A 144179-nucleotide genomic window follows, 5' to 3' on the forward strand; every position below is an offset into this window, starting at 1 on the left:
GCTTCTTCAGAATTGTTTGTTACTGCGGCTAAAGCTTTACGGAACACATGAGCAGCAACCGCACTGCATCAACGTCCACTTCTCTTTATCTTTTTATTTGTTCCTACTGTTAAAGATTTCACTTTGTTAACCCCTTTGCAAAATGTCTGTTGTGGCTCGGGCTACGTATGAAGAACTAACAATCCACTCACCAAATACCAAGCGTAAAGCGGCGAGTGAAAGGGACACTCCCAAAGTGGTGGGCGGCGTGCAATGCACTCATTTCCCGATGGGTCTGCCGCGAAACCGACTCCGCTGCTGCGAAGCGTTTTAGAAACGCGTCGTTGAGCAAGCGATGGAGCGCGCGTTGGCCGTGCGAGTCGTCGCTTTTGACAATAATGTATTCGAACGAAGCGACGCCCCGAATCGTTCCACGATAGGTAGACAGTTTCGGTGTCGAGGCCCGCTGTTATTCGGGGCACGTCTTTCGAAGGAGTGAACAGATCGCTCAGGGCCAGAGAGTGATGTCCCGTTATTACTGGCTAATAACTTACCCATGCGCTTTAATCCCACCCCACACTATCTACTTCACATTATCTTTTCGTGCATGGAGCGTTTGCACAATTACTGAGTGCGCTTTAAACCAGGCTGGGCGGAAGCGCAGTGACAAATAAATTACCAGGGTGCCGTGTAAACATGTTTCATTTATAGTGACACATAGAAAGAAAAGCTCGTTTGACAACAGTATCTCCTTTCCTTTTTGGTCTTTAGGAGCGCGAGACAAGCCTTGCAGCGTGCATTACAGGAATTATTTGATGAAGCAATGCATGAATGTTGTGAACGTTGCCTTTTAAAAAGGAACTTTGCCGTTTAACACCTTAGTGTCCTATCTCAGATATTCACGCTTAAGTTAGCGGAAACGGGATAATGGTACATGGAACGAAAGGTGAATAAGTACTACTAGCTCTTTCGTACAGGAGAGAAAGAAAAGCTGCATTCAATAACTTCTGGCGAAGATGGGGACCATGCAAACCACAAACAGCCAGCCGCTATTCGGTGCAATCTTGTCGGGAGAGGCGAACCATATAGACGGCTTGCTATACGCAAAATGTATTTTTTTTTATTATGTAAACGGTAATAAAAGAGGTTGAATAGCCTGCCTTCTGTGTGACTGATGACCTTTCATTTTCGTCCTCGTTTTGTTTCGGGCCCTTTCGTTTTCATTCGTGGGCTCTGAGGCCCTGATAACTATTGCGATCGTTTCGTATGCAGTATGAGGGGCCCTGGAAAGCCCAGGGATCATAACTCATCACAAGAACGCAATAAAAGTAATGAAGTCCTGCACACTAAAGAAGGATGCAAAAATGCTGCTCTGATGAAACCTGATTTGTGGTTTACGAGATGAAGTAGTTCATTGCTTTTAGCGCACAATTTGTTGATTAAAAGCGCCTCCATATATGTAACGACCGTTCCAACTTTCAAAGCTAGAAAATAAAAGCTGTATATTATTTAGTCTTGGCCTGGAGTAAGCGGTTTAGCAATGGGCGTTTTAACGAGTTTGTGCCAAGTGTGTTTGGAGGGGCTGTTTCTTTTGAGAGAAAATTTTGCGTTAAGCCACATGCCTGGTAGTGTGGTCCCGGTCTGTACCGCTTACCAGATGTTCATGAGTGTTCAGTTCAGTTCAGTCGTTCAGTCGTGTCCGACTCTTCGTGACCCTATTGACCATGTCACGCCACGCTTTCCAGTCTCTCACTATCTTCCTAACATCACATAACTTCATCTGCAGTGCCTCGAGGAGGCCATCTAACCATCGCGTTCGCTGCCTACCCCTTCTCCGGCGACCCTCAACCTTTCCCAACATCAAATCTTTCTCCAGCGACTCCTCTCTTCTCATCAGATGACAAAAGTAGCTGAGCTTTAACTTTAGAATTTGACCCTCCAATGAGCAGTCAGGGTTTATGGTCGACAATATTGACTGATTTGATCTTCTGGCAGTCCAAGGAACTCTCAAGAGTCTTCGCCAGCACCACAATTCAAACGCGTCAATTCTTCGGCGGTCAGCCTTTTTCACAGTCCAACTCTCATATCCATACATCACAACTGCAAAGACCATAGCACGAGTTATACGGATCTTGGTTGGCAGACTAATGTCTCTGCTCTTTACTAGGCGGTCAAGGCTAACCATTGCTCTCTTTCCCAGAAGCAGGCGTCTCCTAATTTCATGGCTGCAGTCTCCTTCCGAGGTAATCTTGGAGCCCAAGAAAAGAAAATCTGTCACAGCTTCCACTTCTTGTCCCTTGATGCTCCAGGACTTGATAGGGCAAGACGCCATGATCTTTGTGTTTTTAATGTTCAGTTTAAGCCCAAACTTCTCACTCTCTTCTTGTACGCGCATCAGAAGTCTCTTGAGTTCCGCTTCACTTTCTGCCATTAAAGTGGTATCATCCGCATATCTAAGGTTGTTGATACATTTTCCAGCAATCTTCACTCCAGCTGAAGACTCGTCCAGACCGGCTTTCCTCATGATGCACTCTGCATATAGGTTAAATAGGCAGGGCGACAGTATGCAGCCTTGCCTCACTCCTTTCTCAATCGGAAACCGATCAGTAAGACCATGCCCAGTTCTGACTGTTGCCTCTTGCCCTTCATACAGGTTCCTGAGGAGACAGATGAGGGGAATTGGAACGCCCATCTCTTGGAGAGCTTGCCACAATCTGCTGTCATCTATGCAGTCAAACGCTTTCGCATAATCAATAAAGCAGAAGTAGATGGGTTTCCGGAACTCTCTTGCTTTTTCCATGATCCAGCGAAGGTTGGCAACTTGGTCTCTAGTTCCTCTGCCCTTGCGAAACCCAGCTTGCACGTCCGGAAGCTCCCGATCCACATACTGCTGCAGCCTACCTTGGAGGATTTTCAACATCACCTTGCTAGCATGCGAAATAAGCGCGATCGTGCGGTAGTTGGAACAATATTTGGCACTGTCTTTCTTTGGAATGGGGATGTAAACTGACCTCCTCCAATCCTGTGGCCACTGCAGGGTTGTCCAAATCTTCTGACATAATGTATGCAGAATGTTAACAGCGTCATGGTTGAGGTTTTGAAGCAACTCAGCTGGAATGCCATCAATTCCGCTAGCTTTGTTCTTAGCAAGGCTGGCTAAGGCCCCAATCAACTTCACTCTTCAGGATGCCCGGCTCGAGATCAATGATCACAACCGTCTTATGTTGGGTTTGCACATTCGGGTCCTTCTTGTACAGTTCTTCTGTGTATTCCTGCCACGTCTTCTTTATCTCTGCGGCTTCAGTGAGGTCCTTGCCTTGTTTGTCCTTTATCATGCCCAGCTTAGCACAGAAGCTTCCTTTGATATCTTTGATTGTCTTATACAGAGCTCTTGTGTTCCTTAATTGGCTGTCGTCCTCAACTGCTTGGCACTGTATGTTCAGGAAGGCATTCTTATCTCTCCTTGCTATTTTCTGAAAATCCGCATTGAGAACCTTGTATCTTTCTCTTTCCCCCATAACTTTTGTGGGCATTCGATTAATAACATTTCGGTTGGGTCAAGATGGGTCATGATGGGTACTCTCGCTTGTACGAGGAATCAATAAACCAATTCAAATTCCAATTCCAATTTCTTTATTAATTACGGAGGTGAAATATTGTAATGCATCAATACTTTCAATAGCTAATTGTCATTATTTTCAAAATCGCTCACGGCAATCTGTGAAGCTCATTGCTCGTATAACTGCATAGTTCCGTTTCTCGCGCTCAAACCAGTTTAAATGACAACCCAAGGTTTGCAACCTAGTTTCATTCAATGTTTTGTTGAAGCTGTCGGTGGCTGACCATGAGGCAACTGGGAAACACAAAAGCGTCCGCAAATGATGGTGCAGTGCGCCGAATATTAGCGGTAACAGTATGGTCAAAAATACTAGTAACTGTTCGAAAAAGCTTTTGTTCCATGCATTCAAGGTGTCGGCCAAGGGGAAAACGAAGTACTCGGACTGAACAAAAAGCCGAGAACTGCACACTTTGATTTCTGCTTCGTACGTAACGTCCTAGTTTTGTGAGCCCTGCTTTTGTTCCGGAGAGGCCGGCAATGACGACACAATAGAGCCCTGTGGGGCTATTACGACAGCTGACGATTGTTCCTGTTGAGAGCCCCATATCCTATTCCGCTTGCTTCTTGCACCGGGCAAAACCTTAACTATTTAGCAATGCAATCGACGCAAATAAAAAAAAAAATAGAAAGAAGGGAAGGATGAAGAAAAAGAGAATGAAAAAGAAGAAGAAAAAGAATGAAAGAAGTAGAAAAATAGAGTGAGGAAGAAAGAAATAAGAAAAGAAATTAAAAAGAAGAAGAAAAAGAATGAAAGGAGTAGAAAAATAAAGTGAGGAAGAAATAAGAAAAGAAAGCAAGCAAGCAAGCAAGCAAGCAACAAAGAAAGAAAGAAAGAAAGAAAGAAAGAAAGAAAGAAAGAAAGAAAGAAAGAAAGAAAGAAAGAGAAAAAGAGAGGAAGAAAAAAGGAAAGAAAGAGAAAGAAAGGAAGAAAGAAAGAAAGTAAGGAAGAAAGAAAGAAAAAAATGTGTTCTTTTCGTCATCATTATGTCATTATCATTACGTATCGTCGCGCCTTTGGAAAATGCTTTTCGGAATCATTCCACACCACATGGTTCAAATACAACGACTGCTGTTTTTAACGTGCCCTGAGTGGATGATGTCGCGAAAAGCTCGCGGCTTCAGATTTCTCGACCTCGACCAGAGCCGATGCGAGCTGACAGCACAGTTCTCGCGCTCGCCGCACAGTGCTCGACGGCGGCGCATCGGGCGGTCCGAGCCTGACCCGCAGTTCGCGCGCACGCGGTCGGCGCCTTCTCCGCGCGCAGCACACTCGGCCATAGGGTGCGCGCCCGTGGTTCGACCAGTGGCGCGGCGCGCTCGTCGCCGGACTACTACACCCGCGGATTTTCGGAGGCCGGCACCGAGTGTGCGCGTCGCTCCGCTCGCATCGGGCCATGGGCCTCCTGACATGCTTCGCCTGCGCTGTGCGCTTCCCCTGCTGGACGGTGTTGGCGCTCTGCCATGTCATCGGCCTCACCGGTGAGTGAACGGCGTTGCTTTCTTGATGCGATGCGCCGAGAAGTGGACGCCTCTGACTGCGCTCTCTTCACTACAATCTGTCGCCCGGTTCTTTTAAGCGACGAACTTCATGGGTAAGCCAATATGGGGCTTACAGTTGGGCAAGTTGTTCAAGAGCATCTGAAGACGTGACATCTTACTCTTCTTAGTACCCGACACATGTAGAAAAACAGGACAAAACAAATTTGTCTGCTGTTTGTCATGTTTCTGTTAGTTCGCCCTGTTATGAGTGCGCTAAAACAATAGCTTAGTCCATGGGTATGCTGTCTTTTACAGGTACAGCGTGTTGCGAACATGATAGATTATGTAGAATTCCCTACTCTGGCTTAAGATCACTGTTAGGTTGGTACAGTTTCGATTTGTTACTAGTCGCATGAAAGAACAACAGGAGTAAGCCTTGACAGCGTGGTCAATTTTTTCGCACTCATGGAAGCTGCGAAAATTTAAATCCGTCGTTGGCACCATCCACAAGAGTGGCCAACCAAAGACCTTGTTGAGACTTCAGTAAGTAATGGGAGACTGTAATGTCTTCAAGCTGGCTGTGATGGTAGGTACGTGTACTGATATTCTTGATCAATATGCAAATAGTGAACTCGCGTTTAGCTAATAATTTATGCCTGAACGCATGTCGAAGGAAAACTTTTGGAATTTGGAATGCACAGCGAGGATTTTTGTTGGGGAATTAGAAGGACGTGGAGTGCACGCACGTATGTGAGATAGAGAAACAGTGAGCGAGAGCGAGCTTCACAAGCACACATAGTTTATAATAAATCACTAAGGAAGTTTGAAATTGCGTGTCTGCGCACATAAAACATCACATTACGAGTTAGGAATTATTTTTACTACATTGCCTAAGTATTCCGAATGAAAAACAATTACTGCGTCCTCAACGGCGTGCTGTCTGCAAGCGAGAAAAATTTGAACGAAGAAAGAAATTAAAGTCGGCATGTTTTGTGCCCTCGAAGAGCTGCGTAGTTTCTTTCATATTCAGCAGACATGATAACTTTGTGTAAGGGGATCAACGCACAAGTAAATCATGAGATGTAGTTCGGCCGAAGCTAAAGAGCGCATAACATAAAAGACGGCCATACCAGTAGCAAGCAGCGATCTCGTCCTCCATGAAGCGCAGCGCGTATCCGAAACACAGACGGCGACTCAAGGATAATAATAATAATAATAATAATAATAATAATAATAATAATAATAATAATAATAATAATAATAATAATAATAATAATAATAATAATAATAATAATAATAATAATAATAATAATAATAATAATAATAATAATAATAATAATAATAATAATAATTAATAATAATAATAATAATAATAATAATTGGTTCACAGGAAGGGAAGGACGCAGTATCTGTCACACTTGTGTCTGTGGACACCTGCACCACGCCGTAAGGGAAGGGAAGAAGGTGGGAGTTAAAGTGGAAAGAGAGAAAGATGGTTTGGTTTGGTTTGTGGGGTTTAACTTCCCAAAGCGACTCAGGCTATGAGAGACGCCGTAGTGGAGGACTCCGGAAATTTCGACCACCTGGGGTTCTTTAACGCGCACTGACATCGCACAGCACGCGGGCACCTTGCTTTCCGCCTTCATCGAAAAGCGGCCGCCGAGGCCGGGATTCGATCCCGCGTCCTTGGGAACAGTAGTCGAGCGCCGTAACCACTGCGCCACCCCGGCGGGGCAAGAGAGAGAAAGAGGAGCCGTAGTGGAGGTCTACGGTGTAATTTCGACCACCTGGGGATCTTTAACGTGCGCTGACATCGCTAAAGATCCCCAGGTGGTCGAAATTACTCGGTGGCCCTCCACTATGGCTACTCTTTCTTTCTCTTGCCGCGCCGGGGTGGCGCAGTGGTTACAGCGCTCGACTACTGTTCCCAAGGACGCGGGATCGAACCCCGGCCTCGGCGGCCGGTTTCCGATGGAGGCGAAAAGCAAGGTGCCCGTGTACTGTGCGATGTCAGTGCACGTTAAAAAACACGTGCGCTGACATCGCGGGAGGTGATGAAGGGTGGAAGTTCCTGGCCCTACGGTGCTGGTACGGTAGGTCAACGCCACTTGCGGCGGGCGCTAGCCAGCCACCGATTGTTATCTGTTATAGGCCGTCGTTTCACCCGCCACTGCTTCGGTGGTGGACGACGGCTGTTGTTGCGGTGCGCGTATTTCTCTCCCTCTTCTTTTTTCTTCTGTTTTTCCTTCTGTCCGCACTATGCAGCGAAGGTGGCTCAGCTACAGAGCCAGTGGCAGGCCCGTGCATTTTCTTTTCCTTCTTCCTATAGCCACAACAACAACACCGCACTGCACACGGACGCCTCCTCGTTTCGCCTCCATTGAAACATAGCCACCGCGGTCAGGAAGGGAAAGGCGCAGTCTGTCACACCTGTTTCTGTGGGCACCTGAACCGCGCCGTAAGAGAAGGGAGGAAGGTGGGAGTTAAAGTGGAAAGAGAGAAAGAGGAGTGGTTCGGTTTTGGATTAAAGGCAGGCGCCGTGTTATGTCCCACTTCTCGGCGGATACCGACACTTTAAATGGAGGTGTAATATATGTCGTGGGATCGAATCCCTCTATCGCAAACTAGCCTCCAACTTGACTAGCAGAAGGGTGCTAAATGACAATCAGCAAAGTAGTATGACGTCGCACTGAGCACAGAGATTGCGACTGTAGCAAAGTTTTGATAATACATCGCGTGCGTATTTTTTCCAAGACATTCTTCTCAATTCTAGGTCATGGCGATGGCAACGGCACTGCATTTTCCACCGAACGAGCTGTATAAGCTATCACGTAATAGGTGAATGAAGGTTGTAGGAGGAATATAGGGACTATGCAGCTAAGTCGCAGTGGTGGCCATTTTGTGGTGCGCGAAGAACAGCGAAAGGCTGCAGGCATATCTAATCTGCTTGTAGTTATCTGTTTCGGCTTGCACTGCTGAAGCTGCGCTGTGCACCACAAAATGGCTCCTGTGACTTCATTTGAATACCTCCTATGACGCAGATATTTAAGTGCTTTGATTGCAGTGGAATTTTAAATATGAACAGAATGAAGCTAGAATTCAGAAGGAGTTCATTTTGGGGGCCGTTTTGTCTTTATCCCTACAAGAAAGCCGAGAAATAGCGGAAGACAACTTTTGGTTGCTATGGTGAAACTTAGAAGCAAGGGAAAGGACAGCCGATTAGACAAAATCAGACTTGGTCGTTGAAAGTAGGTTTCCAGCATGCACTTCCGAAAAGAAGAGAAAGGTGGTAGGACAAAGTGTGGTTAATCGTTTCTTATTCAGAAGAGAATGGGCACAGTCGGGAGACCCCAGACTAGATTGATGGAGACAGACTTTTAATTGAGGTATGCGGCAGTGCATGTTTAAAAAATACTTTTAGCTTGCGGGGTCGTTATTCTGTATCGTTTTAGGGGAAGAAAAAATGCTTTTAGTATTGAGATGTAGCAAGTGCTAAAGCCGCAAACTCCAGCTAAGGCTTCAAAATCTTCAAAGCTTCAAAAATCTTCAAAATTTAACCATCGTAATCTATGCACAGGTAGGCAGGAGAGAGATTCCCGACACTTAAGGAACCCCTTAACCAAGGTTACAGAATCTTCATTAAGATTGAGTCCACGGTTTCCTGGTATATTCAAACTGGCCACAATAAACACACACATAGGGTTACTAAAAACGTGAGCATGTGAAGTGCCTGTGATTCTGTATGCGCGATTAAGGAAAAGAGCGCAAAAGTAAGGCATGACAAAGGCAGCAAAGCTTGACTATGCGTTTGTGTGCGTACAAATGATGTTTATTTGGCAATATTCCCACCCAGAATCGGCGGACTGCCACATGGACGACATGCGTAAGCGCCGTTAGGCCCCGAACATCTTGTCATCGTATTACCATAAAAATAGCGCGTAAAAAGAGGTGCGTACTGGACACAGCATGTGTCTTCCCTTCACGTGTCCCGTCTTGGATAACGCTGTTGTACTCGTTTCTTCAACATGTACCAACCAACCTGTATACGCCCTCTACTAGACTAATAACGCCTGGAGTGGATCAAGTCTAAGAAAGCTCCGCGTAGTCTTAGGAGTGACTCTCTTACGCCAATAGTAACGCAGTACTTAAAAAAAGTAGCCGCCGGAAAACGTGGTAGCTCAATTTATCCCAAGAGAAAGGAACTAAGGAGCTTATTTGATGACAGCTTCTTGTATTCTGTCTATTTTTGAACTTCTAAACTTGTGGGAAATCTTTATTCTTGCTTTTTTTTTTTCTGCACTAACTTCTTCTGGGCTCTCGCATATATGCTGTCGCAAACATCATCAAAAATGCTCGATAGCTTATGATAGAAGCTCCAATTTTAGTCGCACATAGGACTTGACAATGCACACCTTCAGAATAGTTCAAACGAATGATTTCTCTTTATTTTCCAACATTTTCTGGAAAATTGTTGCGCTGGTGGTAATGGTAACTATGGGACATTTTGGAGAAGGGTATTGGTCGCGTCTTACGTTGGGCATCTTTGGGGCATCACTCTTGGTGACCAGGGGGGAGGGAGTGAAGGGGATTTAGGGGAAGGGAAGGGTGGGTATGTGTGTGTGGGGGGAGGGGGGGGGTTGTTTGTAGCTGCCTTAAGTCGCACGTCCTAAGGTACATTTTACCTGTGTCTTAATTGTTGATGACGGTTCATGCCATTTTCAGGTTTATGCCTTCGGTTATGGACTTATCAATATCGAACGCTACAGCACGAGCTCTTGAGAAGCTTTCCTGTTTCCTTGCTCTCACTATAAAATCAGAAAAATAAAGACAGATCAGTCTTCTACATTATCATTTTTTTTTTGCCATGCAGGCAGACTGACATTGAGTGTCGATGTCTTTCAGCTTAAAGCTGATTTTTATAAGCGAGTTTTGCTTCATGTGTTTTGCTGCTAAAAATTCGGCGTTTAAATTCTTGAGACAAAGCTATTCCGGTCGTTGCGACGGGCCCCGCCTTCATTACAGAACCACAAGTCTATAACTGCTTCTCTTTGGGGAAGAAAGGTCACGTTATCACGGAAATGGCATCCATTTTCCGAGATAGGGTGCGATTTATAACTATCTATTTCACTCGCAATGGGCGATGCTAACGCGTTCATTGGCATGAAAACGATGATTTGGTAAATGATAAGAGAGGCGTCGATTAGAAGCTAGAAATCGCTTAGCATACTGCTTATACCGGGCGTTGTTGTACGCGATGCGCAGAATTGCCAAGTTTCGGCCATTGGCACGAGCTGATAAGCCACGGCGGTTATAAGTGCCATTGCTGAGCTATATACCAAACTGCTATCACTCTGATCTTTTAAATGTTGTTCAAATGTTACTAATATTAAGTTGTGTGCAACATATTTTTAATGCTTGGTGGCATGCACCAAGGTTTTGGCCTCGCTTCTGAAGAGCATCAAGGTAGTATGCACCATTGTGCATGCTACTCTTGGTGACATGCACCCTTACTTCTCCCCGCGCCATTTTGATTTCGTCCACCACTATCGGTGTATAAATAGAATAAAAGAAACGCAAAGAACATCAGTTTCGACCACTGTCATTGTAATGCTAGTACGCTTCGATCTAGAGCACAGAGGGATTATAGTTGAGTCGTTTGGCGACCGCCTTCCGTAAATGCTTATCGATTCATCAATGCGCTCGGCAGCCTCAAGAGCTGTCTTTATTGAAAAAAAAAAAAAAAGCAGTGCGAAATTTAAAAGAGAACATTACAAAAACTTCAAAGTAAATAATAGTAGAAAACGTTGTCGGCTTAGCCAATTCTTCACAGACGGTAAAGGTAATAAAGGTAGAATTACGAGCTAGTTTATCGTTCAGGTTAAGTTTGGTCCACGTTTGGTTACAGCGCAGAAATGATTGCGCGAATACGAGATCAGGACAGGCACAGCGCTGCGCCTTTTATCACACGTTCGTGCTTTTTATTTTCGTGTGTAAGCCTAGTAATTGTTGCGTCATGACCAACCTTATTATCATGGAGTCGCGGGAAAATTACCCAAGGCAAGGTATGCGACGAGTGCAACCAAAATGCGCAAGCAAAATTAGAAACGAGTAGACCACGACCGAAAAATGACAGGGCCAGAAAAAAAAATTAAGGAGCAAAACAAAGATGCTAAATGTTCTTGAAACACTTTTCAAAGTAACAAAAACAAATCAAGCAGCCAGACTTGATGTACTTCTGCTAATCATATATCTTAAACTTTCAAGAGCAGAAGATCAAAGAGAGATGCACGCAACGGGAGCAATTTGATGCAGGCGAAATGCAATGGGCTAGTGTTCCGTGCTATGCCAGTGCAAGTTAAAGAACCCCAGGTGGCCGAATATCTTCTGAGCCTTCCGCTTTGGCTTCTCTTAGAGCTTATGCAGCTTTAGAGACAAAAATCACAAATAAATAAACCGCAACGTGGAATCCCTCTCGCAAAATCTTAAATAACATAGCTAAAAAGGCCTTAACGTTTCGTATTATGCAATGCCGGGGGTAACAGAAGAGCCCTGATGGTTTAAAGCGCCGACACACTTTCTGGCTCGCCTAAGCTAGCCGGATAAAGCAAAGCAAAATACCAAAGCATAACATGCGATACCAATGCAGAAGTTGATGCGCCAAAAAACACAAAATCGAGGGAGGTGTGCGGACGAAACGCAATTCTCAGAGACGTGATTAAAAAAAAATAAAGAAATGCTGTCATAAGCAGACTTTGAGTGACTATTCATTAGGCACCCGGTGTGAACAAAGATATATATGGTAGAAATAAAAAAAAATATATTTTTTTAGTTTTAGAGGCGACGCTTTGGTAGTACTTTAACGACGTCGTTTCCTGTGCTCAGCTAGAAAAGAAAGATCAGCTAAGAGGAAATAATGTAGCCCTTAGTGATATATCCTAACACACACACACACACACACACACACACACACACACACACACACACACACACACACACACACACACACACACACACACACACACACACACACACACACACACACACACACACACACACACACACACACACACACACACACACACACACACACACACACACACACACACACACACACACACACACACACACACACACACACACACACACACACACACACACACACACACACACACACACACACACACACACACACACACACACACACACACACACACACACACACACACACACACACACACACACACACACACACACACACACACACACACACACACACACACACACACACACACACACACACACACACACACACACACACACACACACACACACACACACACACACACACACACACACACACACACACACACACACACACACACACACACACACACACACACACACACACACACACACACACACACACACACACACACACACACACACACACACACACACACACACACACACACACACACACACACACACACACACACACACACACACACACACACACACACACACACACACACACACACACACACACACACACACACACACACACACACACACACACACACACACACACACACACACACACACACACACACACACACACACACACACACACACACACACACACACACACACACACACACACACACACACACACACACACACACACACACACACACACACACACACACACACACACACACACACACACACACACACACACACACACACACACACACACACACACACACACACACACACACACACACACACACACACACACACACACACACACACACACACACACACACACACACACACACACACACACACACACACACACACACACACACACACACACACACACACACACACACACACACACACACACACACACACACACACACACACACACACACACACACACACACACACACACACACACACACACACACACACACACACACACACACACACACACACACACACACACACACACACACACACACACACACACACACACACACACACACACACACACACACACACACACACACACACACACACACACACACACACACACACACACACACACACACACACACACACACACACACACACACACACACACACACACACACACACACACACACACACACACACACACACACACACACACACACACACACACACACACACACACACACACACACACACACACACACACACACACACACACACACACACACACACACACACACACACACACACACACACACACACACACACACACACACACACACACACACACACACACACACACACACACACACACACACACACACACACACACACACACACACACACACACACACACACACACACACACACACACACACACACACACACACACACACACACACACACACACACACACACACACACACACACACACACACACACACACACACACACACACACACACACACACACACACACACACACACACACACACACACACACACACACACACACACACACACACACACACACACACACACACACACACACACAATTACGGGAACAATACTTGGCGATGTTATGTTTTTTATGCGTTGCCTTGCTTTTCGTAGTAATCTGTGCAGTTTTGTATATGCAGCCGAATAGTTCTTTCTGAGCAAGATAGGTTCACGGCGTTTCGTTGACAAGCAAAGATTAAATCTAGGCCTTCATTGAGAAGGACATTTTCTCACGTAGGGAGCACGTTGCGAACTCACTAGACGTTTTTCACGGTAATGTACGTTATCCAGATATTTAAATAAAAGGGCGCAATGATTTTTTTCCTCGCAGTCTGAACGAGGAAAAAAATAAAGGCAGAGCAATGTAGGAGAACAGGTGAGTGCGAGGTGCAGGAAAAATGAAAACGTAATCTAATCAGTTCTGAGGAAAATGTTGCGTTTTTTTTTTCAGCCAACTTTCACGAGCGAAGAACTTGATGAAAATGGAAACGTGCGCATGTTTACCACAGCAGCAACTTGTGCGGGAGAACGAGCTACTCATAAGTGGTGAACGCGGACTGAATTAGGCTGCGCAGTTACTTTGCCCGTTTAGCATGTCGGTACTCCAGATATGGCTTTTGGTTAAATTATAATATTCAGAGCACTTTGTACAGCGGACATTCTGAGCCATAGATAACTTTGACTCTGATGACTGAATTGGCTTAAATGGCCCATGAAAAGCTATTTGCTAAAACTAGAAAATGTACATGAGCAATAAGTATCCCATCAGTCCTATCCGCAAAGCAAAAATTATTTAAGCTAGCTTCATTACCACCGACCATATCGGTGATCGAAAACGATGCTTCTTTTCTCCCCCCACAACTCGGCGCATGCCGGCGGTCAAGAAAAATGAGTAACGGCAACGTTGATCGCGACGACGCCCTACCAAGCTCCGACCGTTCCGCGTCACTTGGGAACATCCAATGAAAGGGTGCACCCCAGAAAATCCCAGTGACGCCATCGGGGGGGTTTGCGCGCGATGTGGTGTCACCTTAATCGGTCGCGAGGGTCGCAAGGAGCCATATTTAAATGTTATTTGTAAATTATACGCTCCACGCAAAGCCTTTGACTCGAATATTCACGAAGTTCACCTTTATAGATCTCAGTACGATCTCAAAGCATTCACGGCAGGTGTCACGTTGTTAACTTAGTGGTGACAACAGTCGGAATCGTCACCAGCTCATTTTCGCCGAATGATGGACGAAGGCATTCTCTGATATATGAGATAGAAATTGTTATGCATTTACCAGATCCTGCAAGAAGCTTTGGTTTTTGTAAGGTTTTATTGCTGTTGTGAGCATTGGCATTGCAGCGAGTACCTTCGTCACCACAACACCCGTCACCACACCCATCGCGGTTGTTACCATCATTGGGCGGGTACAGGGTGTCTTCCGCTGGCTATTAGTTTTACTTGTTTTAAGCTGATCGTGGCCACGCTATCTGAGCAAATACCACGAAAGTTTGTTGTACGGGCTAATGTCGCGAAAGAGCAAAGTATGACTGGACTTAGTTGAAAAAATATAAATGCCTTCTATAGCAATTTCTGTTTTCTAAAACTGTAGTCTTGCTTTTCATACCTTGGGCTTAAAGACGCACAGCGCGCAGTAAATCATCTTCCACAGTACATAAAGCCTTGTGTTTAACGTCTTTTTTTGTGTGTGCGTGAGAGATGATAGGTTTATCCCCTCCTGTTTTCTACTTTGTGCTTCACATATTTTTTATCTCAAACTAGTGAATTTCTCGCATTGGAATATTACGGCAAGTGTCACTTCAGGGGCCATTTAATTTATCCAGCGAATGAAACTTTTAAACACTTGCGATAAAGGATTACATAACACAAGTTCATTATATTCCCTTCCTTTCTTTACTGGACCTGGACAAAGTCTTATATGTCCAACAGAAAAGGCTCTCTTTCTACCCCAGTTCCTCCCCTCTAGAGGAGAGGCGCCGTGAGGCAGGTGAGAATCCACTTCAGATGCTGGCCAAAATCTCCTGGATCTCAGCGGCCTCTTCAGCCAGTCGAACCGCGCTAGTCCCAAAAGGGCATGCAGCTTAATGTTCCTTCAAAATAAGTCTGAGTTGGCAATCAATTACAGGTAACTTTGACACGTTTTACCAGATGTAGAGGGTGTGGGCTCTGGTCTGCCATAAAAGGTCGCCTGAAAACATGAGGGTCGCCATATCTTTTGCTCCCAATCTCCGGACTGCTGCAAACTGGTTCCGCATCAGCTTTCACTGTGCTAGCTCGGAGTGCACAAAGTAGACCAGCCAGCGAACAAAATGGCGACGCTTACTGACCCCTTATTGGAAAGATCACAAACGAAGGAAATACTGCGCCCCCCCTCCCCCTCCCCACTTCTCCTCCTCCAAGGAAAACTACGCATACCACCGGCGCCTAAGTATGCATTGTTAGCCCGGATCCCCCTAATGCCTAATGCACCGGCCGAATAAAACCGAATGTCTGATGGTAATGCTGCTTTCGAGAAGCCCGCTTTCTGCGAATGATTCAGCTGTTTGCAAGTTTGCAGAAATCATTTGATTGGCTCTCAATAAAGCAAAACAAACAAACAAACAAACAAAACAATGTTGCTGTGCCTAGAAAGTTTTAGTTTTCGGGCTATGTTGATAAAAAATTCTGCCCTATTTTAGCCCATGACTGTGTAGCCCAACAAATACAGCTGCCGTCAGTAGTAAATAGAAGGTGAATCAGAAGAAAAAGTTAGAATTCATTTGAATATAAAGAGTAACAGCAGGGATTTGTTGGTGCGCTATAAAATTCGCCAATCCCAGTGAGATTGGATATATCTATTGAAGGCGAGGGCGATGAAATTAATTTGCTTTGACAATGTTGCCCTAAATATAAATTTGCCCTCACTTGCAAATGGTGCTTGATTCACCACGTAATTCCACTATCGCTGCTTCGTTTTCCTCTTGGTGCAAGTCAAGAAGAAGCATACTAACCCGTCGAAGTGCTACATTTTATGGCAGTGGCTCTCCGCGCGCGTGTAGCTATACATGTCAACAGACCTAGTGGAAGCGCAACAGCCCGGACCATAAAGTCAGCTGTATAAGAGGAAAAGCACGAGGACTGAGCGGGGACTAAGTTGAAACAAAGATGGCGGGTATACAAGACTGAGGGGAGTGGGAGGGGGGCGTGGCGGAGGGGAGAAGGAAGATGTAGCAGGGCTTGCGTACGTATCTCCGGAGTCGGTTATGTCCGCTGCCAGCCAGTAAGCGCTCGCGGATGCGGCTTCCGGTCATAAAAATAAAACCTTTATTACGCTCGGCTTGGAGCATGGCTTGGAGGTGATAATGGCCTGAGTGCAAGAAGCCGGTCGAGGAGAGAGCAGCGTGCGCTTGCAATGAACCGGTGCGAGAGAGAGGTGGCATAGGAGTGTGTTTCTTGCGGCGCCACCTATAGCACTCTAGAACTCTCTAGAGCTCGAGAAAGCCGCTCAGAGGTGGCAAACAAACAGCGGGGTTTATGCAGACATTGCTTGGAAGCAACGTTTCGGTGGTGAATTCCTTCGAGTTCTAAGTGAACATCATTATCGGCGGCTCGGCCTTGGTTGAAGTGACAAAAGGGCAAATCACCTCGTCTCCGGGCAGTTTTTAAACGTTTGAAAGAAACTGACTTCCACTTAAAAAAAAAGGACAGATGTCCTTACGATCTGAAATCGTTCACGTGAGGAGTTACGTTGGTTACTTAGTATTTGTAGCATACAGGCACATTACCGACTGCAGCGAGGTGATAACAGTCGGAATCGTCATCAGGTAATCTCCGTCGACTGACGGATGAAGGCGTTCTCTGATGCACGAATTAGAAATTGCTATGCGGCGTTCTCTGATGCAGAAATTAGAAATTGTTATGCGCGTGCCTAACCTTGAAAGAAGCTTAGTGTAATGTTTTATTGCTGTTGTGAGCATCGGCCCTCCAAAGGGTACCTTCACCACCGCTACACTCACTACCACCACCACTATCGTCGTCATTGTCACCACACCCATCGCCATCCTTACCATCATTAGGCGGATTCACTGCTGGTAGAAGGCACCTTCCATTGACTCTATGTTATACTTGTTTTGAGCTGACCGCGACTGAGATATTTGAGCAAATACTACAAAATGTTAATGCACGGGCTAATGACGAGTAACAGCAAAAGGTAATAAATGTCACTCAATTGAAAAAATACATATGCCTGTTTTTTTTTTAATGTAATGTTTGTATTCATTGAATAGCGGTAATTTTTCTAAACTGTGTTCTTGCTTTTAATACCTTGGGCTTAAGGACGCACAGCACGCAGCAAATCATCTTCCACAGTACATAAGACTTATGTACTGTAACGTTTTGTATTTATTTATTTTTTTTTTTTGGTGCGCGTAAGACAGAAGAAAGGTCGAAAATTTCCCCCTCTTCCTTACTTCGTGCTTCACACGTTTTGTTTTCTTTTCTATTAAACTTTGAACTAATTTTGTCTGGAACTAGCGCGTTTTAAGCAAGGTGTGCCTGCCTCAGAAAAACGACATAGATCACAAGCGTACAGCTTCGTGCGGCGACCGTTCAAGAGTGTTCAGTGCAATGCTGGGCACTCCCGTTTAACCTGTTGCCAATATAAGTTGAAAGGCACCTCTGTTTACAACGAATGCTGGCATCTGATAAGGTTTCGCCTATACTTCAAAAATGACGATAGCTAGATTTTATTGCTTATCTGAGCTTCTTGAAAACATATGCAAGCAAACCTCTTAGTAGGCATCTGAATATTTTGCTAAGCGTATCGTGTTGCACCAATCCCACGAGCAGCGTTTTTTTCAGAACAACTTGATGGTGTAAATGCTTTTTTGGTATATCACACTGCTTCTGCAAGTTTAATATGTAATGAAGTGAGTTACCTAATGCATTAAAATACTGAAAATTTACACTGCACTCAGTTCCTCCTGTCTCAGTGCATGCATCGATTGAAACGTCAGTACCATTGCATATATGGCAGTTTACTTTTTTCCGAATGGCACTCCCCACTGAATATAAAAACCTTTATGCCGTCGCGGTAGTGCAGTTGGGCTTTGGACAGCTTACATATAGGATATAGCGCGAGCTAGAACGCAAGCCTTTCGCGATCACTGTTCGCTTTTTCCAGAACTGCGTAACCAGAATAAGCGTGCGGAAGAACGAGCAAAACGCATAATAACAAGCGAAGGAACGGACGAAACAGCTGTCCGCCATGACAGTCACTTTTACGGCATTCGGAAGCAGTAAAAGTTTTGCTGTAAGCAGGCCACATGGAGTACACCCGCAAGATCCCCACGAGCGTCTTCTAATAGACTATGCGTTATGACGGATGCAACGGGCACAACCTTTTACTGTCAAAGCCGGTGTTGTGCCCAGAAAGCATTAATTTGGCAGCACGTGGAACAGAATTCGTTCAGGTTTGACCTCCTTAAAAGTAAGAAAAACTGCAAACCTTGTAGAATAACGAACAACAGCCCTTTCTACAGCTCGTGAGTGTATTAAATAAAGGTTATGGATACAGGCAGCCAGGAAAATGGGGAGAAAGTTCCTGGCAAGCTTCGCTTCCCTTCTAGAATTTCGATCACGCAAATTCAAGTAGCAGGAAGTAGGCAGCGTAGAATATTTCCCCCGTCGTTCTCTTGGTTTGAATCTAGGTGCAATCTCGACTCAGCCATCACCACGACATTGCTAGCATACATTCCGGCGGGCCAGTTTTAGCAGTCTTTTAAGGGCAGCGCGTATAAATGAAACAAGACATTCGTAAGCATTTGGTATATGTTTACCTACAACGTCCCAGAGTTGCATGTGGGATATAAGAGAGACGGGGTATTGAAATGTTTCGGAACATGTCCGATGACATCGAGTTCTTGATTAGCGCGTGCTTAATTTTTAGAACACAGGGGTGGCCACCGCGTCTAGGAACCATCCCACTACCTTGGGATCATCAGCCGAACGTCGAAGTAGCACCAATGCCGATAACAAAAAATAAAATATTAAAATGTATAGGCTCATTTTTTTGTACAAGAACGATGAGACCGCGATGAGGGTGTTATTAGAAATCGAGTTTTGCTTCGAGCTATGCAGAAGCTGTAGATGAGTGGGTAACAATTATGACAATTTGTTTCGTGGCAGCGAGTGCAATGCAACGGGGCTGATCAGTTCACAACCAGGGAGACTGACGGAGGAATTGCAGGTTGAACTGAACGACCTTGGCTTTCATGGCCCCACAGTGTGATGATGAAGAACAGTAATCTTTGCATGCCTATTACTTGGCCAGTGAGTGAGAATGATCTTAATTTCTCCTGTTAACCAGAATTTGCGCTCCTGACGAGCTTCTGGAAAACTTATTTCAGGACAGCAAGCTGAAATTAATTGAAACAGCTTGAATTTTGAGTAAGAAAAATAAAATGTTTGTCGTTAGCAGTTTTCAATGAAAAATACTGCGAGAACTGTATCGCGAGCAACGCACATCTGTTTCACAACCAGGCGAGCGTCATGATGTTAGAAGAAAATTTCCTGGATTATCTAGTGCACCCCTTAATAACGCCTAAGGTTTACAGCGCTAAAGAGGAAATGCCGCACAGAGGACAACGAACAGAATAATCGCCGTCCGGTGCATTGTCTGCTGTTTGTTTATATTTTCTAAGTGCCGGAGAAGTCAATTTTGTGAGGTCAAGGTATTAATATATCATTCGTGATTAAAAATAACCCGAGTCAAAATAAAAACTAGAGGATACATGATATGGAGCATTTCCCTCATTTCGGGCGAGCAAAGCATTAAGTCGTTTTTCTGCCCGCACAGAAGCGCAGCAATGTGCGCGCCAAGCAGCAAACTGCGACTGAGGACGAAAGCAGATGTTAAATACTAGAAGTCAAACATCCCGCGCCTTTAAAAGAGCCTTTTCGTTCCGCGAAGTTTCGGCATTTAGAAACTGGCACACAGTTTGGCAAAGTGTTAAACGTCTTTAATTAAGGATATCAATAAATAATACAGTAGAAATGAAAGGCACAATATCAGTCACACTTTTTGCGTGGCCGCCTGAACCACTCCGTAAGGAAAGGAGCAAGGTGAGAGTAAAAACTGATTTATTTATATGAAGGGAAAGACGCGGTAACTGTCTCACTTGTTTTCTGTGGACACCGCAACCGCGCCGTGCGGGAAGGGAGGAAGGTGGGAGTGAAAGTGGAAAGAGAGAAAGAGGAGCCGTAGTGGAGGGCTACGGAGTAATTTCGACCATCTGGGGTCTTTAACAAGCGCGCAAAATGAAAGTAAGAAAGAGAGAGAGAGAGTGGTGTTATAGTGGTGGGCTGTGGTATAATGTCGACCGCCTGGAGATCTTTGATGTGCACTGACATAGCACAGCAGACGGGCGCCTCTTCGCTTCGCCACCAGCGAAACGCAGCCGCCGGCGGTTGAGATCGAACCAGGATACTCCGGTACACCAGTCGGGAATCTCAACGCCTGCTCCATCGTGGTGGGGCGTAAACATCATTAATATTAATGATAGTAGTAACAGTTATAATTAATAATATTAATAATTGGTTCATAGGAAGGGAAAGGTGCAGTATCGTCACACTTGTTTCTGTGGACACCTGAACCGCGCCGTAAGGGAAGGGAAGAAGTGGGAGTGAAAGTGGAAAGAGGGAAAGAGGAGCCGTAGTGGAGGGCTACGGAGTAATTTCGACCACCTGGGGATCTTTAACGTGCGCTGACATCGCACAGCACACGGACGCCTCGTTTCGCCTTCATCGAAACGCAGCCGCCGAGATCGGGTTCGAACCAGGGTACTCCGGCACAGTAGTCGGACGTCTTACCACTGCACCACCCCGGCGGGGCATAATCGGTTTGGTTTTTGAGGAAAGGAAGGCACACTATCCGTCGTCAGTCTCGGCGGGCACCTACACTTAAATGAACGACATAGATTGGAGGTACGTACGTCGTCCACTTGTAATCCTACCGCAAATCCTGGGCCTACGGGGCTGGGACTGGTAGGCTACTGCTGCTTGCGGCGGGGGCTAGCCTGCCATCATATTTTTATCTGTTGTAGGCCTTCATTGCACACTCTATCGTTTCGGTAGTGGACGACGGCTGTTGCGGCAAATGTCTTTCTTTCCTCATCTTTTTTCTTTTCTATTTTCTCTTCTGTCTGCACGAGACAGCGTAGGTGGCTCTGCTGCTGATGATGATGGTGATGAACTTAGACAAAATGGCATGTACCCACGGTGGAGATTGGCCAAGGTGCATTGTAGATTGGTGGGTCAGTTAGAGAGCCAGTAACATGCCCGTGCATTTTCTTTTCCTTCTTCCTTCAGTCGCAACAAACAAAAACAGCACACGGACGTCTCTTCGTAGCCCTTCACTACGGCTCCCCTTTCTCTCTTTCCACTTTCACTCCCACCTTCCTCCCTTCCCTTACGGCGCGGTTCAGGTGTCCACAGAACAAGTATGACAGATACTGCGCCTTTCCCTTCCTGTGAACCAACCAACCAACCAACCAACGTCTCTTCGTTTCGCCTCCATCGAAACGCAGCCGGCGACGGACGGGATCGAAACCGTGTACTCCGGCACAATAGTCGGGCACCTTAACCACTGCAACATACATATGTTTTGTATTCTGCTAATTGTGAGTGTAAGTCTCCAAAGAAAAGTGAGACATATGTAGTGGCTTCCTATCCCCGAAAACCAAACTAATGATGTTTGTCACTTTGCCAAACTCTGTTTGATTGATTTATAGGAAGGGAAAGGCGCGGTAACTGTCTCAATTGTTCTCTGTGGACACCTAAACCGCGCCGTAAGGGAAGGGGAAGGTGGGAGGAAAGTGGAAAGAGAGAAAGAGGAGCCGTAGTGGAGGGCTACGGAGTAATGTCAACCACCTGGGGATCTTTAACATGCGCTGACATCGCACAGCACATGGACGCCTCTTCGTTTCGCCTCCATCGAAACGCAGCCGCCGAGGTCGGGTTCGAACCCGGGTTGCCAAACTCTGCGCCGCTCTCTTACTGCCAAATTTGTACGTAAAATCATGCTACACTATGCCAAACAAGTTTAGCACATCTTAATCGGTTTGACCCGCGGTTGACCCGCGGTGGCGCAGTGGTTAGGGTTCTCAAGGATGCGGGATCAAATCCGGCTGCAGTGACCCTTTTGAGGCCCCTGCCCTAGAGGCATGGGATACTGCCCTCAACCGCTCCACACTGGACGCTCAAAGCGCTCTAATAAAGCGGACTTACTGTGTCCCAGACTAACGGTACTGACAATGCAGTTGGGGTCTTTGAACTCCGGAACTCCCTTTTGAGTATTCAGAAGTTTTCACCATGACCCCCATAGACTAAGTCGCTTTGAATTTAAACCCCATAAGCCAAACATAAATCAAATGGTTCGAGCAGAGTTGAATCCCGGCTAACTTGGCGTGATAGCGCATACAGCTAGTTCCTCTACCGTTGCCGGGACCTAGCATCGCGCCATCAGTCTCCAAACGTGTCGGAAAAACGGGCACACTATCGCGTCAACTTTTAGGCGGTGCTTAAGACTCTTCCAAGATTCTTTAAAAGGCCGTGGCCCACGGAGATAATAATGAGGAAGGCATTCGCAAAAGCATGATAGCTAGCAAAGGTCCCCTGTTTAGTTGTCACATGTACTGAACTTTTTCCATCCTGATACTCGCTAGATTTTTGCCTGAATAAGTGGTGTGCTGCAGTGAATTAATTTTTGTCAGGGCGACATGCTCGCACCAGTGAAAAATGCAGTTTTTTTTCTTCTGATGTGCCTGGCAGCGCTAGGGCAAGACGACGCAAAAAAAAAAGAAAATAAATTGTAATTAGTGCATTGCACCACTCACCTTTTCTCACTTTGTAAGAACCCACTACATTTTCCAACAAAGTCGCAAGATCAATGAAGTCATAGGTCAGCGGCATAATGTGCCAAGAGCTAGAATTGTTATTCCGGTCACGACATAACACCGCCAATAGCTGCTTTCATTGTTTTTAGAAATATTTTTCTCGCAACGATTTCTCCAATATAATAATTGGAAGGAAACGCAGAGACAAAAAGAAAAAGAAAAAAAAAAAAGAACAGACACCAGAACGTAGACGTGACCAGCTTCTCTAGCTGCCTAACTCCAGGCATACCGCTTATGTGACGCGTGCTGATTTTCCGATTTAGAACTCCGCTGAATGTTTAATTTGTTGCAGTTCTTCTTGTGTTCTCTTCTAAGCGACAGCGGAAACTTGCACTGAGCCTCTGATTCTAACAGAATAAAAGATCAGAAACCAGAGCTGAAAGTATTTTTTTGTATAGTACAGATTTTACACGAAATATCGATAACATCCGCTATTGTCTATAGAGTATACGACGTATGAGAGAGAAATTGACGGGTAAGTTTGTCGTACGGCATTATTGAACAGCTGAGAACTGGGCAAAGGAGAAAGCGGACGGACGCCAGTGAGGGCTGAACGAAAGTAATGATTTATTCAGAAGGCTTCTGTTTACATGTTTCATATGGCGGCGTCCCAGCAACCATACAAAACAAGAGGGGAGGGCATGATTGACTGTTTAGCACAAAGTAGCCACACAGCCTTGTTTAAAATAACTTTTTTTTTTTCCCTGATAGAGAGATTGATCTCACAGAGAAGTTCAAATCTGACGGCTATGGAATGCGTCCGCGCATTCTACGTGGTTCGGTTTTATGGTACTGCAATCTGAAATTAAGATCGTATCTGCAATCCTGCAGTCAATATTCCGCTTCTGTGATGCAAAAGATTTGCACTGTTGGACCACTTGAGAAGGCACGTTTAAGGAGCGGCTCCCTCTCTGAACGGTCATGTGACAATGATATTATGTAGGCAGTGCGGTATTCACAGACTGAAAGGTTCTCTTTTGTTCTTTATTTCAGTAAATAAGTTGTCCTTGTAACCCTTCAGTATATAACACCAATCACTAAGCTTAAATTGGATTGTAAAGCTGGGATTTCACATAACATACAATGCATTTTATATATGTCATCTTTCGGTCTATTACCTAGATCATTGTTAAATTGCTTTGATCTCCTTTATGGAATCTCGGTCTGTGAAGCAAAACCACAAAGGAAGAAACATTTGTTCCCAGGCGAACAGCTTTATATTTGAAGCAGGGCATATATTGTGCGAAACGACTCTGCCACTGCAATTTCGAGACTAAAACGAGCAATGCTAGTTGAGGTAACTTCGAGATCGGATAACTAAACTTTCGCTTACTGACTATTGGTTGAAAAAGTGAACACAATTTCGTAGGCTCTAAAAAAAGCAAAAAAAAAAAAAGCGATACGTGTAATAAACGAAATTTAATGTTTCAGTTTAAGAAGTCTCGTTTTTTTATGAAATGTATTCAACTTACGTTGCCACCTGTCACGTTCATCAAAAGTAAGGTAATAATCGAAATAAGAAAAAGATTATGTTTCGAAATTTTTCAAGGCATTTTTTTTTGTCCAATCCTGACTAGCTAAGTGTTTCTTGCGACTAATGAAAGAGCACCGAACAAGGGTCGCAGGGGAGCCCCAGTTCGCAAGCCGATCCAACGCTTCGACAAGGGGACTTGTCTTCGTTTGAGCGAAAGCACGTCCCCTTGTGGAAACGCTGGCTAGGCGTTCGAACTGAAGCTCCTCTTTAAATCTTGTTCAATGTTCTTTCATACTGTGTAGCCATCTTCTTCTCTTTTTCTACCGTTGATTAGACTTGGACGCTGTAAGATTCTACGCATACACTAAAAAAAAAGCACGTTGCCTTTCCTGAAATTCAGTAAATGTTGATGAAAGATGTGAGAGAGGAGTATCAGAAAATACTGGGCTGGAACCTCGGGCTAAGGTCTTCAACTTTACATTTCTAGTCTATCATTGACATCATGAATGCAAGTCGTAAATTCGGGAGTGCATGAATGCATGAAAATTTAGTGAGAAAAGAAAGTGCATTAAAGAATCGTGCCTATTTTTTTAAAGCAATATTTTCGTCGACCTTAGAGTTAATAAAAAAATAAAAAAATTTGGAGGACGCTTAAGCTTCGCCTTCAAGAGTGGAACGCGATAGCGTTATTACATCCCAGGGGACGCTTTCCCAGCAGAAGCGCTACGGCGCAGCGATCACGTCAGAGGCGTCCGGCATCAGACGCTGCACCTAGCAATCGCGCTGTGAGCGGAAAGAGGAGCCGCGTCGCCTAAACACCACTGGTCGAGGGACGCACGCTGGATGTTGGAAGGGGAGAGAGCAAGAAAACTTATTAAACGCAAGGGTATTGGGGCATCCTCGCACCGGTACCCGCGCGGCCCGAAGGGGAGAAGCGGGTGAGCGAAGATAGGGATCTAAAGAAAGGAAAGACGCTTGATTTTACAACCCGTGAGGGTGCACGGCGAAACGTCAGGGGCGAGTGGCGCGCCACGTGTCGGGGCAGCGCCGCACATGGAAGTTGCTTTTTATTTATGAAGTGCATGCCGGGATTTATCGCTCACGGCCAACGACGCCGACGACACCGGCTTTTCTGCGACACGAGCTCCTTAACGCTACCGCGTTAAAATGTATATATCACAGCACAGAGTAAAGGTAGGATTAAAAAATTGGTTCGGTTTGGTTTATGGAGTTTAACGTCTCAAAATGACTCAGCTAGGATATGAGAGACGCTGTAGAGGAAGGCTTTGGATTTTTCGACCACGGAGGGCTCTTTAACGTGCGCTGACATCGCAAAGCACATTAGTGCCTTGTTTTTCGCCTTCATGGAAAAACGGCCACCGAGACCGGGATTAGGTCCCGCATCCTTGGGCCTAGTAGTCGAGCGCCCTAACCACTGCACCAACCTGGCGGGGTAGGGGTAAGACCTCGTTAATCGATGATCTGCTGTGTAGCCGCATGAATTACTTTTGAGCAACAACACCCAACCTAGCTATGGTCCCAGACTGAGTGCTCCTTGAATATGGAGCGATCAATAAACACACGAAAAACGTTAGGATGGGGACAAACTTGTCAGCATAGACAGCGATACAAAAAGTAGTAATATTGGCTGCCCCGTTGTCGTGGGTCACGTACACATATGTTTTATTTTCTTCCGCAAGACACTATCGATTGTTTCCCGAAAGATGCACATTATGCAGCCCGACTTGTGTGCACTATGCTTCCAAAATCAGTTCTACGTGTGCTTATTGACGAAAGCCTTGCTTCTTGAAGCCAGAAGAAAGAAGATGCCTATTTTATTGCTTAAATGAACAACACCTATTAGTATGCACCAAATCGGCCTTTGCTTATGTACTGGGAAGGGCTTCAGCGCTCCGTCGGCTAAATCTGCTCAGTGTTGTGAATAATTTTGTCGGTACTGTCATTAAAGGGAGAATGAAAGAAGCTATGTAGGCTTATTCCAGTTAAAGAAGAAAATAACATCGACACGAGCCGAACTGTGAGGCTGCGCCAGCCTGTCCTCGTGCTTTGATAAATGAGTTGGAAAAAGGTACATGAGCTGCACAATGACCGCGAATTTGTTCGAAAGCAGCGAGCTATTTCGGAGCTAATCTCGAGAGAGGTCAGCCTCGTGTACCAAACTGATTGAACTTTTACGCGCCAAAACAGACCTGTGGGCTGGAAAGCACGAAGTGGCAGATTGCTCAGGAATAATTTCAACTGCCTGATATTGTGTACGTTTTTTAATCCGCATAGAAATAGCCGACGAGATTTTCACAGTTTGTTGAAACGAAAAGGCGCGGGTATTACAACGCTCCCCATAAAAGGCACGGCGCAGAAACTAATTCGCCATGATATTTGAAGATGTTTTCATATCTGAATGTGTTTCAGCCCTGTGCGATGTCTACAAGAAAAAAGAAATAAATAAGGTTACAATAAGAATTTTAGGACTAAAGGTTGAGAGAGAAAATGCAGGCAAATCTCGCATTACCGCGAGGTGTTCTGTAATAAGGGCCTTGACATTTGTTTACGCATGCTCGTTTTTTTCTTTCTACAAATATTATTTTGAATGGGTAACGCAGAAATGGTAAACACCACTTTATTCTCGCGGCAGGCTAGTTATTAAATAAGACAGTTTTATGATCACAAAGTGCATAGTCACAGATTAGGTATCGCGTTTCGGTTTACAAGCTCGCTTTCAGCGGCCGTGCTTTGTTTCGTATTCTAGGGCGTAGCCGACGCTTTGAGCGATTCACACAAATAAATGACTCCGTAGTTTCGCGGCAGTGTCGAGTGTACTTAGGCACTTGCATTCGATACGGTAAACTGAAAGCGTTAGGAGAACTACCACTACAGCCCGCAGCTATCTCCGAAAGAACATGTGAAATTACCGACTGCTGCGAGCTGCAGGAAGCATTTAGCACCGTCGTTTTTGTCTCAGAAAGAGAGAAAAAGAGGCATGCAGTCTTGTCTTATATTTATTTGTCTATCCTTTCCCAGTGAATTTGGAAAGGGTAATAAGAAGTAAGGTTTTAAAAGAAAAATGAAAGAAGGATTGGATTCTCAACATAGATTGGTTTGCCGCTCTGTGAGAATGCGGAAGGGTGATCCCAAGGAGGTAGCTGATAGGTTCGAATTTACGAGTCGATCAGAGCAGTGATTTAATTTTTTTTTGCCACAGTTGCAAGAACTTCAAAAGTTGCGTAATTTATTGACTGCGTCATCACTACTGGATGTAAATTGCGTAGGAGTGCCATTTGGTGATTTTAAAAGCACCTACTAGAAACAGCAGTCTCTTGTAGAATACAGGCAGCAACAAAGACATTTATTACAGCCAGAAAGCTGCTATTTTTATTGTCTGCTTTCTTCGTACTAACCAGCGTTGGTCGAGATAGTAGTGGTAAGTACTCAAACATGAAGTTGTAAGGACTACAAACTCGTGCACCGCTTGTATTCTGTTGTTTTTGAGAATGATCCTGCATAACATCGAATTAATTCGACAAATTATTGGCATGTCTCTCTATTCTCTCTTTGGTTGGCGACAGAAAGTCAAAACGTTTGCACCTATCAAGCACTGTAAAAAGAAAGCCTCCTGCAAAAAAGCCATCGGACCTAAAACACACCAAGGTTTAAAAAATACAGCAGTGCTTACAAACTGAAATGAAGTGATCTGTGTTCGAGCTTTGCAAAAAGTACCCACTAGTATTTGTTCCTTTCCGCCTTCTTGAATAATTGGTCAAAAGTAAATATAAACTTTTTAAACGCGGCTTTAAACGCAAATGTGCGAATAAGGAAGTTGTTGAAAACCACGAAAATGGCCCAAACCAGGTGCTTCCGACGATACAGCCATAGTGTAGCCCTCTTTTTTTGGCAAAAATAAAAACCCGCGAAGTTTAAAAATACCACGAGATAGTACACTCTATCCGCCGGCCGCCTCTCAAACTCAAACAGGTTATATTTAGCGAATTATATTCCAAATCATCATGAGGTGCGGAAGCAGCACTATGAATGCAGAGAAGGATAAAGTTTTAAACAGCACATCACGTTGATCTTTCCCAAAATTTCTGATAAAAGATTAGGCTTTCAGAAAAAAAGTAAAGGTTTTTCGAGAGTTGGAAACGGCTCAAAAGCAAGTGATGTGAACTTGTCTTAAGGCAATGTGTCGAAAAATTTTGTTCGCGAAAAACGATCACCGAGATATATATACTTCTTAAGATAGTTTGCTTTTTGCTTGTCTTGATGACCGATTTCTCCTTTTTTGTTCAGTGCAAACTGTTTCGTCAGTAGTGCTCCCAATGTTCCTCTGGAAAATTGGGATATGCGATATAGCTTCCTCAACTCGGTTCAACAACAGATTTTTTTTTTTTTTGGTGTACCATATATCTGAAAATATACTATAAAGCCTTACTGAAGTAGCTTCGAAGTTGTATTTTGCCAACACGTATTTATTTTTTGTTGTTTGCATACATGCATCTCGATTCAGTATACTGCATGCTCCTTCCCTACTTCCTCAGCAAGGTGTTTTCTCCGCTCAGTGTCTCATTGCACAGTGAAGCCAGCTTTACAAAACGATAACAAGACTTAGTTGCAGCAATGCAGGAGCGCGGTGACCACTGTTTGCAATTTCTTTGGCTCAATGAAGTGAATAAAATATCTCGCTCCGTTGAAAAAAACTATCAATAGTTACTGAAGGGGGGGGGGGGGAAGCTGTGACTCACTTTATTTGCAATGCTGCTTCTTCTTTAGAGGCCCTATAGAAAGTCAAGCAAGAAAGCATTTGACAAGAACACGAGAAGATGCGGCAAGTAAGCATTGTAAAGAGATATGCACGAACCTTTATATGGCACTGCTGCAGCCTTATGGTATGCTGTATGTTATGCTATAAGTTTACATAAGCGGAGAGCCTAAGCAAGGTGGAGGCCTCTCTCCGGAAGTAAAAATTCAGCGTGCTTGCTCTTTATTAGTTGAGTGCCCATTTAGTCCCCTCGTCAGGGATCTTTTCTTGATTATGCGACATAAATATGAAGATTGTCACGATTACATGCTGCCGTTTTCTGAAAGCATCAAGCATCATAACCGACTGACGTGGAGGAATTTATATCTCAACCACAGTAGTATAATTCTATAGTGCGGGAATGGAATGTCAAAAATAAAGAAACCAAGATTATTAATGAAAAGAAGTTTGAATCAAGGTATGATTAATGTGAATGACGGCTGCATATCTCTGTATAATTGCGCACAATTTGAGCACGCCGTAAATGTAGTGCCCTAGGCTTCACAATAACCAGTCGGCCTTGGTGTGATCTTTTGTACTAAGTGTTTTCTACCTACGTAATAAGCATGACTAACGTTCATGACTTCAGATTAATGCAAGTTGTGCTAGTCATTGCTCAGTTCCAGAGGAGTGCGAACTTCGTCAGGTCACCTCTTTTTGAAACACGTCACGGATATCTGCGGTGACGGAAAGGGCGGCGTTGGTGGCGTCGTGTAGCGCATCGCAGTTTGTGAAGATGGAACGCCGGCATTATGAAATCGATCTGGAAATATGAAGTTGACCTGTTATCATCAAATAACCAAAGAGGTCATGCTTTTACAGCAGCCTCTTTCTCGGCGACTCTTCCGCGTGGAACTCAAAGAGCCGTTTTGTTTTCGGTGCCGAGTGCAGGGCGGGTCAGGTACAGCGACGTGCTAGAAATGTGAGCCTACACATTTCCAAGCCGCCGCGTTCTTTGACAACCTCGTTCTTCGCTGTTCCGCTGACTCGTGACTACATTCCTGCCCTTTCTAGAAAATTGTGTTTTCGTTTTGGCTATGAACTCATGCCGCAATTTGTGCTGTGTGCGAACGTCACGCTTGCTGATAGTGCGCTATGGTTGAGTTTCAAAGTTCCGAATAAATGTGTGCCATTATTGCATTAGCAATGCGTGTATACCGACCTGTAAAACGACTGGTGAATTTCGCGTTGCGCACATTCCCAGTGCTCGTTGCTTTTCGTTTTTTTTTTCAAAATTCTAGGCAGGAGATGCAGCAAAGTTTCCGAAACATTGAGCATGTGCTGGCACTATGTAACCTACCTTATTTCCTATTGAAGAATAGATTACAGGCATGCAGTCTTCCTGAAACTAAAGAAAACCAAACGAAGCGAGTCCTACGTTTCTAATATTTGTTCTCTCGCTTCGCAATTAAAGGAGAAATTTTTGTGCAACTATGTTCATCCCCGCACTTCACAATATGTACACGAAAATATTACATTACCATGCCTTTTTAAAGTCGTTAGAATCACTGCCTAATTTCACTCTGAAGAAGGTAAGGGTTTAGCGTCGATCCGTAATATATGGTGTAGTTGCACGACCAGAAGGTGACCATTCAATTATAAATTCTCTTTCTCTGTACAAAAAAGGTATGCTGCAGGATGTAAATTCGTTTGAAAGGAGCAGTAAACTTTTATTCGGCGGTAGGGGATATATAGGTACACTGAGCGGAATATGAGCAAGTGCCGCATCAATCAGGCACAGAATAGGGAGATATAGATTGTTTGACATACCTCTCAGTATGCCTCAAACCGTTCATCATACTAAGCACCGGCTCACTTGATACATGACTAATAGAACATAGCCTGAAAATTAAAACATAGAGGACACTTAAGCTCCGCCTTGAAGAATATCATGTGATAGTCCTAATGGCTGCCGTTTTCAGGTCATCTCGCTGGTCCTGGTTCGGTACCTGCCCTTTGCTACTCACGTATTCATTAAACCCTTAATTTGGCATATCTTATTTCTCAGGCATTCATTACCATACAGTCATAATCTACTCCATTATGTGAAAGACTATCTGACATACAGACATACGCTTTAACCAAGCTGTGCGGACGTCTCTTCGTGGTCAATGAGTAATGTGTCTCACTCCTTGCCCAAGGATATTTAAAGGTTAGATTCCCATCTCCCCCCTTTTATTTCAATGGAGAAGCCCGAATTGGCAGCGCCTGCCATGTGACGTGACCTCGTGATGTCACACAACTCTTCGGCCAATCAAAACCCGGTCATGTCACCTGCGAACTGCAGCCTGCCAATTTCAGCCGAACAGTTTCATTAACGCTATTATCTTAAAACGCACTTTTCTACTACAGAACCGCGACACCAGGGTCATACGTAAAGTAACACAATAGCATATTGAACGCTGCACATCGATTTAGATCGATTTAAGGGACGTCACTACCTGAAGGATGCCATCTCTTTCGATTACATTATCACGATCGCAATCAAATAGTTTCGCTGATTTTGTTCACAAGTAAATAACTCCCCGCGATGCGGCAGTGGTCTGCGGAGTCCCGGTGTCGTATGTACGCAGACAAGGAAGGCATTGGAGGCCCACGATTGCGAGCGCCACTGTTGCGCGAGGATATCGTGGTAGAGATAAAGGGATTACCGTGCACATACAATCGCGATGTTTAGTGCTCTGTGGGGTCGCATACATATCGAAACTCAAGCATTCAATGGAATTAATGCCCTCAAAGCAACTGTTTAGACGCTTCGCTCGAAGCACAAACAAAAAAGATTTATATATGATTGGGGAACTAGTGGTCTCGCGAGTGATGTCCGCGCGAGAAAAAAAAAAACTCTGGGAACTATAACATACCAGCTCTCAGTATAAAGGTGCAGCAGACGACTAAGCTTCTCCTTATGGGTCGACGCGATTCCGGGTTGTTCGAACCCAACACGGTGACCATGTTTCGGTGGAGGTGAAATTAACGGTGGAGGGGTGAGTGTACGTTAAAGATTGGTAGTGGAAATTATGCCGAAGCCCTCCACTACATCATATATATATATATATATATATATATATATATATATATATATATATATATATATATATATATATATATATATATATATATATTCAGTTCAGTCGTTCAGTCGTGTCCGACTCTTCGTGACCCTATTGACCATGTCAGGCCACGCTTTCCGGTCTCTCACTATCTTCCTAACATCACATAACTTCATCGGCAGTGCCTTGAGGATGCCATCTAACCATCGCGTTCGCTGCCTACCCCTTCTCCGGCGACCCTCAACCTTTCCCAGCATCAAATCTTTCTCCAGCGACTCCTCTCTTCTCATCAGATGACCAAAGTAGCTAAGCCTTAACTTTAGAATTTGACCCTCCAATGAGCAGTCAGGGTTTATGGTCGACAATATTGACTGATTTGATCTTCTGGCAGTCCAAGGAACTCTCAGGAGTCTTCGCCAGCACCACAGTTCAAACGCGTCAATTCTTCGGCGGTCAGCCTTTTTCACAGTCCAACTCTCGCATCCATACATCCCAACTGGAAAGACCATAGCACGAGTTATACGGATCTTGGTTGGCAGACTAATGTCTCTGCTCTTTACTAGGCGGTCAAGGCTAACCATTGCTCTCTTTCCCAGAAGCAGGCGTCTCCTAATTTCATGGCTGCAGCCTCCTTCCGAGGTAATCTTGGAGCCCAAGAAGAGAAAATCTGTCACAGCTTCCACTTCTTGTCCCTTGATGCTCCAGGACTTGATAGGGCAAGACGCCATGATCTTTGTCTTTTTAATGTTCAGTTTAAGCCCAAACTTCTCACTCTCTTCTTGTACGCGCATCAGAAGTCTCTTGAGTTCCGCTTCACTTTCTGCCATTAAAGTGGTATCATCCGCATATCTGAGGTTGTTGATACGTTTTCCAGCAATCTTCACTCCAGCTGAAGACTCGTCCAGACCAGCCTTCCTCATGATGCACTCACTCTGTATATAGGTTAAATAGGCAGGGCGACAGTATGCAGCCTTGCCTCACTCCTTTCTCAATCGGAAACCAATCAGTAAGACCATGCCCAGTTCTGACTGTGGCCTCTTGCCCTTCATACAGGTTCCTGAGGAGACAGATGAGGTGAATTGGAACTCCCATCTCTTGGAGAGCTTGCCACAATCTGCTGTGATCTACGCAGTCAAACGCTTTCGCATAATCAATAAAGCAGAAGTAGATGGGTTTCTGGAACTCTCTTGCTTTTTCCATGATCCAGCGAAGGTTGGCAACTTAATCTCTAGTTCCTCTGCCCTTGCGAAACCCAGCTTGCACGTCCGGAAGCTCCCGATCCACATACTGCTGCAGCCTACCTTGGAGGATTTTCAACATCACCTTGCTAGCATGCGAAATAAGCGCGATCGTGCGGTAGTTGGAACAATCTTTGGCACTGCCTTTCTTTGGAATGGGGATGTAAACTGACCTCCTCCAATCCTGTGGCCACTGCAGGGTTGTCCAAATCTTCTGACAATGTATGCAGAATGTTAACAGCGTCATGGTTGAGGTTTTGAAGCAACTCAGCTGGAATGCTATCAATTCCGCTAGCTTTATTCTTAGCAAGGCTGGCTAAGGCCCATTCAACTTCACTCTTCAGGATGCCCGGCTCGAGATCAGTGATCACAACCGTCTTATGTTGGGTTTGCACATTCGGGTCCTTCTTGTACAGTTCTTCTGTGTATTCCTGCCACCTCTTCTTTATCTCTGCGGCTTCAGTGAGGTCCTTGCCTCGTTTGTCCTTTATCACGCCCATCTTAGCACAGAAGCTTCCTTTGATATCTTTGATTGTCTTATACAGAGCTCTTGTATTCCTTAATTGGCTGTTGTCCTCAACTGCTTGGCACTGTATGTTCAGGAAGGCATTCTTATCTCTCCTTGCTATTTTCTGAAAATCCGCATTGAGAACCTTGTATCTTTCTCTTTCCCCCATAACTTTTGCCATCCTCCTTTCCTCAGCTATTTGCAAAGCCTCTTCAGATAACCAGTTTGCTTTCTTGCATTTCTTTTGCTTTGGAACTACCTTAGTAGCAACTTCTTGTATTATATCACGAACATCAGTCCACATCTCTTCGGGCTCTTTGTCTTCTAGATCTAATTCTTGAAATCGATTCCTCACTTCCACAGCATATTCTAATGTAACTTGATCCAGATTATAGCTGAAAGGCCTTCTAGTTTTCTGCGTTTTCCTTAATCGAAGCTTAATCTTGGCAACAAGAAGCTGATGATCGGTGCCACAATCGGCCCCAGGCCTTGTTTTTACTGCTTGTATAGCGCTTCTCCATCTCTGTCGGCAAATAATATAATCGATCTGATTCCTGTACAGACCGTCCGGCGAAGTCCATGTGTACAGGCGCCTCTTGTACTGTTGAAAATGAGTATTCGCTATGGTCAGGTTGTTTTCTTGACAAAACTCTACTAGCCTCTGCCCAGCTTCATTTGGCTCACCAAGACCGAACTGGCCTGTAATTCCGGATATTTCTTTACTCCCTACCTTAGCATTCCAGTCTCCTATGAGAAAAACGACATCTGATGATGGGGTGCGGTCTAAAAGGCATTGTAGGTCCGCATAAATTCTCTCAACGTCAGCTTCTTCAGCAGTAGTGGTCGGTGCATAGACTTGGATAACTGTTATGTTTAAAGGGTGACCTTGGATCCGAAGTGAAATCATTCGGTCGTTTTTGGGGTTGTACCCTAGCACTGCTTTGCCCATTCTTCTGTTTACTATGAGAGCGACCCCATTCCTTCTCTTGGATTCGTGGCCACAATAAAAGACATAATGGTCGTCGGAGTTAAATTCTCTCATTCCGGTCCACTTGAGCTCGCTGATACCCAAGATATCAATGTTCAATCTGTCCATTTCTCGCTTGACGATATCCAGTTTACCTTGCGTCATAGATCTTACATTCCATGTTGCTATGTGACACATCTCCTTGCAACATCGGACTTTCCGGTCGCTTCCCGACACATCCACAACTGAGCGTCCTTTTGGCTTTAGCCCAGCCGCTTCATTCGTCCTGGAGCTACTAGGAATCGCCCTTTGTTCATCCCCAGTAACATATGGGACGCCTTCCAACCTGGGGGGCTCATCTTCCGGCGCCATATCATTAATGGTATTGTGACTGGCTATAGGGTTTTCTTGGCAAGAAATACTGGAGTGGGTTGCCATTACCTTCTCCAGTGAATCACATTTTGTCAGAACTCTCTGCCGTGACCTGTGTATCTTGGGTGGCCCTACACAGCAGAGCTCACGACTTCATCGAGTTGCGCAAGCCCCTCCGCCACGACAAGGCAGTGATCCATGAAGGGGTATATATATATATATATATATATATATATATATATATATATATATATATATATATATATATATATATATATATATATATATATATATATATATATATATATATATATATATATATATATATATATATATATATATATATGTATATATATATAGAACGTGATCAAGAACAAGGGCGAAAGCTGTGCTAGAACCCTCTTACACTACCTATGGCTTCAAGACTGCCAGAACCGAGACCCCCGTAAGCTAACAAGCAGATAAATGAAGGGGAAATGAGGGTGCTCGTTATAATGCATGAAGGAAAGAAGCCAACAATCGGCGAGGCCAAGGAAAGCATTGGGGATTGTATTTTTGTCCCTTTTTAATATTTACTTGAATAATCACAGAAATTAGTAATGTACTATGTTTAGGGGAAAGATAAAATAACACAAAGTAGAAGAAAAAACAACGTGCCGATTGTGGGGACCGAACCCACAACCTCCGAATATCGCGTCCGGTGCTCTTCCAACTGAGCTACATCGGCCGCTGTTCCCCCTGCTACTTTCTTGGGTATTAATGTTGTCTGTATACGAACCTTGAGAGTGTTCACCAGCGCCACCCTCAACCATAGCGGCGGACGTGGAACGTCCTGTGTTACCGCCAGCGTCACGTAGAACGTGATCAAGAGCAAGGGCGAAAGCTGTGCTAGAACCCTCTTACACTACCTATGGCTTCAAGACTGCCAGAACCGAGACCCCCATAAGCTAACAAGCATATAAATGAAGGGGAAATGAGGGTGCTCGTTATAATACATGAAGGAAAGAAGCCAACAGTCGGCGAGGCCAAGGAAAGCATTGGGGATTGTATTTTTGTCTTTTTTTTTAAATATTTTTTTGAATAATCACAAAAATTAGTAATGTAATATGTTTAGGGGAAAGATAATTAAACACAAAGTAGCAGAAAAAACAACGTGCCGATGGTGGGGACCGAACCCACGACCTCCGAATATTGCGTCTAGGGGGTGTTATGATCAGGGTTCCAGTCGAGATTCGTGCGGCGCTTACAGCGGTTGGCGACAGGAGCGGAGCAGGTGCCGGCCAGTGGTGGTCATCGAAGGCGTTGTTGTGCCTGTGTTCCCAATTCAGCCGGACGCAAAACTTCTCCAGCGAATGCCCCTTGACAAGCCTTGGTGCTGCGCCGCTTGAGTGCGGCGCACTGAAAGAAAGCCTAAGAGTTCGACTAGGTTGAACACGACGTATACTTTGTCTCAAAAGATGTTTGTAGCACTGCGAAAGGCAGGATTTCCCTGGCCTATTCACGATCATGCCCACTGTAATAGATACTGTTGCTCCGACGTGCCCTTTTGTACTTTGTGTGGCGATGGTTTCCTGGCTTATATGAGAAGGAGTGCGGCCGCTTGGAGAGGGAGACCTTCCATAGCGTCCTTTCAGTGCAATGGTGTTGGCCTGGAAGGGATGCAACAGAAGCTTTCCGGCCGTCGCTGTGCGAAGAGAATCGCATGTAACCAGTAGCTTTCGGCCAAGTGCCGATGTTTTTATGTATAATTAATTGTAAATACTACATAAAGATGCCTTTTTGTTCATCTCATCTCTCCGAATCGGAGCCTTGATTCTCAGATCCGAATCACAGCAGTGGCCTGTGCATTCATTGCGTGCTTGCCCTGGCATGCTGATGGCCTCAATTGTAACTCCAATGAGGAAAATTTTATTTAATTGAAATGCTTTTATTTTCTGAAATACCCGCATTAGTAGAACTGTCTTACAAATTTTGGCTAAATTTGTACCCATTTCGAATTTGCATTCTTTTTCGAATATGCTGCGTTTGAAATTCCCACGCAAAGTCATGTAGTTATGATGGCGTGACCATTCCTACCAGTCAGGATTTTTCTGACCGGGGAATTCTGCGGCACGTAGCATGTGATTCATGGATGTTACATACTTAATCGCTCAATACAGTTCACATAATGCAATGAAAGCGCTCGAAAAATACCCAGGGACATCCTAAGAAAATTATCTGCTTAAATGATGCATTGCAACAGAAGGGGGAATTTGTTGCTTTAAGCATGCGGGCCATCACTATGAGAAACGCCGAAAATCCTGGTTACAGTACACCGTCTGTGGAAAATGGGTTAAACAGTACGCACTCGAAAACCTGCAGTTCGCAAACGAACTAGCCGGAAAATTAGTGACGGAGAACAGGGGAAATAATACGACACAAGCCGGTCAAAGCTCTTAGACGTCGTAGGTAGCCTTATATCTGTGAATCCACCTCGCTGGTCACACGGAGCTGGGATTCCAGAGAAACGCGAAATGGAGGAAATATCGAGGAAAAAAGTGATACAGTGAGAAAGGTGGGCGGGAAGAGCTTTGGGGATGAGGCTATATCCCCAAAGCGATACTCCTTCGGCAATTGGCCTAGCAGAGCGGGATGGCGGGGGTTCATGCCCTGCCAACGGCTGCCATGAATCATTTGCTCTCTAGAGGGCCACGCCCGAAGCAACAGCAGCTGTATTCTTATTTTTCGGAAGGCCCTGAGGAGGGCTGATCGCGAATATTCGTTTTTAGCTTTGTTCTCAGTGTAGGTCCAGAGATCAAAATGCAATATTAAAGCACAGAACACCCTGAAACATGCCCTCATGGACAGGCTTTGGCGCTTGAAAAGTTTCTCAACTCTTTTTTTTTGCTCTTGTGATCGCTGCCGGTTATTGAGTGTTTTAAAGTCATACGACAGTCGCACCGAATAGTGATTTATCCAGATGTGAAGGCATAATGGAGAAGACATGTAAGCTTTGAAGGAATAAATAATAATGCTTACAAGTGTAACTAATTTATCAGTGACATGAGAGACGAGAAATGTGTTGGAAAGGAGATTAGAAACAGAGCTAAGTGAACAGATTGGCGCGGAACGGCTGAATGTGACGTACGCAGAAAGATGAGAGAAAGCGAACTAAACACTGAAACGAAAAGGTAGAGAGTTCAGGGCAAACCGCTTTATACACTGGTCTTGCACTGGTCTTACACTGGTTTTGCACTAGTTTTGCAAATTTTTCCACTGTTTTTGTTTGCACGCGGAGTTTGGTTTTCATGTGGCTCAGCTCAAAGGAAGGAGCGACACTAGCAAAACGCATAATATTTCTATTGATGGGTGTATTAGTCACACACTTTTTGCCTGTCGCAAAAAAAAAAAAAAAAAACCCTTGCGTGGCCTCAAATTAAAAAAAAAAGCAAATCTGCTACTTTTAGGCTGAGTTAATGGATTTAAAAGTGATTTAAATATTGTACTGAGGGTTCCATTAGGGCATTCTCTTAATTTCGGCAACATTGCAAATGACAAGTTACCAACCCACTCTTATCCAAAAATGTCTTAATTTGTGAAAATATGTGCAAGCTTCTCTGCCCCATGGCAGAACTTTCTGGGTGTTCTTTGGGTTCCGGGTTCCGTAATATCGACAACACACTTGAGGGGAAAGGCCGCATCAGACTATAGAGTGAAAGAATTTGCCGATGATTTAATTACTTCTAAATGCGAAATTTGAGCGCAGCTCATTCATCGGCTGTTTCAACTTTTGGATAAATTGAGGCAAAGAGTTCGAGCAAAACATGTATGTAAAATTACAGAAACCTTTTCATTTTTCACACATATTCCCCCTTCAAGAAACACTCCCCTAACAGTTCTTGACTGAGGGGCTACACGCAGTGGCGAACTGCGGTGGCTATGCGTTTCAGCTTGGACGTGAGGAAGAAATGGCGTCAGGAGCGCGCGTAGGTAGAGCAGCGTGCTGCCGCGGCTGCGGAACTGGTTACGAGGGACAACGCTGAAGACGAGAAACGCAGGAACGGGCGTCAAAGAGTTGAGCTTTAAAATGTAGAAAGCCGAAATTTTTTTGCTCGCCTGCTCTCTTTTACTGACTTGTGGCAACCAAGGTAATGCCCAACAATCACGAAAGGAAACAGCTGCTTTCGTCAGGTAGCCGACTGCGTTGGAGGAAGTAAGGAAATACATAAACTTCACTCCAAAAGTAGTTCTCAGTGGAGAGGATGCTACGGCTGCGACGTGACACCGTCCATAAGCGCGCTGCTCTCATATACTCAGGGGCCAATCTTTAAGCTTTCTAAACGGTCTTTTCGCAGTGGTACTTTGCACTCTAGTGCAAACTATTAGATTTGACGAAATCGGCGTCACACGGCGCTTGAGCCGTGAACTAGTTTGAGAAAGATCGGCAACGCATGAAACCATTTGGTGGCTGCAATACGAAGAAGTTATCGCTGTATTCAGATGCCACAATTTTCATTATATATACTAGCGATTTAACGCTCTAAGCCACACTACGGTTTTGCGACAATGCCATTGGCGGAGGACTCGCGCCGCAGGGGATCGCAGCGTGCTGCTGTTGGTGCTGGGTCGCAAGCACGTTGTTCTCCTGAAGCCGTGGCGAAAAAAAAAAGAATGTTTGATAGCACTAATATGTGCATTTTTGTGCGTGAACGAGATGGAAAAGCCGACAAATACTACGCCAGCGCTTTCACGCTGCCAGGTGTATAAAGAGAATGCAGCTTTGGTGCAGGAATGGCGGATGGGCAAGCTATTCGCAACGGCGATGGACGTGTGTACATTGCTTTTTTAATGAGACAAACACTACTCCAGCTAAAGATTCGGTGCTATTATAGCCTTGTCTTGTTTTAACTAATCATGGCCGATGGTTTTATTTCCAGCTTCGATGTAACCGTAACACTTGAAAAATTGTACCTCGCAATCTCAGGTGCAATGTGTAGAAATCTATTCGGGTGGAAGCTCTACTCAGTGGGCCGAAACTCACGAGCTCCCTGAGTGTCGGTGAATGACGTTGAGCTCTTTACGAGGCCCCAACTCGTTTTCTTCTCCTTAGTCCTCTCAGTGGGGAGAAATATAAGCCTGCAAGCTCTTAAAACATTCTGGGGTATGCACTTTACATAGGGCAATAGGTCACCACCAGGGGATAGAGGGAAAATAGCGTGCACACACCGCCTGAGCTTTTCGCCCTCGAGTTCGCGCCCCCCCCCCCTCCCTCCTCCCTCCTCCCTTCTTGAAGTCTCGGTCTCCACACAGCCAATATTAACCTATGCAGACATATTACAGCACTTTGGCTTATGAAGGCAAGAGTTCTCATGCCCAGCGAAGAAACTTACATAAAGCAGAACTGTGTAATTTACGTCAATTACAAGCCATGTCATTTTATAAGCCAGACTCCTTCTCAGAGGAACGTAAATATTGCGGGTAGAAATCAGATATGCACCAGTTGGTATGGGGCCTATCAGACTGATAATGCCTTAGCCGCTATAAAACAGCCAACATGCGAAGGATGATGAAGACCCGTTTCAGCTCGGATCCCGAGGACGAGCGAGCCCTTGTGAAAAGAGTGAGGGCGGTGACTATAGCTAACGAAATTTTAGACTAAGGATCCGACCAAACGTCTCATAAATTCCCCTCTGTTTTTCCTTTCAATAAAATGTTTTCATCGTTCATGCACGAGGCTCCACTTCGTCTACCTCTCCCTAAGAATATTTTGTTCACGACGCTTCCCTAATATTCTCCTTAAAGGTCAACTCCGGTGGTTTTTCCATCATTCTGTGTTTTTGGTTGAATTGCATTCCTCGGCACGTCCTGACTCGAACACAAAAAACCGTTTTTCGAAATTCCAATTAGAAGTATTTTTAAAAAGAAAAAACAGCAAATCGAAACCGAAACTGCTGTCACGACCAGAAATGACGTCCCAGGTGACGAAATGGTGGCGTCACACTCAGTATTAGAGAAACACTCGTACGTGCGTTGGATGGTGAAAATAAAGTATGGAAATCATGAAGCATTGCATAAAATGTCTGAGGTAGTTCAATATTAGCCTCACAATTTCATAATCATGCGGGAAGTGGACAGTAACGCCGGTATACTGATTGTGACGTCAGAAACTCAGTGTTGCCGGCTGAAATAGTCTCAACTTAAGCTATGAAAACAGCATATTTTAAAGTCGTGTCGCGCGCGAACAGATTATCGTACGGCGCCCAAATTTTGTAGAATGCGTCAGGACGGAGAGGAGAATCTACAGTAAAATTTTTTATTAGAATATTCGAATGTCAAAAAACCCCCGGAGTTGCCCTTTAACCCTCCGAGGAGGATAACATGACCTTAAAGCTCTCACAAGGTCAAGTAGTCGCTTGGGGGTCATTTAACAATCCGCGTGTTGTGCTTTCACACTAAAAAAATTTACGGAGTGGGGTGGACACCAAACGACCGAGTTTGAATCTGGTTAATTGGGTTCAATAGTCGAGCGTCATAACCACTGAGCCAACGTGGTGGTTGCCATCGCTCCTTTTAAACAAAACCATGTTATACCTTCGGCGGCTGTTTTTGTGTGTCATAACTAAGCCTTCAAAAACTCAAAAAAGCTTATCTCAACTTGCGTGTCTGCTGCGTCTAGCCACAAAAGAAATAAAACAAATGAAGTTTTATCCCGTTAAACCTCGTTATCCGAGTATAAGTTCTGTAAGCATAGTTATACGGTCACACTGGCATTTCTTCTCTACTCGAGATGGTCGCTCTTCGACTGTCTCTGACTCGAGCCGATCACACTTTCTCTTCGCTGTTGCTTCTCGGCGAGCTATATCGGCTAGCTGGGTGATGAGACTTAGTCTGCCCCCAGCACCGAAGTGTGACGTATTCGGGCCGGAACCAACATCACCCATGGCGAGACTGAGCAATCAAGCGCCGGCGATGATTAAACTCCGTCCCAGTCATGTGGTATCACAATAGACAACCTCCATGTCCGCGATTACGACGATCGCTCCGTCGCAGCAGACAGAAGGTACACATATTCCTGTAAACTTGTCGATTACGCAACTCAGAGGCCATCTATGTATCACTCATGAAACTTTATTTTGCGCAGTAACTGAAAACTGCATCTTCGAAGTTTTCTGAGGCCGTTTATATGCATGTGAGCCTGTGCACTTTCCTCTCTTCACATGGGAAAAATGCAGAGGTGGGCACAGAAGAACGAGAAAGACGTTGAAGTGTGTCAGCTTCGCGCTCAATGACGTGCCATGATCTGTGGCCGCGGAATGTCAACTGTATCCGCGTATCGGTAGCTAATTCTGGTCACGAACAGTTTGGAAATACCATATAAGTTCACAGGAGAGACAGAGATAGCAAACCTCAGTGTAATCATGCTGTACAAACATGCCTGGTGGCTTTTTAGCAGAGCGTCCGATTCGAGGTCCAAGGGTCCGTGTAGGCTCTATTGCTGTCTCAAATGTGCGGCCCAAGCTGGCAGATGCTATGAGTTCATCTATGGCATATGGTCGCATGAAGTGATGCAAACCACCAACACAGTCGCAAGCGCCGCTGCTGCACGATCGCGGAGGTCTCAAAGACAAAAAGAATGGCTTATCGTCGGACCGACAGGTGTAGTGCGAACGCACTAATACAAGCATTACTGCACAAGGATGGAGGCTTCAGAAAAACACAAGCAATTGCTTATAATCGCACCCAGAGCCACAGCGCTTGCTGACTATTCAATGTGACCACTATTTCCCCGCGATCACATCAGTTTTAAAGGTCGCTGCAGTACGCTGACAGTACAGTCACTCAGCACAGGTGGTTAACTGCTACGCTTTCGCACCGTGAATTGCATGTTGTCGCCTTCATCAGCTTCCATCCGTGTGTATTGGAACTCGAACACAGCGGTACCGCATCGTCTATTTATGGTTAGTTACGGAATCTCAAAATATTATAATGCGCTACCACTATAGTCCCACATGACCGACTTCACCTAAATTTGCCTGAAGTCTACACTTGAAACCCTAGCCCCGAACTGAAAGAGGAGAGAAAAGCCATGTATGTGCTTGCGCACGTACATCGCATGTGGCGAACTTATACTGAATCGGCTACTTGGCAATTTTTTCCCTTCGCATTTTATATTTTCACGCGGATACTTGGCTATTCTAAGCACTGTTGTTTTTACGCTTTTGAAAATAAAACACAGCAGCAGTAAAAGCGAGCGCGATTGAGAACCGGGAAGGAAACAAAATAATAAAGCTGTGATGTAGGTCGAACTATAAAAGGTGATTTTGGGAAGTCAATTGATTTAGCATTATCACCGATACACGCAAAGTTTGCACGTTAGATTCCAGCGGTAAATATCAGTTAGCCTGTTTCATGCCTTGAAATTGGGTTACCGGCAAGTGGAAGAACAGGAGCGCGCGTTTGCTACTGGCGCCATATCGCGCCTCCGAGGGCGCGCACCGAGTTCAGGTCGCTGCTTACAGAGGCTAGGACGCTCGCCTTTGAGCGCTGGGCGCGTTTCGCAACAGAGCAAACAAAGCGAAATTTTACACCAGGTGCTGGGTTCCACGATCTGGGCTGACGGATAATCGATGCTGCATAGAAACAAAAGCAAGGAAAGAACACACGTCCTTAAACACAGCAGTGCGCGCGCCAGGATTTGATCTGCATCGGACCCGTTCCAGTAACCCGAAAAAGTGTGTGCGTGAACCTGCATACATGGACGTTGCCTTGCTAGATTGAAGTAATTACCACACGTAACAGGAGCGGGATTTGGCCTCTTGAATAAAAATTCAAGCAAGCTACAGTCGAAAGCAAAACTACTGAGAAATATTTTATTTTTTCAGCCTCTCGCAATGATTCTGCAAAGTCTTGATTACATGCAACTATGCAGTGTTAAACTCAAAATGTACTCGCGTTTTTTAGCCTTCCAGGTGCGGTGCTGAGAATGCCCTGTAGGCGGCCGACGATCGTGTGCGATTTCACCTGCACGGCAGACATTTGGAAACGCAGGACGACAATCTCTAGTTTTTCACCTGGGCTTTGTTTTCAATGGACTAGAACAAGGCGTCTTGCTGAAGTTAGGCGCTCGTCTCCAGTGAAACAGCGGGATTCATTCATGCTATAAGGAAAATTTATTATTGCGCCCAGGCTTATTACATAGGCATCTCTTCCTACGGTCGCTACGATGGAGTTACAGTTGGAATGTCCATAACGAGGGTTGACGCAGCGTGTGCGTTTCGATCTTTAGCCGTAGAGGGCATACTTTCAGTGTGGAATTTGGGAGAGTTTTCCAACCGCCGTATCAGGGCATTGGACCATGCACTGCGCCTTCGCCTTCTGTATAAGATAGCGCGTCGAGTACCAACGTTGCTGTGACATTTATTGCTCGACGTCGCTTTCTTAAATAAATATGTTTTCCGGATTGGAACGGGCGACGGCCCTGCCTGTGAAAATTGAGGTTGTGAAAAGACAGTTGAACACCTCCTGCGTGAAAGCCCTGCATTTGATAGTAAAATACATAAGTTTCGTTGTGCGCTGGACCGCCTCGATTCTCGCTCTTTAACCGCGGAAAGATCCTTGGTCCGTGGTCACAGCAGCCGATTGCCTTCAAGAAATATGAGGCACAGCTTTGTTATTTGACAGCCACTAGTCCACATTCATTGTCTCTTCCCCTCTTTAATCTCCTCATCCCTTCAAAATAATAATCATGCTTCGGGAAGTAGATCATCCACCTCGGATTAAGGAGGTGGTACCATGTTCGATCTCTGGTGTCGTCGAGTACACACCGGTTTTCAATAGCTGTATAAGTTTTCCCCCGTCCTGGGGCTCTGCGTTTCTGGCTCGAAATGTTTGTGAAAGGGGTCACGGACCAAGACGTTGCGCCGATGGGTCAGTTATTCGTTCCGTCATCAGACAGCCATAAGTCCGCCTCTTGCGACAGAAGCCCTTATGTGGCCTTTTAGACGCACCGATTGGGTGGCCTTGTGGTAAAAAAAAATTGCCATGGTCATCGAATCACGCTTGAGTCAAGTTGCGATCTTGTACTGACAATGCACCGGACGTTTTGTTCGATTTCGATTTTTTGCGACACCGTGATTCCCAGCGAATCCCATTTTTATTTGGACACATTAGCGACATGCCAACGACACTGGATTTTCCGCTGATCGGGACTCTTAGCCCTTTTTGCGACGACAAGACATATTTATCACAGGGGCATCAAGCGCCAGGAGACTAAAAGTGGTGTTGGAACAAACCCCATCTTTTTATACCGAATTCTACTGAGCATTAAAATAAAGTATTTAGCGTGTTTTTATTTTTATATTATAGGCCTCCTTGGGGTTGTGAGCGTGTTTAACATTGTTGTTTCTGCATTGCACGACTTTGTGTTTTTGTTAAGCAATGCTGAAGCGTCCAAACGTCTTCGATACCGGATAATCCAAACAAAATCTCGACAGAAAAAAAAAGGCGTACATAGTAAAAGGTAAATTTTCGATTCTGCCAACCACATTTGTACAGCTCTAAGCAAAAATACTTCCTCGCACAAAGTTTCTCTTCCAGCCCCTAACTCAGTGATTTACAGCGCATAGTTGCTGAAAAATATTTCGCCTCTCTTGAAAGTTTAATTGTGCACCTGTAGGAAACCTTAAATTTATCATATTACGGATATTGTAGAGATATCTATGATGTTTGATAGACATCGAAAGAGTCTGTTTCGCTTAGATGCATTTCATCGTCTTGATACCGCTTATTTGTCTCTTATACGTCGCAGCGTATCACAGCTCCTTCCATAAACCTTGCGACGAAGCTTCTCGCTGTAATAAAACATTTTTCTCGCTATAATATTGCAAGAAATGGTTCACATACTCATTGCAGGAGTAGAGGCTGACATAGACCATCATTGTACAAAGGACCTGGCTTGATTCAGATATGAAAAAAAATTGGCGCTGCCCCCTGGCGTACTTCATAACAAAAAAAAAAGTATGTATCACAGACAACATCGGCGCTTTTAATACCAAGTCCAGCATAAGTATGACAGCAGAGCTTCGAGGAGCCGCAAGAGAAAGAAACAGGATCTTCGCTCGGGTCTTATTTTGCTTTCACACGATGAAAGTCTTACTGCTCCGCTGCTTCCCAAACAAACACAGCAAAGCCGCTTTCGACCGCTGCTCAATAATTCATACGGAGTAGGCTCGTTCATACGAGATATATTTTCGCCCCAGCGCTTCCTCCCTCCTGCCCCTCTTTATCACCTCACGTCGGCTGTCCACAACGCAATGCTAAAAATAACACTTGTGTCATAGTATGGAGGAAATCTCCCAATGTGACAGCATGTGTCGGCGTGCCGTGTTGTGCGATATCCCGGCACACCATGTCTCGAGCGCTATGCTTTCAGTAGCATGCCGAATACATGTGCTTAAGTTATTGTTCGCTTTTTATTTTCCTTTTCTATGACCGACAATATCTCTTTATTCGCGCATTGGCGTCCTTTGACTCAACTTTTCGCCTGCGCATAGTGCCGTCCTCTCGCTATCAGTTCCGCGTGCTTTGTAGACATGCAAGTACTGTTTGTCGTCATCCATCATGAAGCATCATCATGAATGAAGATGTAAAACCTATTGTTGAGGTTAGAGGTTAGACTGAATGTCGCGCACGCGTTCACCGCGTGCATGCTCTCGTGGTGCCGAAGATGGCTGCTTCACATCTATGTTGCAACAGTCAACGTCGGTATCGTGTTTTAACTGTACAAAGCTTAGTATATCTCTTAAACGCAGTGAGTGCACATTCCAGCGTCCTCAAACATCGCGATCTTCATTTTTTACGGCTAATGCCGTTATTCCAAGCGCATCCTGAGCTGTTTAGTGGATAAAGTCTGCCCAGGTCATTAACTAAAGCAGCTAGGACAAAAAGAAAAGATTGAAGAGAAGCCGCGATAAGAGAAAAAAAAGAGAAGAAGGAGGAGATATCAAAGAGACGGTTTCTCTAATAGAGAGAAAGACAGAAGAGAGAAAAAAGAAAGATCTTGGGCGCACTTGAGCACATAATTAAGGGTATAACGTGACACCGTTAAAGGCTGCCATATGCGGTCCTCCCTGCGAATCTGGAACAGGAATTAAAATCGAAGAGGAAATTGTATTCAAGGACGCAATAATAGAGCAATGAATGTAAAAAAAAAAAGATGTGTTTAACGGCATCACTTCAGAGCTTTGCAAACGGCTGCAGAGCTGCAAATGACAATGCGAGGCTGGTGAGAATGCGCGCACGTGCTCAAGGCACTAGCTATCGGCAGCGTCTCTCTTGGCGTTAGCGAAAGCCTTCAAATAATGTCTGGACGCGCAACGAATGTTGCTGATTCAGATTTGTTGCATCGCATTCTATGACAGCCTGGGCGTTGTGAATGACACATCACGGGAATGACTCTGGCGGGTGGTAATCGGCAGATGACATGGTCTGTAATAGCTGGTCGGTGGGCTGTGTGACCTTATGAGACCACTCGATATGGCATTATTGGCAGTAGCTGCCAACCCTTGCGGCTTCTTTGTGACGGGAGGACGAGATGTGACTCCCTTTCTCAGCGACCATTGGATCCTTAGTAAAATACGCTACTGCAAGTCTACACAAGCAGGTTCGTACGACTTTGATTAAATCTGGACTTTATATCCGTGTCTGGTGACCTTTTGCTTAATGTGGTAGCTTACACCGGTACACGAATTAGTACGTGCGAGCTACTAGAGATAAAGATTAAATGAGTAATGATTAAACGAGTAGTAGCGAGAATGGAAGAGACTAGGGCCCGCAAGAGGAGGCGGCAAACGGAAGCCACAAACTCTACCGCATTATACAGTTAAAGGATTGACACACGTGTAATGTCAATTAAAAAAAATATATATTGGTAATGGCGATAGATGGTTGTCCCAGTTGTACGGGGTGACGAGCCTTACGCAGAAGCGAGCATCGCTATTGTGTGTGGGCCCCTGTGAGAGATCATAGGGGCCGCCATTTGTGTGCTTGCAGCACGGCGAAAGGCTGCAGGGAGATCTAATCACTCCATGACTAACTGTTCCGGTTTGCACTGTTTAAGCAACGTGTTGTGCCAGACCAATGCACCCGTTAAGTTGTGCGAATGCGTATGACGTAGGGTAGTTTTCTATTATTCTCTATTATATAAGTTCATAAGTTTCATCGGAATGCCATTGACGTACGCCTTAGATTTCAGTGACCAAAATGCCCAATTCTGTACTGAATGATGTGATCGAGATAAAAAGAAGTTTTATACCTTCGTTGTTTTTTAGTGAACAAAGCCTCAAGAATAAGGTTCGATTTTGTACTGTAATAAGTTTTTCGGGGACATGAGCTCTCATCACCTCTGTCAAAATTGTATCCGTGCTTTTCATGCGCCGCCAACTTGCCGCAGCTTAAGCACACCTAATACTGTTGTAAATTAAACAAGCAGTAAGATTCAACTGCACAAGTACAGTGTCAGTGGGACAAAATTGCACGATGCACATACGATTAGTTCTCAAAAATTACTTTGCAGCTTTTTCGCGCAAGCAACATTTCTAAGCATAATATATCAGTTATGAATCCAAAATACATTAGTAGAAAAAGGAAATGGTATCGTCCTAACAGCACAATATGATTAGTCGTTTCACGAGAAATTCTACGACGCCCGTGGCAGACGTTCAAACATAGGCACTGCAGATCATGGTCTTGCTGTGCGGCCGCGCGGATACCTATTAACAATTTTTTCCAGTAGGAATCTGGTTATCGAATTAACAGGCTTTGGTTTAGCCCCTTACTCGAAAACATATCGCACGCTCTTTGCTCGTTCCTGACCTGCTCTATATTTCTTTGGTCGTTATTATGAAGATGTCAGCACTCCACGTTAGTCGTCCCCTCGCTTAATTCCATGACAACTCTTTTCATATTGCGGATTCTTCAACAAGAATGAGAACCTTTTTCATCCATGGCAGCCAGTCCCTGGGTTCGTCATATGGCAGTCTTCTTTCGGTATTTCCCTCTTCGTATGCAGAAGTGGAGGTTTTCGTCTCTCTACATTGCCAACTACCAATATTGGCAGGTTGCTGAATTCTTTAAGTGTAATTTGAAGTAAACTGGTTAGATTTCCTAACATTCATCAATTAATTTATTGCGTTATGTAATGCAGCCCATAGTTAGAATAACATAAAGAGACCGCTGCTAAAAAACAAACACAAAACAGAAACTTTGGCGCCATTGGAGAGTTGGAATGATAATAAGCACAGCCTGGTGGCTTTGTGGTAGAGCATCCGCCTCGCATTCGGGAGTACGGGGTTCGATCCCCAGTGCCGCCGGGTACCCACCGGTTTCCAATGGGTACAAAATTTCCCCCGGCCTGGTGCTCGGCTTTTCTGGGGTGAAATGCTTGGGAAAAGGGGCCACGAACCAAAATGTTAGTTCAAGAAGAAGATGAAAAAGGGCCACATATTGGGCTTTTGCAGCGCGAGGCGGACTTATTGTTGTCCGATGGCGGAACGGATCACTGCCACATTGGTGCAACTATTGCTAGGTTTTATAGAGTTTCACATTGAAAGCAATGCAAAATAATTTACGAGTAACTATATTCTCTGAGAATATCCGCGGCATCTGCCAAGCATGGCTGTGGAATTGAGACGCGCATAACGTTATGAAGGGATTTACGCAGCGCCTTTTGCTTTGTTTGAAGTGTTGATGAAAGCTTTCTAACGTATGAAGACAACGTATGCACTGTTCGTAAAGACTGTAGATACCGTGGCCGTTAGCCGCTGACATTCGCGAATGCAGTATGCAGAGATCCCGACCAGGGAAAACTGATCAATCGTGCAGTGCCCCTTACAAGGGATTCTCGTTTAGTTGTGACGTGCGTTATGTTTTAAGCCAATGTTTCAGCATGTGAATTTTCGCCACGATCTACCCGACCCGGCCATAAATAATTCGAGGCTGAACCTGGGTATTTTGTCAAACTCCGCGAGCACATAGGATGACGAGTCCTTCGCTCCGTTTTCGGCTGACGACGTCGAAATGAAAAAAAAAGAGATAAAAAAACTAGGACAGCATTGTCATAACATAGTGGAAATTGTGTGGTTGCAAATTTTCTATCCCGAATAATTCATAACTAGAACATTGTTTAATTTTTTCTCCCTTGTCTTTCGTTCCGCGGCTCTCCTTTCCCCAAACTACGTCTCCTTCTAAAAGTGCAGTGCCGGCAAAAATTTGTGCTTCTTTTTTTTTTAAAGTGCCTATATCTGCTCGAGCGTTCGGTGTTGCTGAAGCTAGTCTGAAAAAAACAAACAAAACAAATAAAACAACCATGCCACTCGCTTTGATGCAGGCAGTCGGGTAAAGGAGAGGTTTGATTTAGCAGCGTATGCGGACGCGTGGCTTCGAGTTCGAGTTGGTCGAGACACAGCGGTAGAAGATAGACGTAGCGCGATGTCGTTTCGATTGCTCGAGACGGCAGTCTTTACTTCTAACAGACAGAAAATGCGCGCATAAAACAGAGCGTTAGAGGAATCCCGGAAATGGCACGCCAGTCCCGAACAAACGAGAACTTGACGTGAACAGCAGCAGAATAGGAGGGAAGTGAATTTTAACCAACCATCACTGTGCTCGTGGTTATTGCTCTGGGTGAAATTTTGTGAGTAGATGAAGGCACTTAAGAAGATGCCGTTGAATATGATCGGAATGAGCTTTATAGTTTCGTATTTCTCCGGCGAAATACAGCTGCAAAACGAGCGCATCACTGGTTCATACGAGGCCAGCTTGTGAAGTTTTTGTTTCTTGCAGTTTTGAATTTGTTTTTGCATGCAGCTATGCTCGTGCGTAGAATGAGGCTTTTTACGAAGCGCTGACGAATGGAAGCACGTGCGCGAGGCATTCAACCGTTTGGCGATGTTGCGATCAGAAGTTAGGCAGGGGTTGGCGTGCGGTGTTTCTTGCTATGTACCGGTGCCTGTTATGCTGAGGGCGCGCGGCTCGAAAGTGCAGGTAGATAAACTACGAAGAGGATGTGTTTAACAGGAGTAAAGTCACCGCAGTATTACCTGCTGGGGAATGAGAAAACTGCATTGTCACTTTATCCTCGTTTCATGCAACAATGGCATAAAAAAAAAAAAAAAAGCAGTGGTCTAGATTCTGATATTTTTGACTCGGGTAAACATCGATAGCTTTGCGGGGTGTTTCAGCCTGGGGAAGGGTTTCTGGATACAAAAATGACTAAAATTAATATCGTCTATAATCTCGTCACCGGTGCAGCACGAAATGCTTTCAAGGGCTAGCATATCATCATTCTGGGATAACAAAATACGGATGCTATAATAAAACAAATGCATCTACTCTAATATAAAAAGAAATAAAATGATAAATATTGGCACTAAAGAAACGATTGCTAATAAACACTTTTCAATTTTTTGTTCTAGTCCTTACAGCGTCCTATCAACGCACATCATTGTAAGAGAAAAGCAGAAAATTCAGCTTGAAAACGCGAACTATGAGTAGAAAAAAATAGAACAATAACAATGTACTTATAACTGCATTCGTACAGTTTAGTTTGCCAGCGTTACCGCAGTTTTGTTGTGCGTTTTCTGAAACTTGTGCTCTTCGATGCGTGATGAAGCCATCAAAAACTATAATTAGATGGTAGTCTGGGCATCGCAAAACAAATGTTTTGTTTAATTGGAAGTGGTTCTCAATTACATCAAAGTCAAGTTAATTTAGATCCAGTTATTAAGTATTTTAGTTTTTTTTTTGCATTGCGGGTGCATAGTGACAAAATACGTGTTTTTCTCAGGCCTTATTTAGAAACACTGTGTTGCTAAATGTACAAATGTTGTTCCAGTCTGATGTTGTCCGAGGGAATTGACCCCTCTGCCGTTTTCAGGGTATACAAAAGCCGCGCGGTTATGTTAGAGTCAGTATAAAACGTAAAAAGTAGCTCTTTATATCATTAGGTGAGTGCACAGCGCAAGCAGAGATCCAATCACACCGCACTTCGTTTAGATGGCTCTGGCAAGGGCCTCACACTTGTGCCATTTGTCGAACGGCGGCTTCTTGTTCACCCAATATCGGCGATTGAAATTCCACGAAGGAAAGTAAGATATGCGGCATTGTTCATCCTGCTTGTACCCCAGAGATCAAGAAATTGTATTTCTAAACTTTCTTTTGCCCTCCTGTGCATGATGCTTTGCTTTAGAGGACGCGAGTAGACGTGTGCTTTCATAATGCCAATGGCTGGACCCAGATGGTAGGGTTGAGAAGTACGCTGTTATGTTGGTCTTTAGCGACGCCGGTCTTTTGCCTTCTGTCTTTGCACGCACGCACGCACGCACGCACATACATACATACATACATACATACATACATACATACATACATACATACATACATACATACATACATACATACATACATACATACATACATACATACATACATACATACATACATACATACATACATACATACATACATACATACATACATACATGCATGCATGCATGCATGCATGCATGCATGCATGCATACATACATACATACATACATACATACATACATACATACATACATACATACATACATACATACATACATACATACATACATACATACATACATACATACATACATACATACATACATACATACATACATACATACATACATACATACATACATACATACATACATACATACATACATACATACATACATACATACATACATAAACACCAGACGTTGGTCAAGCCCACTAGTCCACTACAGGTATCAGAAAATGAAGCAGAAACGGTTTGTAGAAGAAAATGAACGCTCAAAGATGTGAAAGGATACAAAGCGGTAAAAAACATTACAAACGCAGTGTGTACGCCTCGAGAAATGCTCAGACAGAAAAGGCCACGTGATCTGACTGCCCAGACGAGTAAGAGAGCAGCGGAGGCGATGATTCGGCCTGTTGTAGAGTGGATGAGAAGGAAACTACTCAGAAGAAAAAACATGAGAAAGGGAAGAGGAATGAAAATTGGAGGGGCACGAAGATATATGCTCACGTCATTTTTTTTTATAGGAGCCCGGCAAAGTTCTACTGCGCGCATTTTCGGTGCCAGCACGTTTTGCATATCATCGCTAAGAATGCGTTGAGGGAAACGAGAATGTTGGCTGGCAACCGAGCTGTCAAAAGAACGCCACGCGCCTCTCATCCGAGCTGTCGACGCTTTCCTCGCGGGAGAGCTGGCAGCCCAACGGAATCAACGGAACGGCGCCAAAGCCAACGGAACGTTGGCTTTGGCGCGGTTTTACGTCGAGTGATTGTTTCGAAAGCCAAGCTGGCGTGCCTAAGTGGATCGTCCTTTAATTAGGTCGCCCCGAGCAGCGTGGTGGTACTGGAGCCAAATTTGCGGTGCGAAATCACTGTAGAGAAATGCGTTTTAAGAAACTCGATTCTTCGTGCCTAAGTTCCCGAGCTTCGGTGCGCGCATCTGCCGTTAATGCCTACCACGGCCAAGGCCTCATTCTGCAAGCTGGGAGGGCCTGTCACGGAGCGAGTTCGGAGTAGTGGTGATCGACGAACTATATAATAGAGGTGTCCACCTAAAAAAAATGCAATGATTTTAGCGCCTGTTTCAAGGACATTCTTAGACTGCAGCGTTTACACGGGAATTTATGTAGTGCAGACGCATTTTGTTTTACAAGCGCTTGATTTAGGTTATTGTTAATGCGCAGCCGTACACATCTCCTTAAAAAAGTACCTCTTGTTAGTTTTCTTTACATGTTTGAAGCTCCTATGATGGTCTGAAGTCCAGAAGGTGCTCTTTTATAAAACCAATGACTCGTTTGTTTCTCAATGCTGACTATTTGTCATTAAATTCTTTAGCTATGGTTAAATGAAAATTTTAAGATGACAGCAAGTGTGGAACACGCTCTATCTGATAATTAAATTCTTACCTATGTAAGTTACTGCGGTTTCCACAATAACCTCAAACCTGAATAACGGGACAGTTCAACTAGTTCAGACGAAGGAGCTCTATGCCCTGTTTTCCAATTAAAGCAGGCAGTTGATGCAGCGTAGTTGCTTTGCGCCGTGGGAGTTTGCTTACTACTTCACGAAGTGTTTAGCATCGTAAAACTGGCGCGGAATTATAGCCTCTCAGCGCGCAGCCAACTTCGGTCAGAGTGAGTATAAAGTCCGACATGTTACTATGCTCTCTGCAGTGACTTCGCAGGTTTATGCTCGCTGGCCAGCTATAACAATTTCAACAAAGCAGCACTGCATTATTTCCGGCCTTCCTTGTCGTTGTTCCTGCGAGACTCTTATTCATCGCGAAATTATTGGCTTCCACATGAATCAGCTAGGAGCGCAGTAGGACGATGATTTGTAGGCTTGTAGTGGGGCAAAAGTAGACAATGTTGTCATCGTGTTAAGTTGCGCTATTTGGCATGGCAGGAAACAACGCTTATAATATATATAGAGACAAAACATTTGTGTTTAGCTTCTTTTCACGTGTCTACGCGCTAGTTTTGCTAAGTTTATTGTTCTCAAGCTTGGCAATTTTTCTGCATCGTTGGCAAAGGAAAGGTTACAAGCGATCACATGCGAGAATATTGATCTACGGCTTTTCTTAGGACGAAACCCTTCCTAGGCTCACGGTAACGTTCGTGTCCGTTCGCTGGGAGTGTCGGCTGCATGGAATAAGAAAAAAATCTGCCTCCACCGGGAGTCGAACCAATATCCTTCCGATTCCCAGCCGAGCGCGCTAACCACTACGCCACGCCTTATTTTTTTTTTTTGTCTTTATTGCCGACTTTGACATTTGAAAGTGAAGTCAGAAATACAGTGCATAAAACGCGTAAGCCAGGCTTCGGCAAACACGGATTAAAATTCTCTCAGCGACACCAAAACATCAAGCAAGGTAAACCATTCTGGTGGATCAGGGAGTGCTCGGTAACACTCTCTTAGTGAAACGACACTTTCAATAAAATGCTCGCGAACAGGACGCACGACAAGATCAGCATGTTCAAATTGCATCGTCGTTTTCCATATTGAGTGCAGGCCCAGAAGCATAATCAAATCATATGGTATATCCTGTGATGTTTCTATCGGCAAGAACATTATTCCATATGGATCGAGTGGTAACTGCTTCTTAAGCGTGCGCTGTAAAACATCCCAGTGAAATATTGGGTCCCAGCAGTCAAGAAAAACATGCTCTATTGTTTCAGGTTTTTTGCATAAAAAACAATTGGTAGTCCAGGGTACGAAGATGCCTTTGCTATGAAGCCATGTCTTAACGGGTAGCGTGTTAGTGTGCAATTTAAAGAAAAAAAGTTTTGACTGAAGATATTACCGGCATTCTTTTAACTCTTTTAAGGACGTCTTGTCCGGGGCCTCCACGGTATGGCAAACGGTACAATGGCTGGGGAAGCATGATGTCAGTGAGGTCTCTATAGAGTTTCATCTTGGTGACATTGCACAGATATTCATGAGAGAAACGCACATTTAACAACCTATAAGCAAGCATAACTTTACGCAGACGTCCAATCACAAATCCAATCCGGCACCGCACATATTTTGACATGACGACACCACGAACCCTTGAAGGAGTCTGCTGAGCCTGACTTTAATCACTGTCCGGAGAAATAGATTGTTTTGATCGCGTAGATAAATAAAGCGCGATACAACCTGGCGCATAAATAAATGCACAAGCCCTAGTCCTCCCTTCTTGGCAGGCAGGAAAAAATTCAGGCAATAAAGAAAAAAAAAGGCGTGGCGTAGTGGTACAAGTCGAACCACTACGCCACGCCTTTTTTTTCTTTATTGCCTGAATTTTGCAAGACAGCACAAACAAGACAATGATATAATAATCCTGCCATGGGCTGGCTTCGTCGTTCTAAAATTCCTTTAGCTCCATTGGTTTATCGAGATTGTGAAGTTTGTCAATGGCAATCCTGAGTGGTTGCCAAAGGTAGAACCTTTGATGGAACCACTACGCCACAACGTGTTGTTTTAAGTTTGTTGCCTTTAATGCTGTAAGGTACAATATAACCAAACACTACAATACAACACTATACAATGCAATATACAATACAAAATAAAACAGTAAAGTACAATGAAATATAATACAATACATTAGAATACATTAGAATGCATTAAATAAATGCCTGCCATGTAGAACTGCTAACTGACCATGTGCAATGCGACATTTTTATTTCCTTCGGGTTTTCAAACAGGACCGCAGTTTCTTCGCTGCAGTCTCTGACGTTAAGGATTTCATGGATTTTCTGAATGATCTCCACAAAATATTCATGTACCGACCGGGTCACAAGGTCGCAGTGCCGGAAAGTCATTACACTGTGTGCAAACCTAGCAGGAAAATTGTGTCGTATGGTATTTCTGCGTCCTACACAGGTGAATACCTAATACCGTGAGGTGTGAGCGGGAGATATTTCTTCCGTGTCGTTGCAGCACATCCCAGGAGAACACGGTATTACTGCAGTGAATAAAGACGTGTTCTACGTTCTCCTCTTTTTCGAAGAGGAAACACTGCGTGTCCCAAGGTACATAAACGCTTTTTTCGTTCAGCCAGGTTTTTACTGGCAGGGTACCTGTGTGGAGGTGCAAGAAAAAAGGTTTTCGTTTGCAGGTGTGACCCACATCTTTTTCACTCGCTCTAACACGTTTCTCCCTGACGCTCGTGAGAAAACGATTGTAATTATCCTTGCCTAGCGTGAGGATGATAGGTAGCGATAAAAATGACGATGCAGTCAGTGATAATGATAACGATGGTAGTAGCGATGGCGATAGCGGTGAATTTAGTTGAAAATAATGATAGGAGGTTTAGCCATGATGACGATGAATGCAGTTAGTGAGAACAGTTCTGTAAAGTGGCTTTTGCCATTTCCGTTATTCAGCAGACTTGAGCGAAGTCTTGTAAATTTTCATAAAGGTTCAGACGGCTGCAAAGCACGAAACGCGTTGAAGTATTTCAGTGGTTGACAAACTATGAGCTATACAAGTGCAATTTTCTGATGTTGATTTAAGTAGTATATATATTTTTTTCAGTTTGTGACAAAATCCCTGGTCACCCTTCCGAGAGCGTAGGTGCAGCTAATGACCGAAAGCCCCTTAAGAAAGTGCATGTGCGAATTCAGGTACAATAGCAGTGTTTTGGCAACTGTTTGCTGCGTACATATACCACTGTATACGAGACGAATAATTGTCACTAGGTGGCAGCATTTGCACTGGCTGATTTGAATAACGTTTGTGTATTTATGAAAGTCTGCTTTTTTTTTTTTTCGGCGATAATGGTAGGTTAAAATCAGCCCAGAACTTGTATCACATCTTGAATATGCTCTGCTTGCACCTTGAGGTCTGACGTGAATTGTGGCCATTTCTCACCGGAACTTTTTAGAGCGCTTGCACAACAGCCTGCATTCACCAATTTTGTCGTTCTCGGTGCGCCCCTTGTAGGTGATAGCCGGTAGGGGATAACTGAAAGGAAGTTAGAGTCTGTATTCTCAGATTCGCATCTGTTTGTCCGATTCTTGACATCTGGCAGGTTCAGTTGTGTATATCTTCCAGACCGTATCTGAGGCTGAAATAAACTAAAGAATACTTAAAGTTCACTGAAGGAACTGCATTCGGAGAATACGAACGCATTAGCGGTCACGAAGTTTTCATTTTTATTTTTTTTGCTTTTTATTGTGTTTATTTCTTTATTTTCCTTTTTATTTCTGCATTATTACTTGTTTAATGTTATTTTATTTGTTTTGTGCGTTATTTCTTGTTTCAGTTTTTTATTATTTTACTTTTTCATATCTTCACCGCTATTATTACCGCCATCAAGGCGAGAAATGGCATCACAAATGTGGTCAAGATAGTCAGAATGGCCGAGGAGATCTATACTGACCTATACAGTAGCCGAATTAACCAGGGCAATAAGGAGATTGGCCGTAGTGAAGAGCAGTAAGATGTTCCACCAGTAACGAAGGACGAGCTTAAGAAAGCTTTGGAAGGTATGAAAAGGGGAAAGCATTTCGGGAAGATCAGGTAATCCCATATCTGTTGAAGTTCGGGGGGCGTGGACCATTGTGCTAGAAAACCTGGCCATCTTGCACACGCACTACTTGGTGCCATCGACGGTACCGGAATCGTGTAAAAACACTAACATATCGCAATTCATAAGAAAGGAGACCCTAGGACTTCAAAAATTACACACCATTCAGCTTACTATCAGTTACATATAAGGTATGTACTAAGACAAAAGCTAATAGAATCAGGACAACCTTAGACTTGAATCTACTAAATGATGAATCAGGTTTTCAGAAAGGAATACTCTACTTTCGATCATGTCCATACTATCAACCAGGTGATAGAAAAGCGCTCGGAATATAAGAGCCCTTATACATAGCATTCATTGATTACGAAAAAGCGTTTGACTCAGTCGAAACATCGGCAGTCATGCAGGCGTTGCGAAATAGGGGTGTAGGTATGCCGTGTGTGAAAGTACTGGAAGATATCTATAGTGGCTACACAGCAACCATAGTTCCGTATAAAGAAAGTAATAAAATTCCAGTGAATAAATATGTTAGCCAGGGAGACGCGGTCTCTCCAGTATTATTCACAGCTTGCTTAGATGAGAGAGAGAGAGAGAGAGAGAGAGAGAGAGAGAGAGAGAGAGAGAGAGAGAGAGAGAGAGAGAGAGAGAGAGAGAGAGAGAGGGAGAGAGAGAGAGAGAGAGAGAGAGAGAGAGAGAGAGAGAGAGAGAGAGAGAGAGAGAGAGAGAGAGAGAGAGAGAGAGAGAGAGAGAGAGAATTGAATAAAAAGGCAGAGAGGTTAACCAGGCGATGCCCAGTAGGCTAGCCTGCACGTGGGGAGGGGAATAAAAGGAGAAAAAGACAGGAAAGAGCACCAAGGAAAAGAGACTTTCACATGTCCAGAGATCTATAAGAGCGTACACAAAGTCTTGAACTCTACCTCGAGTTCTATAAAAATTTAAGGAGCGCCTTCACTGACTTCCTTTGGGATGAAAGAGTCATCCAAGGGCCAAGAATCTTAGTTTCGGTAAGAGCGCGCGAGTCCAAGCGGTGGAGTATAGCAGCCAGGAAGGCACGCGCACGTTCAAACTGAGGGCAGTCACAAAGTATGTGCGCAATAGTTTCTACACACCCGCACTGCTCACGCATTGGAGAATCTACCATTCCAATTAGATGGGAATAGGCGTCTGTAAACGCCCCTCCTAGCCACTGGCGACACAACATTGTATCATCACAGCGGGGGAGATCGAGTGGTACCTGCAGTTGAAGTAACTATAGTCGAAGTGGTGCGAGCGGGACGTGCATCCTTAAGGCGTAGACCATGATGAGGTATTCAGAGACTCAGAATGGGAGCAGTTCGGGATAAGGGTTGATGGAGAATACTTCAGTAATCTGTGATTCGGTGATGACGTTGCCTTGCTAGGTGACTCGGAGGATGAACTGCAAGCAATTATCGATGATCTAGACTGGAAACGCTGAAAGGTAGGCCTAAAAATCAATATACTGAAGACTAAAGTAATGTCCAGCCTTGGGAAGGAACAGCGGTTTGCAATAGGTAGCAAAGGACTGGAAGTGGTAGTCAAACATGTCTTCTTAGGACAGGTAGTAACCACAGATCCGCACCATTAAAATGAAATAACCTGGATAATTAGATTAGGATGGAGCGCATTTGGCAAGCACTCGCAGATCATGACTAGCCGCTTACCGGTATCGCTCAAGAGGAAAGTATACAACAGTTGCATCTCACCTGTGCTTACCCATGGGGCTGGACGTGGAGGCTAACAAAAGAGAGCTATGGAACGAAAAATGGTAGATGTAACGTTAAGAAATATGAAGCGTGAAGAGTGGCTGAGAGAAATAACTCGAATTAATGACAGTCTAGTGGAAATTAATAAGAAGAAATGAACATGGACAGGGCGTGTAGGTGGCCGGAAAGGGTAACGAATTTGATACTAAGGGAAGGAAAGCGTGGCAGGGGGCGGCAGAAAGTGAGGTGGGCGGCTGAGGCAAAGAAGTTCGCAGGGGTAAAGTGGACGTCGATAGCACGGGGCCGGGTTAATTGGGGGAATATGGGAGAGGCCTTAGCCCTGCAGTGGGTACAGTCTGGCTGATAATGATGATGGTCATGCTGACCCAGGAGTGAGCAGAATTCGCACTTCCCAGGACCATCATAGCAGCTCGTGTAACATGCACGATCCCATTCTTTACCGACTGCATATAAAGCCATTATGCTGATGGCTGTCAACAAGGCGTTGAAAAGAAACGGGGCTTTCCTTCTGTAAAATTTTGCAGAACCATTTTGCTCGTTGACTTCAGGCTTCTTTGGCGGCTCGTGAGTGTCACCGGCAGGAGGCGAAACGGGCCGCCATCTTGCCCGTTGACTCCGCAACCTCCGCCGTATTAGTGATCGATTACTCGCCTACGCGTTGCAAGCATTTAGGGGCGGCAACGCGACAGGGTGTCGACATGAAAGGAGGAGATCGAGTGGAGTGCACTAGAGTCGGGTAAACCAGTGTTTACACCGGTAGAGAGGGACAAGAAGCTTTGAACGAAGTGATCGAGGGTGTATTTTTTTTTGAGAAATTATAGGAACTCATTTATCTCATCGAAATATTTTTTTTGTGTGAATGCTTTTATCGCCTTTCGACGCTTGCTACGCTTAGGCTGGCTTTCTAAGTGACATCTTATTCGGGAAGGATGATCAACAGCCTTTCTCTGCCATTTATTATGGGGTAATGGTTTTTATTGCATGTGTGGCGGTCTTAGTTTTCCTCTGGCCGTTCGTTTAAGCAGTAGTTTCCGCACCATAGGCAAGCACGCAGTAAATGATACAGTTACTGACATCGAAGCTATGGCTAGCTAGCGTATCAAAGCTAGTGCACATGGAACGATTGCGAAGCAGTGTAAGTTGAAGCTTGTGTCTGGTTAAAATAAAAAAAAAACTAAATTTGATTTGACGGAAGCTAGAATGTATTTCGCAAAGAAGTACCGCGCAGCTTTCTCGAAACGAACTCAAGGAACAGGCCATGTCGCCCACAAGTGCCCGCAAGGCGGCTTGTATTCAGATAAGCCAGCTTACATGGCCAAATATTGTTGCGGTTTGGTGCTATATCCACGTGCTGCAACTCATTCAGCCATTTCATTCGACTTAGCCATGAGGTGAAAATCAAATCCAACGATGTGTTCAGCCTGGAGCCGTCGTGTGACTTGCCTTAAGGCGACTTTCACGCCGGTTGAACGTCTGAGGACATTGTTTCCGTAGTAGATGGCATGGGCGCTCGACTACTCAGCCGGGGGAGGGGGGTTCGGTAACCACCGCGGCGGCACGTTGAGATGGAGGCGACACGCAAAGCGCCCGTGTGTTGTGCATGGGATCTTAGTGCATATAAAGGAATCTCATGCAACTGATATTATTCGGAGCCCTCCACTAAGACGCCCTTCATGCCCGATGTAGGTTTGGGACGGTAAATCTCATAGATATCGAAGAACAGGAGACGACAATTGATCTTTACTCTTTTGTCAAGAGATGCGTAGGTATTTTCAAAGCAAAACATAAACGCAAACTGAATGCAAGCACTGCACTCATAAAGCCTTGAAACTAATTAAGATAATTTTCAAAGTATTTTTGCACTTTTTTCTCCACTGAAAGAAAAAGAATATAAAAATTTTGTTTTGTCCTCAGCATTAACACCTCTAGTCGCACTTGATCCACATACAAAGGTGCGCCAGTATAAGGAAACCGAACAGAGAATAAAATCTCAGACGTGACATGTATTTATGTATTCCTAAAAACAAAAGTTATCGCTGGTGTTATTTATAGCACTAGCAGAAGCAATATCATCGTCGAACATCACAGGCGCAGACACAGGCGTAAACTTGATATAGGGTTCACGTTAGAAGATCTGGAACATTACAGACGATGGTGTAAGAGCTAGCAGACCGTATTTTTTTGTGTGGCTACAAGAGCTCGGCGATTAGTTTCAGTGCCTGCAGACCCTTAGGTCACACGGAATTTCGCTATTACTGCAAAATATCACGTTAGTCAAAACTTGTTCCATTCCTTTCAACCAAAACTTAAATGAAAGTCAGAGTACCGCATGCGTGGGGCTGCATGCGCATTTTCTGATGTATGCTACTTATCAGTTCTGTACTGATTGTATATCAAAGCAAGGCTTAGCAGCCGCCTGTCGGTACACACGCAACTGCCTTATTTCGTTACTGACACTACACCCTGCGTTTCATGCATCCCTATAACTGCTTAACAGACGCAAAGAAAAAACAACTAAACGTAGCCCAAACGTAGCCACCCATCAGGTACTTCAACAAAATGAACGCCAGATCAAGTCTCTGTCTTCTAACGCCTGGTTTCTTTTCCCGAGTACCCGTACGTCTCTGCTGTATCCCGCGCCCCTTGTCCTACGTCTTCCGATTCTCCTCGGTTTGACTGCCACGTTGCCTTTCGTGGCCCCCTCTCGTGCCGACCATACATTTTTCTAGGCCATGCGAGTCGGATGTCGAATCTCGATGCGTTTCTATGCACGCCTCTGGGAGAGAGATGGATTTCCTGCCGGCCAGCCGACGTACGCGCGTGCACTGAATACATCATGTGGGGATGAATAATCGCTGAACCGCGGCGACTGGCCGAACGCCACGCGTGGGGCTCCGCGAACGCTCTCGAGTGCGGGAGCGTGCTCTGGAGGGAGGCGCCAGCGAGCCGCTGACCGAAAGATTCGCGCGCAGAAGGAGGCGGTAGAGGCCTAAGGAAGAGGAGGCGAGCGGTGTTCTCGAATGGGAATGCCATGTAATATTGACGAATGCAGGAGTCGCTCCCCGAGACACAATGGACGGAAGTAGAACCGATATGCTGGTGCCTGCGCGAGGGCCTTTGGTGGGGCTGTGTGTTACCGCTGGTTCTAAGGCAGAGGGCTATGACCGCGTCTTGTCTGAGCGGAGCTGCATTCGAATGGTCAAAGAGTGCCGCAAGATCGCCCCGGTAGGTGAGGCCACAGCGGAACACGTAAGCTACGAGTGATGCTGTGTTCGAGAGGGCTAAGCTGTGGCACATTAATGCGAGCGATATCTTTCGCATTCTCTGTGGGGTCAATGCACGATACAATAGGCTGATGTATGACACCGGCTCTCTCCCTCTTCAAGCAATAGATGAAGAATAAGAGGACGAGGATAAAGAATAATAAAAGCTCTCATGTTTTCCTCCTTGCATCGTGCGCTGGCAACCTGGCAGCATAGAAGATGCTGTGCCTTTGCATCGATTGATCAAATTACGGAGCGCTAATTCTCACTATACGATAAGCATTAGACCTTCTACTGGCTTGAAGAACTAATTTGCGGCGTAATGAGAAAAATCTAACTGACATTGGCTGACGTTTCCCCCGCTTTCCAGGGTGCCGCTCCGTTGGATTGTTCGCAGGGCAACTACCTTCTGGATGTACATTCCTCCGCCACCGGGAGAGCTATTTCCATCCAAGGTTGCCGCCATCAAAATTCATTCCTTGGCAGCCACGTCCGAGCCCCCGATCATTTTTCCCACAAGTGGAGCGAAATTTCCTCTCTCCCTTTTCCCACCAGCCCAAAGCAGGTGGCAGGTGGTGTTATACAATTATTATTTTATTAATGTTGTGTTCGTACATGCGCCACATATCTTTTCTAACGGTGCTTCTAGTGTCATCGTACAAAATTTTGTGCGAGCTCAAACTCGCATGGCACGTTTGGAAATGAGATTGGGAGTGTTCTTACTGATTTTTTCACTGCCATAGCTCTGCACGCAACATTTTGAGCAGCTATTGTACTCGCCACTGCATTTGCTGAGGACTCGGGAGGTTTGCATCCAAGCTTCTAAGCATCTTATCTCGGCTGTCCCTAACGGTAACGAACATGCGGAATAGAGAGTGGGCACTGCCCTGTTACAGCGATCGTCTCTGTAATCAATTAACATCAAACTCCGTCCACTGCCGGACAATAGCCCTTCCCGTCGACTTCAGTTTAAGTCCCGTGTGTACTGGGATAAGATTATCACCGAAAATTCATTCGTCATTCTCACTCTTGGTCACGCTGTCATTGCCTTGAAACTCCCTCTGAAGCCCTCAGGGGCCATCGCGTTACATGCCCTGTACATGGTCATTTTTTTTATATTTCAACTATAGACACCACTAACTCGCATGTTTTCATTGACCAACACTTTTTCCTTCTTCTCACAAATGCTATAACCTTCACCTTCCTTTGTCACTACTCTGCAAGGCAATTTTTCACCTTACAAGCTCCGTATGCAGCGACTGCGCTGCGAATGGAGCGCAGGAAATATCATTTCGCCGCGAAAAGAAAAAGAACTGCGTTTCTTTTTTGTTCGCAAGTGTTCGGAAGTAGTGCTATGGCGACAGGAGGGACAGGCGTCATTAGAAGAATATGATTGGGCAGTGGTTAAACAGAAAAAATGTTTAAAGAGTAATGAATGTCTGGCAGCAAGGAAGCTAAAGCAAAATATTAACAACATTGACTAATTGCTCTAAGACGAATTTTTTCTGCTCGTTCTGTTAGCTGACGCCACCAACGAAACTCCGATTTTATGGCCAGCGCTAGAACTTCCTCAGATCTTTTTCTCTCTGTTTCTTTCTCTCCCTTTCTTTTCCTCTCTCTTTATCTCTCTCTCTCTCTCTCTTTCTCTCCTGCTGTCTCATTCTGAGCGCACACGCACACACTGTACAGTAAAATTGTATTCTGGTTTTTACATCGGTTGCTGACGTGTCGTTTCCTTTGTGTTTGAATTTTTTTGACCGCATCTTTCAGAGCTTCATCATTGGCATCTGTTTTCCTAGTGATATATATGAGCCATATTCTGAAGTAAACAAATCCTTTTACTAGTAGCTGACAATATTCGTTTATACTCGATCCGTAGCACTATTGCAAACTCATCACCATAATTCGGCATTTATGTTGAGGTAAGCTTATTGATATTGAAACTATAGTCAGTGCTTTCTGCACTGAGGTTATAAAGGCATATTCTCGAAGCATAGCCTCTAAGGCATAATAGATCCAATCTCTTGAGTGTATTAAAGCTCTCGTGGCTTGCATTTGCAAGTTTTATTTTGGGTACTCATGCTTCCTCTAATTCACTCTGAAACTGAAGCCTTTGGTGACGCCAGTAAGCATTCCATTTTTGTTTCAGCTGAACCATTTTTCAATTTCTAACAGAATATTTTTCTTGGCAATATGATCCTTTAAAACAACGCTATGCTAGTCTCCTACATGTTGTGGCACCGGCCTGCTGCATGAAACTCGCAATTCCGTAAACTACTTTAGTAATAAGAGTCAGTAATAAGAGCCGGAAACCTGTGAATGCACTGCATTCACACGTTTCCGGCTTGCTGAAACTCGTAGGAGCGTGACATTCTTAAACCAAAATATCCCAGCCCCTGCAAAGTTATTGATTTATGGTTATTAGTGTTTCGCCTTAGAGAAAGCAAGAAAGTTTGAGTAAATAGAAATAAAGATCGCGAACAACGCGTATGCTCTCTGCCTACAGGGCTCAGTGAGGGTCTGCGACTGGTGCGGCTGGACATGCCGAGTGCTGTGATACGAGGCGACCCTGTCTGGCTCAACTGCTCATTCGACCTCGAGTCGGATGACCTGTACTCGGTCAAGTGGTACAAGAACCATCGGGAGTTTTTCCGGTACCTGCCTAACGAGAACCCGCCGGGACAAGCCTACAAGTTATCGGGTGTCTACGTAGACGTGAGTCTGTCGTCTTGCTTTTATGCGAGGTCCTCTTTTCCGTAACGGGCCCACCCGGTCTAAGGTTTTCAGAAATATATTATATATATATATATATATAGCATAAGTAAATAGACGTACTTGGTTGTTAGAGGTTACATAAAAGTGAAAAATTGCTTCATACTGTTTCCAAGTTTATTTGTAGTCGACGTTTCGGCAGGAGCCCTGCCTTTCTCAAGTCTTGAGAAGGCAGGGCTCCTGCTGAAACGTCGACTACAAATAAACTTGGAAACAGTATGAAGCAATTTTTCACTTTTATATATATATATATATATATATATATATATATATATATATATATATATATATATATATATATATATATATACCAAAACTATAATTTCTACAATTTTGTTGTTAAGGTTTGTATTTAAATTGTGCGTGTTACAAAGATTGGACATAAATCACTTGCAAAGGGAAGATATAATCTGCAAATACAAATTTCTTATATATGTGTCTTAGAAATGAACAATTACTGAAAATAATCCTGGTATGCGCCGGGTCGGGCTGCAAAAAAAAAAAAAGAATAAAGAAACCTATGGAGCTAATCTGAAGGAATAGTTGAGGTCACTGACTGTAATTCAATCTAAAATCTCCGTGCAAAAGCCGGTGTACGTCGACTAAGTCGCAAATTCTCTCCTGGTTTTCTTCTACCGGCGCCTATCCAGCACATGTAGTGATTATAGTATTTAACTCAAGTATGTGTGTTTGCAGAACATGTAGCCCGGAAATTGTTAAATAAAAAGCAGGTTTATTATCATATGTCTGTAGTTGTATATTAAAAAGTACTTGAATTTCAAATCGCCATCTTCTCTCATTTCTTTTTTCCTATTTTGTTCTGCGCTTGTAACGTCATAGGATAAAAAACAAACAAGCAGGCTATACGGGTGTATGACCAATTTTAATCCTAATTTGCTGTAAAATAAAATTAAAAGCTTGCTGAGAAGAGTCTTCACTAAAGCAAGACATGAGTATGATTCATTAGTAATGTGTGGGTATATATGCATGAAATAACTTGCGTCCTTTACTCAGCTTCTTAGTGAAGGAGAGATAGAAATTAGAAAAAGTATGCATAAATTCTCCCAGCAGGAAGGAATGTATAAAAGATATTTATGAGCACCAAAACTGTTCAAAGGATGCAGTACGAGAGATTGTGATCGTGAGGTTGTACATCAGGCTTGTATTTATTCCACACCTGTATTTGGGGCGTATCTTCTTGAGTGATACTACCTTCAATATATACCATTAATTCTACATCCAATGCCGTCCTGGTGGAAAATGTCAACGACACCCTGACCTAAAATAGGGAGCGTCGTTGGAGCCTCAACATTATCCACGAGACGTACAATAACGCTACTCAATCCCACAACACACTATAAGCTATTTTTCTACACTTGTTCGGGAGCGTTCCTTTTCAAAACATAGCTAACTTCAAAAGTAATAATTATTTTTGTATCCAATGCTGGTTGATTTGTTTGTGAAGTTTAACGTCCCAAAGCGACTGAGGCTTTAAGACACGTCGTTGTGGAGGACTCTGGAAATTTCGACCACCTGGGGTTTTTTAACGTGCACTGACATCGCACAGTACACGGGCGCCTTGCTTTTTGCGTGTTTATGCGGAAAGTGTAGTTCTGACTTGACGACAGGCTGCTTCTGCACTGCAACACTGCACACGAAACGCAATGTAATGACTCCCACAACACAGAATATTACTCAGGCGTAATTTCATTTGTGCATTCTGTACTATGTTTGCGGCAAAAGAACTGGTATGACTACATATATATTTTTATTTGTCGCTTCTTTTTTTTTACAGTTTCAGAGAACTTTATATTGCTATGTTTTTGAATACTCGGCCGAATGCTACGAAAGTCTTGCTCTGCTTTATTAAAGGGAAGGAACGCTACTGCGTGCTCGGGACACAAACTTGCTAAATCGTTCTTGGGGCGCTGGGCACGCAGCGTGCAAATTGCGCGTGGAAATTGAGGTGGCCTAAGTTGAGGCGCTACACATTGAGCCACGCTCTTGCATCAAGAGCGACCCTCGTTTTTTATTATATTTCCCCCACATCTTTTGCCAGACGGCCGCCCCAGTTTTTTTACATAGGGCAACAAAATAAAGACAAAATGAATACGAAAAGGTTGTGCCACCATTATTGCTTTCCAGCCACGCGTTCAAAACTGTGTTCGTGTAAGCATGAAAGAAGCGCTCAGTTGCACGTCTTGCTTGGGAAGGTATTGGCCAATAAAAGGCTTCTTTCAATTATGATAATTAAATCAGTACCTAGAAAAAGCGGGCGCTGTGAGGCATTGAGCGACTAAAAATAAACTATTATGTTTTAATGTCAACTTTTGAATAGACGTAATACTGACAACCGATGTAAAGAGTTTTAACTGCTCCTTCCCCCTTCCCCATCGCTTAAACGTGTTCTACTGCCCTCGAGCCGTGATTCCGAAATCGAATGTTCGCAGTCATATGTCATAAGGAAGGCGCAGCTAGTGGCGATGCTGTCTACGAGTGGAGTATTGTGTGGGTTACAGCCCGCACAAATCCACCGAAACAGAAGTTTTCAAACAAATCTGCCAATTTTGCCTCCTAACCATGATGTCACTGTCTCGTGAATAAAAGATGAATAGGTCCTGGAGCACGCTATAGGCAAGTTGTTTCAGTGTAAATATATTTTCAAAACGTCAGAATAAGCACGTGCCGCAGTTACCAGCGGGTGTAAGTGCCGTTATCACCGTGGCCCATAAAAAGAGAGACGTAAAGAAAAGTTTCCAAAGTAATTTCCTAGTTTTAGAATGCATCTGTCAACTTGGCGGTTCGTTAACACCTCAACAGCCCCTTTAAAAAGCAGTAAGATATGCAATAACATTTGAAGTTCCACAGTGCTCGGCAGCTTGAAATTTGAGTGGCCAATTGTGCGCCTTTTAAGGCGAAAGTTGTACTAGTTACGCTGAGGCAAGGTCATCAGCGCCAGCAATCGGGCCTCAGGTGTGGTCCGCAGAGCCGGCTGTGGCCGCTTCTTCGTTTACTTCACACACTTTCTGCCTCTTCCGGCAAACTACATTCGTACCGGTACATATTTCTACAGATATGCAACATTACCTCACGCAGTGCCACACAGCCTTCGAGTCCCCTCCATACCCTTTCCCTCCACTGCCAACGCTGCTCCTCTCGCTCGCCTCCTGGGATCTCCCTTTTCAAAATGCTCTCGACACCTTCGTTTTGTCTAGACCAGTGTGTGGTACCTTTAAGTTCACAGACAGCCGTGGATGAGCTAAACCACATCAAACCGTGTCTGACCATACTTAACCTAGCTTCCACTCTATGCTTCCACCCAGCTTCCATACTTCCTATAAATAAGGTTCAAATCTATGTGACTCTAACCTAGCTTACCAATACGGAATAACCGAGCATAACAAATCTTTTGCTGGTATACCTGGGCTTAACCGATCTAAGCCGTAGTAATTTTGTTCCTTGATGAACTTTCTCCTGGTCCCATTTCTCTCTTGTTTCTTTGTACACCCCGCTTCCTCTTACTTTTCATGCACTACAGTGCTGCCAACCACAAACATTTTAGATTAACCTCCCTGCCTTTCCTCTACATCTATTTTTCATACTGAAGTTGCTACCTTCCCGAAATGTCATAATAAATATTTGCGGCCATGTCTTCTAGCGCTCAGTGTGCTTCGCGTTACTCCACTTTAGACAAGTTCTTCCTGAAGAGCAATATAATCACGCATGTGCTACATTTTCTCGCTAATAGACTTGTTCACAAAATCAAACGGGAGGAGGAGCGAACACCCAGCCTTAGCAGACGGCGACACCATCGATTCTTCCTCCTCCATCGACATTATTAGATTGACTAGCCTTTTCTCATTTATTTCACGGTATCATTTTTTCTTTCTTGATTCCCTTTATACACTGAGGCATTAAACAACGTCAACAAAAAATACCTGCCAATGCCTCCCGCCATCCTCCATCTTCGCCGGTGACATCTTACGGCGTACACGCACGTCATTATTTTGCCTTATAATGTGGGACCGAAACATTTGCACCCTTGTTTATTTTAAGAGAGAATACGGGCCATTGTTTAGAATGTTCAGTATAGATAATGGATGCTAGGAATTAAACTATCTTACCAAATGCGAGATGCAGATACGCAGAAATGCAGACACGGTTTCCCTTACCTGTACTTGTTGTAAATTCCTAGAACACATCATTTTAAAATATATTACTAAGTTTGTAGAAGAGCATAACCTACTCAGTTCAAACCAGCACGGTTTCCGATCCGGTCTCTCTACAGTAACGCAGCTCATAGAGACTGTTCATGACCTAGCGCTCGGCATAAACAACCAATCCCAAATTGATATAATATTTTTAGATTTTTCAAAAGCCTTTGATCGCGTGTCGCATACTAAGTTGTTATATAAACTAAAGAATGTATTTGGAGATGGACCGATTATTTGTTGGATTAAAGATTACCTTACGGATCGTTACCAGTTTGTACAACTCGATAATTACACTTCAGACAGTTCCCGTTCTCTCCGGTGTCCCCCAAGGCTCAGTGCTTGCTCCGCTTTTATTTTTGCTGTTTATCAATGACATCACAGAGGATATAAATTGCAATGTTCGCCTATTCGCGGATGATTGCGTGATTTACACCGAAGTAAAAAGCTATGAGGACCAAGTAAATCTGAGCGATGCCCTAAACCACATCGCGCTGTGGTGCCTGAAATGGCAAATGGTTATTAATACAGAGAAAACAGGGAGCATGACAATTGCCAAGAAGAAGACACCTTTAAGTTTTGAATATTGCCTTAACGGCGTCGCACTACGCAAAGTTCAGGACTATCGGTACCTAGGCGTATCAGTCACGTCGGATCTTAGCTGGTCATCGCATGTTCACAATGTCGCTAAAAAAGCTACAAACAAATTATTCTTTTTCAAAACGCGTGCTGCGTCATTCTACACCGTCTATAAAGCAACTCGCATATGTCTCTCTTATCTGTCCTGTACTTGAATACGCCAACATAGTTTGGTTCCCGTACGTGAAAAACGATGCAGCTGTCTTAGAAAGCGTCCAGCGCAAGGCTGTTCGATTTATATTTAACAGTTATCGCCGCACTGACTCACATGTTGAATTACTACGTCGCGCCTGCCTCCCCACACTGTCTAATAGAGCAAAGGTGCACCGTCTGAAGTTTTTATTCCAACTACTCCAAAATACTTTTAAGATGTATCCCTCAGCCTTCATTCAAGTCAATCATTCAAGAAACACCCGTCATAAACACGCTCTCACGCTTCAGGAATTCTCATGCTGCAACAACACGTTCTTTTATTCCTTTTTTCCACTCGCAGTGCGCAAGTGGAACGCGCTTGACCCAGAAATAACAGAATAGAAATCACCTGAAAAGTTTACCGAGCTTTTGGAAAAGTCGTTACTCCCGTCGAACACACCATGAATCTATCTTCTGCTAAATGCATTTCCTTGTGCTGTCTTTTTGGTTTTCATTGTTGCTGTAACGCGTATGTACCTTTATTTGTATACATTTATTTTGAAACTCTGAGTGCTGTATAGCTTTTTTTCTTTGTACCTCGTCTTTTTTTCGAATTTTAGTGATGTGAGTTATCGATTCTGCCGCCTTATGTCCTCTGGTATATTTGTTTACTTTTTGCCCTGTTATACCACAGTGTACCATTTTCTTTTGTGTGTGTGCCCACCCCTGTTATAATCCCTCTAGGGATTGACAGTATTTTGAAATAAATAAAATAAATAAATAAATAATAGCAGTAGCCTTCGATTGCTTTCCGAGTATCGGGGTCAGCTTATCGCTATTGCTGGTTTCCTTGAGTCGAGAAGGACCGTTAGGCTACAAAGAAAATGTGAATAACTTCCCCCGAGCTATTCAACAGCAGAATACTTGCTACTGGGTCGGTTGGTTTATACACAGAAAAGTATAAACAAAAAAAATATGACTGCTAGGTATACCTCTCATTCATTTCACTCACTCTGCCTGCCTTAATTTGGGTGCTTAAATTTCTGTCATGGACTGCGAACGCCATTTGAAAATACTGATATAAAACATTAAATTTAGAACTTCATTATGGTAAGTACAAACTTGTGTGCTTCCTTTTCAGCGCCTCAAAAACCTCTAATTGTTGAGGTTGTTCCTAGAATATCGGATAATCAGGAGTATAGGTCGTACGGCTTACCATGACAGTCTGTGATTCCTGGCTTCCATCTTTTTTTTAAGCTTCAATTCATCCACTGGGACGTATTGCTTGTGTGGCTATATAACATACAATGCAGAATCGCTGCCCTGATAATTTGTCCGACCGGCACTCGGCATTGTCTGTGTAGAAGCACGGCTGATTGGGCAAGTTGGTGAACCATGATGGACAGTAATGTACGTGCGCAAAAAGACGAGACAAAAAGAGGAGAAGTGAACAAAAGAGGAGAAGTGGACAAAAGAGGAGAAGTGGACAACGACCACTTCTCTTTTGTCCACTTCTCCTCTTTTTGTCTCATCTTTCTGCGCACGTATATTACTGTCCATCATCGTCTGTGTGTATGAACGCCGAGTGCGCCCATTCATCCCCATTTCTTCGAAATCGGGGCAAAAAGGTTGAGTAGATTCAGCTTAAGTCGACTAACAATGGAAGCCCTATGAGCACTGGGAACTATAATGCCGGCCTAGAGAGCCTTTCGTCGTTGTCCCTTTCGTATGTGGAGCAGTTAAAAAAATCGTTTTCAGCGCCCATTTATCACGCCGCCGCATGCTCAGCTTGCTGCCCTCTGAGCCGCTATTATTACGCGAGGTGTGAATAACGCGGTATTTCGAGCGTGCAGCAATGGGGCAGGTGCCGTCTGACACGGAATCACTCCCATTCCCAACCCGATCCGCCTGCGCTGTTGCTAGGGGGTAACGAGAACGAAGATTAGGGGAGACTGGCCACACGCAGTCTCGTGGCTAAGCTTGCAGGAAAGAGGAAGATACACGAAGAGAAAAAGCCCTTGAGTTGGATTCATGTTGTCTAGTTTTTTCTACATTATACACTCGAACTCTGGAACCTCGTCGCTACTTGAAAGAGCCAAAGTGCATTGATATGGCGCAGTACGAGTGAGCGAGTAAATGTTGGATAAAAATAAGATTTTGCTTTTTTTGTTTGTTTTAATAGTGCACGTGGGCGAACCGGCCTCTCAGAGCGGATGAATTCAGCCGCTATTTCGAGAAGATTGGCTCAAGAATAGTTGAAAATTTGGCTGTCTTCTTCAAAATACGACCTCCGTGGCTGAAAAAAGCCGTGGTCAGCCGCAAAATGGCAGATCCTTTGGTTCTGTGCGGCACGTGAAATACATAAAACCAGTGCACGACGGGTTAAAGGTTCGAACTAAACCAGCGATTTAAACAGAAAGTGAAAATTTGCCACAACAAAACAACATTATCGTGTCAGCAAGAGCAACAAGAGAACAGGTGGCAAATAGGGAAACTTGCTGACATGAGGCGCAGATTTCAATCTGAGCATTAAGATTCGGATACAAACGGAAGACTCGCTCTTGAAATAATTTCACTTTTGTTTAAATACTCCTGTACGTCATTTTCCGAATATTCACCTCAGTAAACTCTAAAAAGGAACTACGCCATGACAGCTCTACTCTGCAGTTTTGGCAGATAACAAAGAGTGAAAAACAAAAATCGCGCTAGCGGCAGACGAGAGGCACATGAGTGCCCAAAATAATAATTTACAAAGAGCAGGCAGTGGTAATGACAGGCGCAAAACTACCCAGACTCCGGAGTTCTGCGTTCTATAATTAATTGGACCGGCAGCGGTAGCCCATTGCCGGCACTCCCGACTCATAGAGTCACCACGCGTTCCGCATGAACACCCAAGAGGGGTATTTTTGTGCACTCATTCCCTATCGTTTATTGCCTTCTTCCTTCCCCTCCCCCTCCCCCCTCCACCATTCCCCTCACTTTCACACACCTCTCACAACAATATAGACGAAGCCAGGAGTCTACGCGCTCCAATAAATGCTCAATTATATGTATTTGCTGTTGAGCTGTGTAAGTGGAATGCACAGAGACCGAAAAGGCTGGAAATATTGCCCACTCTTGAGTGAGCAGGAAGAAGAGAAAACTGTTTTGCACGAGTGGCGTGGCATTTCATGGATAGCTCGTTGTTCCGACACGGAGAATTCAGCGCCAGCGCCGAGCGGCGCTTCGCCTTTCATCTCCCCGTTTACAATCTCTTCTTTTTTTCCCATTAGCGCTCGTTTTCGGTTCCTCATTACGGGACGCTCATTAAGCTCTTTGAAGTGTTGGCATTCAAAAACGGCGGTTTCTTACTTCGCAGTACCGCGTAAATTAAATAAACTACGCAGGATCAGGCTGTATTAATTTGCGTTAAAAACTACTCTGAAGGAGGCTACGTGTCAATAGGCCGAAGGTCAAGCTGGGTTATTTGAATTAGAGTCCTTTCCGTCGATGGTCGTTAACGATGAACTATTTTCATCGGTACCACCTCAGTGCGATCAGGATGAAACAATGCCGAGAACAAGAACCCTCCTCTAAGTTACTCATACTGAATCCAACGGAGAAAACGTGCGTAACGACGGTCTCTTACTTTGTAGTACCGCGTAAATTAAATAAACTACGCAGGATCAGGCTGTAATAAATTGCTTTAAAAACTACTCTGAAGGACACTAAGTGTCAATAGGCCAAAGGTCAAGCTGGGTTATTTGAATTAGAGTCCTTTCCGTCGATGGTCGTTAACGATGAACTATTTTCATCGGTACCACCTCAGTGCGATCAGGATGAAACAATGCCGAGAACAAGAACCCTCCTCTAAGTTACTCGTACTGAATCCAACGGAGAAAACGTGCGTATGTGATCGTATTTTGCCGGTTTCATAGGTTCCAGTCCTCCGGTTGTGTCGTCGGGATATTAATCGGCAGGGTCAAGGTTGTGGAAAAGAAAGTAATTAGTATTCACTAACTAAATGTAAAACCTCTAAGCATGCTTACTAGCGCACAACTGTAGATGCGCGTCGCTTCCACCGAGAATCTAGAAGCTGGAACGAGGTAAAATATTGTATTACATTGAAGAACTAATGTGCAGCGTAATAAAAACAACAACAACAACAACAACAACAACAACAACAACAACAACAACAACAACAACAACAACAACAACAACAACAACAACAACAACAACAACAACAACAACAACAACAACAACAACAACAACAACAACAACAAACAAAAGAAAAACAATTCTGGTAATCAAAGGCATTCATCAGAGAAGTTTGTTCCAAGTTCTCTTCGTTTGATGGATTTTCACATCAGATGATTCGACTGCGCGTTCACTAAACTTTAGGTCTTATTGTCCTTCTCATTATATACAAGGGTATTAAAGGAAATGTTATTAGCTGGTAACAATTACCGCTGCTCCGTTTAGAAGATTTCAGGAGCCCACTTCTACTGACAATGCATAGTTTGAAAAACACAAGATATTCACAACATCACATGCAATGCGCAACATAGCGACATAGTACACTTGCCAGGAGAAACAATATCAGTGAATAAGCATATACGCATCAATTTTTTTTTTTTTCAGCGTGAGCTGCATCTTTTTAGGCTAAAGGTGGCCTCCCGGGACAGCCAGTGTTGCAAGACGCGACCCACGGGGTCCTGAAGCCCCTTCAAACCGAGCGTGGAAGCGCACCAGCACTCCAAGCGCATGTATATGCGCCTCCTTCCGACGTCTGGCACGGGGGAACCGTTTAAAACAAACCCTTCGCCAAAGAACAAAACCCTCAGCAACATTAGAGGCCTGCTGCCCTACAGGACAAATATGTCGTATTCCACTCTGCCAGTGATCTACCTTTTCAGGTGCTAACGCCAGCGTCCCCCTTTCCCGTACGGCGCGTCCCCTAGCGACTTGTCGACCTCATGTAAGGAGCTGCGGGGTCCATCTGCTATGTGGGTCAGAGAAGGGTGGCAGTAAATGGCATCGAGGGTTTTGAAAATGTAACACTGATCAACCTGGAAAGTCTTGTTTGATCAGGCCTGTGAACACTGACTGCAGATATTCTGCTTAACACTGTCCGGCACGGCAGCAGAAAAGAGTTGGTTCCTCTCTATCCGCTCAAGCTGATGAGTGTGCTGAGTCACTCAGTTTAGCTCTAGCAATTTGTTTTTGTTATTGAGTGAACTGAAATGTAGGGGGGAATTTTATTGGCGACAAAAAACACAGATTAATCCTGCCCCAACATCACCTCCTGCCTCCTTCCTAAAGGCTACCAAAGGGACATATATCTCTATTCATTCTGTGTGTCGTCTCGTTTCTAGCACGAAAAGCATATTCTGCGAGGAGAACTAAATCCGAAGACACGGCCGTCTTGATTATGCTCACTGTATCTAAAAATGCAGTCGGTACGCCGACTACGTATTGGGAGTATGGTAAACTATATTTAGGTTACCTGCCAGGAAGGTAAAGCTGACACCGAAAACAAGTTCGGAGAAGTGTGCTGCCATCCTCAAACTCATCAGCTCTGTCGGAATAGTTTTTTTCGCTAAGTAAAAATGAGTAAAGTTTCGATTAGAGTTTTAAAAACTGCGGTATATAACATACATAACATTACAAAATGTCTACACATGTTTTTGCTTTCAAGTTTCAAAGTACTTTTCGGACACTATTTGGGGCGTAAGCAGTTGATGTAGGACGATTGTGAACCATGCTCGCCAGCAAGCGCTCTTAGAGTTTCGGTTGGAAATTTCAGTTTTAGAATGTCGCTTCAGCTAGCGGTTGCAAAATCAAAGCATTTAAAATAAAAATGCGTTCGTAACAAAGAACTGCTTCAGCTCCCATGCATCGTGACGGAACCTTCGTGCGTTGTATGGGAGGAAGAAGCTCCAAAAAAGATCTGGCATATCACGTCACGCACGTGTGAGCACGCGGTCCGCATTGCACTTACATTTGCAAACTTCGTGACAGTTTCTGTTTTCTACAACGATACCTATGTGCCAACCTCTCAGTTGGACCAGAGCACTCTGCTGCGTTCGCAGCATTTTCAACCGTCAGTTATGAAAGAACACAGAGCAAATGAAGTCAACAGTAAACGCACACGCGAGCACATCCTTTGACATTTGCTGTATGCAGCGCTGGTCTTACAGAATAAGCCAGGTAGAGCTACTGCTGTTGAATTCGTCAGCATGTTCGTTTCTGCGTGTGCGCTCGACGGACGAAATACACGCGAAGCGGATAACAATTGCAGGGTTATCTGGCTTTAAGATAACAACACAGAAGAAGTTTGAATCCTAAATTAGGTCACAGTAGATATGCGAGGCAACATGTCATCAGAAATGCTCAGGAAGCGACAATTTTTGCCGTTGTTTAAAGCAGCTACTCCACAGCAGCTACTCCACAGCAGCTACTCCACAGCAGCTACTCCACAGCAGCTACTCCACAGCAGCTACCAGTTAACTGCGCACCATCATATTACAATGATCCCAGTTGCCAGGTTGCTGCTGTTAGATTAGGTGACAAACTGTGACTGCGCCTAACGTCCCCTTTTTCGCCCCGTTTTTATTTTCCTTCCTCTTCCCCTCTTTAAACCCCTTATCCCTTTTCTCCAGCGTAGGGCAGCAAACTGGATGCCTTTCTCGTTAACATCCCTGCCTTCTCTCCTCCTTCTTGTCTATCTATAAGTTGCCAGAATCAAACATTGTTCATCGGCCAAATTTGGCAAATTAAAATGATATGGCAACCATCAAACAGTTTATGGTGGCAGCAATCATGCGTTTACAACTCGAATGCATTGGCGTAATGGGGAGCTTTACCTCCAGAGTCTGTATATTAACTCTATATTACCTGCATATTACTAGTGTAATAGGGCGTTTAGCATATTAGCAGAACGCTCGGATTTAGATATCTGGAAAAAAAAAGTTTTGCTGTAGAAGTGTCAGTGATTACGAAGACATATAGTCAAAGACTGGAAAAAGCGACATTTACTGCTATACTTTCTGCTTATTCTCGTCCTTTAATGTTCTCCGTAGAGATATACGCGCCATCGAAACATGCGGAGTTGACCATTTGCAAGCGGGTGCTTCCATTTGAGGCGTTATATATAACCGTCCCGACGCAAGCTTAGGGTCGGCGATCTATCATACTGCCGGCATGCTCCTGGACAAGCGCAAAAAGATGAGGGATGGTACGCAAATGACGCTGGCGGTGTGCTCGCCGTCATCGACACGTCATCCCCTTTGAGAGTAGGCGGAGAATGATGAAAACGAGCGCGCTTGAGGCGAGAGAAGAATAAAAAAAAATATAAATTTCGCCTTCCTTATAGTAAAGCCCATGAGATATAGGTGTTGAAATAACTGGCAAAGAAGCACGGAAAATAAATTTAAAGGAAATAGAAATGCGCTCAAGTTGAGGACAGAGTTCAAGACGGAGAGCTAGAATGCTTTTTTTTTTTAAATATTTTCTGTCATGCATATAGACGTCTTTTCAGCTTAATTGTCTGCTTATGCTAAAACTGGTCGCCTTGTTTTCCTATCACCTCTTTTCCGAAGAGAAGTCATCAATCAATGGAACCATTTTACTCTCATCATCGCATTTTTCCCATGCCTTAATTTCTCTTTCGGGGAGGAAGGCATTTTTTGATTCGTGAACGCGTTTAGTGTTTTCCCGGAATCTGAGCCATTACTTTACCGCAGAAGCGAATACATTCCTCGCTGCATGTTGATGCGAGGGAGTTCGCGTTGAACGCAGCCGTTTCATATTTGCCATAACGAGGCTGCGAAAGTTTAGGCATGGAGCCCGACGTTTTAAGGGAAACCACCGCCTCTGGTGACGAGCAACGGTGCTTTTGAATAAGTAGGAAAACTGATGGCAACCCTAACAAAGTACTATCATGAGCAATATGATCAAGAACATACGAGCGCGTGGCAGATAGCCTCGAAACCCACTTGGGGCGATACGGTGCGGCTGCTGTGGGAAACAAAGTGGAAAGGGAGCCGTGGTTCCGTTAACTGTGCCCTTTCCCTTTTGTTTCCCACAGCGGCCGCACCGTATCGCCCCAAGTGGGTTTCGAGGCTATCTGCCTCGCGCTCGTGTGTTCTTGCTCATATTGCTCACGACAGTACGTGTTACGAAAGGTAGATGAGGACGAGAACAATCTTTTCTATTTCATCTGAAAATTTCTATATCAACCTTGAATGGGCTGCTTGATTTCTCGCAATATATTTTATTAAATGGCGGGGGCCCTCTAAATTACGGTTTTGCTGTGGCAGCTTATAAGGCCATTGCTGTCGGAGTTAAAATGAAGGAAACATCGAAGCGGCTTCTTTTAATGCTGAAACCAGCTTGAGTGAAGGCGCGGCCCAGTAGCTGTAAAGCGAATTGCTAAGTTATTTGGGCCTGACGTGGCCTTTATAAATTTCTTTTCGAGGCAGGAGAGTATTGTTCTAAATATTGATGTATTGATGTCTATTGCGGTGTTGGCAGCGCACCTACGCGCGCTCTCACAACACACACGCACAGAAAAGGCATCAAAGCTGTGCTCTTCATCGAGTTCTCGCGAGTCCTCCTGAATAATATTGGTAACCTTTAGATTTATATTTTGAGATTTTGTTAGTAATTTTGCTGATGTGTTAGTTACATGGCAAATGTGAAATCGCTCTCAAATATGAAATACATAGCTAGTTATACGTGGAAGCTTTTGGATTGCAGGAACATTTTCGGGTGAATATATGACACAAAATAATAATGCTGATCTACGTCAAACACCAGAATGTATTCATACAGGGACAAAGTCTGTAGACGTCTATAAGCTTTGCTAAATAGCCTCAAGTCAGGCCACCCGAAGCCTTCAGGTCATTTGTTATTGAAGCTTGTTGGATATGGCACGAACTCGGCATCTCCAACGTGACGTTTTAAATAAAACGCTATCTGCACGAAATAAGCGAATTTATTTGCTCGCTAACGCTTCTAAATAGCACCATCAGCTTGTGCGCTGTGACGATGCTAATTACCGGCTTCATTGTGGACAGAGAACAGCAGAGATTAGAGGTTCGTTTTTAATGTTATCTTGGCTTTCTGTCTCACTGGGTAAAAGAGCCCGGTACCAGTCGGTCAGTCTCAAAGAAAAAGGTGACACCCATCGTGGGTGCAATACGCCGGAAGAAGTACAAATGCTGCAAATTACGGACACCACATTACACGAAAAACAAAGCTTATAAGCATCTCAAAACTGAGTATGCTGTCTCCACTTTAGCGTCCTGTCTTAGAGTGGTAAAACCTGCTGCTCGATCAGTATACACCGGGAAGTTTATTCTGGAAGCTTTAGTATGCACCTGGGATGGCGGTAATGGGTTGAATATGTTACCCGGAGTAACTATTGTGTGCATGCGCGCAGTACTGAACAATCTTGTGGGCCAGCCAGAAAAACAAAGACCTAATTTCTGAACAAACCCGCGTCACCTCATGAGTGAGCCTTTGAAAGAAAGCGGTCTGTTGCCCTCAGCTCAAACAGCAATAGTTTACGGGACAGAACCTGCGAACCCATTCGCTCCCTGCGATGAGACTGCTGTTCCTCAGGCGCAGTCTTAGCTGGGAAGAAGATCGATGAGGCAATATCGCCTCCGACCTAGGAAACAAATCGAGGAATCCGAACGACGTAATTGGCAGTTCCTAATAAGTTACGGACGCTCACGAATAAATGCTCCTTGGCGCTACACTGGGATCGTAAAATGCACCGAGCCTGTGGTACGTATTAACTAGAAAGCCAACCTGGCACGTTTGCCTATTGCCTTCCTGGCAGGAATTGTGTTATGCGATAGTTTTCTCGTGTCCTGTCTGATTTGGGGGCAATGGATTTCGCCCAGAAAATATAATACGGCTCAGTTCTAGGCATTTCTTGAGGAAGAAAAAGACCATTTAGAAAGCATAGCATGGCTAGCGATATTACCGCAGGGCCATTCCGAAATATTGGAACCCCCCCCCCCCCCCCCCCCTCCTTTTTCATTTTGTTTTGCACTACGTAGACAGCACTCTTCACGCGACGTAACAGTCAACTGCGGCCGAATAAACAATGCAGCTCCACCCAATAACCACTACTGCCTCTAAAAGCATTCCAGCTGTATTTATGCGTGCGCATTTAAGCATCTTTGCTTAAACTGTCTTCTGGGAAGGGTTTGCGCACAATCCACGTCATTCTGACGTCCGTACCTCGTGTCGCCTATACGATAATTGCCTGTGTCAGTAAATAACTTTTGTCTAATTTAGAGTCGTACAATTGAAAATTGCTTTTATTTGCACGTGTGTACTTGGGACCACCGGCTGGATCTAAGTAGCAAGGGTGGCCCGAACGCGAGCGAGAAAACCTTATTAATGCTTTAGAACACGGAAATAGAATTGAACAAAACAAACTTTTCTAGACATTGAAGCAAGGAAGCACACGTACGTGAATCTTGAGGCACAGCAACGCTCCGACGCTATATCAATCAGTATTTCCTCCCTTCTCCCCCTTGCTCATCGTACACACGGCTTTTTATTATCAGCCTGGGCCACGAACACCCGTGTTACCCATGTGCAGAGCATGGCTTGCTGTACATGTTGGCAGGAACCTACAGGTCGCGGTTGTGTCAGGGTTCCACCGGGCATTCACCGTGAATTGTTCTGCACATGACTCCCACGAATAACGTTTTTTTAACAGCAGTGTTTATTTCAACACAAACAGAAATTAAGCGATGTGCCCTCCTGCTATTATATTGTACGTTCACGCATACCCATTTTGTCAAATATTTTACGAAGGAATGCATAAACTGCAAATGATAGTTTGCGAAGTGCACTGCTGCAGATATGGATTACTTAATGGGGCGACCTCTGAGAAGATAGCATATCCAAGACTTTTATTGAGTTCAAGCATATTTCAATTACCTCACTTTTTACGTTACCATGTGCAAGCCTTTAAGATAGAATGCTTTGAGGAAACCTGATTTAACAACCAAAGTATGAAAAAAAAAAAAGAACGAAGAGGCATGATGCATGCCTTAAAATCTGCGGGAATTTTGTGGGAGTTGACTCTACAGATGCAGAGCGTTGTAGTGCCGTATAAGTGAAAAAGAAAACTCGTAGCAAAGAGCTAAAAAGAGAGAGAGAAAAAAAAAGAAATGTCAATAAAAAGTAAAAAGAAACAGCTCCTAACAGACCAACGAGGGCAAATCAAAATGGCCAATAAAAGCCACAAGCCCCAACTCGTAGCAGGCACTCCACATATGTGACCCGAAACGTAGCACATCGCCCACTAGCGGGAACGTAATCTCATCGACCTGAATTTTGAAACGGTAAGAATAAAACCAAATATCCGTCTCTTCAAGTCTATAACTTCCGGTTTTTCCACTTGACGCCTTTCTCTTTTTTTTTTTTTTTTGCCTTCCTTTTCCTGATCTACGGTTCCGAGTATTCCAGCTATAAAGAGCTTCCTCTCTGCTCTCGCCTTCTACTGCCCTGTCCGTTCGTGCTCGCCAAGCCACCTTGCTATTCCCTCCCCCTCCTTCACCACAGCCGCCGCACCGTGCCTCCAGCGTCCACACCCATTGTTTCAAGGTGCGACCGGAATGAAAGGCACCGACGCACTGACCGTGTTTTTCTGGAGTAACTTCTGCAGCGAGATAGCTAGGCAGCCAGCCCCGGCGCATGTGCTTGTTGTCGGCAGTTTTCACTTCAAAAATCTCACCAAGCGGTGTTCTTCGTTCGCGCATTTATTTGTACCTTGCTTGAGCCATTCTCTCGAAATGCTCGCGATGTTGAAGGCTAGAACAGTACCGTGGGCGGGAGGCCGAGCGTAAACATTGCCGCGACGAGGCATCGGCGAAGTAGGTCCCAATGTGAGCCAAGCACGTAGCCGGGGGAAGAGCCGAAGCCATTCACAGAAAGCAAGGAAACGCCTGCTGGAGTTTAACGGCAGAAATATATAATAAAAGAGCGAGAGAGAGAGAATGACGATGAATAGAAGGGAATGCGCACTCTCCGTTCGAGAAACGTGGGGACCCTTGCTCGTCATAAATCACGAGGGCATTGTTTGTCTGCATGTTTCTCGGCAATTCAGGCGTGCGGACGTTAAAGAAAAATGCAAGCGAATTGAACGAAGCGAAAAATAATAAAAATGGACGCAGGACAATCACCGTCACGTTCCTTCACGTATACGCATGCCTATGGGCTTGCGGTGGTGAATACGGAAAAGCGCCAAAACTGTAGAGGAGAGGAGGGTGGTGGGCGGAGTCTTGTGAAGATGGCAATCTCTTACCCTGCCCCGTGGAATACATATAAACTTGCTCTCCGTTTTTTTTTTTTTTTCGAGCAATTGCCGTGAAAAGTGCGACAGCTCAGCTGCTTTTCACTGCTACGTCTTTTTTTTTTTTATCTATAGCGTGCTTCCTAGCCGCGTTATGCCTATCTTTGATACTTGCTCTGTTTGTACGGACGCCATATATTTTAATTCGCGCGCGAGAAAACTAGCGGGAAAAGTAGTTTGTAATAAATCTGTCGGCTAGAAACTTTCGGTGAGTCTTTGCTAATATATGTCCATTTATGTATATGCATTATTCCATCAATACTAGTTCCCTTTGAAAGTGAACAGAATGAAACAAGAGCGTTTCCAAGTAGCGGTGAAAAATTAATTTTTGAAAAAACTTGTAAATTGAATAAGTGGCAAAGATTTTCAGGAATAATTGTAAGGCGCACGGCAGAGAACCATTTTGCTGCCGCATTTTCTGTAGTGCTTTCCGAGTTACGTTTTAGTCATTTTACCTGAGGCGTAGCTCAATGCGCGACGTTATTCGATACGATATTTTACTGCAAAGTGTTTCAATTTCACATACCGGCATCGACAATGAGGACGCCGCAGGGAAGAGCTCCGAGGATTTCGACATCCTGCACTGACATTGCAGAATACACGTGTGACTAAGGTTTCGCCTGAGTTGAAATGCGATCGAAGCCTGAAATCGATCCTGTGCTCTTACCATAAGCCGTCAAGCGCTCTAACTAATGCGCCACAGCAGCGGGGCTGACCTTCATCTGCATAATCGTGTCCCTTGTTATATTTAGGGCAGCATGTTTTGGTAACGAATACGTTTACCTTTATTACCGTTTTTAATAATTCAGAAAAATAAATAAGGTTAGAACCATGATTTTATCTGCCATCGCCGGGCATTAATGATCGTCGACGCGATGCTTTATTGCAGTCTATTAAAACATCGCACTTGTTTTAGAATGGTTTTAGCATTGCTGCCTTTCATGCAGCAATACAGTGGCAAGAATAACATGGTTACCCAAGTGCGTAGTGGTTAGAAAGGGGAAAGGAGGAGAACACAACTGCATGCTGTTATTGTTTTCTGTAAAAATGGGTTCTCTGGTTCTTTCTGGCTGCATAGACGTTTCGTCAGCAACTAAATACGCATATATTGCCTACAACAATTGAATTTAAAGACCTGCCTGCCGCTCTGGCCAAACTTATGACGTCATCTCTAAAACGTACCGCCACTGTATTCACGGGAACGATCGTATAGCTCAACCACCTTGATCTGCATCTCAAATAGAAGCCGATGTATTCGTTCAGTTGCGTTTGGATCTTGGGCCTTGAGTTTTGGATCTTCTATAGGTGTCAAGCGCTGCGCATTCGATGGGAGCGTTTTTTTTGTAATTACAATGCGGTATCCTATTGATGAAGGCTAATTTACATTTAAAGAAAACGCACCTTTGGCGCACTAGTGCGATATAAGGTAGAACGTTGTAAAGACGCATGAATATTCAGGGTCATATCGGTGCTCGTTATTGCCAGAAACGTTTCAGTACACAAACATTTCCGCCTATGAATCCCTAGGAAATGAGGTGTCTGCAGCTGGCAATGATGTCGACGTGTTGTGTTCGCCAATTTAACACTAATTCCCCCGAAGATTTGTATAGAGAGGCTGCGTACAAGAAGCTAACTCATTGAATAATGTACAGTGGCCAATCACGGATATAAATGAGAGATGAGCAGAGGAGTACATCTTTAAATAAACATCCTTCCTTTCCCTTGATGGGGACACAATTTAATCACCTGCAGAAATCCCACAAGATCTCCGTAGTTTTATGTTTTTATTCGTGTGGTTGCTTTTGAGTGGTTGTTGACTCCACAATAAAAACCTAAATGTCGGGCCTATAACCACAACTGACGGAAAGAGAATGTCTTGTAGACTCCTTGCCTCGCGAACTGTTTATAATTGCGCATCGTGGCTCACGGCTCACAGATTTCTTAATAACCTAGCCTGCTCGATTATTGACAACGTGATTGCTTCACGTTAGACTGAGACAGATAAGCGGAACGTCTGGCCAGTTTTACTTACAGTCCATAACGCAGCACATGCGGTTAGGTTGTAGTGATCCCGAAAACACAGGGCCCTTAGCGCTGCAAACAGCCTTCCTGGCAGCTACGGAAGTGGGCTGGCTATGTTCCAGCCGGCAGGGAAAAGGTTGCGCCAACGACAGCCCCTCGACCGGGCGACCGGACACCACTGATTAATGGTGGGACACTTATCGCGTAACTGTTCCGGGTCGGAGCTTCGAAGACGACGACTGGCACTCGGAGATACAGACTGATAGCCACAAGAACCGCTATTACGAAAGAGCTGCACACAGTGATCATTGCGTATACTCAACTCAGCCGGAAACGCACCCTTTTTCTTAAGGGTTGGAAAAAATCGGTGGTTCAGGAATGCCTACCGCTGAAAATCTCCCTTTAGTCTTGTGCGAATAAGCGAACACTTCACCACTTGGCAGCGAACTAATCATTTATTAATGTCTTCTTGCCGAAGTCGACGTTTCAGAAGCACACAGTAACCACAAAAATTCACGAGACACTTTGGCGACCTAAGTGGTGAAAGGCGAAAGCCTGAGGTTCAAAGCAATGTGCATGAAACGGCTATGGACATCTCGAAATGTCTAACCATTACTATTGGTTAGGGATAGTTACCAAAGACTTGCCATTTCTGAGTACTAGTTAATGTTTGGTTAGTGTTAGTTAAACACCGCTTAATTTGTAATTGTTAGTGATAGTTACGATGACCTGCAAATACATGTGTTCCTTCTATGGGCATCTGCTTAACTATTTTATTATTAGTCGTAAATTACAATGAAATTATGTTGCAAATGCCTTAAATTATGTTGCGATATCATACGATTGCTATTGATTAAGCATCGATTCAATGGTGGTTGGCATATGCCCATATAAGGTATGCACCCGAAACGCGGACACTTTTTCTAACGACCGTATGAGGCAAAAAAGGCTTTCGCCTTAAAATCTTATAGAGCAGCTTTTATGCTGTTGTTGCGACTGAAGGAAGAAGGAAAAGAAAATGCACGAGCCTACCACTGGCTCTGTATCTGAGCCCCCTCCGCTGCCTCGTGCGGACAGAAGAGAAAATAAAGAAGAAAGAAAAAGAAGAAGGGGCATCACAACAGCCCCTTGTCCACCACCGAAACAGCAGCGAGTGCAATGACGGCCTACGACAGATAAAAATATAGTGGCAAGCCAGCCACCACCGCAAGTGGCAGTGGCCTACCTTTCCTAGCCCCGCAGGGCCAGGGGCAGCCACCCTCCCAAGATATGCTCTTATGCGCCCATTCGGTGGTTTGTCGCCTCGCCGTCGGGGCTGTTGACGGTGTAACTGAGAGAAAGAGATTCATGAGCTACGAGAGAGTCACAAACCAAAAAGAATTCCTCACAACAAGAGAAAGAAGAGCCACGAGCGAGCTGTGCAGAGCTCGTGACTCTTCTCTTATGAGAGATTCTCTTTGGCTCGGGAGGAAAATAAAGAGTGCTTTCTAACTCACGCGCATACATGCAAGCATTTGTAAAATTAGTTTACTCAATATATCGAAAGAACGCTTAAATAGCTGCGTTCAAATGTGGCGTCACAGGGAGTATCAGTCTTATTTGAAATTTTTTCCCCTTGGTGGTTCGAAACGTGTACCATGATCCTCACACAAGATTTGTCACCTACCTGTTATAACACCATGTGACATTTGCTGCCAAGTTCAAACCTGCGACCCCGTGCTCACTAATACAGTACAACATCAAAAGAACGATGGCGGGTTTTGGAGGGCATCGTTAAGGGTTTTAACATCTCAAAATGAAACCGGCTATTAGCGACGCAGCATTGAAGGGCTGGAGACTAATTTCTGTCAACTGGTGTTCATTACCGTGCACGACATAGCAGATTATACGGGCGCCTTGCACTCGCGGCCGCAGTGACCGAGTTCCAATCCTAGGAGTATAGTGTCAGCAGTAGAGCTCCTTAACCGCAAGCCGCCACATCAGGGGCGTATGAGGGCGTATATATATGATTGTGCACCAAAAGGCATGCACCAAATCGTGACTGCGGCACCCTAGCCTTGTAGAGAAAACTTCAGGTGACACTGTGGCGGTGTATTAATTTATTTCCATCAGTAGACGCTATTGAATATGTTCGAAGCGGACTGCTTACGATTTTCGTGTCCTGATTAGAGTTGCGTGTACCCACATAAAGCAGGAATTGGCAAGGCGCCTGGTTTCAATACTTGCACTTTAATATTCGTGTGAAAAGGGTCCCAATCACATTTACTTAATTTTATTTCTCCTCGTCCAGGCAGGTCAGTGAGTAAGACGCTTGTTCCATGAACCAAAGTTTGTAGAATTAAATCTCTGACGTCACAGCCGCATTTTAATGTAGAAGAAAAGCAAGGTTCCCGTGTCGTGTGCGATGTCAGTGAAAGTTAAAAAAAACGCCTGCAGTCGAAATATCCGGAGCCCTCCACTACGGAGTTTCTGATAGCCTGGGTCATTTTAGAACATTAAACCCTATAAACGAAGCGAAACACATTTAATGTTTGCGGGCGTGCGCAGGTCAGTCGCAGCTCAGTCGGAAGCCTGTACCTGAGGGAGACAGACCTCAAGACGGAGGGACTCTACGCCTGCGAGGTATCGGCCGACGCACCTTCTTTCCAGACGGTCCGCTCGGAGAAGGAGCTCAAGGTATATGGTAAGTGTGGGATTAGGTAGCGACACAGAGACGTGTTTCCTACCAACTGTATGGGGCGCGAAGGCGGGCGTGAGGAAAAGGGCGAGACAACAGCATTTTGTTTTTCTCGTAAGGACAGCAAATAACAAAATAATATTTTTGTCTATGAAGATTTTTGGGCACACAAAGCTACGCCCAATTGCTCTATACGCACATTTATGCCTGCAGCATAGAACGTCAGAATGGTTTTGAGAAGAATATGGCGATAGAAATTGGATGTATTCATTGCTCGATTAGAAAATCACTAGGAGTTTTCTGTCAGAACTTTACGCGAATTAGTACGTTATAGCTTTAGTGTGCGGCCAAATTCTAACGGTCACTTTTAACTATCTAGGCCGGGAAAACAAAACTGCTATTTTCTTTTCTACGCCTAAGTAATCAGAAAAAGGGACCTGACTTTAAACGTGTTTATTGTTTTTAGAATCTCGAAAGGCTTTGGCCAATGGCCGACGAAAAATTCGCGACACTCTAGCGTGCGAATTACGCTTCTTCGTGGTCTGCGTAAACGATAAACGTGAGATGCACTTAGAGTGTATCCGGGGTACACTCGAAAATACTTCTTCACTTTGTAGCTTTCACAGAAGCTATCGCATCAGGGCAGGGCATTTCTTTATTAGCGCCAATAACTTTCTGTGCCGAGTATTTTGTATTTTCTTCCGTGCACTGAATTACATGGAATTCACTTTCACCATTCTATTAGAATAAGCTATTTAGTTTCGCCAATTTCCCTTCGCACAGCAATTTCGTTAATTTCCCATAGAACAAAGAGCTATATGCACTTTTTACGGAGGTGGCTTCGTGGGTAAACACAGCGTTTGTACATCCTATTCATACAAGAACACATTTTGCCGCTGGCAGCTACCTTTTACTGCATTGCTACCATTTCTGTAGGGAAAAGAATGTAAGGCAAATAACAAAAGCATCTGCGTCGTTCATGCTTCGGACTTCGCCGAGAGAAAACGAAAGACCTCAGGAGACACAGCGGCGCAGTTTTGCGCCGTCGGGAAACGCGCGCACCAAAGCTTAAACTCAATTTTGGGGCAAATTTCTTTTGCACCGACATTGTCTCTTTTCCCCGTGGCTGTACTGTCCCAATAGCCAGATTTGACAAAGCGCCTCCCTCTAGGCACGCCTTCAGTGGGAAGCGAATGCTTTTCATCCCAGCGGAGCAAGAAACAAAAGAATGATAGAAAGAAGATGCAAAATGCGGGACATTGCGCTCCAAGCACGCGTGCGAGCGTTCATCGTGAGAGCATTCAATGTGATTAGATTTGGGAAGGCATATGCTATAGGGCGCTGCGTTCTCGCATGGCCGACCATTCAAAAATGCACCGATGTCGCAGGAATTTCTTGTTGAAAACGCTCTTCAAACGGGGCCTTGCGTATCTTGGCCGCTGCGAAGTAATTTATCACGCGTAGGGACCCTTCCTTTAGGCACTATTTTTAAACATAGCGCTTTCAAATTTTTAACTTCCTATGACGAATCGGGTTGTGTTATGACTATAAATAATTTTATGCCGCCTCTGGATTATGATTTTACCACCGCAAGACGTACAGTTTGTCCAAAGCTCCTCTATATTTTTTTTTTAAATTATAACATACATTGCCATTGCGAATCCTGCACATTGGACTGTGATTTGTTAGACACATGTTATCATTAACCCGCTGCACGGAATTTTGCACATTACATTTATGAGAAGTAATGCTCTATTGTAGCAAAACAGTGTTTCGAAATGGCGAAGGACGTTGCCTGACCAGCTGGGCCATGTTCAATGATCAGAGTTGAATTAGTTGTGATGAGGTGGCTCCGAATTGCACACAGCTGCGTTAAATTGAGGCCACTGGCGGAGGTCCTCCAAGCGGCACGCAAGCAGATGATGACGGTACTGTTTGATGACTTTTCAGTTACGCTGTTTTCATGCACATGTTTTGGTGTCTGTTTTCGGCAGGGCTCTTAGACCACATGTAGTGTCGGCGACCGTCAGGCACTAACCTGTCCTTGCAAACCAAGCTGGTATTCATCTGAAGTTTTTTGGAGTGGCAAAGAAAAAGCCAAACTTATGGTTGGGCAACTGCACTCATGTGTAATCGTCATGCCACCAGAAAAGCCATTTGTAAGCGAGCTGCTCAGCCGTTGGCATAACCATAGAGGATGACTTTTTATTTCTTTTAGGGGGGCGGCAACCTCTGTTAATACAGGTTTCATATTTGTAAAATACGATTTGCTGAAGCGTTAAGAGGCGGTAGTTAATCGCTTTATGCTCGATTTCGGTGCGTTTGCTCTAACGTAGCGCTGTATAGAACAATTGTCTAACATTTACTAGAGCAGGCATTATTTCAGACCACACTTTTTATAGCAGCATACAATTTTTTACCTGTCCTTCATTGCGCTTTGTCATCAGTTGCCTGAGTGGCACAGAAGGAGCCACCAATGATGGTTGTCATTTATGTTTAGTGCCACAAGTATGCCCCACATCTTTACCTCTGTCAGCTCCATGCAAGAACTTTTATGAAAGTGCAAGAATACGTAAATTGCTTGCAGAAAGACAAGCAGTTAAATCTGAAATATGCACGTGAGGGTTTACCCAGGTTCGAAATATTTTCAACATAAGCGGACCATTTATATTATACAGCAAACTTCAGCTCCCAGGACTGCGAGCTCACGGCAAGTTGAGCGCATAATTAAAGCTTAGATAAGCCTTGCTTTGGTGGGCTGCTGGCTGCAGAAGTAAGCTCTTCATAAGGTGCGCTATCGAGTGCGTCGGGTGCTTATAAGAAGCGCAGTGGCTTCGAGGGGAAACAGGTTGGAACGAATGACGTGGGGAGCTGAAGGTTCCCAAGAGCCAACGTAAGGTTCAGATTGCGCGCGTGTTTTTATGCACATCGACGACCCTGCGCCCGACGTTAAACATCCAACCGGTGCCTCTCTAGGGAAGAACCTATAATTCCCTCTCGGTGTCCGCCTCATATGTGGCTCTTTGCCTGCGCTCATCTTCGATTTGTTCTTTCCACTTTTCGGTAATGTCGTTTGCGCGGAGGCAACCCCAGGCGATGCGTTAACCACACGTGGTTAATAGCTTGTGAAAGTTAGGTGGAGGACCATGCACCCTTTTGAGTGCTAAGTGCTGGCGAGAATCGTTAAATCGCTCCTTATCTTCGCCCACACGCCGTACTGTGGCACAGGGGACGCATATTCTGAATTGGCTTTGACGGTGTGTTTGGTGCTTGCTTGTTATTGGGCTAACGGGACCCTAGGGAGAGGTGCTCCCCGAGTGAAGGCAGCTCCATCATCGCTTAATATCTTAATTTCAGCTAAACGACTTGAAAACTCTTGGCTTTCTTCTACAAAGCTTGCGAATTATCGTAGTTACGGTTAGGATGCAATGACGTGGATAGTCACTAATGTATGTTCTGAGATTAGAAAAAAAAAAGTGTTTGCAAAGCAAACCTAAGCTTTTCTTATTACTGGTCCCTCGAAAATGACACAACCAACATTGAAATTGTGGAAAATATTTCGCTTGAGTGCCCGACGTGTGCTGACGAGCGTGCATACTATGAACGTTGCATGGAGAGGCTCTCTCCAAAGCCTCTAATAATGGATAGTATATTAGGTCTCTTAGCCTTCCCTAGGCAACAGATACACGAAATGAACTTCTTACTTGCGTATTAAAATTACACTGGACATCTTTACAAGCTCTGATTTCACATTGCATGATAGCCTCAGGTATTTTTAATGCTGTTATAACTTTGTCAGCCCATTTGCAGGACTACATATTTCATCATTTAATGCCATAGCTTTATTCCACGATGCACTTTAGAGTGGGTTTAATTGCCACATTTTTTCTCCCTCTGCTATATATGGATTTTTCGTTTCTACACAGCTCTATTTTTGTATTTCACTCCCCAATTACATTTCCTACGCAGAGCAACATGCCAGCGAATTTTAAACGCCGGATAAATTGTCTGTTTTCTATTAAAGGCCCACTGTCCACCCTCCGGTCGAAAATATTTTCTTCCCCGGTGACTGTGAGACTTCGCCCCTAGAACGCAAGGCCGCAAAATGTTTTTGAAAAGAGTAACTAATAACGCAGTTACAGCCACCGCAATCACCCGATTCTGTCATGCCTCTCTCCTTCCGTTCCCTCGCAAAGGTTTTTCACTTTCCTGCCCGAGGTCGTCTAGCCTCCGCAATACAAATTCCTCTTCCTCCTCCGCGTTTGGCGGGAGGTGGGGCGTGGCTCTCCGCGAGCGCGAAAAAAAAAAAAAGAAAACGGTCGAGCGAGCGCGCGCCGCTGGATTCAGTCTGGCCGTGGCGAGGGAAAAGCGCGCTGCGAGCGGTAGACATCCATCCTTCTCCCGTCAGTCAGCGAGACGGACCAATGGACATCGTTCGCGGTACGTACGTCATTGCTGTGGCCCGTCGGGCCAGCGCAGGAAACGGGGAAGCTGGCTTCCCGGAGGAGAGCATGAGAGAGCTTTGAATTGTATTTTCGATGCTTTGCGGCGCGCGTGTCACTGTAGCATTTTGCACAGACTATCTCCGGTACCTGATCGAAACACTGGGCTCCTTTGCTTAAAAGGGCCTTCCCTGAACAGGGGCCCTTTAAAGAGCCTTTCTCCCTCGGCATCCATCACCAACCTATCAGTGGCATTCCTGTAGTCGAGTACAAATAGACATATAAATTACAATGCCCGCATTGAAGGATATGAGAATAGTACCGCGGTACAAGAAGACCTATTGTCGAAGTGATAAGTTTCGAGTCCAACTGCAAGAAGCTAATTGGAAGGGGCCCGCTTACGTAATGCTGTTCTTGGACTTTAATGCGAAGGCTGCAAGGCTCTAGTTCAGCTGAAAAACTGGCATTGCCATAAAAATACTGATGTACCGTGAGGAAAACACAGATTGCTGGACTGGATCATGACGTCAGAGCCACATGACCTAAAGCGGGAATTTCAAAACAGCATACAACATTCTCTCGTGAAACGTAACGTCATGCGTGAAAGGAAAGCAACTAAAACATGACATGTAATCCAAAAGAAATGTCCCCACATGTTTCAAGTGATATAAATTTATGAAGTATTTATTTTATAAAAATAAGAGTTTCAGTTTTAAAGCGGAATTCAAACCCCCGACATTTTGTATGCAAGCCAGACACGATAGCGAATAGACCCCGCAAAGAACGCTCGTACACTTTTGAAACAGGCGACGCTCATTTGCATGTCATGTGGTCTTTAATGTAGTGGTATTCAACGACTGTGTGCTAATGGGCCTGTGCATAGTTCGAGAGGACTGCAGACCACTATTGCGTCATACGATTAAGGGGAACCTTAAATGTCTCCCTAATACTTTGCGGCGCTCTTCTATGCTCACGAGCGTCATTTTACACCAATTCGATTAGTTAACGATTAGTTGAATATCGCCAGCAGTTTGCAGAGAAAAAAGATCGAGGGATTATTTCATGGTAACTTATTAAACTTTACACTTTGCATTTGCGAAATGAAACATTCTTATCAATGATTACCAAATTACTTATTACCCTTGTCTGAATGAGAAAAGGCTCGTTCGTGGAAGTCATTTTTAATGCACGAGCAATACGAGCATCATGTAATTGCTAGCCTGAAGCAGTATCCATAAAATTACTTGTATGAAATTTTTTTTTTTAAAACTGTCATTCTCTCCTGTCAGCATTGTACAGGCCGGCCGCATTGCTCAAACGGCTAAGCATCATTACTTAACGTAGCAGATTACCAATGAACATAAACACGTACTGAGAATGCGTAAGTTACATGTCGTCTTGGGTGCAAGCAAATAAATGTTATTGTATTAGGATGCTGATTTTTAAAGTGTTGTTTAGTGTTAACTCAGTAAAGCTGTTTTTATTGCGCTATAAACATAATAGTTCTTAAATTTTAGGTGTGCTTTTAAGAGAAAATACTTTAGTAGCTTCGCACAGAGATATTTCCGTCAGCGTATGGTTACTGTTCAACAGATCATTGGTGTCAACAAGGGTACGTTCGCCAATTAAGACACAAAACATCAAGCTATCCACAGTGCGACTGAGCAATGTCTCAGTAGCTCTGGATCTGCATTTCAAATTTCGGCCTGTTTTCTGTCGCTCCTCTTGCTTTTCAGGGCCTGCCAAGAAATTGTCGATCAGTATTGTTTTATTCCAAAGGTTGTAAGATGCAAAGTAGGACCTGTCAAAACGTCCCACGGGTACCTGCCATCGTTCTCGAGGTTTTCTAAAGAGTTGAATGTATTGTGTGTTTCATACAGATAAATATTAGACTGGTCACTCCGCTTAAAATGAAATTTAACAACGATCCGCTGCAAATCGGAATTCTGCAGGGCTGCCTTATTGCCACATGAATAAAATACTAAAGCTGTTTGCTTTGTACTTTCCAGCATTTGTTACGGAGCGGATTTAGCAGTGAATTAGGCAAAAAGGGCTAACTAAGCACATGTGCAGCATCCTATCACCCATTGCCCCTTCTCTTCCCCGCAGTACGATTGCGTTCTTTTATGTACTTCGAACTTGTTGAAAGCGAGAGCTCGTTCTTTTTGTCGCAGCCTACCCTTCGAGGATGCTTAACATAAAAAAAAAAACATAAAAAGAGCAAATATTTTTCCTTTCACGCCTCTCTCTGGCATTGGGGCGAAGCGCCAGAGCTGAAATTGTTATTTTCTTTTTACAGATATTATACTAACTACCGTGTACAACTCAGCAACGTTGGACATTCTAGGCGCTTGAAATGAGACTTATCCGCAAAGTTTTCATCAGTAAAAATTAGTTTGCGACTTTGATATCAATTGATCCCCAAAGCGGTCGCTGCAAGGGTATTGTCTTGGGAATACGGTCAAAGTATCACCAGTAATTGACAAGGTAATAAAGAAAACCCCAGTAAAATCCTACCTGCAAAAGGGGGAAGGAGCTTGGTTGGGCACGCACTAACAGAGGAATCAATGAGCGACTTATGACACTAAACCAGGAGATGGCTTCTGCCTTTGCATGAAAGTAGACGAGAGGCTCTTCAGTCTAGCTGACAAAAAAGAAATTCTCCAGTCGACCGTACTACAGAGAATACTTTCACGAAGCTCATAGCGACTCGCATAAGGTAGAAGTCGTTACTTTAGAAGAACAGAGACGGAGAGAAATGGGGATCCGCATTTTAACCTCTGCATGCGATGTGCAAGGCGTGTTAAGAAAGAAGAAACAACTTGCCTTTACTCAGACGAATTCATTCAAACACTTTCATTTCGGACTTTAGGCCCGCCCAGAGTTTCCCTCAGCAGCTGCATGCAAAGAGATCGTGTACAATTTAAAATTTCAAAGTGAAAGTAGTAAGAGGGTGTGGCCGGAAATTTTGGAAAGATAACGCGTGGATGCATTAGGTAAAAAACATGAACAAGAATTTCTGCTGCAGTAGAAGTATCGACATGTGTGATCGACCATCATTTGCGATCTGGGAGAGATCTTAAGAAAAAAATCGAAAAGCGTATGGCCGACGCGAACGGATTGTTGAACAAGGTTTCACCGTACTCCGCCCAGCAAATGAAGCTTTCTTTTTGCTTTCAAATACAAAATACAAAATAAAAACAAATTTCCTTTCAAATACATATATTATGGTGAGGCTACACACACATATAATATGGTGCGGCTACCAAAAAGTAATATAAAATAATATACAGGCGGGCTTTAACCTATACAGCTTGCTCGTCGATACAAGCCGCATTGCGCTGAGACAAAATGAGGGACAATTATTGCTTAAAACGCCGCACTAATGGAACAAACGCTCGCTAAAGGATCTATGCAACAGGTACGTCTTGACTACCTTGGTAACTGTAGCGCAAACTGCGAAATGTTTTTTCACCTTTAGTTCAGGGTTGGCTGCAATAGCCGCATACTAGGACATCAAAGCGGTGACAGCAGTCGGGGCGAATGTCTCTTACTAACCAAATAACGTGTATAAATGGTTCCAGGCTTTCATTTTGCTTGCAGTTACTATTTTGGGAGTGACAAGCTTATCTCGTTGTGAGCAAATTAGAAACGCCTGAGAAGCCGCTTTCTCTCCAGTTGTAACAGAACCACGATAGAGCGAACGCAGGCGGGAAGCGGTTGTGTCGTATTCAGTACGCTTCGAGGAAAGTGGCGCTAATCCTCTCTGCCCTTGCTGGGTGGATTAGTAGCGGCGCGTGTAGAACCAGTAGCAACATATTGCTTGCTCCATTAGACTCGCGCTGTAGCCGCAGCCGGACTGGAACGATATTAGTCGTGTTTCCGGCAATTACAGGTAGGCAGTTTCTGTTGTGGAAATGAGTCCCACTGGAGTGGAAAAGAGAGAGCAGCCAGTGGCGGGAGAGTATTAGGCTGCATGGCCACGCTTTTCGCGTATATCGCTGTTCCCATTTCCCATCTTATTAAATGCCAGGCCCCAGTACACAACCCTCTGGGGACAAATGCATGATGAAGTAAGCAGGTGAGCATTTCCTTTTTAGGTTCGCTGTGAGCGAGGTTCAGCATCGCCAGGATTATTCTATCGGTGAGGCGGTTAGAAAATTGCTGCTGCAAAAAGAGGCACTGACCTACCTCTCGCACTGCAATTATTTTTTAAGGTCCCTCCTCGGTCGTTAGCGGATCTTGCTGACAAGGCGCACCGCGAAAGTTTTTGAACCTGTACTGCCCCTTTGTGTGTCCTTGCACTAAATTTCGGCGGTAATGCGTTCAGCCAGAATTAGCCGACGTGCCGTGGCTCCGTTCACGAAACGTTCTGATCTGGCATCGCGTTCGATAAAAAAAAAAAAAAAAAAGGATAGAAAGCTGTGCGAGTTAGGGGTAAATTGGGGCAACGAATAGCTTGTCAATGCGCGTATTTTGGGTCATTTGGATGATAAGCCTTCGGTGCTGCAGTGCCTCATTTGAAAGAACAAGGCAACCACTGCTTTGCGAGGTGGTATCAAATGATGTAGTAATCAAAATAGCGATATGCTAGAGGCCGGGAGAATAAGGGCACTGACCAAAGGTACGTCAAAAGTTATAAACTGAGCGCTCACAGCTCACACCACTAAACGGACACAACAACAAAGTCGCCGTTTCGCGCAGTACTTCCTGTATAACCATGAAAAACATAATAAAAAGACAGGCAGAAATGGCGATAACATCTTCATTATCTTTACTTAGTCGTTGCTTCTCCGAGTACCATGTCCATAGTCTGTAAAATGTCATGTCGGTTGCTAGGTTAAAGTGGCTTTAAGTCGAAAAATATGCAAGAAGGAAAGTATTCGTCGAAAGAAAGAATTTAATTTTGTTTAGAGTGGGTCTAAAAATGAAATCGTTGATTTAGATACTCCCCACGCTGTTCGGCATGTGAACAAAGGCTTTTCGTCCATCTTCTTCAAGCGCTTCCTCAGGATTCTGTTCACTGTCACCGAATTCTAAAGCACCTACTTTCTGATAGATGCAATGGAACATGAGCAGGAAAAGAATATCAGTGATATCGCGTTATTCAGAGGTAAAATCGACCATGCTTGCAAAGGAACTGCAGGTAATGTCTTAAAAAAAAAAAGCCGTTCGTGACCACGGGAATCTAGGAAACTTAGTGAAGTTTTACAATTTTTCAGTTCACTTAAACAAAAACGTAAACAAAATAAAAGCAACACAACTATGATTATTAGGCACCCTTCATCGGTTCTGGATGAAAGTGTCTGTACATGAAATGCTATTCAGGAGTGGTACTGGAATGTTGACATTGTTGTGAATAGTACACGCTTTACGAAGTTCCCTGCAAGCCTAGGGTTTGAGTGTTGCTGATTCATGCAGTGCAATTGAGCGAGAACCCAGTAAAGCTAGGGAGCCAAGCAGCTCCTTCTTCTCGCCAATTTTCAGACTTTTGCAGCAGCAACTATTGTATAAGGAACGCCTTCATCGCGCAACACTACGCACTATTACCGGCCTACCTAAGCACACTTCTATAGCCGAACTTGAACGTTTGGCCGCTCTTCCACCGCTCACCACCATTGTTACCGAGTCACAGACGCGTCATCGAATATGTCTAGAGAACACTGTCCAAGGGCGTCGCCTACTGGCCTGGGATGAACAGCGTAACGACAAAATACCAGCCCTATATGCATCTCTTCCCCCTTGAGAGATGCCAGTAGTCACACGCCTCCATCGCCGACCTATAAACCCCGATTTTGTCATTCCCAGGGAGCTCCTCGCTGCCCATCATCGACAAGAACGAATCCCTGATACGACTGACATATACACCGACGCATCGATTACAAGCGAATTTGCATCTACGGGCTGGGTATGCGAGAACAACCCTTCTCTTTCAGGCGCTTATGCCTGCCACCTACCTCAAGGTACTCCTCTTCATGCTGAACTCCTCGCGATTTGGGGAGCCTTTTCAGGAGTGCCTTGCACCGGAACTGGTTCAATACGTATTCTTACTGATTCTTATGAAGCTTGCGAGGAAATCGCTACTCCGGGTTCACAAGGTGCAACAGCTACAGCCATACAGCGCGTCCTTAAACGCCACCAACTCGCGACCAGGACTGTCGCTATCCACTGGACCCCAGGTCACTCGGACGAGTCAGGGGGCAATGCGGCGGCACACGCCGCGGCTGCCTTGGCAGGTCGGATGTCCACATTTACTTCCCCACCCCCCTTGCTTCATCCTTACTCTACTTTGAGCGGGCAACGCACCCCTTCTCTTGCCCTTATGCACTATACTCGGACCAGTCTTCGTAGCCTCAGTCAGCATCGCATGCAGGTGGCCACACCAGACCCACCTTTTACGAGAAAAACCCGCCTCACCCGAAGTCAAGAAGTCTTTTTGAACAAGCTCATTGCCCATGAGGCTTACACGCCACGTATTATGGCCTGCTGGCGTCAGTATACGGAGAAAATGATTACGTTCCCCCACTGTACGACTCTAACTCGCGGCGGCATATCTCTGGGATGCCCTGCTTTTTCTACTGGACGCTCCGAGATCAAACCCTACCGCCTGAACTACCGTTCCCTTCTAGAAACTGATGCTAAAACACAAATGATAGTTGCCAAGTATGGCTCACTTAGTGGCCTGGTTAGAGCAATGTGATTCGAGTGACGACCTAAACAATGAAGATTCTGTCTACTCCCCTTTATCCCCATCCATGGCCATGAGCCTTCACATTCAATAAAGGACATTCAATAAATCAATCAATCCCAGAAGTTTGGACTTTGACTTGCTTCTTTTTGCTAGCGTCTAATGTGCGCTACTTCAGTGCTTACTCCGCGGAACAGTGTGAGTATAGTGTGAGGTACACTATACTGAAAGCAATATCGACAATTGAATGCCCACAATTAAATGGAAAAAATGCCTGCTCTAATTGGCTGCCAAGTTAACTCTGCCCGTATTTCAAGGTTTTAACCACTTTCTGCTTTGTGCTATTTTCAGTGTTGCCAAAAAAGGGGCCTGAGATTACAGGCACGAAGCCACACTACAGGATAGGGGACATCGTCAACGTGACCTGCCAAGCAGGGGCCTCAAAACCGCCAGCTGTCCTAGGGTGGTACATCAATGGCGAACAGGTCAGTGCATCTAGGTCGTCTATTTGCCGGAAATTCGTATACAAAATACATGCCAATGACTATAATGCACTGAAATAAAAGGCTAGTGCATAGGAACATATTTCAGAATCTTTCACAGCTCCTCATGAAATATTAACATCCGCGTGTGTTCGTTGTTGGTATGATACCAAGCTCCCATTTTGGCACTTCGGTCACAGGTCCCACCCAGATACGAAAGGATGAACCCTATTCTCCGAGATGAAGACCAGCTGTATCATTCGTCCTTGGGGATGACCTTCACAGCCGAGTCCCGCCACTTCACCTACGGCATCATGAAGCTCAAGTGCACGGCTACCGTGTCCGAGGCATATACGCTGTCCAGCGAGGAGACAGTGGCAGCGCAGGACGCCAAAAGCACGCGTACGTAAAGTAATCTGAACGAGAACAGAGCTTCTTAAATCGATTCCAAAAACGACAAACGGGCAGACAGGTGTAGCACAGACAGGCGTAAGCGTTCCATGCGGCAGTGCTCAATTTAAAGTCGACGCATAAACATTAAGATAAACCAGCCAAATGATACTAAAAAAGAGTGGAATAATGCGAAAACAGTTGTGCTTCCCTGCACTCCTTCTAGACGGATATCGGCGCATCTCACCCTGCAAAGAAAATGAAAAAAAAAAAACGCATTTTGCGACACTTAGCCTGAGCAAAAAAGTGCAAAGATCGTTTAGTGCGCTATAGTCACAGGGATAAGGCCGCATGCGGGAGGCTATTGAAAACAACAAAATAAAGATTTCTAAGGTACCCGAAAATATCAAGTTTTCAACTCCATCAGCAAACAATATAAACTGCAAAAAGGACCGTCTTAAAAGAAATCGTGCTTTTGATGGCACTCGGTAACGTCTGAAATATGCATTCGCTCATTGGCTGGAGAGAGGCGACGTCACCGGTCCGGTAGCGGTAGCTTTACGTTTTAATGTATCTTTATTGGGTCCATTACTACACTTGTAGACACCTTCAGGCCAACATATGACCACCACCTAGATGACCAGAATGGTGTGAGCAGATATGTCGGGGTTAAACAATGCAACCTTGGAAGCTTGATACAAAAATAGACAAATTGTATTAACAGCTTGTAATATGATCGCATTATTACTACGTAATGTAATTATGTACCCCTGTGTTTATTGCGGATGTGAGTCGTTTCTTTCAAAAGTCTCCTTAAAGGCCTGAAGCTTCAGCAGCCTACTACGGCCGAAAGCACAGCATGGGTCCTTGTTGCAGGGTAACCGCGCACATTGCGCAAGTTTGGAGATACTAAATTAAAATAAACATTTTCAGTCTTTTGCGACAAAACACTGTGAACTAACATATTTGGTACCACTCGAAGTTATATTTCATGCGCTCTACTGTTTTGGCTATCAAGTGGGCTGTGATATTGTCAATTTTTCAAGCTTCAGGGCTACATTTTTATGTTATATCTTCCTACGCCACCTTCCCCCACTCCGCCTATGTAACACCATTTCACGAGGGCGTTTAGGGGCATTGTAAACAAATAAACGAGGATCCTTGACAGCAATAACCATTTGAGGCTCTAGCTCCGGGTAATTTCGACCAGTTGACGTCACTTAATATGGATTGCAGTATACGTGCAGTCAGAACCATCGTAAAGTAAGTCAGGCGTTAGATAAGGGAATCAGTGCACGTTGCAAGAGAGAAAAAAACAACTGATGTAATAATGAACTGCTTGCCTTTTGGCTTCCACTTAAAGAAGTCATTTTCTACCAGCTTTCTTTCTGTAAAAATAAAATACGTTGCAGTAACTTTCGCCGACCAGTCTCTCAGGAGTTATAGACATCAAGAATGTGGAATTGCGTTTGGTATACTAAAGAAACTGTCCTTTGTGCTTTTTATATGTTCGGAAGCCCAGGAACGCTTGCAGCGGTATATTTATTATTTTTCAAAATTTCACACACTATGGGGAAGTAAAAGCGCAAAGAGATTTTTGATTTTAGAATTGATTCAGGGAGAATATATCAAGTGGTGCCCTGTCTCATCATCCCAGTAAGACACAATCAACAGATGACACCACTCTCACTGTGATATAATTGCTCTGCATCAACAAGATATATTACAAAGCTGCCGAAAGCATTCGAGGGCTATGACCAATTTCTTGGTCTATAACGTGGAAACAGTCTGCTAGTTTAGCTTATTTACGCTCATAGCATAATAATCAACTGGTCACCGAGTTTTATAGTCGGATACAACTTCAGAATAAAGCGGCAAATGCTTCTCAAAGGAGGCTCTCCTGCCACTGGCGTCGACCGGCTCTAATAAAGTGATCGACGTTCCTCTTATATTTGCTATCGGGACATTGCCGGGTGTATCGAATGGAAGGGGAATAAGCACGATTTTACCAGATTAAGCACAGTGTCAAGAAAATCGGTGGGCGTCATTTACTGAAAAGTGACGTTTGAGCGACATATGCCGCTTCGCTCCTGAGTTGTATCCGACCGTACAAATTCCGCATTTTAACATTCGATACGTACTACATTTACTGAGACGCCGGCACGTCCCACTGTAGTCAACCATAGTTAACTTCCGCACATGCAGTTCGGCAGCAATCATGTGTACATTTCAGGCCTTATTCGAAAGCAGGCGGTCACAAAGAAACAGCCACAATTCTTCGTTCCTACAGAAAAACATTTCGCCAAGAAAAAAGTCAGCCTTATTTGCTGGTCAGCGCTCTCCTACTTTTGGTTTCCCCGTGGGTGCATCGCCCGCTTTTTGAGAAATTGATACAAGTTGTTTCCTGAGAAAGCATTTGACCACCATGGGGTTAAGTCTTACTGCATGTTAATGATTTAGTTGATGTGGCCCCACTGGTGTATCCATTAGCTGCTTGCTGATGATTGTATTGTTTTCAAAGAAATAACCTCTGCTGATGATCACATCTCGTTACAAAACAGTATTCCTGCTATAGAAAGCTGGTGTGATTGCTTTGGATTGGAGCTGAATATCGAGAAAGCGGTAGTTATGCATGTTAGATGAAAAAGGTCATTTAGTGCTTTCACATATTCACTCCAAAACAGCGCCATTTCTAGTAGTTGATAAGTTTAAATACCTTGGCGTTATACAAACTAACAAAAGTCCAATAAAACGAAGAGTTGAGCTAGTTTGTACATGTTTGAGGATTAACAGCACGGAAACGAAGGACAAGAAAGAAGACAACACCTGCGATGTGTTGTTCAGCGCTGTTGTCTTCTTCCTTGACCTTCGTCTCCGCGCTGTTATTCCTTAAACTAACTAACAAGTTCACGTGGTCAGAACATATATCCGATAGTTGTGTAACTGCCCTTAGAAAGCTTTGTTTCTTGAGAAAACATAAAGGTGCCCCAAATAGTACGAAGGTTATAGCTTATAATGCATGCACAAGGTCGAAACTCGAATATGCAAATGCATATTCTAGTTTCGACCTTGTGATTCCTATCATTCCTATTATAAGAACGATATTGTTTAACTTTAGAGGGTTCAGAGAAATGCAGTTAGATCTAGTTTTGGAATATATATAGGCGCTGAGATTCCCATTCCAGTTTAATGTAGTTTCTTAACACACGTTAGAGGCCCGAAGGAAAGTTAGCCGCGTTACATTTATTTCAGAAAGAATAAATTAATCATTCCAAAATCCGTTAAACAACATAATACAGGGAAACTGCGGCACAGTCACGAACATTCTTTAGCCCCAATTCACGCTCGAGCAAACATATTTAATTATAGTTTTTTTCTGCTCGCACAGTCACAGAAATGAATTCTTCGGCAAGTACTAATTTTAAAGCAATAATTCTGTCAATGAGCTAGAGTCCTAAATTTTGCATGCCTAATGTATCCTGTGTCCTTCCAAAATAATTCATCTTTCATGCAATTTCGCATTCCTAACATACACGAGGTGTGTGCTTGCCATTAATTGCTCATACGTTTTGGCATAATGTTCTCTGACATGTGTCGTTCCCACGTGTAACTCCTCACTCTGTGTTGTTTTTTTTGTACGATTACATTTGTATGCCCATCCTGCTTGGGCCAAAACAATGGCCTGCAGTATATTGAAATAAAAAGTAAACTATTGAACGTGTTATAGTGCGCACGTGTGTGTATGGGGAGAAGAAAGCAAGGGAACAGACTGTCGGGGTAGCATGAACTGAATGTGCCATCGTGCGAATGAACGTGTGAACGTAAAGCTATAAACAAAAAGAGATGGTAGCGAATATCTCTTACCAAAAAAGTACTAGCAGTCTCCTTATCGAGTATGTGTAAAAAACGCCAGAAGGCAATTAATAAAACATGAGGACAGACCACTGCGTTGGGTATATCAAACAAGAAGTAATAAACTTGGATGAGTTCATTTTCGCTGCTGTCTTGCTGTTCATACGCTTGACATAATAATCTAGGAAAGAATTCGCTCCACGTTCGGCCTTAGCCATCTCGCTATCATTGCTGCCGTTGTCTACGCAGGGTCCGAGGATGACAAGCCCTCGATCACGGGCGGCCAGGCGAGCTACCACGTTGGCGACTTGGTCAACGTGACCTGCAGCTACTCGCGCTACGGACGCCCCGTTGAACTGCAGTGGCAACTGAACGACAGAGAGGCGAGTGCTTCTCCTTACTTGTTTTCAAGTGACTCTCAATCCTATTCAACTACGAGTGGGTTCCGGATGAGAATTATGTGCTTGCAGATCAATTGTGCTGCAGAAGTTTATTGTTCCATTTGTTACTTCCACCTCTTGCTGCGAAAATTCTATAAGGACCATAGTTTGCATAGCTTCAAAGCTGGAACGACCCCGCGCGTGGTAGTGTAGTTATTAGGGCGCTCGACTGCACGGTTTAAGGATGCGGGATCGATTCCCGGCCACGGCGACCGCTTTTTGATGTATGCGAAAATCTAGGGGCCCTTGTGTTGTGCGATGCGAGTGCACCTTAAATAACCCTAGGTAATGCAAAATTACGGAACCCTCCGCTACGGCGTCTGTTATAGGATGGGTCGCTTTGGGACGTTCAACTCCATAAACCAACTAACCAGACAGCTGGAACTATTGCACGAAAGATCCGTAGAACTAATAACACGTCAAGGTAAAGGCTATGCCTTTTCTTCTATGTGCCTAATTTGATACGCACGTCACAGCTAAATAAGAAGCATAATTTAAAGCGACATTCTTAGTCTACTAGAATGCTTTCCAGAGTTTGCTCGAGATAACTCTAGCAGTCGGCATTCATCAACCCTCTGCGAAAACGAGGACTAAATATTCCGCTGAGGAAACATGAGAAATCGTCCCTGCATTTGGTCCTCCTCCAAGATGACCCCCAGGAAGCTGTAGGTTCGCCGATGCCATGAATCTCTGTTTTGAACTTGTGCTTTGAAAAATTTTATTCTGTAAAGCGGTGCAAATGGAATGACACTGCGCTAACCTTCCAATTTCGAGACAGTCAGAGCTAAACATCTTGACGAACTGGTCACACCGGGAGTTATAGAGCTGCAATTGCCAACGAGCTTGGTAACGTCAATGAAAACTCGCTCTCCAAGCGCCTAGCGACAGAAGGCCCCTTAGATTAGATCGCATCGAATGCTGCACACGGTCGCAAGTTCCAGCACTCACAGGCACACGTTATAAAGGTTCCGTGCTCTGCTAGCAGGGCGGAGAAATGAATTTACTTTTAGTCCGACAGAGTTGTGTCTCGTCAGAGTACCGTATATTGGCTGTAAATGAGAAAAACATTATTGCGTCTCTTACACCGGTACGTATTGCTTATACTTGTGCGGAACGCTGTTACATCTGATCGAATTCACTCCCGAATAAATCTGGCAGTGATGTAGAGCTTTATTATGATTTTATCGTTTAAAGCAGGACATTTAAAAATATCATGAAGGAAAATAAGAAAGAACCGCTGATTCAACCCCCAGAACTTGACAACATCGAAAACAAAGCGGGATTTCACCCTGTCACCAGGCGCATAAGGAGCCTGGTATTATTAACCGACTAAACGATAGCAGTGCAAAGGGGTAAAGGCGTAGCAGGCATGATTAGGAAAATATTTCTTTTGTGGTAGTTGTAACATTGCACTTGTGGTTTACCATCCCGCAGGAACGCATGAACCACCAAGAACACTGTAATTGAGTTCTCCAGGTTAATTAAGGTCTCATTGTTTTTCTTTGATGAACGAGAGTGAATCATTTTATTACGTAGTGGGCTAAGTTGTGTGCAAACAGAGAGAAAGTTTCGGAAACAAAGAACCGTCAACGTTCGCCGTAAAGATACAAACAAGGAAATTTCATTGAAAGTAAAAAAGCGACTCCAACTTGAAATTCCCAGGTGTCGAACCGGTACCTAGTGCACTATCCGACCCAGCGGCTCGAGTCTGGCCTGCAAGTGACTTCCCTGGGCCTGCGGTTCACCGTGCGGCCTAACCACTTCATGCACGATGAGATGCGCATCAAGTGCACGGCGACGCTGCAAGGCTCGGGCAGAGGCCCCACAGTTTCTTCTTCGGCTGGCGGAGGCGGCGACTCCTACTCGGAAAAGGAATTTGTGCTCGGCAGCAGCCACCGCTCGTCAGGACTTCACGTGCCGGGACACTATGGCGCAGGTGCGTGCATGGCATGTACCAATGGCGATAATGACAGGGGAAAGTAGGGGAGGGAACGTGATTAGTTGAAGGTAATGGTTACCGCGGAGAGATATCAGCGTATTTTTATGCGCATTGTCACTTCATACACAAAGCAAGTGCAATATGTGATCATAGAAGCAGAATTTGATTTGAGCGGGGAAAAAGAGGGACACAATACTTGCAGGCAAATGTGCTAAACAGTTGTGCGCAGACGTTATGGCAATTAAGCTATGAATTGTCATGCTGGCATTAATGTGTCATTTCTTACGAATTACCACTGCACTCTCTATAAATTCAATATATACAATCTCACGGAGGTGCTTCGAACCATAAAAAAAATAAATGAATATATGTCTTAACCACCTGAGTGTTCAATAAATTTAAGTCAACGAGGATCGCCTTGGCGAGTAGTATAGGTCTGTGACAGAAAAGATTCGCAAGCGAGTTTCTATTTTCCCCATTGTGCTTTTTTTTTTCGTTTTTCGAGTGCTGAAACAGTCGTTTTCAAAATGGAATATGACGTTTGTTCGCTCTTTTCTTAATCCCGCTTAGAAACATCATGCTTCTAAAGGAATAGGGTGCTTGTATGTTCCTTTGTTATTCCCACTTACAGAGGGTAGTTTTATGAAAGCATATGGTGTTTGCTCCTTTCTAATTCCCACTTAAAACTATTTTAAAACTACTCTAATTTTGTAACCGGTGTATGATATGAAGTCTCTGATTTTTTGGCGATATTCCAGTTGCTGATTCCAGCGGATCTTCTGCGGCGATATTGTCCACCTGCTTCACCCAGTGCTGTGCAGCGGTGATCATCCTTCTATGTCTGCGATCAGCCTCGTGAAACGGCCTCGGTTAATGATCTAACACTTTCGCTTGTTCGTCGAACATCCTACCATCACCTAAGTTTACATGCTTTTACAAAGAATTTGTTTACACTCGCAGACATAATTTATACGGCTGTCATGGAATGAACAATGGTGTACATATTTCAGTGCCTTTTATTCGCGACACCAATCTCAATGTTGATAGTCAGAACCGTCATAATGAGTGCTGCAGAAAGATTGGTATCTGGAAAAGGAGATCATACGAAGGAGTGATTTTCGGACAAATACTTTCGATTTTTGGTTGTGGTAACGTTATGTGTTTGTTGCCGTAGAAGCGGCATTTCAGGAAAGTGATATTTCAGAAAAGAAGTGCGATACATTCTCTAGAGTACCGCGATAGTCTGATATAACGCAGCAGGGCTTGGTCTATCGAGAAATATATAGCATCTTTTAAATGTCAACCGTTAACTTGTGGGCATAAAGCGGCACTTATTTTTGTGACATTGAAGGCGTTGCGAGTGAAGACCTTCATATCTATGAAAGTTTGTGGTCGTTGCTTTTTAGCGTTTTTTAACATGTTTCACACTGCTATGTGTTAGCGCTGGCTGTTTTGTTGCTATATGTTTGAGATACATGTAGAGTGGCAGATACGGCTTCTCTCTTTTTTTATGCCAGCTCAGTTAGATGGCTGATATATTTCACCGATGTACTGGCGATGACTTTGTATATATCAAAAGAAACTACATCCCGAGAATGAAGGGCGCATTTTAAAACTTCGACGCGTCTTATGTGAAGTCTTCTACGAGCGAATATTTGATCTCCGGGTGGAATAGCTACCGTCTCAATGTCAACATTCATTGAGCAAGATGTGATAACCACTAAACAGCGTTGTAAGATAGTGTATGTACTAATCATGATCCGGTATCACTCTACGAACGTTTCGTAGGTAGTTTCCCAGAAACTAAATGATTAGTTGCAATACATCTTGTACACAAGTTAGAGATTCTTCTGTAACGGAACTCTCTTGCAGGGTGTGAGTGTGATCTTATCATCAGAAAGCTAAATACCAGGTTGACGTAGTAAGTTTGAACTGCCAAGAGCAAATAATCGTAAATTGAGTTGCGCTCAAAAGTAGGCGCATGTGTTTCACTCAGAAGTACTAGACTTAACTTATGCCAATTCAGGCATCTGACCACTTTACGGGCTCTGAAAAAACGAGTAGTGCATACACAACCAATAAATTAGTGGTATAACAGCATTATTTTATCTCGCTCAACAGAAAACAATTACTGAGCTCTTAAAAAAAAGTATTATATAATCATAATGTCAATTTAGTCATTATAGGACAAATTTCTTTCACAATTATATGCATAAGCACTGACGTTGTGACATGAAAAAGAAAAAAAAATAATTGTGGCATGAACTATCATTAGGTATGAGAAAAATTCATTGGTTTGCATGTGGGGTCTTTTGCAGAAAATACTACAGTAATAAAATTGAGCTATTTTATTTAGTGCGGTTCATTTTCCAGTTGGAAAGGAGTACGTGGGGAAAATGTTCAATAGAAAATCTTCTACAGGTAAAAAAAGATTATATTAGTTGCCTGGGAGGCAATGCAAATAAAATAAGTTTTGTGAGAAAGACAGCGATTGAGAACGACTACAAATACAGCAAAGCAATGTACGAGAAAGTTAAAATTGATCACACCTGTACCTAAGCTCCTCTGTCTTATTTTGCACTGCGTTTGCTCCTGGGGCAGAATATTTGTTTTATTTGTCTTCTTCTATCAGTAGACATACAGGAGCATTTCCAGACAATGTTTTGACCTGTCAGTGAAGCTTTCAGTGTCTGCACACGAGGTTTGATTCAAATGTGTTTCAGGATATCTAGGTCCCCTCTCTTGTTGTCGTCGATATGACCGACGGCATCGTGAAAAGTAAAAGTCAGTTTTGGTAGGCTGACAAGCAACCATTGCGTTCCAAAAAAGTGCATTCCTTCTGTGAGCACATCTTTATTGAATGCAGACAAATATAGCCACATATGTTAAGGGCAGTCATTATAAACAGAAGTTGAAAATACAAGAAACGTTGGCCAATGACGAAAAAATTCTGCAATTTTTTTTTTTTTTTTTTTTTTTTTTGCTGCCAGACTTTGTTTCAGGAAATGCACAGCCGGGTACAAGAATGGCTATTATTTTCTAATGGTGAAAACTCTTAAAGCTTTAGTGGGTATTCTGCTAAAAATAATTGAGAAAATTGTGGTTTTTCTGGAGTATTGTGTTTTCAATACGTTGATATACCTTAACTTTTACTCTATTTTCAGTCAAGAAAGTTATCATTGTTGGTTCATGTGCTCCAGCAAATAGGGGTGCTTTCTGTGTGGTGTTTCTGCACTTGGTGCTCTCCCATGCTTTTCTGTAGTATATAGGTGTCTCACACATCAATAAGTGAGACCACTGGTCAAATTGTACAGAGAACATACAAATGACTATCTTCTATTGTTTTTAAGAAGCACACTAAAGTTAATGATGCCACCTTGCGCTAGCCCTGTGCTGTGGAATTCTGCGCAGGTTGTTACTTTCATCATCGCAGCTGTAAATAAAATATTTGTATGTAAAAATTGTACATAAAAGGTCAATTCGTTACATCAATGGTTTGTCTCAATATTGCAGTTATTGCATGCCTATCATGAAATTATTTGAGTTGGTTTGAAAAATAAAGACGAACGAGTTTAGATGACCGCACAAGCAGGCCCGCTTGCATAAGATATATAGACAAGTGTAGTCTGCGAGGAACTTCGGTTTAAACGACTGTACTTACATGATATTAGTAGATAAGGTAAATAAAAGCCGTCCGCCTTCCGTAAGGTACGCCTATTTACGTGAGATGTCCTCCTGACTTCACTTCATCAGCGTTTACATAACTCCAAGCTTAGCAAATCTGGAGAGAGGGATGGCACATATAATGCGTGCAATGATGTGAGGTATCATCCCAAGGTGACAGATAAGTTACGAGAAACGTCATTGTGGAGCGCGGCGGATTAGTCTTTACCGAATGGGCCCATAGTGATATTTACCGTGCGCTTACATCAATCTGCTCACAGATGTTTTTGCGTTTCGCCCCCATGGAAATAAGGCCACCACGATGGGACTTGCTTTCGCGAGAATTAGATCATTAGCAATACTCCAAAGTCACTGAGGAACCAAGGTGAGTAAAAGGCAGTTGCTGCTTCCTCGTCTTAAGTAATCATTTTGAAAAAAACAAAAATGGTGCTTGCAAGGTAGCGGCACTGCAGTGATGACGGACTTTACGCCCTGAACACAAATTTATTTTGACGCAGGTATAGTTTTGAAAAATTTGCCTTTAAGGCATGTAGCCTTAAAGCACGTGCGACTAAACGGGCATCTAATGGGAAAACGTAATGATACGCGATATTAGCCTGAAGCCCCGCCCACTGCGCGCAAATAGAAGAAGCTAACACCGGCGTTTATTTTTGTGTAGTGCTTCGGACTAAAATGGGCTGCGTATAGTAACAACATTTGCTGACTGGTCGACTCAACGATGAGGCTGTGATAATATTTACTCTTGGTTGAAGCAGTAATCGTAGTTTTCCGAATTCGCTGGGCTAATATTAGGTAATAACCAGAAATTCTTATCCAATCGGCCACCAATACCAAACAGTCCGCACAGACATCGGTGAGTTAAGCATAGTTAGATCTAATGGGATGAATGTGGTTTGGCACTTCGAGTTCCTTTTCAGTATCGGTCTCATTTTGCTCATACGCATTACTAGCCCATCGTAGTCGACCACAGTATGTGCATTGTGTGAGACGGAGGATTCTCACGAAGGGTCAACAATAAATCGAAACTATTTACCGTGCAACGGCGGACGCGAGCTTTCTGGCTGGGCAATGCAAAGGCTAGCCTCTCCATTGACATCGGTATTTTCACCGTCACGTAGTGCGTCTCAAAAAGGCAGAAGTGATGCGATAATCGGGTACATATCTCAGTGAAACAAGAGGCAGATGCTTCTTAAAAGAGGCCCTTGGGTAGTGGTATGGACCGAATGTCATTATATGCCGTGGGGTTTCTACCAGTCCTCGCACATTACAAGGCCCTGTTATGTTATTATGAGAGGGAAGATTTAACCATAATGTCATGATTGCGGTCAGCCCTGTTAGTTGAAAGACTTCCTTTGAGCGGCCACCTCGTTCTTGAGGTGAACTATAGAATGTAGCATGGTTCGCTAGGAAATAGACAAGCCCTTTTAGTGATATATTGTACTGACTAGAATTCTCAGGCGTTCTCGTGAGTGGCAATTTTCTGCCGACTGCCTCGCCACTGTACGACCGTTTCCTTGGGGACTGCAGGGCTGCGGTATTTCCATCACCTAACCTATACAGAAACCATGATTTGCTGGCATTCCGGCGCTGCAAAATATTTCAAAATATATTTTCACGATGTGGATCTGTCGCAGTAAGTTTGTGTTTTCATAGGTAAAGCTGATGCGCTAGTTATGAGATTTAATTTATCGTTTATGTTAATTGTGTCGGCGTTCAGCACACTGTCGTGATAATGCTGCCGTTTTGGTGCCTGTAGAGTATTTCCTAAAGTGTGGTGAGCTGCAGATGGCATTTGGAAGCCGAACACTCGCTCCCTGCACATGCTAATCTGCTTTACACCCCTCCCTCTTCCATAACACACGCGCGTTTCTTTAAGTTCAACTTCTTCAGTTCCTAACTAATTGACACGATTCGCAGTTCGTTTGAGAGTACATAGAGAGCTTTCCTTTCTTTTTATGTCTCATGATTTCACTGATTTGCAACCACAGTTAGATTTTTCAGCACACAGAAATATGCCGAAAAAGGAACATATATTCTTAGTGTCGTCCTCATATTTAGCTCCGAGGATCTAAGCGCGGTAGCCGTCACTTTGCCGTCCTCTCGTGAAAGCGCGGAGCTCATTAGCGAAGTTTGAGAGGCGCGTAGACCGCATTAATTATACAGCTTTTAGGTTATGCCCAGACTCTCTCTAGCCTAGTCGCCTCGAATAAGCTGAAATACAGATTAGTCCCAGAGCACGTGAAACATAAACCCGACTCATAAAATGAGATAAAAATGTACGGGGATGGCATATTACCGGGCCCTGGTAGTATAATTACTGAACTATTAAAGCATGCTCGCATCAAATAATTTAGTGAGTCTCATAGAACGACAGGAACGGCTGCCCTGCAAGAAGCGCCAGGAACTCAATACATGTCGAAAATGCTGACAACTAATGTCACAAATGTGAGCATTATGTTGCAGCCGTTATGCGATTTTTATTATCAGAAATCGACAGAATAAATATATTACAAGATGAAAAGAGGCTCTGAACAAAGCACCATTGGTTTAATGCCCTTAGTAACAGACAACAACAGACTCTAGGGTTGCTGCCGGAATGTTGATATTATTCTCGCAGGAAAATAATTGAATTATTTATCTGGCTTAATTCATACTCGAGTGATATATAAAAAAATGGACTGAATTATCCCCATTTTGAAGTGAATAATGGTGTAATTTAGCCTCTGGCATCCGGAGGAAGGTCTAAAATTTTACTTGCGAAATGAGCCGGCAGTTGCGCCTTCTCTTAATGATTTATTTGTGTGATAGCATAACGAGCTTCACCACGGAAACCTGAAGTCATTAAATTAGCGTACTAGCTGAGGCAGTGATGAAATCACAGGTTCGCGTTTTGCGGCAGAACATTGACTGGTTAACGGGGTGTGTGCCTTCTTTAGACCAGGCATATGGCCGAATTCGCAGGTGTGCTGGCAAGCGACAGTTGGAAGGCCCTGTGGCCGAGCGGTGGTTGGTGACGTGGTGTGTGTCGTCATCTGGACACGGGATATGACCTAGTTTGCACTTGGCGCTGGCAGTTGGCAGGTGCTGTGGGCAATTGAAGTGGTCGAGCGGGATAGCTGGTTTGGCGAAAGTTGGCAGTTGCCTTTGGTTGTGCGTAGCCTTGTTCAGAAAGCATGCACCGCGACTAAGGTTAAAATGGAGTCAGAATCAACGCAGCGTGAGTCTGCTCCAGAAGAAAATCTCGACAAGCGGGAAGGGTCATTGCGGAGGTGTGTCGCTTACAATGGAGCATTGAAGACTACACAGGTTTCAGCGTGTGCGGCTGGCTGCAGCAATGAATAGCACATTTTCACCAGCAATGTAATTAAGCGGTGTTCCCTAAATTTTCATAATGTTAGCTAGGTTATGAAGCGCCCTTTTTATGAATGTACATTTTTGCCTGTAGAATAACAGGGTATTGTTGCTATGCAGATGAGTTTATTTGCTTTTGTGTCCCTTGAATATATTGTTACGTGGCGACAAGCATAAGACGGCAAAACGTGGCGACAGTGTGAAAAATGATTTCAATGGCTGACCTAGCGCGATGGCTCCTCTCGCGCCACTGCCAATTTTCTGCTTTGCAACATTGCCCGGGGCCACTGAGCGATCGTCCCGATCTGTTTGTTGAAGTCAATGATGACGTGGCGGTGAGGATGTCGAAGGAAAGGTAGAATAGAATGATATGCTTTCCACCACAATTTCCTGGCGCATGCTCACCGAGTGAGAGGTATTTCCTCGACCACGCATCAGTTGCTAGTGCGCTCTTGTCCGTTCTGCTCCTCTCTGTGTTTCGTGTTTTATGTGCACTGTTTTAGATGTACCACAATAGCCGAAGTTTGGGTAATCCGCCTCCCCTGGAGCTTTTCAACCATCCGCCACCAAAGTATTCATGAGGCCGGTGGCTCGAGTATGCTTCGGGTAGCTTGGGCGGGGGTTGCGTGTTTGTGTCCTTCGGGTCCTTCGGGTCCTTCGAGTCATTCAGGTCGTTGGTCTAGCTTCAGCTCTGGTCGGTTGGTCTGTGCGACTTGTGTCCAGCTCCGGAATGGGGGCGGGGCGTTGGTAATTGTGGCTCGTCTGGTCTGGGCAGAAAGTGCTTGTGCGAAGCTGCATGGTGATTTTGACGAGCTCTTGGCCGATAGTTCCGGCGTACGGATGGCGTCGATGATCCAAGGTGAGGATAGTGATGTACCCCGCGCCTCTAACCAAAATGTTACGCTGCGACAAGCGACAAAACGGCCCAACATGGCCACAAGATGAAAGATGATTTTAATGGCTGACCTAGCGCGAGGACTCCTCTCGTGCCACTGCCGACCTTCTTCTTCGCAACATTATGGCTACCGAAGTCACGAAGTAAAGAAAAATTGTAGAACGCTCCTGATCTCATCGATGATGCATTAATAGCGGTGCGTCCTCATTCATTCAAATTTCAAATATATTCTAAATATACAGCGCCTACTGAGGGATATTTAAAAACTTACCGGAGGAGGGCGCGCCTCTCTTACGTCATCCTCAGAGAGTTAAGGGATCGTCTAAAAATGTATCCCGTAGCGCTTTAGCTCGTATACTAACCATCTGCTTCTTTTTCAGGCGTGATAGTGGTGCCACCTTGGATGTATGTTTCATATGCCAATGCACAGTGAGTGTGTCACAGCTTTGCTGGCTTTGAAAAGAATTCATTCATTCATTCATTCATTCATTCATTCATTCATTCATTCATTCATTCATTCATTCATTCATTCATTCATTCATTCATTCATTCATTCATAACCTTTATTCATGAGGATGACCTGAGGCTTAGAGGAGAAGGGGGTGGCTTAGGTGAGGTTTAGGGCGCCAGACTCCGACATGAAGTCTAGCAGGGCACTAAGCTTGCGCTTGGCGTTGGTATTGGGGATGTCCAGTCTTCGTAAGTCTGAATGTGATGAGCAGATGTGTAGCGGTCGCGGAGGCCAAAGGAGATCAAGTGATGAAGGCCAACAAAGTCAGCAGGGTAGTTGGGGCAGCTGAACTTAGTTCGGCGTCATTAACTCAGGATGTCCGGTGTGTACGCTGCACCGGCTCGCGCCTTGTGAGTTAGAGTTTGGGCAGGACGACAGAGGTCGGAAGGGATCGGGGGAGTAATATCGGAGACAAGGTCTCGCAAAAAACCCCTCCGCTCATGTTTAAGCCGCGTGATGACAGAGTCCGGCATAATGAAGGAGACGAGAGAACAGTAAGGGTGGTCCGAGTTGGAAGGCCCATATCAAGGCTATGAAGGCGGTCTTCATCTAGCTGCGCGTCAGCGGCCTCGTGGGCCATTCTGTTCCCGGTTCCTTGAGCGTGATGTCCAGGTGTCCAATGAATCCGTACCGAGATTTGTGAGGTCTCTCGCAGGTAGCGGCAGCGCTGTTTGATGCTGTGCTGTATTGAGGTCTTGTAAGAACGGGCTTGCAGAGTTTTTATAGCCTCTTGACTGTCGCTGTAGATGTGGATGAAACGATCTGTTCCTTTGGTGCAGTGTTGAAGGACCTCATCGATGGCCGTTAACTCGAGTTCAGTTGCGGACGAGTACCTGTGACCACTGTGGCTAGTGGCGGGCAGCTGTGAACCCTCTTGGTAGTAGGTGGTGGTTGCAAACGTGATGCCGGTGTCATCGCCATGACATAGGGTGGCATCGGTATAGATGCGGAGACCGATGTGCTGGTCTTGTGTATCAATTATGTGGCATTGTTGGTGATCTCTTCCCGGTCCTTTGGTGTTGGTTGGAAGGAGTTTTGGATTTGTTACCAATATTTCTGTCCACGGTGCTGTAAGGGGGTTGAATATGGGGAAGTGAAGATTTGCTTCGTCAAAGATTCGAGTGAGGAGGCGATGCCGGTTGGGTGTGTGTCGCAGGCGAGTTTCATGATTGGCTCGTTGCGTAGCAATAATTGCACCCACTGGTGGGAGTTGGGCGAATCTGTGAAGCTCCGTGATGCGTGTGTGTACAGGTAGACCAATTATAACCCTCAAGGCAGAGTTATAAAGTAAGCCAAGTGTCTTGTAATTGGCTGCGGTCAAGTCAAAGTAAGGGGCACCGTAGCGGAGCTTAGCGAGCAGAATACGTGAGGCGACGCGTTACCTCTGTCTCTGCGCCCCCACTCTTGCTGCTGAGCCGTTGTATTAAGTTGAGCGTTGGCTCCCATTGAGATTTTAGCTATTGGATCCAATCCTTAGCAGTACCATGTTGATTGATGGGAACGCTAAGTATCCGGAGATGACATTCCTGGGGTTGTTCGATGCTTTGACCGCCGAAGTGAAGGTTGACGTCCACGCCGCCAGGCGGTGGACGTATGACCAGAATTTTAGTTTTTTCCGGGGATGTCTGTAGAATGAAGTTCAATGTCTATTGTATATAGTGCTAGTTGCAGCGTCTCCGTTAGTTCTCAAGCCGTATTACGGTACGTGGTCCAGAGCGAGATGTCGTCCGCGTATATTGTGAACCATAAGCCATAGGTTTTGTCTAGTTGCCATGCGATTTTCGCCATGACGATGTTAAATAAGGTAGGGGAAATGACTGAGCCTTGAGGAAGACCCGCGCGATTTGTAAAATGTTGTGCCATGTGGTTGGTATCGATTTGAATTTCATAGGTTCTGTTACTAAGGGTTGTATATTAGAAAGTTGATGACGCTGGCTCCAACTCCAGTGTGGATGAGCCGGTGACAATGGCTTGATGGCTGATGGTGTCGAACGCCTCGTGTAAATCGACAGCTACGAGTATGTCAGGACGGCTTTTGCACTATCGGTGTGCTCTGTTCAGGTTGGTATGGAGAAGATAAAGGCTGTCCTGTGGTCCTAGCTGAGGGCGGAAGCCAGTCTGGAACGGGTGAAAATAACTTGAGGTCTCAAGGTGATGTGTATGTCGATTCGGGATCATGCGTTCCATTAGCTTACAGACGGTTGAGGTTAGAGAGATCGGTCGCAAGTTGGCAAGTTGCATGGGGTGTTTTCCAGGCGAGTGTTCCCAATGGGACGGTAGGCAGCCCGTATGCTAGTGTTGGTTGATAAAGTCAAGCAATTTTGCTTAGTAGGTGTGCTGGAGTTCCGGAGCATGCTCCAAGTGATGCCATCTTTACCGGGAGCGCTATTCTTTTTGTGAAAGAGCATATTAGAATTCAAATGTGTTAAAAGGGGCGTTAATGCCAGTAGAGTCTATGGATGGAACAGGTGCATAGGTATCAGGTGGGGGTGGTGAGGTGGGTTGCGGAAAGAAAGTGTGAGCTGCCTCTTGTTCAAGCTCGGTAGCAGTCTGACTAGTGCGGATGAGAAGGGTTTTTCCGGTATTTGCGGATTTGCTCTTGTCGTTCATGGCCTGGAATACTCTCCACTGCTGGCTGGTGTTGGTCCTATAGGATAAAATGCTAAAAAAGTCAAGCCATCGACTTCTGCTAAGGCGTTTGCTATAGTTGCGGGCCTCAGCAGTGAGGCGACGAAGTTTTAGAAGCTTTTTGTATTCTCTTTTTTCCCATAGGTTAAGCAGGTGAGGGTCAGGTACAGGAACGTCTTCTGTTACTTGTGTGATTGCTTGGCTGAATCACGGGCGCGTTGAAGGGGTGTTTCGACTGGCAGTTCGGCGAGATGATCGTCTAAAGCCCGTCGGAAGTTTTTCGAATTGACAGCACGGGTATTTTGTTTGCAGCCCCGTAGATTGGACTGGAGCTGTGTCCATATAGGGTAACGACCACTGCCCATTGTTTCAGGGTCACACCGCCAATCTTGGATAATGTGCCAGGTCAGATCCGACGACGTATCATGTTGACCAGGATGCATGCCGCGTCATGTCGGATAACTGGTGCCATTGCCAAGGTATAGTCCCGCTACCTCTGTCGCTGTGATATGCAGACGTGTTCCGAGAAGACTGGAGTGGGTGTAACCCCATGTTTGATGCTGCGCGTTGATGTCCCCGCAAATGAGCATCTCGTCTTTAGGATGAGCGTGGCGAAGTTTCCGTATCCAGTCAAAACTGACTTCGTGAGGCTTTGCGTGGGGTCTGACGTATGCGCTGACAACCACAAGATGTTTGCGGTTGTATCGCACTCGTGCTGCGGCGATTTCTTTGAAGAGCATCTGACTTTGTAAATAGTGCGAGGAACCCTCGGTAGAAGGCTCCAGCCGCCAAGGCTACAGCATGTGCCTGGTCGAACAAATTCACTACGCGGTTCTTGTCTTCGTTGGATAACGCTACCAAACAACTGCTACGATGCGGGGACCTGATTTGGGGGAACTACTCAGATTATTTTACGGTCCATCTAGTGGGTATAGTGTCGGTCTCTTCTGGCACTAAGAAAATGGATATTTTGGTATTTGATTGGGTGCTTTTGTTAAGAATTAACAGATTTACGAATGTGTTCTTCTTCACTTGCCTCTAGCGGATCGACGTCTTCTTGCTTATTGCTTCCTAGTGGCCATGAGGTGTTCTGATAAGTAATAGAGTTCGCAGTAATCCGTGTCGGTATTTTTGCCGAACGCAGCTCGTTTAGTGAGCGTGCTCACGAGCTGTGGCGTCGGCGAGGTTTTTCCTCGAGAGTTTAGTGCTCATTTCTTGCAGCCCATCATTGGTATGTTTGAAGCTGAGCCTTCATGCTCCTATATTTGAGCAATAATTCCTGCTGAGGCTACCGCTTGTGTAATTATAACAGGCGGTCGGCGAGTCTGAGTATACTGTCAAAGATATGTGCAATATGTTACGTTGGTAATCGCAAGAGCGTTGGCAACGTTCTCGTCTTTAAGCCCGGTACACTCCTTGAATGCGGCGCGGAACAGCTTCTGGTACACTCTTAATATTGTTCCACGTTAAGTCAGTTATAAATGGAAGTTTTGCTTACAGCGTATGTGGAACCGTGTAACGTATGTGGGTGACAAATTGAGTCGATGGCTGTAGCCAATTTTGCGGCATCATGCGGGCGGCTGACTACGTCTATGTGAGCGTAGGTTGGATTATCATAGCTAAGTATTTCAGTGGTGCGGACCCGTGCCTCTGTTTTGCCTTGTTGACGTTGCGGGTGCATGCATCGAGGGATGCATGTGAATGTGTATGACACCCGTAGGTAATCAGTACATCAACGGTCTCCTTGATCTTACGGATCCTGCCCTGGTATCCAAACCTAGAGATTAAGGTACCTGCGCAGGTCTGTGTAAGGCATTATTTCTGGGTCAGAAATTTTGCATGTTTATGCTCAGCGAATGCATCGGGTAAGCCCAGGTAATTCAATTTGGTGAAGGAAGGGCGCATGGGAAGGCAATGGCTCTCTTGTCGCCTTTCCGTACAACGGCGTTTATTTGATCATATTCTCACCGTGTGAGGTTTTGGCATTTTGACCCTGCTGACGAGATGAGCTCGTACCAATTTGATTGTAGCTTCCTCTTTGAGTTCCAGTCTTTTCATTTTCGGAGCGGGATATCATGCGAGCTACTTGGGCTATTGTAGCTGGCACGAGTTTGGTGGTGTGGTCGATTCCTAGGATTGACTGCAGCCACGTCCGCACAACATTTAAAGTGTTCACTTCCTGTATTGGCTGAATCTCAAGTAGAAGGCATCGATAGATGCGTGTCACCCTCAGCTTTTCTAAGAAGTTCACGCTCTCGTGCGTAATAGAAGATGAGAGCGGTGGCTGCCTGTACCTGGTGGATCTCCCCTTCGGGTTCACAAGTTGGATGCCTTTAGTGTAAAGCCCACTACGGATGCCGACAGTGCTGCCGAGTCATGGCGGTAGACCTGCCATCGCTGTGTTTAACAGAAGGGGCAATATGATGGCTTCCCGCTGGGTGCCTTTTTTAGACGTTCGCGGCTAATTTGATTGAAAGTCACCTACCCTTATCATTCCTTTGAGATTGGTTAGAGGCTTTGATGTAAGCATTGATGTAATTTCCTCTGCCGAGATTTCTCAACCAACTCAGGACGGCTTTGTGGCTTACACTGGCTAAAGCTGATTTAAGGTTTAAGAGTGAAAAATTTTCTCGCCATGTTTACGGACTGTGTTCAGGGCATCCTCCTTAGTACGTGAACAGCCCTGGATAGAATCCAATCGTCACATTAGGCGCTTATTAATAGCCCTCTAGGTGATTGAGGAACCGGAGTTGGATGAAGCGTTAGTTTAGGTTACCGAAACAAAATGTTCGAAATATGGCAATCAGGTTGTCAGGTTTCGGAGTGCTCTCTGGCCTTAAATGTACTATTATATAAGCGTGTTTCTGCTCCAAGGAAACTGAACTGGTTTCCCAAGTAGCTTTGGTGGTGGCTGCGGCTGTAGAACAAGTGGGCGAAATCAGAGTTCTACTGAAAGGCCGAATGTGGTGAGAAAATTTGCTTCAATGACAGTGAACTACATGACCGGGAAATGAAAATCAGGTAAAAGCTGCCACGTAAGTCCAAATAAAGTATGATATAGTACTATCCGCATTGGCGATCCGTAATGTGTTCACCGCCTACAAATGCTCTCCTGTCGCACGCGTTGTGGATCGAGCCGGGATGAAAACGTGGGTACCTGGGAACCCGTGTCTTTGTCAGAAAGAGGCATCCACGCATCTTGTCGGTAAAGTAAAGGAGATGGCTTGGGACAGAAAAAGATTCACGGGCCACCATCAAGTACTCGCCGCCGCGTTTCCAGGTCACAGGCATGGCTGCCTGCACAGGCGAGCAGTGGTGTCGAACTTACAATGGTACCAGCAGAACCCATCATGGACTAGACTGGGTGGATGGCGGCAACTGGAATGATGATACTTTCGTCGGCAAGAGGAACGTGGACAGCAATGAGGCGTCGACATTCGCAGTGCTGCAGTGCTGCAGTGGCGTTCGTGAGTTGGTCGTACTAGCACCTTCGAGGCGTGAGCGCCGGTCTGTGCGGTCATGTTTGCTGAAATAGAACGCGGTCGGCCAATACTACAAGCTTGTCCATATTAAAAACCCTTCTTGCGGCCAGGATAACTGCGAGTTTCTGAGGCACCCAGTCCTAACATGCTATCGAAAAGCTGGAATGGTCGATGGTCGCCTAAATCTTCAGCCATGAGAAACTGCTGCAAGAGGCTGGACATTGAGTTGGTCTTCTAGGTCGGTACCGTATCCTTGCCTGCAGTGGTCGTGCTGTGTAGATGAGTCAGAAATTTTCAAAACGTCGTTTAACTTCCCAATCACTTTACAGGAAACGGAGCTCAACATGATGTGGAGGTGCTTCGCCCGATGAGAAGTGGCGGATCGGAGATCGACCAAAACTTTCATACAGCGGGATTCTAGGGCCAAAATTAAAAATGGAGCCGAAGCGTACGCTGGCGATGTCAACCGACACATGTGTATCAGTCGGGCCCTGGGGTCGGAGCGCCGATTGCGTGATTGCATTGTGTGCGTCTCTCACGCCGGGCTCACCAAGCTGTAAGCAACCGCATACTTGGCCTTCTTGACATGCAAACTGATTAGGTAACGGTAATTTAACATTGACTTTAAACAGGCGAGAGTTAAGACGAGGAAAAAAGCAGACTCGGTACATGGTATGACTATGAACGCAAACAAGGATTAGTGCTGCAAAAAATGATCGCTGCTGATATTTTAGATGAGATACATTCTAAATAAAAGAAAAATATACTGTTTTTCTCCAAATGAGAAATATATATACCGTGTTTTATATACATACATGCGGAAATTCATAGCGCAATTAGCAATAAATAAAATAATTTTACACTCTCCCCCCCCTCCCCCCCCCCCCCCCCCACACACAACTATTTAATGCAAAACGCGCAATGAATTTACTCATGCATGGTATAAATCACCGAAGGAATGCGTCTAAATTTTACAGCAGTTACAAAAACAATAAACCAGGGCCCGCTTGCACGAAACGATCTTAAGACTCTCTTAGCCAAGTCCAGACTTAACTGAGTCCAAAGGATAGGCTACTAGCATGGCCGCTTTAGACTGGAGTAGAGACTGGGCTTCAGCCCTGACTTGAATAAGTCGCTTGCACGATTACGACTCTAGTGCCGTCTTGGTTAAGACACAAGGACGCCAGTTACCTCAGTAGAGAAATGAGAGAAATACAGGGATGCGCTGACCCTGTCCCCACTGTAAGATGTAAACATTCCGTCATTCTTGCGCTGCGTAAAATTCGTGCCATTGCTTTTTGCGGCTTAAGATTGTGTCACGAGGTAAAATGCCCCATGTGGTTTCTGAGGGCGTTCAGGGAAGCCACCCTGGTGAACACGAGCCGAACCGAAGCGTTCGGAACCCGAGCAGTCTTAAAGAAGTCTGGTCTTGCTAAAGACACTGTTTAAGTCTGGACTTAGCTCGGACTTTATCGTGCAAGCCGGCCCAGGTATCCGTAACGTTTCTAAAAGCAGTGTTTTGGTTAAAGGAACGAGAATGCCCGGGAAAGAGCCCATACATACCCGTATAATACGGACAAGAAAGGGCTGGACAAATGGTGAAAAAGCTCCTCACAAAGCGAAATCAGCTCGTTGGCCAGAAAGCTGAAGAGTTTCCCACGAAATCACCCGATCAGGAGAAAATACGCGCGGCAGAAGCGACTTGACGCAACAGCCCCGGAACGATTGCGCTATAATGCCAAAGTGCTCGCGACTGTCAGGAGTCGCGGAAAACGGTTGCGGGGGCAATATGATGCCTGAAACTGTGCACTCCAAGAGCTCGAAATTTTGACCTATGAGTCGGCAGTTAAGGCACTACATTGACCTCACAAATATATACCCGACCAATGTATTTGATCCTGCATAGTCAAACCCCACACTCCAAAGGCCGCACCAAATCACGTGCGCATTCCCCGGAGGAAAGACACTCATACCAGAGCCCAAGGGGAGGATTCTGCCTGCCGCCTCCACACTGGATGATGCACTAAAGGCAGGAAAAGTATTACCATTTATATTGAATACTTTTTCGCTGTGATATACAAATCCAGGCTGATGTGGCGTGCATCACGATAAATACCACCAGGATAGAATAAAAAAAATACAGATGTTCAGAAAGCTTGTTTACTTCCATTGGGCGCCAAACTAGGGACCAGGTCCGTGAGCCTTGGTTCCTAAAATAGGCAGTGAGTGTCTATGCTGGTCAGTCGTGCTCCCCCAGCAAAGGAGACGCAGAGCAAGAAGCCGGCCACAGGTGGAAGAAACGCTCCCTTCGAACGTGGCTGCCCAAGCGCAGAGCAATACGCCAGCTTTGTGTGACACTTGAAAAAGAAATTAGTTCATTTGAGACTGAAACGGTCAAGAAAAGCTATATGAGTTGCTACGCGGACAAAGGGACCAGGCCGAGTGCCAAATGACAACCTCATCTTTATTCTCCTCGACGTATGGCTCCAGCAGCCGGTACCCGCGCAAGTCGCAAGCGAAAGGCAGCCCAGTGCTCATGATGACGATTGCGCCGCTGCAGATAGAAATGAAAGCGCTGCCCAGCTTCTCAGATTTAGTGCCCTGACACCAATTATGGCAATTTCGAAGTTGGCGGGAGGTCAAAAAGGAAGTGAAAAAAGAGACAGCTTTCGGTACCGTAGCCCTTACTACGGTCAAGTATTTTAATGTAGGATCCCGGATGTTGATAATATCTGCGCCGAAATTGCATCCAAGCCTAATAATACTTTTAATATCACTCTTAAACCTTTTATCGAAGGTCGCTCGAGGTAACAACTGTTCTTGTGGCCAGAAAAGGTAAAACTGCTGTACCAGTTGGAAAATTCAGCTTGCTTAACCAAGGTAATCACCAATTACATCTTGGCATCACTCATTTAGGTGAATTGTGAGGCTTTGTGAGGCTTTTTTTAGTGGTAATGGTAATGGTCGTGGGTGATAATGACCCGACAAAGTGGCCCTTTGAAGTCAATAAGCGTCCCAAAAGGGATAAGGAGCCGCAAATGAACCTCATTCGAGAGAAGTTCCCTTCTGTGTGCTCCCCATTACGAAATGTGTGCTTTACTATAATTTTAGAGATTGTTTCATTTATGACCAGATGGCTGGTCGTGCCCAGCTTGTTTCTGTGTTAGCTGTGATGGCAGTAATGTGGCCTAGAACAAAAACACTGATACCCTAACTCGGTACAATGGGCAGAAGCCCTGTAATTGTGTCGAGTGTTCGTTAATGCAATTTGGAAGCCCGATAATTGCGCAATTAGGCTTATAAAGAGCGGCGTGTTTGAAAAGAAACGTTACTAAAAAGCATTCGCCCAAGCCTCAGGACAAAATTTTTAGCTTCTGGGGCGATCCCTTTAAGTCATTTTTAGGGCGTCTACGCCCGTAATGACAGTCTAGCAATTTGCTTTTGCCCTTTCCACCTCATATGGTAGACATTTTGCAGTCAGCAGACATTGTCAGACTAAAATAAATATATTTAATAAACATTCACTGATGATGACTGATGGCTGACTACTACAGTTCATGTTATAGAGCATGCGTTAACAATATACTGCATGTGACATAAATCGCGTAGCAAAGTAGGTAAAGCGCCGTACGCGAAATCCGGAAGCCGCAAATTGTATGTGAGCCTTTAGCGACATCATTGCCTATCATTAAACGAAGTATTTCGTTAGAACAAGTCTATTAATATATCGAAACCCTTCGTCACATAAAAAGTCTCCGTAATATTGGAATCTCCCGCTACATTTTCTGCCCATTCCACGGTGGAGGCTTCAAAACTACGATGGCGCTTTTATCCATGTGGCGTGGTTTCTATGACTTACGCAGTAAAAGTGTTCTTACAACATACCAAAATACGCCTGCGTGCTCTTTGCCATCGGTGAGGGTACGCGGGGCCATTGTTGTCACAGCGGGCTAGGTGGATGCTTATTTCTTCGCCGTCGATTGTCATGAAGCATAAAACGCGTGCCTTCTTTACAAACACTACGCAAGAGGCACTGTCTGAGCGATGTCTTCAAGAAGGCAACTGATGATTACTAAATTTTTTCACATTTCGGTCACGTATCGTCGATGCGAAATTTTGCTCTACCCTTGTGATGGAAAACAGTTTTCATGGGTTCTTCCACTTCTCTTCTATCTACGCCTGTGCCCACATCCAAAAAGTGGTCGCATTTGGTAAGTATCAGTGTCCCCTAATGTTGCCGTACGGTGAACGCACTTGTATATCGTCTAAAAATATACAAGTGCATACTTAAAAGCATTGTTACCAACTCCCCCAATTCGAAGGCTTAAGGAATCGATAGAGCTTGCAGGTAGTTAACTACACTGAGCTTTGGGTGAGGAGTTCGAAACTTTTTGGGGACTTTAACTTTACGTAACACATTATTCTAAAAACGTGTCGATAAGAGAAAAATGAGCACAGTAACCTGTAAGTGAACCAAGGGTTGACAGGAAAGCGTTAGGAGACTAAACTTGGTACTTGGTGCTACGGTTCGAAAAAAAAAATGCATAGAGAGTCCCATCACTCTACTTTACATGTTATTTCTTTGATATCGTTTACACCAAGCGACACACAATTATGAAATTATGAAAATTATGAAAAGCTAGTTTATCATGGTGACAGACGCAAGGTCCTGTGTTGTCATCGACTAGCACATTTGAGACAGCCCAAGCGAAAAAGTGTGCAACGAACCGAAAAAAGGGGGACGTAACAGTGAGAATGGATGCGGTATCGACATTAAAAGTAAATAACCAAAGGTCAGAAAAAAAACCTGAGCCCCCATTCCCTGACAACGCACTTTGCACTGGAGTCGAATCATGAATTTGCCATCAGCATCATCTTTTCCGTAAAGAACTGTGCGCTTTTCATCCTATATATATAAGCGAAAAACGAAAGTGACGATAATTTATTTTGAAGTATGTCCTAACTTTACGAAGCCCGAGAAAGAAATAGAATATATATATATATATTCTATTTGTTTCTCGGGCTTCGTAAAGTTAGGACATACCTCAAAATAAATTATCTGCAAAAAAACTGCTGCAGGAAAGCAAGACATGTATTTTCTTTCTTCGATGCAGTGATCTAACCCACCGAGACTATGTCACTCGTGGGCTCTGCGTCTTACTGAAAAGTAAGATGCAGATTCCTCGAGTGACAGCGCCGCCAGAGGCGATCTGGTATTCCAGACGAGAGTGAAGTTCAAAAAGAAATTTCTCGTTGTAACAGTGATACTCATGATTAAGCCGAAGTTTATATTTTTAAGCATAACTGCGCTCGAAAAATGGCACATTTCACTCTATTTTGTCTGCGCCTCTTCGGCTAGACACTGTGCAAGTCTTAGAAGGCATGACGCGTTAAATATGTAAGAACAAAGACCTTAAACCATTTCCTTTTAATCCATCTTTATTTTACGCAGACGAAAGCTACTTCAGAGGAAGGACGCTTGAGAAAAATGAGAAGTTTAGTTAAGTCTCATAGCCCCGCTTGGCTCGAATTGAATTCATTTCCATAAAATATAGGTCACATATCTAGCCGGGAGCACGATTCATTTGTGCAGGGAGTATTGATTGTGAGGATACTGCCCAATGCCTTGGCGCTAGTTCTTAAGACTTATGCCTCTGGCCTGGAGGCTCAGTGCACTTTGAAGGGTAGTTGGTAATGCGTGTTTTCTTTTTTTGAAAGCAATACAGCACAACGATTTTACACACACTGACAGAGGAATATGAACGAATCGAAGGAACTGCGCTAACAGACGGGACTAGTGGGAAGACGAAACAGACACAGCGCATGTGTCTATCTCGTCTTACCACTCATCCCGTCTGTTAGCGCTGTTTCTTCGTTCCGTTCAACGTGAACTAACCAGCCCGACGAAGTCGTCTTCTTAGTGTGATATGACAGGACGAGCACTGGAAGAATTCGATCTCTCTCAGGAGTTTGGAACATATTCTACGGCTAATAAAAGCCACTGGTCTTTTAAAGCTAGCGTGGAATATGACTCCTCTTTTCAGAGATCTAGTGCTCATCACAAGGACGGCCTGAATGCCTTTTTTCTTCGTTTCAGGTCATAGATGTAGCTATAAGCGTCCACTCTTGGTAGGGGCGGTGTCTCATTGGCTTATCGGTCGGCAGTTATAAGATGGCCGACAGAGGCACCATATTACACGTGGTGCTGGCCAACACCAGGCGCTCGGTTCTGCTCGGCCCACCGCAATACTCAATGGACATTCGGAACACAGACCTCTCTGTCAGTTTGGTGAATGGAAACTCTGTGATCCTGAGGAAATTCTTAAAGCTATGGCGTCCTGCACTTAAAGGCACAGAGTAAGCGCACCAAGGATAAGGCGCCCCGGGTGGCCACTCTATTCCAAGTAGAAAAAGTCAACCTTGGGTACAAGATTCTGCTCAGGTTCGGGAAAACTTACGTACCAATACAGCAGCGGCCTATTGTAATCTTGATTGGTTGCTAATATCGCAAATATGTTGTGTTCTTGGTTCACGCTCAGTGTCACTGAGCCTCTGTGAGGATTTTGTTGGTACCGCAAAATGAGCCAAGATTGACCTGGGATGATTTGCGTTCAAGCCCGACAGCTATCACATTGCTCCAGACTGCTCTAGTTTCCTCTGCCGATATATCTAGACGTTGTTATGCAGACTTTAAATTGAGCGCTGCCGAACGCGATGGGCATTCGTAGTTCGATAAAAGCCGAGCGGCTTGCTTTAAGAGGGACCTATTCAGCTAAGGGTATTAGCTGGCGTCGTGATGAAAGAGTCAGAATATTCCGTTAGTCTAAGATCCAGCTCCCTTATGAGTTTGCACTCACTTATGTTGAAGAAATGACACACCTTGTTCACCTCGCCAACACTAATATGACCGAGGAGAAGGCGTGATATTTAAAGCAAAGAGTCAGAGAACTGCTTTTTACAAGCGTCGTGACAAACCCGCCAAACTTTGTGACCGAATCCGCCTAAGAAGATTCCAGCTTTGAGAGGGTCATGCGGGCCAGGATGCACCAATATATCAACCCCTTCAAGTACCCTCGCAAACAACAACGACCGCACATCTGCAACCGAAGATAGCCTACAGAACCTTATCTGCGATATCATTCGGGGAGAGCTGTGCTGGCTTCTGCCATCGTTCTAAGAGTTCCACGTAACGAATATCAGCGTTAAGAAGTGATGCAGGTGCTTGGCGCTCTGAACTTGATATTCACAGTGCAAGACCCACAGGCCAGGAGCGTGCGCCACGGCATTATGTAGCTCCACTCGTCGACGAGACACTCCATGTCCTCCTTGTTTCCATCTCACGGTTCCTGAAGGCCGCGCTTTAACCCTCACCAAGAGGAAACTGAGGACAGCAACCTTGAAACGTGAGGTTGTTTCGCGACGACATAACGAAGGTCATCCGCTGCCGACTACGACTGACAACGACGTAACCACTGCACCTGTGATCTATACAGCACCCTTAACGATAAGGGCGGGACCGAGCTTCAAAATAGCAGCGGGGGCGTGCCTCAGCCGAGATCTCAATACATAATGTCACGGATAACAGGGCTAGACGTAACAGACGATAAGACGAAGCTGTACCAGCAGGCAAAACGTTCGGCGCTCAGCACGCGAGTCAACTTCAGTGTCCTCTTCTTCCAGGCGCAGCAAGAAGATGGAGACACCAGGTGGCATTACTCCCCCTCTTAAAAAAAAGAGAAATAAGGGACGGAGCGCGAGGTAAGGTGTCCTACGCAACAACGAAACAAGCGCATAGCGCACTACCGCGTGAAATAGGGCTTCATGCGGACGACGTGCACGACCTCGGAGCGTGGTTGCCGACGCGAGGGCTGCACAGTACCCACTGGAAGAACTTCGTATGTTACTTCCGTGACTCGGCGCAGAACTTCGTAAGGTCCGAAGTAGCGGGAAATCAGTTTATCACACAAGCCGGGCCGACGCACCGGGGTCCATACCCAAACTTTCTCTCCGGGATGGTAGGCGACGTGTCGATGACGGAGGTTGTAGCGGCGTGCATCCGTGCCCTGCTGTTGCTGAATGTGAATTCGGGCAAGTTGACGTGCTTCCTCAGCGCGCTGAGCAAACTGTTCGGCGTCTGGCATGAGTGGATGATCATCTGTGCAGCTCGGAAGCATAGCATCCAACATCGTCTGAACGTCACGTCCGTAGACTAGGCGAAATGGTGTAAAACGCGTCGTCTCTTGGGTGGCCGTGTTGTAGGCATATGTGATGTAGGGAAGAATTTCATCCCAGTTTTTGTGCTGCGAGTCTATGTACATTGCGATCATGTCGGCGATGGTTTTGTTGAGTCTCTCCGTGAGGCCATTCGTCTGCGGGTGATATGCAGTAGTTTTTCGGTGGCTGGTATGACTAAGCTCGAACACGTCGTGCATGAGCTGTGCCGTAAAGGCGGTGCCTCGATCGGTTACGACTAGGGACGGTGCGCCATGACGCAACACGATTTGCTGCATGAAGAATTGAGCGATCTCAATTGATGTGCCCCGCTGCACTGCCTTGGTTTCCGCATAACGTGTGAGATAGTCGGTCGCGACTATAATCCATTTGTTACCCGTCGATGACAGCGGAAATGGGCCCAGTAGGTCGATGCCGACTTGGTCAAACGGCGTCCGAGGTGGAATAATAGGTTGGAGCAAACCCGCGGGTTTGAGAGGAGGTACCTTCCGACGTTGACACTCGCGGCAGCCTCTGACGTAGCGATGGACGGCGTCAGAAAGTTTAGGCCAATAATAGGCTTGACGAACTCGAGCGAGTGTGCGTGCAAAGCCTAAGTGGCCGGAGGTGGGCTCATCGTGGCAAGCAAAAAGGATGTCGTCGCGCAGGTCGGCCGGCACGACAAGGAGGTGCGCTCGATCAACAGTGCTGGAGTTTTTCTTGAATAAAACGCCATTCCGAAGACAGAATGCAGAACGGTGCCTTCCAAACTGGCGGGGAACGTCAGCAGCGCGACCCTCCAGGTGGTCAATGACAGGTCGAAGGTCTGGGTCAGCTCGCTGTCGGGTCATTATATCTGAGGCCTTCAGTAGTCCAAGAAAACTTGTGTCATCCGTGGCGTTATCGACAAATCCGACGGGTGCCCGCGAGAGCGCGTCAGCATCTTCGTGCTTCTGACCAGACTTGTACACAATGGAGTAATCAAATTCTTGAAGGCGAAGGCTCCATCGTGCTAGGCGCCCTGATGGATCACGGAGATTGGCCAGCCAGCACAGAGAATGGTGGTCAGTAACGACTTTAAACGCGCGTCCATAGAGGTAAGGCCTAAATTTCATAGCTGCCCACACAACTGCGAGGCATTCCTTTTCCGTAGTGGAATAATTTGTTTCAGCGCGGGAGAGCGTGCGGCTGGCATACGCAATGACCCTTTCCACGCCAGCTTGGTGTTGAATGAGTACAGCGCCAAGGCCGATGTTGCTGGCGTCGGTGTGGATTTCGGTGGTAGCGTCTTCATCAAAGTGCGCAAGAACAGGAGTAGTTTGAAGTCGTCTGCGTAGCTCCGCAAAAGCCTCCTGTTGCTCGGCGGCCCACACGAACTGTGTATCATCCCGCGTGAGGCGGTTCAGGGGTGCGGCTACCTTGGAAAAGTCGGCGATGAAGCGGCGGTAGTACGCACACAAACCCAGGAAACGTTTTAAACTCCTCTTCGTGGTAGGAACGGGAAATTTTGCGACAGCGGCAGTTTTGTCGGGGTCTGGCCTAACGCCTGCGGCACTCACGAGATGACCAAGAAACTTCAACTCTTTGTAGCCAAAGTGGCACTTTTCGGGCTTGAGCGTCAAGTCAGCTGACCGGAGGGCATCTAATACTGCTCGAAGGCGTTCAAGGTGTTCTCCAAAGGTTTCAGAGAACACGACAACGTCGTCGAGATAAACTAAACAGATTTGCCATTTGAGGCCAGCGAGAACGGTGTCCATCATGCGCTGAAAAGTAGCCGGCGCTGAACATAGGCCGAATGGCAGCACTTTAAACTCATACAGTCCATCTGGGGTAACAAAAGCTGTTTTTTCGCGGTCCCACTCATCAACCTCAATCTGCCAGTACCCGCTCTTCAAGTCAATGGAGGAGAAGTACTGGGCGCGACGAAGCTTGTCGAGCGAATCGTCGATACGGGGCAGCGGGTAGACGTCTTTTTTAGTGATGTCGTTCAACTTTCGATAGTCAACACAGAAGCGAAGGGTGCCATCCTTTTTTTTTCACAAGCACGACAGGGGACGACCACGGACTGTTGGAGGGTTGGATGACACCATCACGAAGCATCTCCTGAACCTGTGTGTGAATCGCTTCACGTTCCGTCGTTGAGATGCGGTACGGCTGCTGGCGTATAGGGCGGGCATCGTCGGGAGTAATTATACGGTGTTTCACAAGAGGCGTCTGCCGAATTTTCGATGATGTCGCGAAACAAGCACTGTATTTTAAAAGAAGAGAACATAGGTCGTGCTGCTGTGTTTCCGAGAGATCTGTACTAATATCCAGACGATCAAGGGATGGGTGCACATTTTCAACTTCTCCGAACGTAAAACATTCAGAAACGTCCGCTAAGGCGTCGGCGAATGCGATAGCGGTAGCGCGGAAAAGATGGCGGGGCTCGTTCGTGAAGTTAGTCACCAGGAGCTCAGATCGGCCGTTACGGAGATGGATGAGACTCCGCGCCGAGGTGATACCGTGGGTGAGCAAAAGGGACTGGTTGCCCTCAGCGACCGCCGTTCCGTCACGCAGTTCATCGCAGTTAACGGTCACAAAAACACTGGAACGTGGCGGAATAGAAACGCTCTCGGCGGAAATTCGAAGAGGGGCGTGGCTTTGGCGGTCTACGGTGTCAGTATCATCCGCTTTCTCAGTTGAAAAGGTCACGGTACGCTTCCGGAGATCGATAATGGCCCCATACTCCCGAAGAAAATCGACACCAAGGATACAGTCGCGGGAGCAGTCAGGTATTACAAGGCAGCTTACAACAAACGTGGAGTTGCGAATTTGGACTCTCGCCGTGCACTGACCGCTCGCAGTTACGACATGCCCGCCAGCGGTTCGAATCTGCGTGCCAGACCATGGCGTCATCACTTTTTTTAGAAGCGCCGCTAGCTTCCCGCTTAAAATGGAAAAATCAGCACCAGTGTCTACCAATGCGCTAACCTTATAGCCGTCGAGGACCACGGGTATATCCAGCGAGAGTCTATCTTCACGTGTACGAACTGTCGTCGGGGCCGTCAAGTCGCGGTCGCTCACAGGTGGCGTTGTCGGGGGGTCTTCGTTGCGTCGATTTGAAGCGGCCTCGCCCCCTGAGGTCGCTGTCTTTAGTTTTCCCGGCTCGGACTAGACGGCCGTCGCTGCGCCATCCAGGAGGAGCTGGGCTGCGAGGATAGTCGGCGTGGAGACGGAGATCGTGACTGTCGTCTAGAAGTTGGCGCCATGCGCTGCTGGGCTACGTAGTCCTCAATATCCCGGGGTCGTTGGCCTAAAGGAGGGCTACGCATGTCGATGGGGAAACCCTTCAGTCCCAGTTGTCGATATGGGCACTGTCGATACAGGTGGCCAGGTTCTCCGCAGTGGAAGCACAGGCGCTGCCGATTTGGGGCACGCCACAGGTCTGCCTTTCGGTAGGGTGGTCGGCGGTTGTCGATGTACGGTTCGGGGTGGGCTGAATACAGCGAGCCTTGGTCGGGTGGCGGTAATTGTGTGGAATCGGTTGGGGAACGTCGCAAGATGTCCGCATATGTTGGCCGACAGGGCTCGGTGGAAAAGGATGGCGGGTTAGCGGATGGTACCGAAGGCCGAAATGCTTGTTGGAGCTCTTCTCGGACAATACTAGCGATAGAGCCGATCGTCGGCTGGGGAGCACCGAAGAGCGTCTGGAGCTCTTCGCGCAGAATGGACCGGATAATGTTGCGAAGAAGGTCCGGACTAGCCCCGAAGGCCGAATGCGGCTCCGTGAGCGAAGCGGCGAGTATCGGCCTGTCGTAGGTCGTAGACCGCTGCTGGAGCATCCTTTCCATCGTGACTGCCTCCGAAAGAAACTCTGCAACTGTGCTCGGCGGATTGCGCACGAGCCCAGCGAACAGTTGTTCCTTAACGCCGTGCATGAGATGGCGTACCTTTTTTTCTTCAGGCATGGCCGGGTCAGATCGTCGGAACAGCCTAGTCAGGTCCTCCACGTACATGGTTATGGTCTCGTTCGGCATCTGTATGCGAGAGCGTAAAGCCCTTTCCGCTCGTTCTCGGCGATCTGGGCTGGTGTAGGTGTCCAGGATGCAGCGGCAGAACTCGCGCCACGATGTTAGGGCGCCTTCGCGATTCTCGTACCATGTACGAGCGCCATCTTCCAGGCTGAAGAAGACGTTCCTGAGCTTTGCGGCGTCGTCCCACTGATTAAATGCGGCGACGCGTTCAAACTGGGTGAGCCAGTCTTCGACGTCTTCCGTCTGACAGCCGTGGAAAACCTTAGGCAGTCGTGGGTTCTGGAAAGTGTAATGGCGTTTGCATGACAGGTCGAGGGGCGGCTGCGGTGGTGAATTCCAACGGCCCGTGCTCAGGTGGTAGGCCTAGGTTCCTCCGGCTAGTGCGGTGAACAGGCGTGTCAATTAACACAGGACCTGAATCCTGGGTATGCGGAGGAGTGCGGGACATATATTGGGATCGATACCCAGCACCTCCACCAAAATATGTCACGGATAACAGGGCTAGACGTAACAGACGACAAGACGAAGCTGTACCAGCAGGCAAAACGTTCGGCGCTCAGCACGCGAGTCAACTTCAGTGTCCTCTTCTTCCAGGCGCAGCAAGAAGATGGAGACACCAGGTGGCAATAATGAAAGTGACATCAGACACCATTGGCGATACGCATTGCTATGGCACAAACATGCATCCTTGAAGCAGCTGTCAATGGCCTAACAGTGCCTTGTGGATGCTGGAGCTGAGGACCAGATTAAGAAAGTTACGCCCATTTTGGATGGTCTTCTGATCCACACGTATGGTGATAGCCTAATTACGCCACCGGGACGATGCACCGCAGTAGTAGCAGTAAAAAGGACATACTTATCCGGCTATCTTTCTGGGCCAGTAGTATTGTTCCTGCGATAAAAGTTTGAGTAAGAATTTTCTAAGTGAACATGAGGCGATCATGGACCTTCGGCTGAAGCTCATCAAGATTCAAGCGATATAGCCATACGTGCTCCGAAAACTTTGACCCACCACGTTCCTCTAAACGCTCTCACTAAAGAATTGAGCGTACCGATCCATCATTAATCACTGCAAGCTCAGGGATCTAAGACATCAATACCACCGAACGCTCCGTCCAGGAAAACACGCAGCTCCTTTTAGATCGGTGTCTCGTCATGACAAGAGACATCGACCATTAGTGGAATGAAGAAGCTAAGGTGGTGGCTACTTCACCGAAAATACCGGCATCTAAAATAAGGCACCCTTCCTGAAGTGTATGCAGATGCACTTCAAATAAGCAAAGTTCAAAGATTGCTTCTTCGATGAGCTGCCAGACATCCGAGGAGTTTTCGCCCTCTGAGACCAACCCGCAGAAGACGGTCCCGACAAAGGCCATCAGACCAGGTTCCACTTAGCACTGCTCTGGAGCAGAGAAGACAATATTCGCGCTGTTAAAAGCTAAAACGGGTACTTTTTGTCAGCATCGAAACTGGTAGAGTTCTCGGAAAGTTTGATGAATGCCATTGATTAATAAGTCGGGGCAGTCTTGTTGGAGATTGGCCGTAGAGAGGCGGTGCCCCCCCCCCCCCCACACACACACACACAGAAAAAAATAAAAATGAAAAACGAGGACACAACAGAAGTCACAACATAGACATGAGTGCAAGCGCTGCCTTTTTCATCTGTGTGCTTCGTTTGCGTCCCCTTGTATTTTGTGCGGTCCCTCGTTATGGTGAACGGCAGCATCCAGATCCTGAGGGACCGCGTATCGCGCTGATATCTTGCCCTGAAAAGTAAAGCTTAAGCGTCCCCCATATTTAAATGCATAAGTGATAGGGCACCTGAGGTGGCTTTCCTACTGCAAGTGGCGCAAGCCAACATGTTGTATAAAAATCTGTGCGGCCCTAAATAACCGTGATCGTTCGGAGTATTGACGTCTAGGACAGTTGTAAACGGCAGCGTAGGTATTCTAAAGAACCCTTAACGGCATCGCGTCCTGGCTTTAAAAGCGAATTTAAATGTGCCTCAGATTTGTCTGCATGTTCAGAAAAATATTTTGCAGAGTGATGTAAAAAACAACAAAAAAAAAAAAGAAAGAAAGAAACAGCACAAGTGGATGCGAACTACTGCTTTTCGCTTTCAGAAAAGCAACGCAAATATAGTGCGCTCAGAATTATCGAGTTGTTGCGTGTTCAATTCGCATTCTCAGTAGTTTTCACGAAATTTTTTCGTTTACCAACTTGCTCTCGCTATTCGACCGGAAGCTGAGAGTCGCAGTAAAATTCGTATAATTTCCCGGATTGGTCATTAGGTAAAGCAGTCGACCAGTAGCACAGTGGATTGTGGCTTCGTGAAACTGTCGCACTAACAGAATGAATTCATGCTTCATATAATGTGAATTCATCTGACTATCTTTTTTCTGCGCCAAAATTCTTCATTGCCGAGTACCGTATTCGTTGGTGTCAGTTATTTTAAGGCTCCTCAAGTGCCCCGAAATTTACTCCTTGCAGGGGAAAACGGGAGAATAATGCACCATAATTTTTTCATAATTAAGAACGAAGAAACAGCCTGGAAGATAGTTGCGCAACGCCCGGCCTCTCTTGGGGCCTAGAGTCGACACTTTTAGCCTCTGTTTCTTCCAATCTAGGCCCATCACGACCATATGGCCATAGGTGTTCCGTGCTCTAAAAGGGCTGCTATACACTCCTTGCTAATACTCTCATCTTAAAAAGAAAACTCGACAGGATTCAGCTACGGCACACTTCTACGCTGGCAGCTGGAGCTCTGATCAATAGTTAGTGCCCTGTGTAGAGCTGTCATATTAAGGTTTCTGCCAGTCATCCGAGCGTAAGCTCTGTTAAACACGGCATACTTTCGTACTGGCGTTGAAGTTGTTAAAAATAATAAAGGGTTACATAAATAAGTAACTTCTGGTCGATCTAATAAATTCGATGAGGGAGCGGTGAGAGGGCCTCTGCGTACAACGGATAAATGATGCTGATTTGTTTGGCGGGGAACGCACTGCTGCCAGGTGGCGAATTATTGTTGGCTTCTCTTCCTTATGCGAGCTTCTCGCTCTATGCCGGCCTCTGCCTCGACCCTATTACGCTGTTTCTTCGCTGCTGCTTTTCGGCGAGTTATATCGGTTGGATGTTGAGGCTCAGCCTGACGCCTGCGCCGAAGCGTTGACTGCAGTCAGACCAGCGCGCACCTCATCTATGACGAAACTGAGCATTCCAGCGCAGGCGAAGCAAGGGCTAAACCCCCGTATAGTCGCGTGGTATCACAGCGCCGATGCTTTATGTTTACGACCGGGGCGATCGCTCGGTGGCTTCGGGTATAGTGCTGCGAACTAGGAAGACGAAAAAGCGGGCGGTGACGTGGGCAATACAGCTCACGCTAGGCCTGCTGCAGCTGCTGGATGTCAAACGCATCCCTCTAGGGCCTAGGAAGTTGCAGTGCGAAGAGTAAAGCTAAATTACAAAAAAAAAAAAAAGAACGCGTCCGCAAGGATTACACTCACGGCCTAGCTTAACGTGCCAAAGTAATTCATAGTGATGACAGATGTCGTGGTGGAGAGCTCTAAAATAATTTTGACCGCACTTGCCTATTTACTGTGCACTGGTATTCCAAATCATACCGGCGTCTTTGGATATAGTCTCCGACGAAAAGCGGTCACCTCGCCCAAGATGTTCATTTCATGTCTCTTTTTGCTCATGAGCCGCACTGGAAGTTACTACGAACTGGAAGTTACTAAGTCAAAGTTGTAGGTGGAATATGTCCAGTAAGTCACAGAATACAGCAAGTCACGTGAAGTTCCTAAGGAGGACAACGAGTCCGATGCAGCGAGAAGCGAGCACACACTACATCGGTGGTCTAGTAAGTGTACTGCGCCTAAACGGTACGCGAAGCATGCACGAATCTCGCGCTGGCGGAAACGCGACGGACGCGTCTATGTTCAGTCTCATCACTGTCGATATGCCGATGAATTGAACTTAAATTAGCCCTGCGACTAATTAAAATAGATGGTGACGCTGAAGGTGGCAGTGGTGCCCCCAAGCAAATTAACGCAATACAGTTTAAGAGTCTGCTCCATACAATAGGCGAGAAAACAGATAATGTGCACACCGTGCGCAAGCTCACTGATGAGCTGGTGAAATCATACGACCCAGTGGTGAGGGTTCTTGAATAAAGCTTTGTTCCGAGAACTAAATTGTCTACCAATGAGTGAACCACAATGTGTGCAAGCAAAACCCTCATAAATGTGGACGTGCTTTTTAGAAACCTTTTAATAACTCTTGAACAAAGTAAGCACATAGCAGTGAAAGACGAACTATCCGCAACAACCTTGTTGTGGTGATTCCAGGCGTTGCGGTAAGTAAAGAGTATTAAGGGTGTACCGAACTAAGACAAAACAAGGCCGCCGAGGCGACACGTTGTCCTATAGTAGTGTAGCAGGAGGCAACCGAGATTTGCCGCTGGGGACGGACAACCGCTGTTGTTGAGGAGGTAGGAAGCCTCACAGAAGGGCGCTTCACAGCCATGATTAAATGGAAGGGCACAATAGGCTGGGGTGTTTTCATTATAAAAATTGTAAAAAGCTCCCGTTTAAGTCGTCTGGTATGGTTATAGTTACTAGACATTCCATAAAGTCACTGGAGTAGGCGCGAAACGTGTATGGGTGACGTATAAGACATAGTGGTTCACTGTATCAAGCTGACATCGACTTGAAATGATGGATACCGAGCACCGCATCACAGGAATCCTCGGCAGAAAGCCCTATGCAGTAATTTATAAAAGGTGAGCACCTGTACGTTGCTTATGCAAACAAATGCAGAATTGAAAACGTGGAAAACCCCTCGATGTAATACAATATGTTGAACAGACAACTGAGTGATGTTTCCCGATGACAGAAAGAAAAAGAAACCAAGAACGGGACTGTGGTCACACTTAACGCAGACGGCTCGTGGAAGGGTGGCAATGTCCATATGATGGATGGATCCCTTGCATTACTGGCTTTCGGTTGCTGTAACGCACATTTACTTCTACGATCGATAACTGCGCTGCCGAATTGGCAGAGACTTCAGGTGTTTGGACAAACAAGCAAACCAGTGCCGAGTACTTTTGTTTCGAACAGTCACGTGAAGTTTCGACATTAATTATTGTATTTGAACTAGTCTCTGTCGACGGACTTCTCTTCGGCAAGCGTGCAGCAATGCAGTTATGCTACGGATGCTAGAAGGACTACCGAAATATTTGTTCTATATTACATATTTGATAAAAAGTAGCTGAAAAGCACAGCTCAAATGTTCGTACAGTGTCGAGTTGGCCGCTTAACGTGAGATAATTATCAGCAAATATGCATTCCGGGAGAAAACTTTGAAATTTTCGGTAAGCACAGTACAGCCTGACGGACCGATGGAACTTTTCCGAAGTCTAGCCGTTCAAAGGGTCAGCGAGTCATTTGGGTAAGCTCTCCCTAATTTTTTGGCAGGGTCAAATCGCTGAGAGGCATCGAGTGGTAGTAACAAGCCAAATTGGAGCAAAATGTCGACAGTGTGAAGCGAATTGTAAGTGTGCAACGTCCCCAGCACCCCTTACCGTTTGAGTGCACGTCTCCTCCAGCACGTGCAAGAAATGCTTGTACCCGGTGCATTTTTATTACGCTCACTGCCTGGCATAGAGAAGTGGTGTTTACAGAATAAAATAATTACCTGGGTGGCCTTTGTTACTAATATTTCAGTTTTATTTTTCTTTTACTTTTTTCTTTCTTTCTTGTTTCTGGCGCATACTTTACTTAGCAGTCATCTTTCTTCTTTTTCCATCAACGCCATCCAGAGTCTTTAAACTAGATAATAGAGTATTATCAACACGTTCGCATGAAGTCATCGTAGAGCGCAAATTATTATGAAAGGAGCTGTGTGCATCGTTTGTGTACATAGAACGCTGTTTCAATGCAATAAATGTCATGTTGAAAAGATGAAATTCTGCGTAGAGTAGTAGTTGGCTTGGTAGGCTGGGCACCGAAGGGTGGTGGCACGAGTATTGCTCTAAAGATACATTTTTAATAATGAATAGCATGAGAATGTCGACACGGGCTATCCGCACATCCTGTTCACAGCTCTGTCTACAGCTGTGCCCACAGCTCGTGCTTACACGTTCTGATGACGCCACGTTTCCGCGTCATGAGGCAAGAAAGGCTTCCACCCTTATAAAATGCCCGAGCTTTGACTAAATTATCTGAAAACATTTACAAATACGCGCTTAGACTCCCGTTTGCGCTATTAGCAGATCACAGGAACGTAATATGTCGCTGTCATTGCATGCCCGTATTTATAAACAATTTACCGAATTAACTAAGTCGTAGAATCTAGCACGGCATGCGTGATCTTGAGTATTACTTTACGCTCCCTCACACGACAGAGAATAAAATAGACCCAGCTGACCTGCTTTCTTGAAAAACATCAAACAGAACTACTAGAAAGGAGGGGAATGAATTCCCCCCTGGGGAGGAGCTGCCAGTGCCATGGAAATGTTGAACGAAAAAAAAGAAAAGCATCCAAACAGTGCCTACGCAGCCAAACTGATTAGTCCATGTGCCTTCGCACTGAATCTTGCACGGCGTAACTCCAGAAATGACGCACTACACCGAAGCGAGAAGTTAAATATCGCTGTCAAAAAAGTTACTTTTCAAAGGCAACATACTTTCTCTTCCGCCTATAGGCTAAGGACGTAAGCGCTCCAAAGGCTTCGTGACCACCCAATGGGAAGAAATGGGTTTCGCAAAAGCAAAGCAATCCGTATAGTGTCCTAGAATTGAAAAAAAAAAGTTTGCAAACTACGAGGACAGATGTTAGATACGCAGTGACCACAGGAAACCAGAATATGAACTAATGCTCTTGACACTATACTGCCTGCGAACGCACACGAAACACTAGGGCTCAAGTCGCATAACACCAAGTTTGTAACATGCCGAAAATAGCAACCTTGCAGCAGTGTAAAAACCGCCAAATAGTTCGCGAAGGAATATCTTAATACACATTTAGTGTTGGTATCACAGAAAAGCACGTAGAAGGGTGGAAGTTTCCTACCAGGGTAAATTATTTTCAAATAAGGAGCCTGATAAATATAACTCTGCCATGTGCCACCGAGTGTTTGTGACGATGCAGGGGGAAAGTGAATTAAAATTAAGGAATGGAGATAACTAGCTCCTAGGTCCACAAGGCTTGCAAAGTGCAACATTGAATATGTCAAGTAAGGAACGCCCCTTTTTGAGAACAAGTGTGCGAATTATAAGTCGAGCAGCATCCCACGGAACTATGAAATAGGCAGCATGCCAACCATGGTCGTATCAATAACCACAGGGCTGTCGTAAAACAAAAAAGCACGTTTAACAATCGACATCCATAATAAGTGAACCCATATTCTGCCGTTCGAGCCGGTTGGACCGTTGCCTTTCTCTCAGCAGAAAGGGAGATGTCGTGGGCTTTGAGCAGCGCCGATCAGCGCGTCATCAAGTGGCAAACAGCGGCATAAAAAGACGCATCTGCGAGGTGTAGAGGAAAACATCAGCCTAAGAGGTGCACTTACGCTAACACAACTGGCTCATTTCATGCAGGCAAACATTGAGTCCCTGAGTTTGTTTACTTTTGTGGGTGCTCGGTGGTGTAATACAAGACCCGGTGGGCCATGCCCTGTTCCACCAAGAAACGTTTTAGTTTTATTAGTTTTATTATTTTTTAGTTTTATAGTTCCCTGAAAAAACTTCGGTTACGACAGAACGCGTCAGCATAAAGCATGCAACAGCCGAGATAAACAATCCCCTATGCATCACCCCGCGAACCTCGCCTACATAGAGAGCTTGCGAAGTTGATTAATTCCACTCAGAGATGTAACAAATTGGCCTTTGAACGTGGGACACTACCATTATCGCCCTTCCTGAACGGAGATTGACGTGAGTGTGAACATAGACACACATAGCGCGGTGCTACTTGCCTTCGCCTTCGCGCATTTAAGTAGCTTTGAAACAAGTGAATCTCATATGCGAGCCGAGGACATAAAAGAAGCAGATTCATTCAAAAAATCCTGACATAATAAGCGCTTAGCATGCAAAAGGTATTGATTGTATTGTTTTTCCAGGACAACAACGGGTTGATTAACTTAGGAAATCACAAAGATGTATATATTGTCACGACTGAAGTCAGAGGAAGCCGTGAGAGTACACGTAGCCGAGGACCCGAGAATAAGGTCGGCTTGTCGTTCCGAACACAGAGTCACAGAGTCCAGCACCAGCGCGCCGCTCGTGCCAACCACCGCTTCGTCGTCGTCGGCCCCAAAAACGGCTGTCGCGCGGCGCTAGGCACGTGGCAATATTCCCCCCCCCCCCCCCCCCCCCGTGAAAGAAAACATCGTCTCGATGACAAGGTTAGAGGAGAAAAAAAAGTTAGGCGTGAGGTGAACTGTACAATAACGCAAGGTTTCACTTGCAGGGAACGCTCAGTCACGCGAAAAGTACGGCTTTAAGCGCACCACATGCACAATGTCAGGCCGCTGGCGTCGAACACTGATGGTCAGAGTTCCATCTGGAATGACTTCGTAATTGACGTTGTTTAAGCGGCGCAGGACTTTATAGGGTCCGAAATAGCGGTGGAGTAGTTTCTCGCTCAAGCCTTTGTGGCGCACGGGGTCCACACCCACACTTGGTCCCCTGGTTCGTAGTGGGCCTTCCTGTGCCGAATGTTATAGTGTCGAGCGTCGGTGGCATGCTGCTCCTTGATGTGCAAGCGGGCCAGCTGACGGGCTTGCTCGGCCTGTTCTGCGAAATGGGCGGCGTCGGGTTCGACCGCTTCTTCCCCGCACGGGAGCATTGCGTCCAGCATCGTGCGGGCCTCTCTGCCATATACGAGACAGAACGGCGTAAACTTCGTGGTTTCCTGCGGCGCCGTATTGTAGGCGAAGGTGACATACGGCAGGATCTCGTCCCACATTTTATGCTCAACGTCGATGTACATTAAAATCATGTCCGCCAAAGTTTTGTTTAGTCGTTCCGTTAATCCATTTGTCTGAGGGTGATACGCTGTTGTTGTGCGATGCTCGGTGTGGCTGAGAGTTAAGGTGTCCCGCAGTAGCCGAGCTGTAAACGCCTTTCCGCAGTCAGTAATGATGGTCGACGGTGCACCGTGTCTGAGCACAATGTCGCTCATAAAGAATCGAGCAACTTCGCCGGCGGTACCTCGGGCAAGGGCCTTCGTTTCAGCGTAGCGTGTTAAGTAGTCTGTGGCGACTCCGATCCACTTATGTCCGTTCGAGGATAAAGGAAATGGGCCTAAAAGGTCCATGCCCACTTGCTCGAAGGGTGTGAGGGGTGGTTCAATAGATTGTAACATTCCGGATGGCTTGAGCGTGGGTTTTTTTTCGCCGCTGGCACTGTCGACAAGTCTGTACGTAACGTCTAACGCTCGGAGAAAGATGTGGCCAGTAGTAGTTCTGCCGGACTCGGTTTAGGGTGCGTGCCAAGCCAAGATGCCCTGAAGTTGGTTCGTCGTGGCAGGCCAGGAGGATTTCGTGCCTTATATCAGCTGGTATGACTAGCAGGTATGTTTTCGCACTCGACATAGAATTCTTATAAAGCACCCCATTGCGGAGGCAATACGACGACAACCCCCGAGCAAGGTACCGGGGTATTGTAGGATGCCCACCTTCAAGATGGTCAATAATCAGTCACAACTCGCCGTCGGCACGCTGTTTGGAGGCGAGATCGGACGTGGTGACTGCTCCGAGGAAGCTATCGTCGTCGGTGGCATCTGACGAAGGAGGGAAGACGGGCGCGCGGGACAGGCTATCAGCATCGGTGTGCTTCCGACCAGACTTATAAATAACATCAAAATCGAACTCCTGTAGGCGCAATGCCCAACGTGCTGAGCGGCCACAAGGATCCTTTAAGTTTTTCAGCCAACACAGCGAGTGATGGTCAGTGATGACGCGAAACGGTCGGCCATATAGGTACGGGCGGAACTTGTTAGCGGCCCATACTACCGCCAAACATTCTTTTTAAGTGGTGGAATAGTTACACTCAGCACGGGAAAGTGCACGGCTGGCGTAGGCAATTACGTTCTCGACCCCGTCTTGGTGCTGAACTAGAACGGCACCAATGCCGACGTTGCTCGCATCCGTGTGTAATTCTGTGTCGGCATCATCATCGAAATGTGCCAGGATCGGGGGTGACTGGAGCCGGCGTCGTAACTCGTCGAAAGCCATCTGCTGCTCGGCGCCCCAGGAAAATGATGCGTCATCTCGAGTCAGGAGAGTCA

The 144179-nt window shown here is 45.1% G+C and overlaps 1 protein-coding gene across 1 annotated transcript; it reads left to right on the top strand.

Annotated features, from left to right (window-relative positions):
* The first annotated feature begins 4975 nt into the window (after window positions 1–4975).
* On the top strand, window positions 4976–107970 carry LOC146185839 (uncharacterized). Its single transcript, XM_084607930.1, has 8 exons — window positions 4976–5077; window positions 66568–66776; window positions 88749–88884; window positions 100360–100493; window positions 100691–100892; window positions 104982–105115; window positions 106835–107108; window positions 107870–107970. Exons 1-8 carry the CDS (start codon window positions 4993–4995, stop codon window positions 107968–107970), a joined length of 1275 nt encoding a protein of 424 aa, XP_084464056.1. The 5' UTR covers window positions 4976–4992.
* The last annotated feature ends 36209 nt before the right edge of the window (window positions 107971–144179 follow it).

The sequence above is a fragment of the Amblyomma maculatum genome, chromosome 6 (assembly GCF_055883805.1).
Source record: "Amblyomma maculatum isolate TAMU_Amacu chromosome 6, ASM5588380v1, whole genome shotgun sequence".
NCBI lineage: Eukaryota > Metazoa > Arthropoda > Arachnida > Ixodida > Ixodidae > Amblyomma > Amblyomma maculatum.

What these genes read in the sequence shown, in the direction of transcription:
- LOC146185839 (XM_084607930.1), top strand. Translation starts at nt 4,993, where the DNA reads ATGGGCCTCCTGACATGCTTCGCCTGCGCTGTGCGCTTCCCCTGCTGG. An exon ending in GGTACATCAATGGCGAACAG is followed by an intron (nt 100,494 to 100,690) that starts GTCAGTGCATCT and finishes CTTCGGTCACAG; the next exon opens with GTCCCACCCAGATACGAAAG. An exon ending in GCAGGACGCCAAAAGCACGC is followed by an intron (nt 100,893 to 104,981) that starts GTACGTAAAGTA and finishes TTGTCTACGCAG; the next exon opens with GGTCCGAGGATGACAAGCCC.